Source organism: Catharus ustulatus, chromosome 1 (assembly GCF_009819885.2).
Source record: "Catharus ustulatus isolate bCatUst1 chromosome 1, bCatUst1.pri.v2, whole genome shotgun sequence".
Lineage (NCBI taxonomy): Eukaryota > Metazoa > Chordata > Aves > Passeriformes > Turdidae > Catharus > Catharus ustulatus.
In genome coordinates this window covers 21,601,633-21,745,811 of record NC_046221.1, presented here as the reverse complement: position 1 = coordinate 21,745,811, position 144,179 = coordinate 21,601,633, and the positions used below count along the sequence as shown (strand labels likewise).

Genomic DNA, 144,179 nt, shown 5'->3' with positions numbered 1-144,179 from the left:
AATGACAGCAGTAAGGAATTTTCCAGGAGGTTCTGATGCACATGATAATGAATTGTTTTCCTTCTTTATTGTCAGCCAGCCCTGTTTAATCAGGTTGCTTGAAGGTGGGACGTGTCCAGAAATCCTATTTGCTCTCTGCTCCTTGAATACAGTGTCTTTTAGGGCTAACTGTATGTGCACCTGTGATGCACCACCAGGGCAGCTTCTCCTGGCAGGTCTGCTTTGCCCAGCAGCATCCAGACACAACTTCCACTGTTTCCAACCAGCTGGGGGTGGTGGAGAAAGCAAAACTGATGTCCCGCCAGAATGGTGGACAGCTCCCTCATGCACTTGTAACTTGAATGAGATACAGTTGGAAATCAACTCCCAGGAGAGATGGGGGAAAGTCTGTAAGAATGGAGTCCCACTGAAACATGGCCTCTGCCTGAGATAGTAAAGCTGGGAAGAAAACCTCACCTCAGTAAACAGAATAGGTGAAGAAAGGCCTGTTCCCAGTGCAGTTGTTTTACCCTGCACTCTTGAGAGTGACACCAGAAGTACAACTGGCTTTGCAGAAGGCCTGCATGGGGCACGGGATTGTTCTCTGTGAATTTATCTCCCTGCCCCAAATTCTCAATTCTGGTTGGAAGGGGATGTGTTGCCATCTCAGCAGACTTTGCCACTGAAATAAATTTTGCTCTGTCTGCAAAATACTGGGATTCATTGTGCTGCTGTAAAAATATCGGAGAAGAATAAAATAACTATTAAAAAATAATTTAATGTAATACTCCCAAATGTTCACAAAAATGGAATTTTTAAAACAGAATTTTAAAAATCCATAGAAGAAAGGTTTTCTAACAACCTTTAGTTTTCAACCTCTTTCCCTTTACTGAAAACAGTGCCTCTGTCTAGCATTTAACTTTTCCTGCTTCACAGAAACTTCAGCTGGAACATCAAAACCCCATAGTATGTGCTGTTGCTGCATATAACCATGCTCTCATTATTATGATACAAATGAATGCATCTTTCACAGCAATCATTATACCTATAAAGAACTCAATGGCCGTAGTAGCTCTAAAGACCTCAAACAACATAATGAATTATATAAACTATTCTAGCTTTCCTTAATCAGAGTGAACCATTCCAGGTGTTCTTTAGCCAAATCACTTAAGCAGTGTCCAGATTTATATACAAACAATGTTCCATTTGCTAGTTCATAATTTCCTGTCCTTTGCCCTTTTAAAAAAGTGAGATTCAAATCTGCTACTTCTTAATCTCCAGGAATCTCTTCTTGACTCTTGTGACTTTCTAGAAAATGTCAGTGAAAGGATTGCAGATGTGCCTTTCCTAAGAACTTACATTATCTGGACTTCAGGCTCTGTTTGACTTTAGTGCATCTAGAGTTTTTATAGCTGATTCTGCTGTTATCTCTAACACATGGGAGACTCTCACCCTCCCTTTCCTTTCTGCAGACAGCTACAAATGAGCTACTCAACAAATGTTCTGTTTGCTATCATCCAAGATCTATTTCTCACTATCATTTTTCATTGACCCTATGATTATCCTTTGTCTGGTGTGTGTGTGTATATATATAAGATGATATAACATTTATCACACTAACCACATACAAATTCCAGAACTGGATAGTTGTAAGATATTATTTTATGTGGAAAGTCACTTATCTGAACAATTTGCAGATGTGATCTCAGAGCTGCCTCCAAGTGCAGAGGGAGGAATAGTTACTGTGACCAAGAGCCTCCCACTCATTCTGGAGTGGGACCATTGTTAGCAGTGTCCAAGTCAGCCTCAGCCCCAGCTCCTAAACAGTAAGATAATTAAATTATGCAAAGTGGGCAAAAAACCCTCTTGTTGACATAAACAGGAAAACGTATTTTCAATTCCTTCAGGAAAACCAAATGAATTAATGCTTGTGCTTGGATGACCATACTCAGAAGAACATGGTGGATTTGAAATGGTTCCACTGATGATGACTCTGTGCCTTTACATTGGGGTTCTCTGCATGATTTCTAGAGTTGACAGTGCCCTGTTGTCCGTAGCCATGGGGTTATTCTTTATTTGCTTTTGAAATTAACTCTTATATTTTATTTTCCTCAGTAGTTTTCCAGAATTCTTCAGCTTGTGTTTCTACACAAAGTGTAGTGTGTTTTGTACTTACTAGCACCTCTTCTTATTTATTCTCAATCTTTTGCCTGTTCCATAACTGTAACAACCTATGATGTACAAAGAGGATTGAGAATGCAAAAAGTGACTAGTAAGCCTACTGCCACTTAAAGTATTATTTATGTTGCTTAACAATTAACTCCTTAAAATTGTATCTATTTTATAAAGCTATCTTGAGGTAGAGTATAAATCATAAATGTATATTTAGTATGCATTATAGGAACTAATTTCAAAACCATGACCAACAAAAAAAAATTCTACTCACTGCGACATCGTCTTGTAGTGGCCAGCCCGAAAATATCCCCTGTAGTAGAAGAAAATCTCATTTTAATTCCCAGGTAGGAATAAACACCAAAAGCCGATTTCATTAATTTAAATAAATGCAATGAATGTATTTATTACTGTACCTTCAGCTATGGATGTTTATTTGTGCAGTAATAAAGTAGTGATTGGCAGTAAGAAATGGACCAGTTGATGTAGTTCATGAGCAGCACCCAGCAGACACTAAGTAAATCACAGGGGTAATGCTGCTGAAAAGTCTGACATTTACAAGGACAATTTAGCCTTCAAATGTTCAGTAGGTGCATGGTGGGATGCCAGCACATCTTTTCATTTTCCCCGTATTGTTCTGCATGGTTCCCTTTGAGCCCCCCTATACTGAGTTTGGATAATAATTAGAGCTACCACCTGATAATTAATGTGGTTTACAGGTTTTATTTTATAGCGATTAAAACATAGTACAGTCAATAGATTTTAAAATAAGTTATCCTGCAGTCTCATTATTTGATTTTCTGCAGTACATCAAATTCTATACTCCTTTAGTAAACCATGGTTTTTCCATAGCAAAAGAGAGACGAAACTGGTCATAGCCTACTAGATAAAAGTATTTTCCAGCAGCAGCACACACCGGTGCCTTTGCTTTAAGGTGTCTGTTTCTCCCTGACAGGAGCCACTCAACTCTCAGTAACCCTCAGTTTATCTGCAATGACAAATATAAACTGTGCTTTATTTATTTATATATTATATATTTATTTAAGCTCGAATATTTGACGGGGACTCCCTGGTCCGCGCTAGTTGCGCTGCAGGGCCCGCACACTGTTATTTTCATGATTTTCATGATGTAGCGTTCCCCGCGGCCCTCACGCCCTCACCCGCAGCGAGCCGGGCACGCACCGCGCCGCGCCCGCCGGGGGGCGCTGCGCCACAGGCCATGGCCGGGCCGAGCGCTGAGGGCGGGCAGGGCCGCGGGCCCGGCGGGGACGGGACGGGGCTGGGACCGGAACCGGGGCTGGGGCAGGCGTGCGAGGGCAGCGGGCCGTGCCCGCGGAGCTCCACCGGTGAGGTGCAGCTCTCGCCTCCCCGAGAGGAGACTCTGCCCGGGGTGGGCACAGCGAGCCTGCTGACAAAATCCTGCGGGCAGAGCCCTGCAGGGAACCAAGGAAGCTCGTGGGCTCAGGGCAGGCACCCGTTTTGTTAGTTCTTGTTTAAATTCTTTGGTGTCATTGAGTCCATTAAAATAATTATTATTTTTTACTTGCTGTAGAATGTTAATAGCATCATAAAATTCTATAGAAGGTTGGGAGAGACGTTTAAGATCATCAAGTCCAAGTGTCAACCTGGCACTACCACTGGAACCCCTAAACCACCCAATGCAAGATCCAGCCGTGCTTTAAACACTTCCAGGTGTGGTGATTCCACACTCTTACTAAAAGCGGGGGTGAACTGTTAAGGCATTGAAATAGAGCTAAAAGATTTTCTAGTCCTGATCTCCCTGCTATGGGCAGGGACACCTCTCTCCAGACCAGGTTGCTTAAGGCCTTATCCAGCCTGGTTTTGAGCATTGCGAGGGATGCGACACTCACAACCTTCCTGGGAAATGTGTTCCAGTATCTCACCACCCTCATAGTAAAGAATATAAAAAAGAATACCCTAATATTTAACCTAATATTTCCCTCTTTCAGTTTTCTATCCATTACTCCTTGTCCTATCGTTATAGTTCCTGAGGAAAACTCCCTCTCCAGCTTCCCTGTAGGGCCCCTTCATATACTGGAGGGTTGCTATGAGGTCTCCACTCAGCCTTCTCTTCTCTGGACTGAACAGCTCCAACTTTCTCAGCCTGTCTTCTTTTCAACTTCATGGTTCTCATCTGGATTGGTTCCAACTTGTTTCATGTCTTTCTTACATTGGCGACACACTTCTCTGGCTTTTTTTTCCTGTCTTCATTTTTATATCTTGTTCCAACCTTTTTGTGTTTTTTATTTCTATTCTCAAAACAAACAGAGAAAGTGTTTTCTTCTGGTTTGTTTTCAGCCTCAGGATACCATTCAAAATATTTTAATTTACTTTTTCTTTTAAAATCTGCATATTTATCTGCCTTATTCAGAGTGAAAACAAATACTTGAATATTATGTCAGTTCCTCTCAATTCTGCTGCTTGACTGTGATTACACAGCACTATCCGAAACACCCTTGAGACAGTGAAGTGGTTCAGAAGTGCTGTTTACAGCCCCTGACAGGGGCCCTGTTCCTCTTCCAGCTCTGTCTCCAGAGCTGATTAAAGCAAGCACAGTATAAAATGAAGGTTGGGGTCATTTGTGCTGTCATCCTGGTCAAGCTATACTTGGTCAGAATTAGAGAATTCTGACTTTCTGGAGATTATATTCACCTCTGAAAATCAGTTGAGAGACTCAGCAGTCCTGGGCAGCTGGCTACAGCTGCCAGCCTGATTTGTGGCCAAAGGTATTGTATTCTCTTTTTAACATAGTATTTAAATTAAATAATTAATTTTTTTTCCCCCTGAGACTTCATAAAGTACCATAAACAGGTAGAAATTAGACCACATATTCCTTGATATTTCAAATCTTTAGGCAGTTCTGCAGTCCTTACTTTCAGCTGTGCCAAGAAAGCACTGACTGGCACGTTCTGCCCAAAGCCGTCCCAACCTTAGTGGAAGACAGTGTCACCTGAAGGGGAGAGCTGCAAACTTTCTGTAACTGAGATTAATTTTGTGTGGAAAAAATAAGTTGTTCATATTATCTACCTGTCAAGTGATGACATACTAAATCAGAGAAAACATTTAGAAATATCAAGATCTGGTGGTTTAATTCTGATTTTTTTTCTCTCTTTCACAACAGTCATAGTATGAAACAGGGAGAGCCCTTCGTTGAAAGAAACCTGGATTTCTTACAGCCCATGGAAAGTTTTCTTTCCTGCTTACATTTTACATTGCAACACCAAGTTATATTTGCTCCCTTTTTTTGTTTAAAAATATTATGTCCTTAGTTTTCCTAACTTAACATTGGGAATATGATTAACTCAGCAATACATGATGCTCTGTTTATTTGATGACCTTGCAAAGAAGTTGTATCCATTTCTATTGTATGGATGGAATCAGGGGACCTTACAGTGAACAGTAAGGGACTGTGACACACACCAAGTGCTGAGAGGTATGTTAGGCTTGTCACAGTGCCACACCACTGTGATGTCACAGCTTCCACACAGGAGCTGGCTCCTCTCCTGCCAACTCAGAGCTCAGGCAGAATGAACATGTGTCTGCCTGCACCCATCTGCCCAAAGTCTCTCAGATTTCCCTGAAGGTAAGAAAATGCATTATCATGCAGAAATCTAAACTAAAAGTCACTGCAGGAACATTTTCTGTTCATCAAAACATGAAACCAAGTGGCTGCTGCTTCTTGAAAAGCATGAAGGCGTTGTTGTGAACATTGTTCTCGTATTTACAGGGGAAAGGAAAAAATAGCAGCCTTTTAGAAAGGTTTAACTCAAATCCCCATGCACAGCAGTGTTGCCTCCAGCTTAAAACCAATGTAGTTTTTGATCCTAAGCCTTGCAATCTGAAGTTATCCTGTGGTTCTGCAGTTATGTTTATTTTGGAAGATACACAACAAATAACAAGAGGAAGGATATAGGAGATATCACAGAGAGCTATACGGAAAGGGGTTGCAGCTCCAAGGAAGGGGGAATTTTTTGCATGTGGCCTCTGAAAACCAAAAAAATGTCTGTCAATAATATTTGCTTTTTCTATGCTCCCTGGGGCAAACAAAAATAAAGGCAGAGGGAAATGATGTTTTTTCTAAATCAGAGCCCTGGGTTACTAAAGATCAGATAATGTTTTAATCAGTTGATCTATTGAGAAGGGGAGCAGAAAGTTTTAGCCTCTGGAGAAAGTTGTAGAGCAGACAGGAAATACACACACTGTAAATGGGAATCTGCTGTGAGATGGGTGAAATGCTGAAGTTCTGTTCTGGGGGAAAAAAATACCCACCATCTGAATTTGCTTCCATCTCAGTTGGAATGAGAAGTTAGAATTCATACTCCCCCATATATTAAGCATTCCACAAAGTTGAGTTTTGGGAATACAAAAGTGGCCTTATCAGAACATTTAATTTGAGTGAAGTCATAGCATTTTGTCTTCATAAAGTCAACAGACTTTGTTTCAGCTTTTGATATGGAAGTTCTTTGACAGAGAAAATGATGGAAGCCTGGTCTCAGAAGGATATATTGCTCCTTCAAAAATCTCATGGATTGTTTTTTCAAGCAAGCTGGGGCAGAAGAAGTTAATTGGACTATAACTCTGCAATGATGGCCAGCTTCATAGTAATCCAAAAGCCACTAAGGCATTCTAGTAAAGGGCAGTATTCAGAGGACAGCAGCTTGAAAATCCTTAATGCTGGTAAGGGTACTACATTTTATAGATACCTACACACATACATATATTTGTGCTACAGTATAATGAAATCTATTGAAAAACTGCTATACTTTTCAGTAACATTTTAAATAAGTGGAATTAAGCATATAAGGCAAAAGAAAAGGCTTGTTAGTACCTGATCAGTTAATTGTGACTGGTCATTTGTTGTCAGTAGTAACTAGCATTTTTTCCTCTGAGGTCAGCACATCTAGAAGATGTCAGGACAGCCTTGCTAAGAAGCCAACAACCAAGAGTGAAAAAATAAGGATGGAAGCATTACAAGTAGATTAAATGTTCAGTGGGAACAAGGAAAGAAAGAAAGAGCAAGAGAAAATGTTATTGTCCTCAAGGGAATTATAAAGGCAGCAAGCTAAAGAACGTGCAAGCAAGGAAGAGCAGGATTCTGACTAAGAACAAGTGAAAACACATTACCTTGGCCCAAAAGGTCCACCACTGCTAATTTTCTTGAAAATTATATGAGATGCAGATCACAATATTCACTAACAATTAAAGAGATTATTTTAAAAAGTTGTGTAACTAAATGCAAGAAAAAAATCACAGGTGAGCAGGTAAAGAAGAGGGTACTATTTGCCACAGATGATAGAAGCAAAGTACACAGAAAAAGCAAGAAAGAAGAGTGATGAAAACAGTAACTAATTGCAATTGAGCTCTTTATCTGGTCTGATACCGAGGAGGAAGGCAGTTATTTTAAAGGAGATTCATATGGCTGATAGGAAGGAAGGAAGTAAGGATGAGTTTAAATTAAGACATGGGAAACCAGGGAAGAACAAAACAACAAACACTGTCAAGGAGATGGACTAGGTGACCTTGCAGGTCTTCTCTATCAGATGTTTCCTTGACTCTTTATGAAAAGAGCAGGGTCTTAGTAACGGATATTTAGGATGTCATGTTAATGGCCACCTTCAGCAGACTTGTTCTGCTAGAAAGAAATAGTTTGCTTCCCTGAAATCTCTTTAGAATAATGAAGATACCAAAATGCAGCTCAGAGTTTCATCAAATTAAGTATTTAAATGCTGGCAATGAGCAGAGGTGCAGCTTTTCTCCTCTTACTAAGTGTAGTGGTATTTGACTTGAGGATTATGTTGGTGTTTTATCCAGTTGCTTTGTACTCTGTTGAGAATAACCAGGATAATTGCCTGGGCTGATCTGCAGTCACCTCACACAAAAGCCACCCTGTCCATCTAGGGGCTTACATCCAGTTTGTATTTGTGGGTCCCACTCCAGTAGTTTGCTACAGCCTTACACTGGGGGTATTACAGCCTACCATTCTATGGAATCTTAGAACAGTTTGGTTGGAAGGAACCTTAAAGATCATCTAGTTCTAACTGCCCTGCCATGGACAGGGACACCTTCTGCTAGATCACGTTGCTTAAAGTCCCATCCGACATAGCCTTGAATACCTCCAGGATGAGGCATCTACTTCTCTGTGCAACCAGTTCCAGTGCTCCACCACCCTCACAATAAAGAATTTCCTCCTAATATATAAACAAAATCTACCCTCTTTCAGTTTAAATCCATTACCCCTTCAACCTATCACTTCACTCTTTGATCCAGAGCCAGTCCCCATCTTTCCTCAGGGCCCTCTTTAAGTACTGGAAGGCCACTATAAGATCCCCCTGGAGCTTGGCTAAAATCCCAACTCTCTCAGTCTGTCTTCATAAAAGAAGGGCTCCAGCACCTCCATCGTCTTTGTGGCCCTTCTCTGGACGCGTTCCAGCAAATCCGTGTCTTTCCTATGCTGGGGGACCTGGAGCAGAGTAGAGGGGAAGAATTAGCTCTCAATCTGCTGGGCATGCTTCTATTGATGCAGCTCAGGGCATGATTGGCTTTCTAGTCTGTCTGAGTGTATTGCCAGGTCATATTCAGTTTTTCATCCAAGAACACCACTAAGATCTCCTGTGCAGGGCTACTGTCAATGCAGTCATTGCCTAGCCTGTGTCTGTGTTTGGGTGTGCCTGTTGCTGACCTTGTTGACCTTCATGAGGCTCACACAGTGCCAAATCTAAAGCCTTCCAGTCAGATTATCAATTGCAACATCAGTCAGTTTGGTGTCATCCACAAATTTGCTGTGGGTGCACTCAATATCACTGTTCATGTCCCCAGTGAAAATGTTAAATAATATTGGCCCCATATGGCCAACAACACTCATCACTCGTCTCCATCCAGACATGAAGCAACTAAGCATTTGAGTGCAACTCTCTGAGTGCAACCATCCAGCCAATTCCTTATCCACTGAGTGGTCCACCCATCAATTCCACATCTCTCCAGTTTAGAGACAAGGATGTTGTATAGGACAGTATCAATGCTTTGCAGTAGTCTAGGTAGATTTGAACTGGGCTGTTCTTAAAGTCCCAACATTGTGAGGAAAAAGAATAAGAAAATACTAGTCTTTGCACCCAAACCTGTTAAAGTGTTGAAAAGAATTGCTAAGAGGATAGCCAGACAATCAGAGGAATAATCTGATTGAAGTCAAAGGGTGCTAAGATGATAAACCAGTGGGGCCCTGCTATTGTCTGCATTTAGATGTGTTGGATGGGATTTTTGTACTGGATACCAATGTCTTGGATTTGATTCTCACAGAAGAAGTAACTGAGTACTGTCTGGTGCTGAACAGATGTGAGAATCCAGCTGAGAGCTAGTAACGTTGGCTCTAGGCAGCCTGGTCAGGTGCTCCTCATCCTCGTCTTTTCTCTCTGAGAACATGCATGTTGGAAGAAGCACTGCTTTGGAGTTAAAACCTCTTGTCACCAATCACAGAATTACATATTACAACACATGTCTGAGAGCCTTCTAAGTCCTTAGTTTTGGGCACATGCAAGGTAGTTGCTTTCTGAGTTCTCCTTCTCATCTAACAAGAGTGATAACAACAGTGGAAATAATAATAAGGTATTTTCTAGTAGTCCATCTACAAGTTGCTTCCTTCTTAAGCACTTATTTTTGTCCCTTCTTGCCTGTCTTACTCTTTATTTGCAGTCATGCCCCAACTGTTAAAAAAGACAGCTACTGCTGGAAAACAGCTTCTCCAGAACTGCACTTCACCCCCTATTTTCCTTATTTGTCGGGTAACCCTCTCATTTATGCTTAACCCCCAGCCTCTGCACAAGAAACATTTTAGAATACCCCTTCAGGGAGGGTATATGGCCAGAAGGACCCTTAGGCAGCTATTTCTTTTATTTTCATGCAAAGAGCAAGGTGTTTCAGTACAATGGGGCATAGCCTTATTAAAATTCATGTCCTATTCTGCCTGAGTGGATTTGTCAAGTGTAAACCAAATGCATGTCCTCTTATGTTTACATTAGCACCAGCAAGAGCACAGGGTGATTTCTTCTCATGGGACACAGTCTCCCTCTATTTAGAAGGGAGATCATTCGGTTTGGTTAGAGGCTTTCCATAGCCCCCATAGCCCAATGGAAAGGGCATCTCCCAGACTGTCTGAAATTCACTCAGATATAAAAGGATGCAAAGCAAACCATGCACTTCTAGGACTACATATGCTGACAGCCATGCCTTTTGTGGTGTAAAGTCAATGCCAGCACTGAGATGTCTTGCACAGGGAAAGCAAATGGAGGACATCAGTTGACATCAGCATTGCAGTGTTTTTTTAATGAGTGGAACTCATGATTACTGAAAATATCCACTGCAATTTTCTCTATTCTACTATCATCATCATCATCACCATTATAATCATCATCATCCCATCACATAAATGAGTATATACATGTCTTTTAATGAAGGAAATACAGTAAGTGGTTGCCCACTAAAGGACAGCACATCTGTAGTGCCAGTTTCCTGAAGGATTCTGCCCTCTCTTTTGGTTTAAACAACAGACTTTAATGATCTGGAAGTTGTTTTTTTCAGAATCCTTTGCAGGGAGAGGAGGTTCTGTACTAAAAAACTCCAGGCAATGTTTACTAGTCTTGAGAAAACTGACCTTTCATTAATATTAGTGGCTTCTTTGTGGTGCATCAGCTTGCTACTCAGTGTTTGTAAACTTCTCAATCAGTTCCCCCACGGTCTCTGGAAGCATGGAGCTGCCACAGCTCCCCATGGTGCAGCTGACACCCAGCTCCTCCAGTCTGTCCCTTGCTTGGAAAAATCTCAGTAGCAAACCAATCTAAAACACCAGGATCCACTACCAGAAAATTTGTGAACAAGGTGGAGGCTCAGCCTAATCAGACTATCTGTTGCAGATATTTTGTCCAGCTTTAGCTTTATAAACAGTATGTAATCTGCCTTCTACCACTGTGTGAGGGTGTGGGAGACAGTGTGTACAAACACAACTGGAAAAGCCCCTGATACATGCTGCCTTGTAATCGACTATGTCCTAGAGAGGGAGAGAATAAACATTAGCAAACAATTCTGACTTTCCCCTAACCTTTGCAATGAAATCATCCTATAATTTATGGTTTGATTTTTTAAAATGACTTTTTATTGGATGAAAAAGCTCATGTGTGCATAAAAGTTCATCAGTCAAGAACATGTATATACATACAACTCCTAAAGACTAGAAAGACCAGGCTCCTTTTAAATTTTTTTCCCCACAAAAAAAAAAAAAAAAAAAAGGAGAATTAGGAAGAATGTGTTGTGTATGGGTTGGAATCCAGACAAAAGTGGAAAAAAACTTGCTCTTTTTGTATTTTATGGCATTCTACTATCTTTTTAAAGTTATGGTTTTTTGTGTCAGCACTCAGCAGATTTTAGGTGAGATAAAGTGTCCATTCTTTTCTTTTTGCCTCCTTTTTTCCACCATAGCATCTGGGATCTTAAAACCTAAAAACCCCTTGTGATTTATCAGCCCTAATTGTCTTGCAGTGGGGTTTCAGAGAGATCATTAGCACACTCAGACATAAAGCAGATGTTCCAGTGATGACATGTCAGCAGAAAGGAGTGTGTTTCTCTTTTACCCCCTCCCTTTCTTATTCCTTATCAAATCTCATTCCCCTCAACACATTTGTCATTTACAGGGGTGTGATTGTTGGTGGGAGCGGAGGGGCAGGAGCAGCTCTTGCAGCACGTGAACTGTGAAGCCACCTTTGTCCTCTGCTGTGTCTGGCCATGGCACACCAGCACACAGGTACTGTGGGTCAGGATGGTAGGAAGTACACAAGGATTAGTAGCACTGCCATGGATACACAGGTGAGTGGCTGGAATCATGTGTCACACCTGAGAAAACCATCCCACCACAGTTACCTGAGTAAAACATCTCAGATGCTAGCCTGTCTTCATGTCCCAGCAATGGGGCCCTTTCCATGAGGCTCTTCATTCACCAGCTGCCTGGTGGAAAAACCTTGTAGCAATTCAGCTTCTGAAGAACATTTATTTAAGCAAAGTATTATTTATGAAGATTTTCCTTTAAAAAATAGATGTCCTCTGGCTGAGGGAAAGCAATAAATGTGCTAAATTATGTTCTCAGTTAAGAATTAATCTGGATGACTTGACAAGAGACTAAAGAAAGGAAGAAACAAGAGCTTCAATTTTTAAAGAAACATTTTTCTCTCAGATGCCTGGCAATCTGTGTTGGGAAGCACAAAGCCTAGGGCAAATCTGAGTCTGAAAAGACAAAGAAAAAAATTGTGATTATATCTAATATCTAATTTTAAAACATGTTCTCTAAAAAAAAACTCCAGGGGACAGAAAAGATGAGAAAGATCCCAGATAGCTGTCTTGATAAGAAACATTTCCCAAAGAAAAACCTGGAACCAATGGACACCAATGGAAACCCTGCCAAATCAGGATCCTTGCTGCATGGTTATATATCAAATCCTTTTCTTTTTCCCCCTTAAAACTATGATGCATGCAAGATTTATTTTCTTCTGGTCCTGGTAAATAAATCTATGGCTGCTTTCCATTTTGGGAGTGAACACCAAACTTTAAGTACAGTTGCACTCATTTTAAGTTTCAGTATATCTGCACACATAGTTGTAACAATACATTTACAACAGAAATGTCACAGAGAGGCATCATATCTCCCACTACATTTTATTTCTAATATGAGGAAGCCAGAAATGGGCTAAGCTAGAATGCTTATCAACTTCCAGCTTCCCATTTCTCTTTCCAGTTAAGAAGACTGTGAAACACTTTGAGAAGAGTTGAAGTGCTCACAGCTGCTGTTGTCCCATGCCAGAGCCAAGATATCCACAAAGACACAATCATCCTCTTTTTTCCCACCTCCCATCACTTTTTATATGGAAAAAAGGGAGGTTTTGGTAGCAGTTCTGACTTTGTGATGGCAATGGAATGGTCTTCAGTGCTCCTGAGTCTTTTATAGATGAGTATTAACATTAAAATCAGAAACACTTCAATCTGGAGTAAGTCCTGTAGTTGTGTGAGTTTTGTGTGTGTTCTGTATGGCTAAGGTTCTTGTCTTCCTTTTATCTGAAAAATGAGATTAAAAATGTATTTGATGAAAGCTGCAGAGAATCAGAATCAGTGTGGCTCACATTGAGTGGAATACCAACTAAACAGACAAGAAGTGACAAATTCTAATTTGGAAACATTGGCAATGCTCACCACTGAGCAGGTGTTTCTAAAGGTATCCAGTTTTGCTCCCATGTTTTCTAATGTTTTTTATCAATAATCCCATAAACCCTGCAAACATTCCTGTAATATTGAGATACACTAAATATTGATATTTATATAACAGTGATAGCAAACTCCCTGTTCAAAGGCAAAGTGAAAGAAGATGAAGCAACTGCTGCAATTGAGACACAATTTTTGAGAGGGATGGTGGCGAAATAGCTGGCAAATCAAAATATCTCTCAGATGAATTTAACATAGTGTGTAATTAATTCCTGAATAATTGGATCCTCAGGAGAGGCAAATAATCACTCAAGCATGAAGAATGGCAAAATCCAAGGCACGGTATAGTCTTTGGGTTCATCATGATGGACTGTCAGCCAGTGCTTTCATAACTGTCATGTTGAGACCACTGAATTTGTTTCAAGAGTGAGCAAGGAGATGTTCTCCAAGGAGAGATTTCTGTCCAAGTTTTTCCAAAGTTTTTTCACCATTTTCCAACATAACTTTTCCTCCACATTCATTCTGGTGACACATATAGCTACCAGGAATAGTTGCTGGAGATGATGCAGGAACAAGTCAAACACACATGGGAATGTTTGAAAAGCCAGTTGCTAGATGGACTGCAGATGTTGCTTGTTTGGAATGCTGGTAGTTGTTCTGCTCACAATTATTTCAAAAAATACACTAAACACTGACGTGAATGGCATATTCTATTTTAAATCAATACTTTCACTTTGCCATAGTTTTGTTCTATATTAGACATTTCAGAAAGGAAAGAAAAAATGACTGCAAAGAGAAGCTAGAATATCTCAGGAAAAAAAAGGGGAAGATCCACAATGGGGAAGGCTAGCTTTTGTTTTCCGCTGAATGGCATTTTTAAACACAAGAATTATTTCTTACAGAACCTTGTTCTTAATCTGGCATGCTTATGAGAAAAGCAAAATGAGAACAGTATGCACAAAATTATACACTGCAAGACCTTACAAATGGAAAAAAAAGAAACCCTATCGCTGTAGATGTTATGGCCTCATAGTTTGGTTTTTTCTCTTCCCTGAATGTCATTATTCCAAAATTAGTTTGTTTATGAACAAAGAAACTTACAAAACTTGCAAAAAATTAGGAGATAATGGTTTTTATAGATAACACATTAATTTAAAATAAATTTATAAGTTTTACTTAAGTACATATTAAATGTTTCAAACATTGACCCTTCTTTTCAGACATGGGTTGTTTTTAAGTGGTTAAGTTTAACTTCTTTTAAAAAATCTGATGCAGATATAATTTAAATTTTAGAATCTAAAATTAAGTTCTTATTTAAAAATTTTTTAACAACAAACTTTTGCATTTGCTTGAACCAGGAGTGGTTTTGAACTGCATACCACTCACCTGCATAGAACAAAAAAAAAAATCAATCCCAACCCTGGAGAGCTGTAGTCTGAGAGAAATCTTAGAAATGCAAGAGAACCTGGTTGGACTCTCTGTATGTGTATTTCCCCATCACTAATTTACACCAAAGAAAAATATTTTCCTTTCCTGTCTCTTCATTCCACATGGTCCTCAAAATTCAGAGTTGAGCCTGAAAGCGGAAGATGTCACCCTCCAACACAGTATCTGTGACAGGTGAATGAAGTTGTGAGGCTGTGGCAGACCTGGTGCTGCTGATCTGAGGTACCACCTACACAGAGAGTCTTTCCCTCTGCCAAACACCCCAATGCCCGTGACTTCAGTGGTGTCTACAAGCACTTGGCTTGTCAGAAATCCATACCAAAAAGTGTCAGAATTGGCCAATTATAAAATTTGCTGCTACTATTATGGCTGTGGCTTTTGTAATTAGTTTCAAGACAAGGCAGAGCTTCTGATGCTGAGTTGCTCCTGACAGTGTGCCTGAGTGGGTAGCACCGATGTAAATCATCAGTCCTGCTCTCAGCAGGGATGCTGTTGGCATTCCTCACTGGAATGTGTTCTGTGAGCAGCAGCAGCCTGTATCTATACTTCTCAAGAAGAGGAAAGAAATGGCTCTGTGGAAGAAACTTCCGCATTACACACATTCCAGTTATTCCTTTGAGCCACAGCCATAACTCTCTCCAGATGTAACCCTTCACTTCTCCATCTTTACAAGTTTATTTTCCTTGTAAGGAAGAAAAACATGGAAAAGATTTTTGGTGGGTGTAAACCAAACTGAGAAGTACTGAATGTAAAGAATGAAGAGGGCTTTATACAACATTTGGCAACAGCCAGTGAGCTGAGTCACAGTCACAAAGCCATGGAAGAGCTAAACCCTATCAGATGCTTCTGTCTTGGTGAAATTCGTCTTCTTGCCTAACATTGCATGGAAGAGGAGTATGTGTGTGCTGGTGCAAACACAGGAAGAAAAATCTTTGCCTAAATTTGTGGCTTGACCAAAAAACTCTGACCTCTGTAGCTCCTGCTACAAATTCTGGGCCAGACTGAAATCTGGAGGTTCTGTACACATCCTGCCTGGGAGGATTCTACCATAGCAAACATGTATGTACATGGCTGTTTCAGCACTATAGCTCTTATGCTTCTCTGTAAATGTTCTCTTGAGCAGGAAAAAGGTACACAGTGAAAACACTCAATTTTCATGTTTTTAAGTGTCCTCCTGGTAAGAGTATGGTGATAATTCTGGGTTTCAGTTTAAGTTTTGGGCATAGGCATGTACCCTTCCAGTTTTTATATGAAGATGACTATTTAGTTTTCAAGGCTGGAGGGTCCCTGCAGCTAAACCTATGTCCAGGCATGATAGAAGAGTAAAACATCTCTAGTTCCCTCACCTGGGAACTCTGTCTCACACTGTGACTAAAGGCAGGGGTAAGGGGACTACAATCACATGTGCTATTTTGACCTTTTGGTGAGTAACAGCACTGTGGTAAAAGCTAGAGTGCTGATTGAGGTGTGCTGCCTTTCACCAGAAATCCCCAAACTCTACTCTCCTCCCAGAGGAGCTGTAGATGGACCTGCCCAAGCATGTTCACAGCTGTGCTGTTCTCCAGAGAACCAACTGAGCAGAGAGAGGAGTTGCAAGAGCAAAGCGTAGAACCCAGGAGAACTTTGGGGGTTTTTTGGGGGCTTTAGTCTACTGGATGGAGAAATCATAGCAGCAGCCTCAAAATATTTGTCATTGTATTGACTCTGCTGCTGTACTGTTGTTCTGTCTGGCCACATTAATGAATGAAAAAATGTGGGTTTATTTTCCCTGAACAAACATAAAGCACAGCTTGTCAAGGGACCCTCAAGCAGATATTTAGCTTTTCCTGAGGTTGCAAGTAGGATGGTGAGCCTATCCTATTTGTACCTTTAAAAACAAGTCTCATTGACAAACTGTAAATTTAAAAAGAGATCAAGTATTTTCTGATGCGAGCAACCCTGGGCATCTCATAGATACTACCAAATGTGGCCTCATACCATTAACTTTTTCTTCAATTTTTCTTCTTTCTTCTTTCTCGGAAGCCTTCCTCAGGTTATCAGTTTGCAGAGTGGGCCTGATGCCCAGACCTTAGGGCAGAGGTCAGCTATGACAATAGCATAAGAACAGAAAACACAAAAACCTTTACTCATCAGTAACACCAAAATTCATTTTTGAGAAGGCCCAGGAAATTACCTGGGAGCAAATGAAGACCTTCTGCTGAGGCGTGGTGGGCACCTGAATGCCACTTCAAAAGATCTCAGTGTGAAGCCTGTTGTCTTGGTATGTGTGAGATACAGTAGTTCTCTTCCAAGGACAGGCTGAACTACTGATTCAATAATTCACATTAGAAAGAAAACTCTGCACACACAGATGCAGTAGGCCAGGATTATTCCATATTTTATGTCAACACATAGATATCCTACAGAGCATTGTTTTCCTTTCCTTCCCCCCACATTTATGTTTTTTGGTCTGGTTTATGTTTAGATTCTTATTGAAAACATGTGAGTGTATCACAAACATTAATTTGGCTGCCAAGACTTAGGTCCCTAAAGCCATATGTAGGTATCTAGAGTGGCTGATTTTCAGAGAGCAGAGTTCAAAGCATGGCAAAGCAAAGCATTAATTTAGGTGCCTACACAAAAATGCAGTTGCTTGTTTTGAATGGTCAAGTTAGAAAAAAATTTCCCAGTGTATTCAGGAAATTGAACATGAAAATGATAAACCTTTGAGCATTTGACAAGTTAAATGTTTAAGTGATTAGCAAAACATGGCAAGACTGTAAACTTTCCAAGACATTCATTGGGGGAATCTCAGAAAACATAGCTGGAATTCCAGGCTTCTTCAAGTTCATTTATTGGCAAGGGATCACATTTAGACTGATTGTTAGGAAACCTAGGGCTGATATAAGAGAAATTTAGGAGCCTTAGTTCAACAGAGTAATTTGGATCACGTACTAGTTGGGGCAGCCAGCCCACAGAGATATCCAGCCTTAACACTGCTGCTTCTACTGCTGCTGTCTGTAGATGCTCACTTGTTATTGCACAAACTCTGAAGTCTATCACCATGAGCACTTCATTGCCAGAGTTTTTGCAACTGGTGCAGAATAATTCAAAGTCTGTGGAAGGCCCAAGGCACTGAGCCTGTTTAGATGGTGCCACACAATGACAGGCTCAAGAAAGGGACACTACATGTATAACAGCCTCTTGGCCACGTACTCAGCCAAAAAAGCAGAGCAAGTGAGTGCTAGAATTAATTTAACCTGTCAGGATGTGAACAACCATTTACTTCTCAGGAGAGGACCATAATGAACATGTCTGGGGGAGAGACATATGCATCATCTTTCCTACAGCACTAGTGCCACTGATGTAGAAAAGGACACTGGACACTTGGGGACCACAGGACAGCAAGCACTAGCACTCAGAGAGAATATGTCTTCTTTGGGTTCTAAATGCCCATGCTTTGAGCATTTTGTAATACAGAAAATGCAACCCACTCACTCCTATGAGCACAGACCACAACTTTCCAGTTCCAAGAGATCACTTTACTCAGTTGACTGCAGCCAGACCCTTCTACTCTCTCTGTAGTCCCTCTACATTGTGGGCTGCTGTGAACCACAGCACAGCAGAGCCACAGCACAGCATGTAACACAGGGCTGGGAGGAGCTCCTGGGCACAACCTCTATCTCCCCTACCTTGTTCTTCTGAAAAGTGGCCTTGGAACAGTACATCCCAGTCCCAGTGCCTCAGCCCCCAGGAAGGCAGGGAAAATAGCCCAAGTTGATGCCTGCTGTTTCCTCCTTGGCACCAGACTCAAATGTTACCAGATGGTCTCAAGGGAGTTGCTGGAGAGTAAAACCACAGCTGTCATTTCCACTGGCTGTATAAGGCATTGGGATAACTAGGAGAGATGCCCTGGGTTGCCTTGATGGGCCAGATAACTTCTATTTAGGTATTACGATGCCCAATTTAGAAATCCAGAATAGGAAGTCTGCTTATGACCCTGGCATGGTATGACCATTGCTTATTATGCTGTTTATAATACTGTCATTGTTTCTGTATGGTTCTCTTTTATTACATCCAACTGCTGCTCCATATTTTATATTTGAAGTGCAAGTCTTCTGTGCCACAAATTGCTCCGTGCCTAGCATATAGTAAAGGCATGCCAATACCCAAGTCCTGCACTTCCCCCAAAGGTCCTGGTGGAACAGCTGGACTAAATAGTTAGGACAGTAGGTCATGTGGAAAAATGCCTTATTCCTCCTTAGAGCACCAGTATTTTAGGTGTTTTTCAGCTGCTGCCTGCTATCTAGTGAGGCAAAAAATTTGGGACTTAGAGGGCATAGAAAGAGATTGACTCTATTCAGCTTTTTAAGTTGTAGACATCATTGGAGTACATGGAGAAGAAAAGCCAGTTTTAAAAAAAGCGTTACATGCCATCTTTATATCTGTGACACAAGCTGGCCAAAACAAGGAACTGTATTGTTAACACACAGGCTCCACTGCCAGCCTCTTCCACTCATGACGGTTTTATGGCAGCTTTGGATGCTGATAGGAAGTGATCCTGCTCCATTTGACAGAAAGCCAGGCCTAGGCCAAGACTGTCAAGTGTTCTAATGTTCTGACTGCTCTGCTTCAGATAGCTCTGATTTTTTGGAGGGCACCCAGGGATTCAATGCCCCAGTCACTTAATCTGTAACCATTCCCTATTTGAGTCAAATAGGGACCAGCTTGACTGTTGCTCAGAGACACACATTTTCAATTCCTTGAAATCCCCTTCAATGATCTGATTCATGGTTGCTTGTGCATCTGTACTCCCATTCAGGGCTGTGCATCTCTTGTTACAACAACAAAAAATGCAATAACCCAGTATGCAATAGGGCAAAGACAAGGCACTACATTTCTCTCTCATTGCTGAAAATCTCCAGAGTAATTCTAGAGAAGCTCTAGATGTGACATGTAATTCCTATATAATTCTATGTTCAAAAGAAATACAAGCCTAATCCTTTTAGTGTTCATGGATCCAAAGTTGAAAATATAAGAACTGAATATTACTAGTTCTTCCCACCTAAATTGTTCTACACAGCAGCTTGGAAAGCTATTATTTGTATGACAGTTCAGTGGTTTCATATGTATTGGACTGATGAGAATGGAATAAGCAGACCTTTTTTCTGCAAGCCTGAGACGAATAAATAGCTCAAAACACAGTATTCATTACATCCTTTTTTCAGCTTGGTTTTACTTTGTTTTATCACTTATAGATGATGGGACAAATAATGCAAGCATAAGCAGCTAAAAATAATCCTATTTGGTTTTATGGGTCTGTGGGGAAAGAAAGGGAGCAGTCACATGCTTCTCCAATAAGGCACTTGAACTTGCAGCAGCTGGTCTGTGGAGGCTGATGTTACACAGCACTGATATGGCTTTTTAAGCTTGCTTCTGCCTTAGAGAAATAGGACAGTCCTGGTTTCCACCTAAGCCAGTTTATTATTTGCAGCACATATCCAGCACTGTTATTTGGTGGCCTGCTGCAGATGAGGAAACAAGGGGTGAGGTGCTTTCCCAAAATTACATTTTGTGGGCAATCCCACTGCCCAAGGTCAGCCTAGCAGCCAAGCACAAGGGCATCCCTTCCTCCCATGTCCCCAGTGTATACTGGGAGCAAGCTGAAGGCCCAGGGGTGGTGATGAGGAAGATGTTATAAAGATCCAGGGTACATGTTATGTGGGCCTGCCTTAGCAGCCAAGAGGAACAGGCAGAGTTTAACTAGTAAAAGGTTATTTTGAGAGGTGGTCTGCAAGGAATGGACAAAGACATTGTTCTGGGACTTGAGGGATCAGTCCAGAAACAAAACTGGGGAAGAGATGGAGTAATATGAGCAGACCAGAGAGATGGTTTATCTTTGGGGAGGCATATGCAGGGCCCCATCACATCACAAGGTCGGGAAGCAGCTGGTGAGGTCCCAACTGGGGAGATAGAGCTGGGGAACTGCTGCCACAGTGGTATGGGAGGCTGAGGGGAATTAATGGCTGGAAGCACACGGAGGAGCTGTGAGGGGGCTGGAGGATAGGCAAGACACTGACTGCAAGAGGGAGTGAGGGGAAGGAGCAAAAAGTCACAGACAAAGGATGAAAAGAGGGGTGCCAAGCACAGAGGCCCTCAGTCCTATGGCAGCTGAGGAAGCCAGGTCTGGACAATGCTGTATGCTGGAGTCAATCCACATCTTTCCAGGCACTGCTCCTCCTTAGTCCTGCTCACACCCCACACTGCCACTTCCCCTTCTCCTGCAGACCTGCTCAGGAGGTTCCACTGAGGGGCTGGTAGTTAAAAGTTCACCAGCTCTGAATGTGCTTGCAAAAGACAGTCCATGTTTTTTCTTGCACTTCATTCCCACTCTCCAGAGAAAGCATTTTTGAGATAATAAAATCCACCAACCATGATCTACATAAGATCAATATACACTTGACACAACATAACAACTGTAGCGATGACAGTGAGGAGTCCACAATATGTTTTACAAGATTTCCTCCTAAAGACATTACTGTGAGTAAATGGTTTCACACAGATGTATACTTAAAATGGCTGGGGGACCAAGTTCAGGGTTACTTTGTTCTGCTAAATTACAGAACAAAGACTTGGCTGGTTGCTTAGTGAAATAATCTGTAATAGGTACCGCAGGACTGACTTCTTGTGTATATATGGGCATTAGAAAGTGGGGTGGAGACTTTCTCCCAAAATCAAGTAGAATATATTCTCATCAATCACGTGGGAATTACTGAAAAGCTGCAGACATGTTTATGAGGCAGGAGATATCCTCAGCATTTTAAATAAGAAGCAGATGCAGAGGAGATGACGTTCATTCTCTACCATCCAAACCAGTTGAGTGCGGAGGAGACAACGAAGCAAATAATATTAACGAAGCAGCACTCAACAGAGCAGCGCAACATGCTTCAGAAATCTTTGAGGCAGAGCAAATATATCAAAAGGACTGAAAACTGTTATGGTATTAGCATTTTCTCCTCTTGGGAGAACAACTGCTTCATCTGACCTGCTGGTGAGTATCTTACACTAAACACAAATATCACTGTAAATAGTGTCTAAGTGCTTCATAAAAATGTATTAAATGTAGAATTAAAGAACTAATAAACCTTGAAAATGTCAAGCATTCATTACAGACAAAATTAAATAGGTGTCATCTTCACTACATCAATCAATTAATTTTTCAATTCCATTGCTGACTTAGTTGTACCTCCTTCATCTGTTTGCAAACAATTGCTTCAATTTAATTTACTGAAAGTGGATTTAAAGACCAAAGCTTTTTACATGTATGGAGAAGCTTCTTAGTGCATGTAGCAACGCTTGATAAATAAAACCATCCCACTTAAACACCACTTTACTCCTTAGGTTTCCTGGGTAAGTCAGGCATAGACAAAAAGTTTTCCACAAAAAATTTAGTTTTTACTGGTTTGAAAGAAAAGCCTTTCTATTACCTTTGGATAGCACAGTCTGTACCACTATAGTGAAATATGTCACAGTGCCTCAGCAAACCCTGAAGTCACTCTGAAAGAGCAGTGAAGCCAGAAGCTGGAAAAACTTCAAGTGTCATGTCTTTATCACCTCCTTCCTTCTCTCAAAGTCAATGAATACAGGCTCTTCATTTAGGAATGGGAGAGATTCACAGTTAACACAAGAAGCCTGTCACAGCTGCAGATATTTTTCCTTTAGTTATCTAATTACTAGGGAAATAGTCTTCCTCAAACTTTGCATGAGCAATGAATCAGTTGGCCATTGTGAAAAAAAAAAAAAAAAAAAATCACTGTAGTAGATCATTAATCTCATTATATTCTGGGGTCACAAATTCTCATCTCCTGTAGCTGAGCCTTATTTCCAATCCATCCATTTTACTAATCATCCTTTTTGTTGCTTCTGAGCTGTGATAACATCTGTTTAAAGGTTTCATTTCTCCTCTAGAGCCTCCTCTTCCTCTCTAAGTTGTTTATAGTTAATGTAGCATCCTGCAGCCTCCTTAACTGCTTGCTAGCAAGACCCCTGTGTGGAGCTACCTTGTGTTTATTCTTATAGCCATAGTGCTTGAGAGGCAGCGTTTCCATGGGGTCATGGTCTCCTCAAGGAAAACAAATCTTTCCTAATTTTAGACAGTGGGAAAATTTAGTCTTTGTTCTCCACAAGAAAGTTTCTTCTTGGTGTACTGAGTCAAACTGTCAGTGTCTCCTACCCCTAGTTTAATGGTGTCAGTTACCCATGCTGTGCCTGTTCTCATATACAGGGCACATAGGAGGAGATTATAGACCTGGTTCTTTAAAGCAAAATTTTATGGTTTTCACATTAGTTGGCATGGGAGTATTTGTTACAACAAAGTCAGACCACTCCCCACCTGAGCTATCTCTTGATGCCTCTTCCAAGCCTAAAATGGAAAAAAATTAACCCATATATATGCCTGAGAGACTTCACTATTAGTTTAAATCTATTTTCTTTTTCAGATCTTACTATGCTGACCTATCTTTTCTCACATGCTATTAAAATATTAAAGACCAACCAAAAAAATCAGTAAGGCTATCTGAAGAATCAAGAACTACAATAAAAATTCATAATGTAAAATTTCTACATAGAATATGCAATCTATGGAAACTTTTTTGAAACTTTTTGCGTCTTCAGAGATTATTTTCTGTTGCTACAGGTCTGTGATAAATGGGCAGTGTGCTTTAGCTGGGGAAACCTTAACCAGGAGAATATCATAAGAGAGATGGTGTTTGTGCTCTTGCCGTACACTTGGTTTTGTTGCTATACATTTGTCTTGTGCAAGTTTAAAACATGCCCTCCTCCTCCCAGCTTTGCTGTGAGAATTACTTGGTGTTTGGCTTTTACAGCAATGATAAACAGGGAACACCTGGCCCTCCTTGACAAGAGAAATAGAGAATCTAAGGTTGATGTTTTGTTAATACAACTCTGAATATAAGCTTGAGTAAACTCCTGAAAAGCAAGCTAGCCCCTGCAACGCACCGACCATTTCACACAGTATCCTGAATTCTGCTCTGCCACTGGTATCCTGAGTGCCTTCTGGAAAAGTAATACTGTCTGATGCAGTCCAGTTTTGGAAAGAGGTCCTGAAGTCTGCTTTACAAACCCTCGCTGAAACAAAGAAAATATACAACCAAATGAAATGTAGTGCATTGGTGAAGTAGAATAACATGTTGAAAACAAATGATACCATCTGAAAAGCAAGTTGAACAATTACTTCCATTCTTCTCTTCTAAAAGTCACTGTGTGCAGTAGGGTAGCATCTTGAATAGCTAAGTGCCTCTCCAATACAAAACACAGGCAAAACAAGAACAGTCCTTCAATATTAAAAGCATTCCTGCTGTGTCACATCATGGTGCCTGTGCGAGCTGAATTCAAGACTTTTTATTGTTAAGAGGCAGTGCCATTACACTACATTTTAATATGGACCTTTGCCAACAATCATAAATAAAACACTCTCTCATAAACAATTCCTAAAGGCAGTGTGTCAGATGGTATTTCATTAAAAAAAGCTTTGCTGCAATGGAGTACCACAGGCCATGGCTGGCTGGGGCTTTCTTTCCCCTGCGTATCTCTAGGTGTTTTGTTGGTTCCCAAAGGGCTTTTTAGTTAATGTAAACTATGCCTACCAGAAGATCCTTCATGCTAATGGATGGATGGAAAATTCATAGCTAAAACATAGAGAAATCAGTATTGTTTTCAAGAGCCATCTAATGTGGGAAACCTGTAAAAGCTGTGAGAAACAGGAAAAACTCAAAATGAGTTACAGAATGGTGACAAGAAAAAAATTCACCTGTAGAAAAATTAAAATTGTATTTGCTAAATATCTTTAAAGATTTAATCCATAAGGGAAAATATATTCAAATATGGTGATCCCTTCTGAAATTTTCATGAAACAGAAAATATCATACACTCTGCTGCATGGATAAAATAACCGGTCAGCCTTTCTCAAATTCAGCAAGAAGCACGTGAAATGGAAGATGAATGTCCCTCTGTTTACTAGACCGCTGTGGTGGTCACAGAAATAAAGAGTTTTAATAGACTAATTTTTCAAGTAATCTAATGTTTTTCCTGCTCTCTGGACTCCTCCCATGTTCTCTGCAATTAGCAGCTCACCACATACATTGGGAAGCATAGGGCTGAATTACTTTTACAGAAAGCTGCATTTAGTAAGTCATTAAAAGCTGACATCACTGAAACAAAAGTTCAGTCATGTAGGGATGTGGCAGAGGTTATCATGCAGCACAGTACTGGGGGGAAAGATTATGTCAACTGCCTGCTAGTGTCCACATCCAGGATGCAATATCCCCAGGGAATAAACACTCTTGGCAAGCACTGAAACCCAGAAATCTTCACAAAGCTGTTTGCAATTTGCAGCCAAAACTATCCACAAATGCTGGGAATAGACCACAGTCCTTGACAACACACAACTCCAGACATTTCCACGGGGGAAGTTTAATCTACAAGGATGTAGAAATATAAAACAAAGTATTGCTCAAAGTAACTGTTTGTCAGATCATGTGCCTCTAATTTGGTTTCCAGTGACATTACACAGCTGCAGCCAATGGATTCCAGCCAGGCCCAACAGTCACTGAAGTTCTTTTTTGTTTAAATTTAGTATCTGAACATGTTTTGCCCAACATTAAAATGGAGAGTAATTGCTCAAAAGTGAACTGTAGAAATTACAACTGCAAAGAACTTATTAGGTCACCTAGTCCCATCCTCAGAGCAATGTAGGATTGAAAACACATTGCAAGAAATACTGAACAGCACTGTGTTTGTTTTCCTTTTTTTCCCCATTCCTTTTTTCCTTTATTGTAATTGTTACAGCATATTCAAAAGTTTAAAAAACAACCACAAATGCCAGTGTAAACATGCTTCAGGTATATAAGTAACATAAAGTATTGCACATATAGAAGTCCTATGTTCAGTATCTCCTTATGGTGCTATTTCATCAGAGTTGTGCAGATGACATGATTACAATGAGCTGCTGATATTATTTCTGAAGCTGCTACACACAACAATTAAATATTTACAAAAGCTGGAAGCACACTTTTTTTCTTCATGGAAGGATGATTTTGCCCAGAATGTATGGGATACAGAGGTGTGCAAATATGGAACAGGCTTGCTTTGTGGTGTATTTATCAGCTGATGTCTCTAATCTACAAGGGATCAGCTCAAAACCATTTGGGGGAAGGAGACTGCTAATGGTTTTCTGGGGAACTGGGAAGTTGTCAGGGCTCCCCACCCCTAGGAAACTGAGGTGCTTGCTTGTGTGAAGCACACAGATGCTTCAGCTTTTGTTCAGAGGCACCCATCTCCTTCTTCTGTAAGGCTTGTGGTCACACTGCATCTGATAAGCTAAAGATCCATAAAGGTCTTCCAAATTTTAGATATGAAGATGTAACACAGCTCCTGCTTGGATTCCCAAGGTCAGTCTGCATGCAAGAAATGGTAAAACTATAAAATCTTGTGTCAGACTGGCAGAACTGACAATGTCTTGTGATTACTCCTATCTTGAAGTATTATGAAGTGGAAGGGCAGTTGTTTAAAAGGAGCCAAAACATGGCAGAATGGATGAGGCCATTTAGCAGTTGAGAAGCTGAGATGGATTGGAATGAAAAGGAACTCGGGAGAAGGCAAGTGGTGAGAATGTTTCATAAAATGAGCAATTCCTCCTGAAGTTTACACAATATTGCTAATTTCACACTCACAGGCAGCACCGAAGGACTCAAGCTTTCACATAAAAATTTGCACAGATCAGGGCTTAGAGCCCCTGCTGAGATAAAAACCATAGAAAGGATAGAAAGGAAAGAATGAAACATCCCTTCTTTGGAATCCTAAATCCAGAAAAAAAAATACTAAATGTATATTTTTTTCTCTTTACCTAAAAATCTCTTTCTTTCTTTTTGTTCATGCTTGGCTGGCTGGCATCCTGTTTTTCTGCAAAAATACAAATCCTGTCACCCTTTCCTGCAAGACTTGACTTAAAAAATAGTTTTATGAAGCCCTAAACTTTGCCAAAAGCATTACTTTTAAGATGCTGCCAGCTTGTAGATTGAAAAATGAAAAAGGCAAAGATTTCCTTAGGTGAACAATTATGTCAGTAGCTGTTCCATTTCAAGAGGCAATTTCAACAAAGTAACAGGGCAAAGGCCAAGAAAATTTGCCCCCTCCACCCCCAAACCCCTCAAGCCTTTTTAATATTACCAGTGTGGCTGTGATAATTTAAAACAGTGTTTTAGAAATGACTGTATCCTGTGTCAGTGTACAGCTGCCAGCCATTAGGAAAGCAAGGACAGGGTAACTCATCCCTACTCTATACTGTGCATGGATTTAGTTATCTAAGTGTGACACTGCCAGCTCTGGGCTGAAAGAGATACAACGTGTAGTCGCTTATCATATGTCTCACCTTGTAAAGTGTTCCATAAATCTGCTTTGCAAAACACCTTTGCAGCCAAGGAAGTTGTGTTCTGGGTGTACAATGCATTTACTCTTCTATTTACATGCAAAATAAGTATGTGATTTCTATTATTTTTTCCTTTCTTCTCCCAAAATCTATGTTGATGATTATATCAGATACTTATTCCAAAAAGGTGGAAAAATAAATAATTGTGTCTCATCTATAAAGTTATTTATAGACTACCTTTGTGTTTCAGAAGTACTTTCACAGTACTGATATATTTATTGCCTGTCTCCCTGAGCCATAATTTCATAGAAGTTCTTAGGGAGGTCTCAAAGGTACTCTGCATGATACAGTAGCATTCAGAAGGTTTGTCCTGCTTTATCTTCTAGACAATACAGCAATGAAGGCATTCTCTCCTTGAGAGATTTGGGCTTGTCGTGGAAGCATCTCAGTATACCACATGTGCTCAGAAGCATCTGCTGAAACGTAGGCTGGAATATGGGATAAACATTCTGTTCAGTGGCGAATATGTTTATAAGGCAGTGATAAGTTGCTTTCTTTGGCAAGGATGGCCATCATGTGGCATGTTCTCAGAACATCGCATAGATCAGACTGACACCATGTCACTTGCAGGCACAAAGGAAGACTGGTTAGAAGGAATCTTTCATTTAATCCTCGTCATGTTTCTAGTCTCTCAGGCAGGATTCTGACTTGAGCTGTCACTCTCTTCCTTTATGCATCAGTAGTCTTGTTATTTGTCAGCTGTTGCCTGTCAGCCATGTCATCTTGAGGCGGTCTAGCTCTGTCAAAGAAGCCACACTGCAGAAAACAATCAACAGAAAAAAAGATGTCATGGCAAGACAACCACAGGAAGACTCAGCTGCAGTTTGATTCTTCACTCAGGTGACCCAAAATGTTGGGCAAAATGTATGGCAGGCTGAGGACATTTTATTTTTATTGAAATAATTCCCTATCAAAGTTTTAGATGCAAGGCATTGAGTTCCAAAGCACAGCTTTAAAAATCCAAATTATATGAAAGATGTATTTGCAGGAGATGTAAAGCTGGCCTGAATGCTGGTATGGACTGATGCTAGTGAGAAATCTGCTCCTCTAGTTCAGCAATGCACTCATTCAGAAAAGAGGTTTAGACTGACAAGCAGTAATAATAAGAGCAGTATAATATATGTGTTGGGAAATGTCCACAGCACAGTGTTGTGACCTAGTCTAAAGATCACTAGAGATTTCTCCCACCTAAAAGTCACTCTTTTAGTTGAAAGGCTGAAAGTTCACAAGTGGTTAAGGAAGGTACCACCAAAAGGTAATTTTTCTCCTCCTTGCATGTTTAGACACAGCTCCCTGTAATATAGCAGTATCTAGTAATTTGTCTTAAAACTTGTGGAGTGTAACAACCAACATGTAAATAGAAAACTTAAAAAACCAAAATATATGATATATTAATACAAAAGGAAATCTTCTGAAAATTAATTATCAGAACTGGGAGTATTGTTCCTTGCTGACAAAAACTGGAAATTCCTGAATTATTCAGAGAAAACAAAGTTAGAGTAACTTCTTTTTGAACCTAAACATCCTGAAATAGAGGATCATAGGTCTTGGGAAACAGAGCCAAACTCTGTATGCCCATTTGTAACCAGGCTTCAATAATAACGGAGGACTTTGAAAACAAGTTCCCTACATAAAGGTCAATGACACTAGCATGTCAGAAATGCCAAAACAAAAAAGACATGTGTACTGTTGCTTTTGCTCCAAACTGTTAAAGATCACAAAATTCTAGCCTCTCTTTTTATCTGTTAGAATCTTTCAGTATTTTCAGGGTTTTTTTAAAGGCAATAGTAACAGAAATAATTGAACATACCTTCCATAAAGCTAGGGTCAGCAGAGCTAGTACTAATAGTCCAAGAAGTATGGCTAGTATTATGACCCATAGAGGGATCTCAAAGGAGACATTTGGAGTGGACCAAATGACAGATGTTCTGATCTGCAATGAAAGGAATACCTTTAATGAATAAAAATGAAGCAAGTACAGCAAGTCCGACAGTAGAATACAGAGGTTAGAAGCATTGACTTCAACAGCATTTTGCAGATTAGAAATACACATTGAATGAAATTTTCCCATGTTGGCTTAATTTATTGTAATTTCCTTTCCACTTGTTCATGATAATTACTAGAAATGGAATTCACACATATAGAAAAGTCTTGTCATATCAGGTGTACAGATAATTTTCCCATAATACAGAGTGGCAAAAAAAATGCCCTTTTGTGCACATGCTTTGTGAACATTCAAGGAGCAAAGTTCTGCTCACATGCTGGTACAGCTTAGACCAGTACACTGAACTGCACTGAATTACTCCCAAACAATGGTTGACTTTGGCCCAAACTCTTAATTCAAACCACAGTAGATACCAGCTACATTTTTCTTATTTTAATTTCTGCTGACATACCAGTGTACATTTTTTCCAATGATTTGCATTTCAGCTAAGCCGTCCAAAAATGAAATTCAAGCAGCATGTATTGTCCTTGTGATAAAGCCTAATGCATAGTATGATGTTATCTTCTTTTAAAGAAGCCGAGCATACAGACTATTACCTAAACGGGAAACAAGCGTGAAACGCACTCTCTCGTTGTCTGAGGCTCTACAGAGCAGCACATGTTAACATCAGTTATCAAAGGTTTTAATTGACTTGGAAAACTTCTTTCTTCAGATCTTTGTGTGGACAAAGTAGTAATAACCCTTTTGTATTTCTCCTTCTGGGGACACTCTCCCCCTTACTCTCCTTTCCTTGTACAAAATTTATTATGTGCTTTCAGGCTCTGCTTGCAAGGCTCCTCATCAGTCTTACTGAATATTTGCTCTGTCCCTGCTACTCCCAAGTGGGAAGCAATGAGTTTGGGGTTTCCTTAGCTCTTCCGACACAATTATATCCCTTCAGTTTTAGTTTATTTTCTCAAACTTTTCCTCTTTGTTTTTAGCCTAGGAAGTGATTTCACTCTGGGGTTTTCTCTTGGACATCTCTCATCTACTTCTAGTCTCCCTTAAACAGGCTAAGTGTGTGACAGATGGAAGTTATTTGCTTTATGACGTGATGAAATCAGTTTGCAAAGAAACTGATGACACAAACTCTCAAATGATATTCCTCTTCTGTACTCAAGGCACAGCTAGGAAATCTACTCTTTTTAATAAGTTTCTTGGTTATTGTCCAGTCCCTAAGCTGCTCTCATTGTAAATTTTCTTTCTATGTTTTTTTTCTCCTCTATTACCTTAATGATTGATGCACGAGAAGTTATATACACGAAAATACTATTTTCTAATTTGTTCATTGAAGGAACAGCAGCCTAAGTTTTAAGAATGGACACAACTCTGTAGTTCAGTTCAAAACTGTTTCCATTCCTGTGCCTTTCACTTTTCTCCTTGAAGATGGCAAATTTAAACATTTAATTCTTTCTGCGACATCCTGTCCATTCCCCTCTCACTTTTTCTCGTGATCAGCATTCTTTCATAGACTTTTCATTCTGAAAGCATGGGTAGATCTGTTTTCTAGCTACTGTCAGGCTTAACTGGAAGACACTTTTGAATAGTTCTTTTCATTTACTTCATCTGCCAGCTGCTCCCTACTCTCACACAGCGCCTACAGAGATGGCAGTCTGGTGAGCTCTACTGATGCACATTTTTTTTATAGTATCCCTCACCATGAAACAAAATATAGGGACACATTTTCTACATAGGAAACCACTTGCTTCCTACCAAAGCTTACACTGAGGATTACATAGAAAATTCCAAGACACTGCCTTGTCCTAGTGTTTGCGCTTTAACATTGGCTCTGAAGATGAAGTACTTGCAGTGCTGGCCATACCATCGTTGATCTAACAAACACAGCTAATATACCTCTTTGGAGCAGCTCTAAACAGTCATAAGTCTAAAATATTTCAAAAAGATATCATCTACAAAGAAAAATTATTTTAAGGCAAACAAGATTAATAAAACAACCCATAAAATGTCACCCTTATGTCCCAACAGATATCCTGATGGTCTGATCAAGTGATCAACCATGCCATTGTAGGAATACCATTCCCTTTGCCAGCCTCCTCTTTGGGTTGCTTCTTAACCACTGCAAAATTTCATAGGCTCTCTGCATCATCAGATTCAGCTAGAGCATTTAGTAAGGATAAAATGTTCTTGAATGGCTCTGCTTGTGTTTCAGAGTGGCATTAAAATGCAAGGGCAGATAAAATGAGAGAAGGGTCATCTGAACTGTCTGCAGAGATTCTTCCCAAGAAAAGCCAATTAAGGAAAAAGATGAATTCAAGTAAAAGGATAACTGTCCAGGGAAAACAGAAAGGGTGCAGTTACAAGGGGCTGCTTGAAGCCTGCAGAAAACAATGAGCTCAGCTGTACAAGGAAGAAAACATATCCATTCTACTGCTTGAAAATTATGAATGCTGCCCTGAAGCAAACCTGATCACAGACAGCACAAAAGTTGGGAAGCGCTGATGAAAATTCATGGGCCCCAAGACAACAAAAATGGACTGATTCAAAAACCCCAACTCATTCACAATATGCACTTCCTCTGCACTACACACACAGGAAGTTAAAAATTTAAATTATTGTTCGGAAAGGATCTGACAATGTCAACATACAGATTGCATATCTTAATCATCTAAGATTTGAGCTTCACTACAGTTTCTGCTCGTAACACTATCACTTGCCTGAGCATGTTGCTGCGAATCTGGAGCACTAATGTGAACGACTACTTCCAAAACCATCTTAACAAATATTTGTAAAGCAGCAGAAAAAAAAATAAAAGGCAAGCAGTGCTTTCTGTTATGTCAAGTTTAATGAAACTACTGACTCTATTTTACAGCAAGATCAAACCACAGGGAAGACCCATTTACATGCAAAGACTTTATTTTGCCATTTCTGCTACTGATAGCTTCAGCCAAATTCCTTGGTGCCATAATGTAACCGAGATAAATACAAGAGGAAATGGGAACCAGTATTGCTGCTTTAGGGTGGATTGTAGAACATCAGTAAAACAGAACAAAAAGATTCTGACAAGCTGCTTGCTAGTTGTAGATGGCTTGATAGAAAGACAGTCATCCTGGGTCTGGCCTGGAAAGGGTTACTTTCTGGAGCAGTCTGGAGGGGGCATGGCCAGGACCTGGAGGTTACTCTATAACAGCTCACATTATTGCCCAAGGCAGGGAAGGGATTCTCTTCCAAAGTTCCTCCCCTCAGTAAGCCTGGCAGAGGAGGCTATCGGGTATTGTCTATTGTTAGGGAGCATCCCTGTCAATCTTTCCTTTTTTGTACCCTCTGTCAGTATTGTTGCTATTACTGGTAATTTTCTTATCTCATTGCTGTTTCCTGTAAATAGTTCTCATCTCAACTTGTGATCTTTAGGTTTTGTACCTTCAATTCGTATTTCCATCCTGTTGCAAGGTGAGAGGGAGGGGAAAAGCAGGGAATCAAGAAAGTGGTGCATGGTTTGGAGAGTTACAGTGGGAGAACTGAATTGGGGAGTACCATTCCTAAACCATGACAACAGTCTACCAAAATTGTATACCCTGAATATGGAAATTATCTGAGTGGGCAAGTACTTCTTGGAAGAAATTTTGGTTTCTTGATTTTCTACAAATTTTTTCAGATAGTATTTGACTAAATCACATCTAGTTCCTTGGGCATCAAGTCCGCTTTAACCCAATCTAAGGTAACAGCTTCAGCACCACAGGTGCTCTGAGACAGGGGTGAAGTAAGCTGCTGTGTGGTGTTTAGGTCTGAATAGCTCATAGGGCATGTAAGGCTCAGTCCAAAGATTGCCTGATCTGCCTCACAATCAGCAAAATGACTGGAGACCCTGAGACCTCTTGCTTTGGACAGGAGTTGCTGGTCTGGCCAAGGTGGATGCTTGCCAAGGGACTGTGTACAGGTGTGTGTGCTGGACTGTCACAGCACACTGCATTCCAGCAGGTACAGGGCTGGAAGAGCTGTACTTTCTGCACCTGCTTCCCAGAGCGACGGGCCCCACACACAATAGTCCATAAATCTCCCCACCTTTTGGCCATTTGCCTTGGAAATGGACTATAAAATTATTACTTTCTGAAGAGACTCTTTTGAGATCTTTTTCTCCCCATGGATGGAAGACATTGACGGATGGCCCGAGGATGACGTCCCATCTGTTGGTAGCTATTTCCCCTATTCTCTCTCTCTCTTTCTCCCTTTTTTACTTTGTTTCCATATTCTCTCTCTCTCTCTCTTCTATCGTAAACTAAGCTGTTGGCACTCAACAAACTGCATTGCTGCTTGTTGCTGAATAGAATTTTAGTCCCTTCTCATTTGTCTTTTGCACCCTGGGGTCAAATGAACCATCACGACCCCCGCTCAGGTTGTGCGGACCGCGACAGGGCAGCATATGATTGCACAGGAGCAGAGCAACAACTAGACTCTTAATGCATGCCAGTTCACTGTTCAAAATTAGGTAGGGTCAATCCAGACTTCAAAGCATGTTGGAGATCCTCTGGAAATCAGTGGAAACAGACTATTTCATTAGGAACGGTAGATTTCATTAGCTTTTAGATAAAGCTGACCGTAACATATGCAACTACAAGTACCCAAGGCTTGTACTTGTAGTACTACAAGTTGCCTTTCCATGCCTTCTTTTATGTGCCACTTCTAGATGTTTGCTGTATTTGTGTGCCGCGTTTACTTTCCTTAGACAAGCAAGCTGTTCTTCTGATATCTACAGAGCACCTATCAGCATGGATCCAGACAAGGATGTGTGGTTCTTCCTAAGGTTGTTAAACAATTATGAGTGGTGTAGCAGCACTCAGCCTTGCTTGTGCTGCCTGTGTTCAGAATCATTTCTTCCTTCCTCCTTTTGTCATTCTGCCTTTAGTCAATTGCAACTTGTGGTTTAATTTCAGTAGCTCAGCTGGAGCTTGACAAATACTGAAACATAAACAAGAAACTGAAATCTTATAGAAGAGCAGGGTATCATGTTCATAATCCTTAGATTATCAGCAATGAGCAAAACAGACAGCAGAAATTATGTCTATCCTGCATCAAGCAGAATGCTGCTGCAAAGTTGGCACATTTCTCTTCTCTTTTAGCCTGAGTGCAGCCAATGCTAATGAAATATTTGCCTGCTAAAATCTTGAAACCATCCTGTTGCACCCACACCCTTTTCCCATGAATCCTTCTTTGTCTTAGGTTTTAAAGGCAAGGGGATGGTTGTGTTAAGTACTTGAGATTTATTTCCTGAGCAGGGGATTATATGTAGGCATCAGTCTCACTCCTGTCCTTGTGCATTACCAGCAGGATATAATGCCCTGGGCTGCCACCCTTTATTCTCTACACAAAGACTTGCAGTTTGACACTACAAGTCCTGAACACCCACAGAGTCCAGGCAGAAGCTGGAGGGGAAGACAGAAACAAAACATTCCTTCAGCTTTGTCTGCCTTGTTTCAGCATTTTTACAGAGGACTGTCGCTTCTTCACCCCATGCTGTCCACAACAGTTTTACATATGATTTTGATTTAAAACAAGTTTGTATTTTCAGCTTGGACTTCTGTTCTTCTCCATGCGGTAGGTTTAGTACTGCAGGATCAGAGCCAGGGAATGTTTCCATCTAAGGTGGCCAACATGAAGTGGAATTTTTACACAAGTGTTGCATGTTGATGCTGTACTTTAGATACATATTGGCTTTCCTCTTTGTTCAGGACAAGACTTTATGCTGAACACTGAAAACAATGCTTGCTTCTCTGTCAGGTGGGTGAAAAGCACATCTCACAGACTTGAGAGGAGCTATCTGACTTCTGACACTGCTGAACATCTCACACCTTTCCTATGCAAAGGGTGCCAAAGAATGCCATCTGCCTCAGGCACTGAGATGAGGGTGAAGTCAACCCAAGAGTTATGGACAGAGCCTTTGTTTGCTATTGGAAATAAAATTCATGCTGGTCTTAGCACAGATGCTGTGAGATTGTCTTAACTTCATAACCCCTTGTGGGTTACATGAAAGTAATTTTTTACTTATGAAAGCAACAATAGGCTTTAAAAATGTGCCTATTTTAAAATGTGCCATAATTAAGCTCACTGTAAGTAGATAAAATAATTTTTAGAGTTTTTGCACTGTATTTCATCCAGTTTAGTTTTGCTTCTGATTTTAGTGTTAGCACTAAATAGTCTTTGACTCCTCTGGAGGGGTGCACGAAGCAGAGAGAAGCACATGTAGTAATCTGCTGGTTCACTGGCACTTCCTCGTTGTATAGATGGGAATTAGGTTTGACTGGTGCAATTGTGTGGTCAGAATTCAGTGCATGCTAATGGGATTCTCACAAAGTTCTTTAAAACACACACTTTAAAAACCAAAAATAACTTCTCCATAATTTATTCTGCTACTTCAAGACACAGCAACTAAATGATTTCTTATTTTAGTGCTACTGCTTTTGCTGCCCATTATGACCTTCCTTTAGTCTTCAGAAATTTTCTTTACAGAGTCTGAGAAATAGGAATTCCTTTTGTACTCCTACACGTCCTCATGCAACAATTACAGCATGATGTTCTTACATGTTCTCAAAAAATGCTCAAAATAGAACCTAAAAGCTCCTTTCAGCTTGAAATCACATTTACATTTACACATCACAAATGTTTATGCAATTATATTTAATGAGGAATATATGCTTGTTTAAAGCACTATCCCCATATAATAACTAAAAAAACTTATAGGCCTTAGTCTGAAACCAGTATTACTCACTGTAGGACACTGATCAAACAGTTTAGACTAAAGGAATCCACAGTGAAAATCTTATCAAATGTTTAAGAAAAGCAACCATATTTTATTAAACTCTCAAACTGGCTCAAGAATCATAAATTAAAATAGAGCAAATTGCTGCTTATTCTGACTTTGTACTTTTTGCAATAAAAAGTACTTTCATGTTGCACATGAAATTCACCAAGACAGTATTTTTTACCATAATAATACTTGTAGCAAAAAAAATAATTTTTTTCTCTTGAATGAAATTGCTGCTAGCAAGGAAATTCAACCAGTTGCATAATATATGGCTGCAATTCTAAGAATATCAAAATTAATGGAAATACTATTATAGATGTCAGTGGGTTCCAGTCTAAGGTCCATGCTAATTTTCTGTCTGATGCATTTTCATTCTAATGTTTTACTATAAAAGATCCACATATTCTTATCCCGTCTTCAAGATCCATGTGTCCAAGACCTATATTCTATGATGATAAAGTCCTCAGAGCTGCAAATAGGATTACGTGACTCTGTACATTACTGATGTGTATGGGATTATTTATGCCATTAAAACTAAAAGTAAATATCAGCCTGCATAATTGGAATCCAGCACTATATGAATTAGATGAAGGACATATGCTTTATGCTTTAAAATATATTATCTTCTTCATATAAACTTTAAAGTGCTAGCCGATTATTTGATATATACTTCTGAAAATTTATTTTAAAAATATTTAAATCCTTCTTCCACCCTTTCATTGTCTGAAGGAAAACCATAAACCTTGAAATAAATCTTTGGAAGCTTTTAAAGCACAACTAGTGATCTTTTTCAGAAGGAGCAAAAATATTAAGCTTTGCCCAACTTCAAGGAAATATTTCTTCTTGCAAGTGGAACATCAAAGAACTGGTGCATATAACACATCAAGCTGTAGAGCTGGCAAGCATCCACTGCCATGTCCAGATATGAAACTACATAAAAGTGTTATCATTTTTCAACATTTTACAGTTGCTATTACAGGCATTTTGCTGTAAATCATCTGCTGCAAATAACAAGCATTATAGTGGCTGGAGTAAGAGAATGAAATGCTTATCTGATCATTTGGTAGATCATCTGACACTTGTTGAGAACAGCAGGCTATCACCTGGGGTAAAGCACTCCGGTCCAGATGAAGGCCCCACTATCAACAGAACTCTGCACATGTGTTTCTGGTATGGAACACATGCTGCAAGAAAATAAAAAGAGCCTGAATATATCTGTCAGCTTGATGCCTTTGAACCCTTCTGGATGAATACTGCACCAATTAAGCACCAAACCTCTCCAGTGAAATCATGGTTCTACTGATGATGGAGGTTGGAGTCACTGTGCACACAGAACAAACATTTTTACCTTGTGTCTTCCCAGAGCAAGTATCAATCAACCATTCAGTCCATGCATGTATAAAACAAAACTTTATAGCCTATATCCTTTAAAATACACTCAAACTAAGCTCTTCAGTGTATTATTCTGTTGGTTTTCTAAATAAGAAAGTATTCTGTCCCTACTACTACATCTCAACAGATTGATATGATGTATTTTCACCACAATTCAACTTGGCAAAGTTTGAACGGAGCTTTCCTTTTAAGAGAAGGATTGTAACTGATGAATTTTTATAAAGCTGAGAACATTAAGCCTTAAAATTTCGGATTACTCTTACTCTAGAATCAATTTTAGCCCTCATATTTTACTTATTTCTATCAGTAATGACAAAATAGAGTGAATTTTGACCATGGTATTAGACACCATAAGAAACAAATTACTTTAAAGTACTCCCCAGAACAAATCCTTCGGCACCAGCAAACAAATCAAACTTATACCTCCAAAATTAATTCTTCATATAGTACTCCAGGGCCATACAAATCTTGGTCTGCAAATAAGGCAAGTACTTCAGCATCTATCTATCACTTCTATAAGGATTACCAAGAAAATTTGTATCTTGCACTTGATGTGCTGTGAGGTGGAAATCCTAGAAAGGCATACAGACCTGCCTGAAAATCAGGGTATCAAAGAAGCTTAATACAGATAAGAGAGAAGTTGCTGTAGAAAATACATAAGCTTGTGTGAGAGAACTGCTGACTTGGAGAAGAGTGAGATCTCTAAATCTGACAAAAACATGATTCTGCATTTTGCATAAATATTTCCTCCAGGTATTTTTTTTTTACCCAGACTAAGTAACTAGATACTTGTTTTCACAGTTCTGTTTTCTTTTGGATGAAAAAGTCATTCTAATTGCAATAAAGCAGTCTGCACATTAGTTCAGCAAAAAATTATTTTAAAAAGTAATTAGAATCATGAAATCACAGAAAGCAATAAAGTTATTTCCTTTAGGTATTACTTCAGGAATTTACACTAGTAACACAGGAAAGACCAATCTCAATATTTTCATCTATAAGAACTTTCACAGCTGTGATCAGAGTGACCAAATACATGTGCTTCACACAAAGATATAATTTTCAGTTACTTACTGCTATGCTTCCCTCGGGGAGCTTTGCTGGTTGCACTTTATATGGCATGCTCTTAACTTCAAAGGAAACATTGGAAGAAAGACTATAGAGTTCATTCTTTCTCTAAAATGATAGAAAAAAAGAAATTATTAAAACCCATGTTTATACTTACATGCATTATGAAAGATAAGCAGAAAAAAAAAACAACTCAAAAGCACTCATTTCATGAGTCAAAGATGGTTTCTCTGGGTGAAGAGTGCAGGAATATTGAGACCTGTATGTGTCCATGAGCTAAACACAGCATAAAGCTGCAATAAATACAAAGACCACGTGTTCAAAATGGGGAAGAAGGGTTAGATATACAGAAATACACATACAGTTGTTTCTCATATTTCTCTCTGAAATAGGTGAGTGAAAAGCATGGGTGAAATTTATGGGCTGTCTATGTTTTAAACCCTCACCTCTGCTGACGAAGTTCAACAACCAGCATGAGTATATTGAGAAAATTTACAGGCCTATGTTGAGACCTTGTTGGTAGAACTTTCTGATAACATCAAAGAAATGGCTGTGCCTTCTCGCCAAACAGTAGGAGGAACAACCATCTTTGAACTTCATCTACACAGAATCACAGAACAGTTTGGGTTGGAAGGGCCCTCTGGAGATCAGCTTGTCCAACTCATCTGCCAAGGCAGGGTGACCTAGACCAAGCTATACTTAGAATGGGATTGATTTCCTATTGCAGTAGAGCTCAAAAATCCTACTCACCTTGCTTCTTTACTAAGTTGTGTCAATGTGAGAGGAATGTACAGTAGCCATTGTTTAACTGGCCACCTAGTAAAATATTTATATAGCTGTCATTAAGCTTTTCGACAAACCCAAAGATGTGCAGATAAGATGTGCAATTGATTTTCTGGGTGACACTACATGCAACTCGCCTTGTTGCGTCCCTTCCCATGTAAATCTGGGGTAGTCATATAGATCTCCTTTGAAAGTGCTTCAATATTCTCTGAGAAGCATTAGGTTGTTAAACACTAATATGGTCAGTGGAATCCAGAGGACTAAGAGTTATGACTGTTATATCCTCTTCCTATATTATTATTATTATTATTATTATTATTATTATTATTATTGTCATTATCATCGTCATCATCATCCTGTTTTTGCTACCTGTCTTAATTCTTTATGAAATATGATTATAAGATTTCAACACAATATTTGGATGATGATTTACAGAAAGACGGAGCCTTGTAAAGTATAGCAGTCATTCCTTTTGTCACCAGCTTCTTTCAGTCCAGCATTTTTGGAACATCGTTGTCATTTCCTAAATCCCCTTCTGCAAAACCTTCTCCCTCCATTTCTCACATTTAGGAGTTCTCCTCCATTGACAAGATTTGGTTCCTGTGTGATTGTTCAACATCTTTTCCTCAGTTTTTCCGTAGTCTCCTGCTGCATCAAAGTCATAAGCCTTCTCAAAGAACTGCTTTCCTCTTTCAGCAGTTTTGTTGACCAAAGACTGAGGTAAGAAGACCCCTTGATTATTTGTGCTATTATTTCATTTCTTCACTGATGGAGAAAGGTTTGTTTGTAAAAATGACCTGAAATAAGCATAATATAAGCCTGGGAGCCAACTTGGATGCATTTGAATGACCATGATCCAAATGAAAGTTTTCACAGAACTGCTGTGATTGGAGAGCATATTTGGAATTTGTTTGCTCCAAGCAGAGGCACAGTAGAATCAATTAGTATGCTCAGGACCATGTCCAGTTATGGTTTGAACATGTAAAGGAAACTCCACAATCTCAAGAAGCAACCTATTCCAGTTTTTTACTACCCTCCAAGTAAAAAAGGGGGGCTTTTTATATTTAAATGGAATTTCCTGTATTTCAATTTGTGCTGCTTCCCTGTTCCTTGATACTGAGAAGACCCTGCAGTGTGTCCTTTACTCCCTCCAATCAGATGTTTACATATGCTGATGAGATCCTCCTGAGCTTTCTCTTCTCCAGACTGAACATTCCCAGCTCTCTCAGCCTCTCCTGGTATATCGAATACTCCAAGCCCTTAATCATCATTGTAGCTTTTAGCTGGACTTGCTCCAGTATGTCCATGACTCTCTTGTCTCAGGGAGCCCAGGACTGAACTCCAGATCTGTTTCACTGGTGCTGAGTACAGAGGAAGAATCAATTCCCTTGGCCTATTGGCAATGCTCTTCCTAATGCAGCCCAAGAGGTTGTTGACTTTCTTTTCTGCAAGGGCACACACAGTGGGCTTATGTTCAACTTTGCATCCCACAGGTCTCCAAGATCCTATGCTAGAACACTGCCTTCCAGCTGGTTGTTTGGAATAATCCTACGTACTGGCACATGGGATTATTCCTCTTGTTGTACAGCACTTTGAATTTCCCTTTGTCCTACTTTATGGAATTCCTGCCAATTCAAATCTTCAGCCTGTTGAAGTTCTTCTGAAGGACAGTACAAACAATTGGTGTATCAACCATTCCTTCCACTTCACTATCATCTGCAAATTATCAGGCTATTAGGCTGGTAAGCATGCTATCCCTTTTTAAAATCCATGCTGACAGCTTCCAATCATCTTCCTGTCCTTGAGATGTCTGCTTCTGTGTTTTTTCCTCTATCACCTTCTCTTCTCAAGGACTGAAATAAGGCTGACTGACCTATAGTTCTCTGAATCCTCCTTGAAGACAGGTGTTACCATTTGCTTTCCTGCAGTTTTCAGGAACTCTCCCCAGTCACCATGAACTTTCAAAGATAATTGAGAAAGGTCTCATATTCTCATTGCTCCTCCCTCAGGACTTGTATGTGTATTCTATCAGATTCCTTGAACTTTTGTATGTCCAATTTGTTTAATGCTCCCCTATCCTGATATCTCTCTGAAGAAAAATGTTGATAGCTGAAAGTTTCCTCTCTGGTTGCAGAGACCTTGGATAACTACATGCAGATTTTCCCAGTAAAGACAAAAGTGATGGAGGGATGGAGGCACTGGGTAACTCAGCCTTTCTATGTTCAGCAGAAGACCCATATTTTCCTTAGTCTTCTTTTGGCTGCTGATATACTTATAGAAGCCTCCTTAATGCCCTTAATGCCCTTTGCTAGGCTCAGGTGCTGGTGGGCTTCCACTTCCCCAACTCTGTCCCTGCATTCTAAGACCCTCTCTACATTCCTTATTTGACTCTCCTTCCACCTCTTTTATGTTTCACAGAACCACAGAATCATAAAGATTGGGAAAAAACCTCCAAGATGATTGAGTCCAACCTTTAACCTATCACGTCTTTGTATGTCTGATTTGTACTAAGATGGCAAAATTCCATTTGTCAGGATGGACAGTTCTCAAGCTTAAAGGGTGGTGATCTTGGAGAATAAGTAGTTCTTCTGGACTTCTCTTATTTCCCGGATCATCTGCCATGGACTTGTTCCAAACAGATCCCTGTAAAGGGTGTTCTCCTGAGCTCTAGGGTATTTGAAGTTCTGGTATTTGCCTTGTCCATTCAGCCTTCTTTTAAAAAACTAATTTTCTCTGCAAATATGAGGTGAGGGGGATAAAAAGCCAGCACATTTATTGCCTTCTGGAACTCATTTGGCTATGCCATAATTTTATTCTTTTAAAATATTGAGAGCAGCTGAATGATTATTATCAGAAAACCTCTCCTTGGGACTTATACTAGGAAAGAGCAATACTAAAAAATCTGTCTCAAACAACTACCCAGGGATAGTCAAATCAGCTGCTTAACACAGATAGCATCAAATGAAAGGGAACTATCAATATCTATCTATTTTTATCAGTAGTGTCTGAAATGAAAAAATATACTTGACAAATAAGTAGTTTTATACACTTTCATGGTGCTGATCATCTATGAGGTGATCTTCAGAAAAATAACTTTTCCTTATCGCATTAATGGTTTTCCATTTCCAGACTCAAGATATTCTTCATATTTTATTCTTCAGCACTAGATTTCTCCTCACACAAAGTGTCAGCATGTTTCTGTGGCTGTGCATTCAGAAAAAAAGCCTGAAAAAAGCCTTATATTTTCAATCCTAAGCAATTCATATTAAGCAGGATTCTGGATATGATTATATGATTTATAAACATAATCTGCAATGGAGAGAGCATTCTTGAAGAAGTAGACATTAGACATTCAGCAGGATTGGCTAAGGTACAGTATAGGCATTGACTCTCTTGAAACCTCCTATAAAGGAAACATAGCACTAATGGAAAAATAAAACCTTTCACCTACTATAAATGGCTTATCTCATTTTCAGCTTATATCAGCAACAAGAACATCAGAGGAGGGTACTTCCTGTGGATTAATGCTTGGCTAGGGTTAATAAGCTTGGGTTGTGACCACAGCTATCAACTCGCCTCAACCCTTGATTAGGCTCCTGGAAATGCTGAAATACAGGAATGAAGACTATGAAAGACCATAGAGTATTTTCTTGCATTGATAGAATTATGTATTTGTGGCAAAGGATTGAAAACAATGACTGTAGTCAACATTGGTTGCAAGCAAAATTCTTACTTGTACTTACACACTTGAGATACAAGCAACTGTCTTTCCTACAGCCTTTTTTATAATTCTCAAGCCAATTGTAAGAAACAGCATTTCTTTACCATATCATTTTTTAAACAGTGTATGTTTAAATATTCAGTATTTACTGGAAGCTTCAGGACTTGTGGTTTGAAATTCAAGCTGAGGACTTAGTCATGGCTCAGAGGAAGGAGAAGAAAGAATCTGGTATTTGTGTCAGTGCTTAATGACCAAGACTAGAGAGCCCAGCCCTAACTACACTGGCTTTTTGTGGTTCCCCTTGTGTTAGAACAAGCAGAACCTGATCTTGTGCTCATTGCTGAGACAGTAATTTGCAATATTCTGGGAAGCAGGCAAAACATGGTCATCCCCTGTCTTGCGTGGGTGGCAGATCCTGATGAAGTATTTATTAAAGCTTTTCTCTCTATATATGCTTTTGTTTTATAAATAGATTCTTGAATCGAAGCCTTTGTTTTCTTTAAAAGTTGCAAGACAAAAAAGCAGCCAGAAATGAAGGAAAGTGTTCCCATTAAATATTCAGTGCAGTGTTTTCCTAGGTACAATTGAGAATGAAATAAAGTGAGAAGTGACGGAAAATCTTTGACAATTTGAAAGACAGTTCTCCAGGCTCCAGTGGAATGCTGGTGCTTTCTGCAGGAAGCTTGAGCACAGACCTGCTGATCCTCCCAAAGCATCTCTAAGGCATGTGGGCACCCTGGTCAGAGAGCACTCTGAAATGCAGGGACAAATCTAGATCCTAGGGAGCTAGACTGAGGGTAGGAGGAACAAAATCTTTAGCAGCTTAAAGACTGGCAGGTCATTGCTGTTCTGCAGGTTTGAAGAGTTCAGCTACTGGAGACAGTCCCCAGAATGACTCTGCTCCATTGCCTCTATGGAGAATTGTTCAGGGTCTTGGAAATCTTTTTTATTTATTTTTTTTTTTCTGCTTGGATGTAGCCCAGTGAAGTCTCCCTAGCTGAAATGCACATACTTCCCCTATGGCAAGCTGCATGCTGTGGTGGTATTTTCACCCCAGGAACTTATGACTTTTGCACATGGAGTTCAGTGCTGTTGCAACAATTGGCACTGCTTGATTAAAATTTGTTTCCCTTCGTGTCTGCTGGAGTCTGGCACACTTTAAAGACAGGAGGGTAAGCAATACCTTTTAAATACATGCTTTGGGAATTCATTATCTTGCTTTCTTTGACCAATACCTCCCAAAACCTGAACTGCTGCCAACACAGTAGCTTACGTAAATGCTGAGAGTAGAGCTCAAACAACTACTTCTTCTTAATAATTTGCTTAAAAATGTACACGTGACTCTGTACACATGGTCAGACTCTGTACACATGGTCAAAAAGTATTTGTGCTATTTGTGGAAAGAGGATATGTCACCCAAATAAAGCTGTGACCAAAGACAATACTCTGAAAATCAACACATCCTTCTCTTTATCATTATAGTCCTACACTTCACATATTGTATTTTTTACATTAATTTTAACAGCCTATTTTAAGTTATAATAGAGGTAGCTGTTTTGTTGTGATTCCGGAAGACTTCAATATACAGATTATAATGGTTATCAATCTAAGATGTTTATTTCTTCATATACCTAACATTACCTATACTGTAGCACATCTAGGAAAAGTCTCATGTTCTGCTCTTGTTAACACTGAAAATATTTTAAATAAAACTGAATGAAAACAAAACTAGCCCACACCCAAAAGACCTCCAGTTAGTTCAGCTGCATGTAAATGTCTCTTTCTTTCTAGCCTTCATTCCACATAAACAATTAAATCCAGTACAGTATTTTTGGCCACAACCAAAGTTCTGGGTTTTACTGATTTTGTTTTTTCAAATAACAACAGTTTTTTGATGCAATTGAAAATTTTGTTGACTACTTCCGCCTTTTATTATTATATGTGTCTTGAAGGGCAGTGCATCAATTTTTTGGCTTTTAATTCGAAGTCTGAATTAAAAGAATCTACTTAAGTTTCCATATGTGGCTTATATATGGCAATGAATGAGGTAACAAGATGCCTCTCTCACTCATTTTTCTATTTCTCCACGTCCATCCACACACAGGGAACTTAGGTTGGCTGCAGAGTTACTCTTTGAAAATACTAAGCAATCTTCCCTTGACTGACATGTTTTCCACTGGACACAGAAAGAGGTTCTGTGCTGGAGGATGCTGAGGATAGAAATTATTGTTCCCTGGGGTCATATTTCACTTACAGATCAAATAATTACTCCTATAGTAAAGATTAGAGGAAGGGAACAAATAAATGAGCTTATACAAGAGGATCTCTCAGGTGTCTCATATCACCTCCACCAGTTCATCTCTGTTCTGAGCTCCAAGCCTCTGCCAACACAGTGTGCTGCAGTCTGTGTGGCCCCACTGCACAGGCTATCTGCATTCTTCCTCTAATGGCTTTTGTGTAGCTGAATGGCCTCTTCTTCTAATGGCTTTTGTGGAGCTGAACTGAATCCTTATCACAAAAGCATTACCAGGCCAATAATAAAATACAGAGATTCTCAACAAAATTTCTCATTAGAACATGCACTCTAGTGGTGACAGCTCCAGGTTCCAGGGAATGAAGGCAAAGGTGGATGCCAGGACTGGGAGAACTTGTAGTTGATGGTCCAGACCAACAACTTTAGGGTCTTCCTCATTTTCAATACCCTTCCAGATCTCTCAATTTCTTTTTATGTCCTTGGTGCAGCTTCAGCAGAAGGGAACACCATCATTTTATAAAGCGGGGATAGGGAGCTTCTCAAGCTGAGTACGAATTGAATTTGTGTCTTTCAGTCCTGAATTCTCTAATCACTGCACTGCCAGCTCTTGCTTCTGGCAATAAATATGGAATAAACCAAGTCCTCTTAAAGTCTTTCAACTATTTCTATAAATACCTTCTAAACAACTTTTGGATCCTGTGTTCAGAGAGGATGGACGTATTCCCACTAAATCCTGATTTGAGTGCCTATCCTCCTGATAAGGAATACCCTCATGCACCAGCCTGATGGTTAATGCAAGTCTGAAGTATCTCATTTCCGCCATGTGCTGAAGATAGAGCCTAGGTATTTAGTTTCAGGTTTTGGATACCAGTCTAGGGTCAGGCAGTTAAGATACGAGCGCTGCAGTACACGTCACTGCTAATACAGCAAGCATATATTCCCATTTTTAGGCATCAAAAAAGAAACAGGATCAGTGCACATTCAGAAACATTGAATGATGAGTATTTAACAGAGAAGCCAAAATATGACTTTGGGTACCAAGAGAGCAGCCAAATGCAGTGGTGCCTCTCTTGCTTTTCAGTTTTTTTCTGATTAAAATTACATCTTTCTCCCTTCTAACTATTAAAGTTCATGCAATCAGGAGTGCCAAATTCACATATCTGGAACTGTCAAAAAGTCAAGGGAGAAACAATATAATTATATTCAGTAAAATTAAAAGAAAATACAATAAACTTCCAACTTCTTGGGGAACCTCACACATCCTCTGTGATTTTTTCACATTACTGCCTCCCCTAGCTCTCCCAGAAGATTTGTATCATAATGAGACATTTTCGGTACAGAATGAAATAGTAGCTAAGAATGCGCTGAGTTTCATATCCCACAATGTTATAAGTTCCAAAGAACTTGGAGCCTGAAGGTTGTCACAAATCAGATGATTATACACATTCATCACTTAGAAACGCATTTTCAAAACAGATGTTTTACTAGACAGCTTATGAGTCTTATATTAAAAAGCAGCCATCCATTCAAAGACTACTGGAGCAGATCCCCTTGGGTATCCCTCAGATGACTCAGAAATATGATACAATACAAAAGGGGTCATAATGGAGCTCCATCAGAACACAACGTAACATAACCATGTAAGGTTGTTTCTGTTTTGAATGAACCAGGCTATTATTTGCCCGATCAGCAAGTCTGAATCCAAAAGTCAGCTTTACTAGAGGGTTCATATTTACAGCTAGACTTTGACGTTAATCCAAAAAAAGTATGTGATTCTTCTTGGCCTTTGCACAATGTCTGTCTCTATCTTTGTTGGCTAGTTGGGAAATTTGGGCTGCTTTATTTATTCAAACATGTCTAATCACTGCACGACATTTAACTGTTATTTGTTATGGGAGTTTGGGTTTTAAGGTGACAGGTTACAACTGTCAAGAGACAAAAGGGTCAGCTGTTGTCAGTTAAACTAAGTGAAAGAGGAAGGAGTCACTCAATACATGACAGGTCTTCTGTGGCAACAAAATACACATGTTGGCCCATATAACTTTGATGGAAAACATTAATTATTTCATCCTAGCATAAATCAATCAATTCCAATAAAATCCTTCTCAGGTTTGCATTAGCAGATCTAAAAAAAGAAAATACATCATGACACTGTGTTCTCAGCTTTAATAAGCACAAACAATTTCTTCTGCAAATCATCATTTAGATTAGAACAGTTGAGGAATGTTGTATGTCACCATTATTCTGATTTCTTTGGCATATGAAAACTTTTACATTAACTCAATATGCAAAAGAAGTTGCAATGCTTCTCTAGAGACTTTTATCCTAAGTTCCTTTACAAAAGCATGACAGTGGGGTTCAGTTTGGCCCTTGAACAGTCCTTCGAGCTTCACAATCATTTCATCCTGATTAATTTGATTGCATTTTTATTCTCAGTTTGATTCTGCAGATTTCAGCATAGTTAACAACAGTTGCAGACTTACTAAGAGCAGATTATGCCCTTTTTAGGAAACTAAGTATGTTCTACAGTCTTTTATGGTGATGGCTGTATAACTGTTAATTTTAAAAGGGGCTGTGATAAAAGGGACTGTTCTGAGATGAGTGGAAGACAACCAAACCCTAGGACACTATTTACTGTCTCCAAGTTTGCATGTGAAATAGGGATCATGTAATTCTGGCAGTTAATTAGACATAAACGGGGGATGCAACAGTTCTCTGGGAACTACCTTTTTCTACTTTGGAAAAAATTCTCTTGCTTTCAGTGGAGTTTTTCTGATTCTTAACAAGACTTGCAAGTTACTATTCAAAGGACACAGAAATGTTTACAGGGAAAAGGTAAAATCACAGCCCATAAAAAGTCTTGTTTGATAGCAAAGGTATTTAAGGCCAGTGGAGTAAGCAGAAGATATTCTGGTAGGAGTGTTTCTCATGAGGTCCTTACACCCAGTGAGTCTACAGGAGGACTCACCCTTGTCCCTGCCCACAGGATGGTGTAACATTCCATTCTGCATGGAGCTCACCGAGTCAAGGGAGGTGCAGGCAAAGCAAGCAGACTCTATTGAGGAGCAAGGAGGAGTTAAAGGGACTGCAGCACTGGAATTACCTGGTGTGTTTGCACACACCCACGTCCCAAGGCCCAGCTTTGATCCTTCTTCCCATCCAGATCAGACAGAGAAGATGTTTCATCCTCTGAAGAAGATGTTTCATCCCTTTGTCTTGTCACTGTCTACAGACTTAGCAATCGGCTTTGGCATCTAACTTTCAAATTACTAGAATTACATAAAATGAGTTCCACTGCTCTTGAATTAAATGTGCCAATAATTTCCACTGAAATAGCTGCAAATAGCTTGGAAATTTCATCTACAGATCTGCACACAGGATTTTTTCACAAGACCTTCTTTTGGCTGTTATGGAGTTAATTATATTTCACCAGCAGAATGATGAGGAGAAAGACTTGACTGGATCTGGAGTACATCAGGCTCAGTTCCCAGTAAGTAAAGGAGCTAAGGAAGCTTTATCTTCTGCTTGGTGAATAAAATTATGAACGTCCTCTGTGTTATTGCTTGCCCACTGCAGTGCTCAAAATTCTCACACATTGTTCCAGTCAAAGATACTATCTCTGCCTCTCTGCCTGTCTCTGTGTGTTAGGAACAGAGAACCAGTGCAGTGAAGTTCTTACCTGACCTTAACAGAGACTAACATGTGTGACCTTGTCCAGCAGTCTCTTAATGGAATTGGAAAAAAATTGAATTAAATTCCCATTCTATTTCCCGAGAGATATGTTTTTTCTATAGCTGTAGAGATGTTTACATTTACATGGTATTTTCTCTCCTCTGCAAAAGCTTGCACCAGATGATGTCCATCCTAATTCCCAGATTTGAAAGGACAAAGAGACATCTAAGCTGTCATGCTTTTGGGTTTAAATTTGAACCAGACCTTGCCTTTTTTTGCACTAGCAGATGACTCACTCAGCAAACCTAAAGGCAGTACATTCATTCTAGAGTATCTAGACATATCTAACATTTGTTAAATATGCTTCCTCTTAAAAGCATTTTATTTGTTAATGGAACTGAAGAAATAATATGAAAGTTTCTTGGAATTGAATGTTCATAGAAAGAAAATGCACTGACAAATCAGGAATTAGTCCACTTAGTATCTGAAAGGATGTCCTTTGTTACTGAGTGAGACAGAAATCTCTTTTCTTCAAGGAAGGCCAGATAGTGAGGGCAGAAGTTAAGTGCTCTTCAGTCTTAATGGTCCTACAACAGCTTTTGGAGAAGAAACACAGAATTTGACCCAGCATCCTGACAGATAGGTAGAAAAATCGTTCAAGTCATCCCTTCAAATAACCACTGCCATAGTCCTGTACACCAAGAGAGACCAATGACCTCCCAAAAGTTTGCATCCATTATGGATTTGGAGCAAAGATGGTTAGCTACTGAGCTGGCATTCAACTTTCTGGAAGTATTATCATATCTGCTCTCATTTATCCAGGAAAGCAAGAGAGGATGGATTTCTTTTGTCTACTTTCATATTTGAGGAAAGGGAGAAATTAACTTAAAAGGTATGAGCTTAATTTAAGGCTTTAAACTGAAGATCCTCAATTCTTCTCTTGCTAGGGTAAGAGGTACCCTGCATATAAAGAATTCTTCTCCCACAGCTATAAGGAACAGAGGAAGGATCTTGCATTCCAGATAGAAAGACTGGAGAATTCTAAATTCCTTGAGAAAGAAGGGAATAATAAATCAGTTTGATCAAGATAGGAGATGCAAGTACAGTAATTTCACAATTATAAGCTGCACCATTTTGACTAAAATTTTGGTCCAAACCCAAAGTGTGGCTTGTAATCAGGTGCAGCTTATATATGGACAAAGAACGAAAAGTTGCTGTTTTAGTTTGGAGGACAGGTGTCTGCTGAGAAAGGCAGGAGCCTTTCTTTGAAATGGAAAATGTAAACCCCCTCTCTCCAAATTATTATAATTTTGAAATCAAGGCGCTTTCGGGAAAAGATATGGGAATTAGGAATAACAGTTCTTTTCTAGGGAAATTAAAATAGAAATACAGTACTACAAAGAAACAAACTCCAAACCCTGACAGAGTCAGAGTACAACCTGACACCCCGTCAGGCAGGGTGTTGGTAGCAGTCCCATTAAATGGTGGCTGCATCCTCCTGCAGTGACAGATGTGGCTCAGTTGGAGCAGTGCTCCTGTAGAAGGTGCAGTTTCCCTCTAAAGGTCCAGTGGTGATGTGGAGAAATCCTGTTTTCCTCTGGAGTCCAGTGGAGAAAGGGGCTACCTTAGTGTCCCAAAACCTCTGTTTTATTTTGGTAAGAAATATTGGGTTCTTCTCCCTGGCTGGAACAACTTCCAATGGATGAAGTACAGTAATTTCATGACCATAAGGCCCACCGGACTATAAGGTGCACCCCCCAGGAGTCAGCAAAATTCACAACTTTGTAGATCAGATAAGGTGCACCGGACTATAAGGTGCACTTTTTTTTTGCAGCGAGGCTCCATCCCCAGCTCCCCCCGCGCGGTTTCTGGCCGAGCCCCCGCCTCAACCCGGCAGCCATGGGCCCCTGGGCCCGCCTGTACCTGGCGGGAGCGGTGCCACAGCACCCAGGCCCGCCTGTACCCGGCAGGGCCGGGGCATGCCCACCGCCCCTCTGTGCCACCTCTCCGGGCGGGGGCATGCCCACCGCTGCTCCGTGCTCCCTCCACGGCGCCAAGGTATGCCTCTGGAGGGGCCATCCTGCCTCCACGGGGCCGGGGGGTGCCTGTAGAGGGGCCGTCCCACCTCCACAGGGCTGGGGCGTGCCCGCCGCTGCTCCACCCCGCCTCCACCTGGCAGCCATGGCCCTGCTGGCTCCCCCCGTGGCTCACAGCTCTCACTTCTGGTTAGGCAAATTTCTGAACTTTGCACATCAGATAAGGTGCACCAGACTATAAGGCGCACTTCCGGGTTTGGGGGAAAATTTTAGTCAAAAGGGTGCGCCTTATAGTCGTGAAATTACTGTCATTTTATCAGTCACACAGTGGGACTCAATGGGCCATTAGCAGAAAATGACTCTCTGAAGGAAGGATGGGTTGTGAAAAGATAAATAACAATGCCTGGTCTGGTTTCAATGGATGGCGCATTAGCAGAATATCTCCCACAGAGTTTAGGATCACCACCCCCACCCTCAACAGGTGGTGATAGAATAGATACCTTTTATCACACCCTGTATTGTAACATGGGGCTTATAATCAGGTGCGGCTTATAATCGTGAAATTACTGTTTCTGAGAAACAGCAAATGGAATTATAAATTTCTCAGTGCATTTTCCAGTGTTAAAGGTATGACAATAGTAAATATAGACACACAGCCACCTGTGAGGTAACAGCTCACAGTAAAATCCCTCTGCCTTACAAAATCATAGAATAGTTTGGATAAGAAGGGAACTTTAAAAGCCATCTGTCATAAGCCTGGACATTCAATTAGTCCAGGCTGCTCAGAGCCCTGTCCAATCTGACCTTGAATGTTTCCAGGGATGGTACCTATCTGGGCAACCTGTTCCAGCATTTCACTTCCCTCATTGTGAAAAACTCCTTTCTTGCATCTAATCTAAATAGGTCTTCTTGTAGTTGAAAACCACTACCCCTTGTCTGATCGCAACATGCTCTGCTAAAAGATTTGCTCCCACATCTTTCTCAGAAGACCCCTTTAGGTCCTGGAAGGTGCTATAAGCTCTTCCTCCAGGCTTCTCTTCTCCAGGCTGAACAGCCCCAGCTCTCTCAGCCTTTCTTCACCTATATTTATCATTGTGGTCCTCCAGTGCACTCACTCCAACAGATCCCTTTATGGATGTGAATATAATCCTGAGAGCAGAAGTTGAAAATGCAAGAATTTGCAAAGAGAAGTTTTATTTTTTTCCATCATCTACACTGCCCCTTCTTTTAGTAGTAAGACAGATTGCCGCTACATGCCTGTCATGTATTATATGAGCTTGATGCATACTACTCTTCCCAAGGTTAATAGAGAATGAATAACAATGAATTTTTAAGCTGGACATCGTGTACATGATACACTGTTTTGCTCCAAGAAAAACCTTCAATTGGGAAAGAGGTTATAAATGCAGAACATTTGGGCCAGTCCAGGAAAGCAAAAACAAAACCAGAAAAGGTACTTAAAAATAGTCTTGGAATCTTTAAGTAGGACTCAAGACATAAATTTAAGAAGGAGTGATAGCAAAAAAAAGAAAAGTAAGCAGCATCCAAACAACCTGGACAGGAACCAGTGAGATGTTATCTTCAAAGAAAGTGGTAAGAAAAAGTATTTACATTTTCCCCATTTAATTTAATAATTTTTATTTTTAAATATCTGGTCAAATAAAATATATTTTTATGTGTGTATAGAGAGAGATGTTTGTGTGCATTACCTCCAGGAATGTTTGTGCCCAGAGCCGGGATCTGATTTTTAGTGCAGCACTCTTTCCTCTTTCCAGCTGTCCCACAGTGCACGAAATTAAGACACACTTCACATTTGTACAGTTCTGAACAAAAAATAAAGGGAAGTCATATTTATGCTTTGAAAAAACCTAATTTTCAAATGCTATAAATAAGCAGAAACAAATCAACTTTTCCCTAAAGAGCTAAATAGTCTGAAATCAGTAATTTCATCTAATATACATGAGATACCCCATGAGTCATTGTGATAACTCTAAACCAAGGAACAGATTCTTTTTGAATCACGAATGAATATAAACACCTATCTATAGCAAAGAAAATAAAAGTAATAATTTTCAACAGTGTCTCTTCTGAAGAACTCTTAAAATGTCCAGGCAGTTACCTATCCTTTGAAGCATGTGCTTTTTCCTCACCAATCAATCATTTTATGATTTCAATACTTTTTTTCCCTGTTCTCTGTGCATTAAGTGTTTATTTAGATTCCTAATTTTTCCCCTTTTCTAACTCTCCTGGTTTTCCCACTGAAATTTACATCATAGCAGCCAGAACATTTGCTGAGATTCATTAGTTGCTTTACTTGAGACTTATTGTCTGTGAAACATTCCTGATGAGCAGTGATCCTGGCTCATACACAAGGCTGAAGGCAAAAGCCAAGTATTGCAACTCAAAACTATACACTCCTAAAGTCTGCCAGAAGAATGTCACACTAAAGGTTAAAAGCTGACTGGAAGCCATTGAAGGGAATGAACAGAGTCTCATGGGGTAACCACAGAAATTATGTGGTTGTTTACGGCATAAAAAGGAAATCTCATAAAAAATGATTAAATGTTTGTGGAAAAAAAAATGTATATACAAATGGGTTTTATCTAAAGTTTTATTTGACTCAGGGGAAGGCTGAGGTTTTAATTGATTCCTATTTTTATAACAAAGCAGAGAATCCCTCCCATGACAGAAGGCCTTGTGACCTCAAAAGCAAAGCTAAGTCTTTGCAAGTAAGTACATTCCCTTGTGAGAGTGAGAATGCACTACCAATACCCAATCTTCAGGAAATTAGATGATGATGCATGTAATAGATCTGAAAACACCCTTAAGGAATCCTGTATCTTTATAGACAGCTTTCCCCACAAATCTCTGTCTTACTGGAGGATAAGCAGAAGCTGTATGCTTAATTTCTGCTTTCTATATCTGCCTGAAAATGAAATTTTAAACCCTGGAACTTGCAACTATAAACTTTTTTTCTAAATTAATATTTTAAAGTATCTGTTTATTTGGCTTTAAACATCCTCCAATAGATTTATTTATTTTGCAGGAAGGAGAAGACTTGTTTTCATTAATCATAGCAGCCAAAAACACACATTAGCAAAATAAATCATTAGTATGCAAAAAAGTCTACTTTTGGCTGACATTTTAGGACCTGAACACATATTTCTGTTTTTCTTAGTAATGCATTTAACCTGTAGTGATTTTCAGAACAATGTAACATTGGAACTAATGGAAAAGAAACCAAATGTTTAATCAACAGTATAAATAGAATAAGAGGTTCTCAGAACAATTTGTCTCTCTGCAAAAATGCTTTGATGAAAATAACTTAAAATTTCTTTTAAAAATTACAATTTTAACAAATAATTATCTTTGGCCAATCATTCATTTTCCATGTATACTTCCAATATGTCAAATAAAAAAAAAAAAATCATGCATCAGAGAAACTAATGCTGAAGGAACCCAGAACTGGGACATTTTCTAACTGAACTAATGACACTGCTTTTCTTTACTTACACTGGAAAAATCTTGCTATATATCCAGTGGTATGCACTGCTCCCAATCCTATCCTAATTTGTGCTGATCAAAAGCATATTTTACTAGAAGACTTCTCATCAAAGTGCCAATTTCCTATTACTGAGTACCCCACTAAATATGTTTGATCCATCTACATCAAGCAGATGAAAATTCTCTGCTTCATATTTTAAGTTGCAAACACAGTGCATACTTCAGAACTTTGTTAACCCCTTCCAGTTGCTGCAGTCACTCAGAAAGATGGCTAAAAATTAAGATATCACTAAGGAATGGATTAAATGTTCTGTGATATTGACTGGCATGTCTCTGAAAGTCCTGGCATTTTTCCTTCAGACACAGTGGAATCAGATTCTTCCTAGGGTATTTGGTTGAAGAAAGAATGGCAGAGGAATCAACAGTGATTATTGTTTAAAATGGGTTAATGTTGATTTTGTTCTTAATAATGTTACCGTTTTCATTACTTTCAGATTCTATCTTCTTCCTGTTATAAAAATTGCCAAATTAACTTTCAGAAACAATAATTATTCTATTATTCCAGAAGACTTAAGTTTGTGAGGTTCTTTGCTTCCAAATTCTAGTGAGGTCAAGGAATTCAAGCATGAGTTTGCAGTAAACAGTTTAATAAGACACTGGATAGCATGAAAGAAACTCTGCCCAAGGCTCATAAAAATAGACAGAATACACTGACCGTGAATCCCTTGACTGATCTCAAGGTCACTGAGTTTGCACATTGCCTTTAGGCAAGGGCAGCTGACACCTACAGTGCTGAAGTATGCTAAGGGTGGCGCTTTGAATTCAGGAGTGGAAAAAAATTTCTGAAAATACAGCCAAGTCCTAATACTCAGGTATAATCTGTCTAATCAGAAATATTTTCCTAGGAGAGACAGCATTGCTATTGCTCCAGCATTGTCTGGATTATTAAAAATACAGTGACCTGTCCCATTTGCCTTGCCTGTGGTACTGTAGAGTCTCACGTTTCCCTGCACTGACCCAGTATATAGCTCTTAGATAGCTCACCAATATTTTTGCAGAGTTTTTCCTGTGAGGTTCTGCCACTGCAACATCCCTTCTCCTGATGTAATGAGAAATTGTGGAATTGTATAAAAAAGCAGCAAGTTCAGGAGTGTCTTGTGGAACAGCAAACTGCAAAAAAAGAAATGAGAATGGTAATGACATACACATAGAACGATTCTAACAGATTTGTTCCTGTCTCAGAGGTCTTGAATTTTGGATTAACACTGGTTTTACAATTGAACAGCACTATCATGAGAATACTTTGTCTTCGACTAGGATCATGATGAGTAATAGCACAGCAAAATATTGCCCAGTTATAGGAATTACAGTAGATTTTCCAGCACTTTTTACTGGTGCCAATTTTGTTGCTTTACTTAATTTTGTTAGACTCTTGGCAGCAAATTCTGATATATACAAAACAGGATAAATTCAGAGTTGTTGAACAGTAGTTTAGTCATTAGTTCAGATCATAATCTGCCTACTGAAATATAATGATTTTACCAGTAGAAACAGAAGGAAGTCTGACTTCAAACAACACAATTTTTGATTGTATATCAAATGCGTTACAGATTTGTTTTGGTGACAGCTCAACTTTGTATAATGCAACAGCTTCTTAGTTTTTAAACTCACATTAAAATGCATTCTCTTCAGCTTTATATTTACAGATTTTTATTCTCCAGTTGAAAACTACCTTTTGTTGGCAGTTTGTCTTGAATTTCTATATAGGGCATTTATGGCTTCTTTTATGAAGCCTCAAATAACTCCTAGAGCCAACTACTACAGAAGGAAAGAAAAATCTTAATTCATGACAATCCAATTATGTAAAATCACAATAAAATACACATGGAAGTTTACAATAAGGTCTCAATGGGAACTCAACTAAACATAGCCAAAGGTATTCCTTAAAGACCGCAGACTATAAAGCACTACATGAGATCCTTCTTATCAGTTCCTTTAACCTCTGAACGCAAAATATCTTAAACAAATTCCTAAAGAAAATGTTTGCAATTGTAATAAATGTTGTAGCACTAAAGGGAAGACAATACCTATAAACACACAGAGCCTTCCATACACTAATGCTGTGTAGTACTTTGTAAAATTTGTGTCATTTATCTGATTAAAATTATAATGCTATAAACAGAAAATAAATATTTGACATTGTCTGAGATCTCAATCAAAAGCATCCTACAAAGTGAAGGATACTATAATCCATTAACAGCTGAAAACCCATAAAAATAAGAATCCTCTTTTTTCTTTTTTTTCTGTTGCTTCATGAGGTTAGCATTGTCTATTTGCAATAAGGGAACACTAAAGTAGCTAGTAAATCTCTCCCTCTCAATGTGGCAACATGTGCAAACTCTCCTTTCAGAATTCTTTCACCAGGATATAGACTTCTTTAATTAAGAAAAATTTAAAAACCCCCCACAATATAGTTGTATGCCTGCAAAGAAGCCCTCAATATATGATCATAATGAATATATTTGTAGATCCATTTGAATACCAGAGGATTTTCATATTTACAGTTTTCTTTTTTCATAGAGTGTTAGCATCTTAGTAGTGAATTGTTACAGCAAAGGTTCAAAACCAGCTCTCTGAGGTTTAGAGAAAACACATGTGTCTCCTGCAACCATTTAAAAGCAGAATTTGTCCAGTGGCCTAGATGTCCAGGTTAAAGATACTATTTTATCCTTCTTTAGCTGGTCACATGGAAATGCTCAACTATACAATCTGTCTCTGTAGCGATTTTACATGCCACATATTTAGCACACTATATTTTATCTTAGAGGATCACTCCCTTCCTTTAACTACAGTGGACTGTATCGGTTTCCCCACCATGGAAAACTGTACTGCTTTCTTCTCCTGAGCATTATTACTTTGAGCAGGTTTCCAGACCTCTCCAGTTCCTCACTTCTTATTTCAAAGCCCCTTTTTTTGTTTTCTAGTCAGGCAATAGCCTTTGCTGCATTGTGTAACTCCATCAGAAATGCTCTGGAAGAGGACTTTTTCACACAAAGATTATACACATTATTCTATGTTACAATATAATATAATATAATATAATATAATATAATATAATATAATATAATATAATATAATATAATATAATATAATATAATATAATATAATATAATATAATATAATATACATATTTTAATAGTATATACATTATATTCAATAGATAATATATAATGAATATATAATACATAATATTATTAGATTAGACACATAATAATACAAGATGGGTTGGTGACCATTCAAGAGCAATACATTGGATGGTATTACTTTGTCCCAAGACCAAGCCCTAAACAAAGCAGTAACAGTTTTGCAGTATGAGGAGACAGTGCCTCTGGAAGGGGTTAGCTCTTGCCACTCATTTTGGTGGATGTGCCTTTATACATGTGGTGGATTTTTACTGTTATTTCACTGCTTCCCTGACAGATGTCTCACTCATGATACTGCAGAGCTCAGGCATTGAGAATGTGCCATGTGTGTCTGTATATTCTGTGAGAGTGGTATTTATAGGTACAGGTTTCATAAAGATGCTTTTTGCCATCAGTCTGGGAGAAAAAAAACAAGTCATCAGGAATAATGTCTCAAGCTAGAAGGCACTCTAACTGAGCCCTCTTTTTTTCACAGCTCACTTTAGGAACAGTAAGAAGGAAGTAAAAATGGAGCATGCATACACAATTCTCTTCTAATAACTTTCAGCTTCTGAATGTTTTCAGATCAGGGACTTCCTTATCTAGATGAAGTTTTTGTTCATTTACTAATCTTCACTGGACTTCTCTTTTGGGAATTTGTTTACTTTCCTCTTAGAATCATGCAAACTTTAAACCCTGACTCTTTCCCTTTGGCCGCAAGTTCCAGACACCTGAGACCTGCCACCATGAACCATCATTTCCTTTTGCTTGTTTTGAGTCTGGGTCTCCAGGCTTCATTAGATGTTCCAGTTCCTGTGCAGGAAGAGGCAGAGAACAGTCAATCCACACCCACACTCTTCCTGCCACTACTCATTTTGAGGATCATATTTGTGCATAATCACCTCTTTTCTAGATTGAAGTGTCCTAGTGTATTGCGTTCTGAGTCCTTCTGCATTGAATTCCTTCTGTATCTTTGATGAGTACTTTTGCTCCTTTTTACATCTTTTTCAAGATTCATAATTTTATCATCCTTTCACATTCCTCACTGCCTTCATAGAAAGATAAGCTACAGAAAAGTCCCTAAACAAGTCTTCCCATGTGTGCATATGTGTGACTTATCTTTGTGGACTAGACAATAAAGCCCAAAGAAAATGTTTTTACAAGACAAGAAATCCAGCAGTGGGGAGGAATACACTGCTTTGATTGAAACAGAACAATCTGAGTAATTTCAAAGGGGAAATGCTGCAGTGCCCTAAGAGAGGTAGGTTCGGATATCCAAGAGAAGTCAGGCATTTAATGTCCTTAGCCTTATTTGGAAATTTGAGCTAAGCATCTTGTTGTTTATATAAACTTGAAGAAGCCTGTCTCTGCATCCTCTTGCCATCTGAGGCAATAGATAAGCATTACATACTTGAAACCTGATTTATGTATTCAGGCTGTTCAATGCTTTGAAAAACTAAAATAAGGAAAGGATATTTAATTTCTTGCCATAATGACTGTGCATCTAAAGCCATATTCTGCCACAACAGATGGACCACTATTACGGGAAAGTTTCTTACAAGCTTTACAAGAATTCAGTCCCTTTTATGTAACAGATGCAATCATTATCAAACAGAAGAAGGAAGAGCAAACAAAAAAAAATTAAATAAAAAATACAAATTGCTTGAAAATGGCAGTAAGAACTGTGGCAGTATTCTACCCAGCTTCTTAATGCAGCCTTAAACAGAACACAGTGGGTAGGGTGGGAGGACACTGGACTCCTTTTCACATACTTGCAACCTGATCTTAGTGAGTTTGAGAAGTTAGGCTTGCAAGTACAAATGCAGCACCTTAGCTTCTTCCTCCTCACCACTTTTGTGAAAGAGGTGAAAATCAGGTGGAAAAGATATGCAGAAAAACATTCCCTCTCTCAAATCTTACTGTGCTTTGGGTATAAAATGAACAGACATTTTCAATCTTCTGTTCCCTGTCACTCATTTGCTTTTTCTTTCCCTAAAGAAACTAAAAAAAGAGTAGAATTCCAATGCCTCTTTGGTTTCCTGGGTGAAACACAAAACTCTAGCTATACTGTATTTGGTAGACATCAATTTTTCCTTATTCTTTTAAAGTATGTATTGTAGTTCTGTCTGTTTAAGCTGAAGACTTGACTTGTAGCTCCTTAGGTTGTGAACACTCCTCATCACTAGAAAGTTGTCTTCCCTTTCATTGAATATATTGAACTCAAACTCCTTCTGGTATGCAAAAGATGCAGAGCATTTTTAGCACTTGGAATGCAGCTCTCCCTGAAAGATGCTTAACAGGCTACTGCTTAAACTTGAGAAGTGTTGTTGTTTACTCCAGAAATGTCTGGAATCAGTCATGCTTAATAAATTGGATACCTTGTTTTTGATGGGATAATATGTAGAGCTGTGTTTTGCTTAATCTTCTGACTTTGAGCCAAACCAAGCTCTTTTGAGGGGATCTGCCATCACAAACATAGATTTCAAAACAGGAAATTGTCCAAACAGCCAGGGATCGGGTTAGGAAAGCTCAAGCCCTAAGAGAATTAAATACAGCCAGGGATGTTAAAAACGATATGAAAAGTTTCTATGGATACTCAAAGGATGATGAAGAAAAGTATACATTCTCGCCTGAAGGAAACTGGAGACCTGGTTACCCAGGATGTTGAGAAGGCTGAGGTACTCAATGGCTTTTTTGCCTCAGTCTTCACTGGCAAATGCTCCAGGCACACTGCCCAAATCATGGAAGGGAGAATGAAGAACTGCCTGCTGTAGGAGGTCAGATTTGAGAATATCTAAAGGATCTGGAGGTGCACATGTCCATGAGCCTTGATGAGATGCATCCATGGGACCTCAGGGAACTGGCTGATAGAACTGGCTAAGCCACTATACATATCTGAAAACTTGTGGCAGTCTGGTGAAGTTCTCAGTGACTGGAGAAGGGGAAACCAAACCCCCATTTCTAAAAAGGGTGAAAAAGGAAAACCTGCAGAACTGCAGGCCAGTCAGTCTCACTTCTGTGCCCAGCCCAGTCATGGGGCAGATCTTTCTGGAAACTATGCTAAGGCACATCGAAAATGAGGCGACTGGTGACAGCCAATATGGCTTCACTAAAGGCCAATTTTGCCTGACAGATTTAGTGGCCTTCTGTGGTGGGATCACAGTGTTGGCAGATAAGAGAAGAGCAAGCAACATCATCTACTTGCACCTAGAGAAAGCATCTGCCACAGTCCCAGATGACATCCTGGTCTCTGTGCTGGAAAGACACAGATCTGACAGAGCATTCAGGGCATAATTAATGGGTTGTGTGATGACACTCAAGGAATTGTGGTCAATGGCTTAATGTCCAGTTAGAGACCAGCAACACGTGGTGCTCCTCAGTGGCTGGTACTGGGACAGGGACCTTTTTAAAATCCCTGTTGGTAGCATTGACAGCGGGATCGAGCACACCCTTCTCCTCATATAGAGTACAAAAACCAAATACATACTGAGCAACACCAACACACACATTAGAAATGTTAAAGGCTATCTATACCTTGCCTCTTACCCAGGAAAATGATCTTGGACTGTTAAAAATTCCCAAGAAAGTTCCATTCATTGTGAAGTACAGGCAAAAAACCCCAATCAAAATGCAGAAAGGGATGGAAATAAAATACTTACCTTTATTTGCATTGTATTAATAGGAGAGCTTGTTTGACAGTGCAATGGTCCATGTGTCTGAATGTGAAGGATATAAAGAAGAAATTCTTCTCTTTTGGACACAGGCCAACCAACATGGAGAACTGTATTGTTGATGGCACTTGGTCCTATATTGTGCAGCTGAGAAAGAAATATGATCAGTACTTTCCAAGTCAGTAAGTAAACAAAAAAAACCCCACTGCAACAACCACTCAAATATTTTCAAATTCTTAGTGGACACAGTCTTGAAGTATTTATGGAAAGATGTATAGATTATTAACATCACTTTATTGATGGAGAATCTGTGGCAGGTAGGAGAGAAGAACCTCTCCATGTTAGTCACAAAGCCAATGGCAAATCCGGACAGCAGTCTTTTCTGTCTGATTCTGTATTCGAGAAATCCATCCCTTTTCCCATTTCCTCCTACATATGAAGAGTTGAAATGATCTAAAAAAGCATTAAAAATCACAACCCAAAACACACTAGCAAATAAACCCCACAGAAATATGAACAATGAACCTTAACAGATCATACTTGAAAATAGTAGCCAAAACTTCAGAAGACAGAAGAATCACATTTCAGAGCAAAAGAATAAAAGGTAGATCTAGAACTTAAACTAGTTTCTTTGGATAAGAACTATATTTTCAACACTCTCAATCTACATTCCTCAAAAGAAGTGAAGGAACTAGTTTTCCTAAATTAATATGCAAGGACATTCTATTTTCTGGGGAAATGAGCAAAGATAGAAATAATAGAAGTTTAGAAATCTAGGCTATTAAAATAGTTTCCTTGTATCAGTTTGCAGTTTGAAAATAAGTGATGACAACAGGAATCTGGACATGTGTTGTCACTGGGCATGAAGAGTTAAAAAAGCTGAACAGCATGGACCTTTACACAAAGTTTCTAGAGACGTGAGAGCCTCCTTTCTTTAAATTGGCAGAATTTTTTTTGTGACTAATGATCTTTAATTGCAACTAAATAAAAAGTTCTTTCAACCTTACATCTTCTGGGAGACTGCTTGGCCTTTCTGATGCTTTGCTGATATAAACCATGTAAGTGGTTTCCTTAGTAACTGTAACTAATCACTGTAATTATTTTAATATATTTGAAGTCACAAATACAGTTTCATAACACCCCAAATACTTGAGAGAAGATGATTTTTAAAGTATTTTTCAGTTTAGAGAAATGTGTTAAGATGAGGAATTCACAAATAATAATTTGTACTTTACAGTTGTATTCACTACTCTTTAGTATGTCATGCAAATTGTAATCTTATACTGCTGATTAAGCTCAGTTGCTTATATTTTCTTGAGTGCTAGTTTGTGAATTATACCCATATATGAAGCCCTCTGTTTTACCCTCTAGAATAAAGGCCATCCATCAGATTCTAGAGGATGGTTTATATTCCATGTAGTTTACTCAAAGCCCTTTCACTAAACAGAACTCTTTTAATTGATGAATCACCCATAGGAAAAAAACAACAAAAATACAAGGTAAAAATATGTGTAGTTCAAACATTAAGAGTTACTTTCAACAGAACATTTTCTGAGATAAAAAGTTACATGTATGTCTACATTACTTTTTTCATAAAAACCCCTTATTCCAGTGCACAGCATGCACAGTTTCTAACGAGCAGATATTTGACATTGATTATAAGGAACTTTTGAGGACTGTTTTTAATTCTTGTCAAACACCCAAAATGTTTATAAATCCCTTAAATATCTAAGACAGTCTCCTAGCATAAACTAATATCTCCTTCACTCACATGAACAGATATTGGGGTTGTGAATTCCCAGATTAAATTTGGGTCATGTGCTAAAGTCAGCGTATTTACATTTGTGGCTTTATCTAGCTACAGATAAAGACAATAAACCAAGTTCATCAGGAATTCAGTGAGGGTAGCATGAGGTCCTGTGGAAACATACATAATTTTTACCTCATAGATGTGTTCTACTAAAGGACCAACTTCTTCTTCTTTTGTAGGTTCATCTTTGGGTTCCCAGTTGTGAAGTGGCAAAATAATTGTTGGGGGGTGAGACACTCTGTAATATACAAAACAGGTTAAAACAGTAACTGTTACCAGTGACTGATTGCATTAGCTTTAGAAAAAAATGATGTCCACTATAAAAACTGAGCCCTCAATGACTGGTTATTTGGGCACATTAATGAAGTGAATGCTACAATGCCTCCATAAAATACTACCCAATCCTTGCAAACAACTGAGGGTGCACATTTAGTGTCATACTTCCTGTGATGGATTGTCCTTTCCAGACAAGGGTGTAGCTCTGTTTGGAGAGAGGAATCCAAACTGTTGGGTATTTATATCATTCTCACCGATGAGATACCTGAATACATTATCCACGAAAGTAGAGTAAATAAATGTATTTTTCTATTTCCATTTAAAGCCTGTAGGTTGTTTAATGCATCTTTCTTTCCTAGAATACATTTTTAGATATTTCTTTAACTGTTCCTTTAAAAAAACTTGCAAAGAAGTCTATCTTGTTTTACAGATGGGAAATGGAGATACTGTGATTTCCATAGAGTCATAATGGAAATTGGTGTACTAGGAAACAGAATTCAGGACTAGAGTCTGAAAGAGTGCTCCAGGCTTTCCAACTGCTTTGTGAACAAAGTGGCATTTAAAGCATTCCCTGAAATATTGTTGCAACTTGCAACACATAAATAAAACATAAACAAGAAAACTGTGATTTAATATTTGACATCTTTCCATCTACCTTTTTATTTTTTCTTTTCTTCTGTATCTGACCTTAAGAAAGTAATCTTCTGTTCAAATTTTTATTTGAATCCCAAATATTTTTTTTCCCATAAAAATTGGAATTTCATTTTTCTGGTCCCATTCAGATGCCAACTAAACCCCCCTCAGGTGTTTAGAAGTTGTGAAATCAGACGCCAAGAATTTCTTTTAGCATGATAGGTCAGTTCTGGCACAGGTATCTGTCACCTACATGTCCTGCATGTAGCCCCTGGTGCTAAAATGGTATTACCCTTTCTTTGCCAGGGTCAACTCTCACTCAGTTTTGCTGGTTTATGGAGCTGAAAGAAAATCCATAAAATTTCAGTGGTGGTTCTGCCAAAGCTGCAGTTTTGCTAGCAGAAAACTGTTAAAAAAACAATAATTAATTTTTTTAAGAGTGTAAAATTTGAATAACATGATGGACTTCTAGGCACTGATGTTCACCACTTTGCAGTGGCCTTGCTGCAGATTTCCCTTTGAAGAAATGACTGGATGGTTTTGTTGCAAATGCTGAAAAATACTATTGAAAGAAACAAACTGGTTTTGATTACAGCTCTTATGTCATAGAGAATGAATAAAATATCTAAGAGAAGATTTTCTACAGTATACAGCTTCTTAAATCAGCAAGAAATCCCAGAGAAGAACAGCTTAATACCACCTAGCTGAAGTAAAATTCTTTGTGAAATTTGGTGTATTCTGATGTATCCTGCTAACTCTTAATACTCAGAATTTAAAATGCCAGCAGTTTGTTCTGACAGAGGACAAATTCACAAGCCAACCCTAATAATAAAAGAAACTCAACATATTAATTTTAAAAGTTATTTCTGATTAGGTACTTAGCCTAAGTTTTATAAATCATCTTGTTTCCAATATGAATTTTAATTATTGATTGCTAATAGAGAATAGGAACTTACAAAAGCCAAGACACATAGACCTTTAAACTACCAGAGAAAAAACTGCAAATCAGAAACTGTACAGAAATAAAAAGAAGAAGACATGAGGTTTCAAAACTCAGTGTTTTCTATTGCACTGCCAGGGAAGTATTCTTATCTACAGAATTATAAAATGCAAAATATAAATTTAGACATTAAATTAAAATTATTGTAGCATATAAAAGAAAATTTATTTTAACAGAATTTACAGTTATTTTGAGGACTTCTGCTATTGATATGAAAGTGGAAAAATTAGATCAAATAAAAACAAATCCACTCCTTTCACTATTTTATTTTGCATTTAATTGAGAATATTTTTGCCATTTGAATGATTTATTAGACAAGGATTTTTCCTAGATTTTTAGGTGACAATTATCATGAAACAAGAGTACTGAAAAATAAAATAAACAAAGTATGGCCCACAGAAAAGGCTTATATGGGGATATAAAATAAAAATTCTGCCAGATCCAAATCTTCTCAATCCAAATTACTTCCTTCCTGAATCCCTCATTTCTCTAGTGCTTTTTCAGCAGTGGGAGATAACAATGAGAATACTAAAACTCCTACATTTTTATAGACAAAAAAAGGTAAGCAGAATAATCAAATCTTAGTTATTGAAGCAACTGCTTATTGAACTATCTAAGGAGTTATGTTAATTTTCTTTTAAAGAGGATATTGAAGAAGATATCTTTTATTCTCACAGAAGAAGTATTTGCATGGCTTCACTGTGCAAGTTTATCTGCATATGCACAATTTCATAACTACTTACTTTTCCTCAGAAAAATGTACAATGCATCCAGTTCCACTCTTGCAACTCTCAGTAGAGAAGTGAAGAAACTAATGAAAGATATTTTCCAGTCCAAATGTGGACACAGTCTCTCTTTTATTTTTATCGAGGAAATAGTGAGCAAGTCCCTTGGAACTGCATGTTTTACCATCTCTGAGTAATTAGTAAAATCTGTCAACAAAGCAGTTGGGAATGCTATAGCTAATAAGAAAACTAAAATACTTAAGGGGAAAGAAAGTGGAAGTCATTCAATTAAGTAATTTCTCTGTATTTAATAACCTCTTTCTTAGAACTGCAGGCAGCAATTCAAGGAACTTTTTCCATTTTTCACCCAGTTCATAAGAACTGAGGATTTTTTGGTCCTTTTTTGGTCTATCTATTTACCTGTTAAAGAACATTTCATTAAAAAGAACACACTATGGCACAGAAAAAGCATGCTTGAAGGCAAAGCCTCCAAAGAGTCTGCAAAGAATAAAAAGTTTGTAAGACTTTTTTATTAAAGTCAAGAGAGACTTCACTAAAAACATTAGAATCCACAGCACTGGAAGCAACCCTTACTGGGAAGTCCTGTGTATGTAGCCATAACTGTTCCAGACAGTCCTTAGCCCGGGTGTTCACCCATGGCAACACCTAGCAGTCACTGGCTCCCAACACTTTCTCACACATCTGTAGCCCATTAAGTAACACCTTTGATTCTTTTTTCCTCAGTCTCTAGTTCTGTATTATACCCTTCATATTTTTCACCTCTCTTTCTGTCCCATTCATTTCATTAGATCATCCCCATCCCCACTCATTAGAAAACACATTCTCACTTCTGTTCTTATTAAACACGTTGTCTTTCAGGTGTTCCTTTTCACAAATAAAATAATTAACATATATCCACACTGTCTTTGAGTGCCAGCCTTTTTTTTCCACCTGACTACTTTTAGGGTCTCCTTAACATGTAATACATTTACAAAATATGATGAAAAATCCTTCAAAAATCTCTCTGATTTAAACTGAATATTAGACCAGATTAGAGCAGATAGATTGAATATTAGAGCAGAAAAAATGTTCTCTGTGATCTGTAAAATTATTTCACTTATTGCTAGCACTAGGTAGACATATTGTCTCAGAAATGACAAGAAAACATTTTTATAAATTGAAAAAACCCATAAATAAATGCATTTTTATTTGTTTTCATCTAAGGCAGCCCCTTGAGGTGCATCACATGAGGCATCTACTCATGTTGCATCAGCCAAGCCTCACGGCCTGACTGTGGAAGTGAATCTGGGCCTTTGTAGCTCCTGTTCAATCCTTTCAGAGCTGATAATGGTTAAGAGGGTTTTCTTGAGCTGTAGTTTCATAACAGGAGATGTAGGAAATCTAATATCTCAGACAAAAAGTATTGGGGTAATTATTTGCTTTTAAAAGACATCATCCTGACTTCCTCCAGGATGCCAGAATAGGAGTCTGCCACTAGAGACCATTGCATCTTGTCCTGTCACTTGTTACTTGGGAGAGGAGACTGATTCCTACCACACTACAACTCCTTTCAGTTAATTTTAGAGAGCAATAAGAGGCTCTTCCTGAGCCTCCTTTTCTCCAGGCTGAACACCCCCAGCTCCCTCAGCTGCTCCAGGCTCTTCACCAGCTTTGTAGCTCTTTGCTGGACTTGCTCCAGTACCTCCATGTCCTTTTTGTAGTGAGAGGTGCAAAAAAGATCCCAGTATTCGAGGTATGGCCTCACCAGTGCCAAGTACAGAGGGCTGGTTGATCAATGCCTGCTGGCCACACCATGTCTGGTACAAGCCAGGATGCCATTGGCCTTCTTGGACATATGGGCACAGTGCTGGCTCACGTTCTGCTGGCAATTATCATCTAATTGCATTTTAGAATTTCCAAAACTAAGCTATATGTGCAAAGATAGAAATTATCATCTCTGCTTGTTTCATTTTGGTATACTTTGTGTCACTGAACAGTTTATCATAACTCATTTCTTACTCATCCTTTCTCCAGAGGCCTCACTCTGCTCTCTATTAGCACATGCCTTGTTTCACAGTTCCATTTTCACAAATGTGTTTCACATTTCCAGCCATAAAAGCAGTAGATTCTGTTTGATATTCAGCATTAAATGTTCAAGTGGTTGCACAAGAAGACCTATACATATGAGTAGGCATATTAGTAACAACCATGCACAAGTTGAATGCCCAAGTAAAATGTTGGCTCTGACTGGTGTTACAACAATGTGAGATTCTTTAGGTTGCTGTCTTTGCACAGACACTCAATAAGTCTGTAGCTTGCAGGGGGGAGACCCATGTGTCCTGGGTGGATAAGGCATTTTGGTTTACAGTATGCCAAAAGATTCACCACATGGGATTATCATTATCAAGATTCTGTAAAAAAGTAGTTATCGTAATGAGTTGAGATGGTTAAATACTTACCCTCTGATCTGTACTTGAGCCACAGCACTGATGTTGATATGGAGGTTCACTAAGTTGCTGGTGGAATTTATCTTGTTAGAACTGGAAAAATATATGTAAAAAAAAAGTTTTATATCAGAACTAGAGATTATCATATCACTCAATACGCAAGGCCCACTGGACACATTACAAAATGGGATTCCTATTGCCACTCTTCAGTCTTGTAGGACACTGGTATTTAAGTTGGATATTATTAGAGCTCATCACAAATTTAAAAATATCATCAACCAAAGCTTCCTTTAAAGAATCCTGTGATGATGAATAAGATGATACAAATTTATTTGTCTCAGAGTATCATGTAAATTCCCTTGTACAACTTTTATCTGTACAGATAAAAGTATCATTATGTAACAGAAGTTTGTTTTATGCATTGGAGGAAAGCAGTGTTAATCAACAAGACAAGCTTTGTTAGAATAAAATTTATTTTTATGACTCTCCAAACTTGTGACTTTGTATGACAGAGTCTTTGGAGAAAATAAACCAAGATCAGCTGTTTCTTTAATTTTCTTGTTTCCTTCCCTCCCCTATCCAGAGTGTTTACATTTATAAAACCACTTAGTAGTGAAAACAGATCTCTGTGTTTAAAATCCAGAGCTCTCATTCATCTTATTGTCTTTTCTTATTGCAAATTCTTAGTAATAAAGGTAGTTTCTCTTATTTCAAAAGGCCACTCCTGTGATAATAGCCTATTCATATAAAGAAAGGTTTGCAGGTTCAAATTCATGAAGATAGTGAAGTAATTACAGATTTAGAATTTATTTAATTATGGGATTAGAACACTAAATTTGGATTTCTTTTTCAATCAAGTGTGGTCTTCCTTGATCCATGAACATTATGTTTCTATTGCTGTCCCAGTTTGCTGTTATCACATCTGGGTAGCATCAGTCAATTGGAAACATTCAGAGGAGGTCAGCATTCCCAGTGACTGACTCCTGAGGAGTAAAGAGCAACACTGCTTTGATCCAGGCTTTCTGGTTACAGATTGCAAAAATTAAGAGCAGCTCTAATTTGTTTGTAAACTAATGCAGATTCCCATCAAAGATTATTTGAACTTTTATGTAATCCTCTATAGCCATTGTTTTGAGTATAAATGTAAAAAAACTGTTTAAAGTATAAAAATTATTATACCACTACTTTGTTAGAATAAGCTGCTCTCCAGTTTGCATATTCATCCTACTTTCCATAGAGTTAAAATACAGATTTTGATCATATATATCTGGTATTCAAACCTTGTTCATGCTTTATGGCCTTTTAGAAAAGAAAATAGTTTAAATAAAAGTGCCAAGATATCTCTCTCTCTAAGGGGTACATAATTGCATAGCAACATCCACATTAGAAAAAGAATCAGATTTCAAGACACTACTCAGCCTCTAGCTTGTTTCTTATAAGTAATGAACTTCAGTCTTGCAAATGAAAATACTTATTTTCCACTTGTTTTGAAGCAAAAAGAAGTTCTCACTTTTGAATAAATTAAAGAAGGACTCAAAGTCAGATGTATTCTTGCCTCCATTTAGGCAATTTCCTCTTTTTGCCTCATGGAGTTCTGTTCCCTTTTTCTTTTAGGATTGTTTTATCTGTTCATGAAGAACATAGGAACACACAGACTGTCCTGCTGCTTGTGAATGTACAAAGCAGTGAGTTTTAACTCTAGGGTACAGTCCCTATGAAAGAAATTTTACTCTTTCCTTTTTTTGTTTTTCTGGGTTTTTTTGTTTTTTTTGGTTGTTTTTTTTTAATAGCTGTGTGCTCTTCTGCATTTTCATACCAGTCTGTAGCTAACACATTTTCTTCCTTTACATTTTAGTGAGTCACATTCATGGAGGAAGCATGACATGTTTTCTGCTGAAGTTCAGGAGACAACCGTGTAGTTCGGATTGGTTTATGGCGGATGGTGGGACTGTGCTTTCGCCCTGGGGCAATCGGTTTTAGGTGTATTGCATGCACCCCTTTCACCCCTCCAGGTGAAAGTAAATTGAGTCCTGCATTCTTATGCCTCAGGAAATTCTTGTCACTTTCTTAAAACAGTTACCTACATTCAACTTTTATTACCTAGACAGATTTAACTACCCAAAAAGCTCTGGACCTCCCCAGTTTCACAGCATGAGCCCTGGATAACCATTTCAAACTAAACTACTGCTTGCATTAAGAAATGAAGATTGGCATGGACAAGGGAACGACAAGGTAAATGTTGTGTCTCTCTCCAGAGGAGCTTATGTCCAGGTTTGCATGATCCCCAGCCAGATTCCAGGAAGAGGGTTGAGGCCTGACCAGGTGCCTAATGGACTTCTGTGGCATTGCTGTGCCCTTCCTGAGTTTCTGCATGTCCTTTCCTTTCAATGGTTACATTATGGAGACATGATTTAAACATTTTAAATGTCTCAGTTATTTACCATAATGAACATGATCAAGGCCCTCATTAAAGGCCAGACATTAGCAATTAAGTCTCTGTGTGTGGGGCAGAGAGGGCCCCATACAGAACTCCAGTGCATATTTGATGAGGACAGATGGAGCAGAAGCCCTGCCACCTACTGAAAAAGTCCCAGGTTTGTTTTTGCTATTATCCTAACCCAGCCCACTCTGTGGTATTTTATCCCTGTGGAAGAAGTACTGATCAACATAAAACACAAGATTCTACAGTATTAATATGCGAGGCCCACAAATGGGGAGGAATCTAATGGAAAAATTAAAAAGGTTCACCTGCATCAAACTGAAACAGTTCTCTCCATGCCAGTAAATCTGCTGAGCAGATTTTAACTGCTTTCCTTTTATTTTCTACATTCTTGTGAAGAAGAAGCATGTCTGGTTTAATTCAGAGCACAATATGTTTGTACATTCACCTTTGTTACAAAGGAATTACTGTTTATTAATTCTGAACCGGAAAATGAAACTCAAATTTGACAAATCTGTAGAAGATCCTTGGATTATTGACCAAAATTGGTTACCCTGAATTTTAAAGAAATAAGACTAGACTGATTTTCCTAACAGTTAACAAGATTCCAACCTTAACAATCCTCCTGACATATGCTACCATTGATAAGCCCCTGAAATAATTACTGATACTCAAGAGGGACCTTATTATATAATAAACTTCATATATCAACAGGATTTCATAGTTTTAAAAACCATGCTCTTGATAAAATATCTAACCTTTTTATTTGCAGCTCAAAATTGATGCTGAAATCTGCATTTTCAAAATGCTGAACAGAAAATCGAATGCCTGTGGAGAACTAAAACAAAATAACAGGTTACTAGAAACAGTTGATCTCTCCAGATCAATAAAGCAGTTCAACATTGCATTTCACAGACTTACACTGGATATTGTTGCTTTTTAAAGTTAGTATGAAAAAATATCATCTAGTTGTTCTCAGCAAAAAATACCATCCTGCCTGTGTATGTCACCAGATGGAAAACTTGGCTGGAGAGAGGAAAGATCAGAGGAATAGAGAAGCACACTCCCAAGAACACAGCAGTGGGCCCTTCTTCATCCAGACAGTCTTTGCTTTGCCAAGCCAAGCCAAAAGAAAGTAACAGTTGTCTGGCAGCTCTCATCCCTGCCTCCATCCATGCACGCCTTTGTCCAGGTCTGCAGGGCTTCATGGTCCCTGCATTGTCTCTGCTCCTGGGAGATCTGTGCTGTATGCTTTAGGTGTTGTGGGCTGACTGAGTACCTGAGCTAAATTAGCAGCAGTTTTAATTCACTTTGAATTTTTTCCCTTGCAATTCTGTTAAGAGAAATACAGTTTCAAAGTTATATTTGCAGTTCATTTTGCCACAGCTTGGAGTGAGTGACCAGAGGAGAGAGTAAAACACACAGTTCTCAAAACTGAAGGAAGTAAATGTTTCCACTGGTGCTGCCTTGAATTTAAGCAGACCTGGCTTCCTCCCTTTGACAATTTCCATTTGCTTTTCAAGTAGGGCAGGGATAAGCAGATCAAGTTTATTCAGAAGAGAGAAGGGCTAACAAGAGAAGGAATATACAATAGCCCATAGTAGGGTCACTGTAAGCCTTTTGTTGGACATATTTACAGCCCCAGTGTATAAGTGGCAGGTGAGTAACAGGAGATGCCATCTGCCCTCAAAGTTAAATTAATTAAATTCTACTGTACTGTTTAAATTATTTTTAAAAATTATTTCAACTGCATGTTTTAAATCTGGTAATTTTCAAAATGTAAATTTTGCAATTCTTACAACTTCTCACTTCCCCTCTACCTTCCATTGGCCTGATGGCAGAATTTTTTGCAGGACAACATGCACACTGTACTTCCATTTTTAAAAAAAAAGGATGGTAACACATAGATATGTTTTCCATGTGGAGAAACAATCTTCGTGAGAAATTCATCAAAAGGCATCAGGAAATGAGGACATCATTCCCTCATTTCTGCCAATTGGGGGGTGTAGAGGGGGTGGAAGAAAAAAAAGTTGTCTGCTTGGCATAATTTCCTGAGAATATTTAAGTAAACCTTGTCAACAATAGGATGGGACACACCAACTTACATTCAACATCATTGAAGATGAGGAAATTTCCTCTGTGGATGTCATTTAATAAGCAATTCCTTTTTCCCACCTTTTTTTTTGTTTTCATTCAATTCTCCTATTTCTTCATTTGCAGTGGTGCAACATAATCCATCACCAGAAAAAAACTTGCCTAACATTTTTCAACTACTTTCAGCTGACTCATGCTTGAGCAATACTGTCATCATAAATGGTATAAATGGTGAGTTCAAATCTTTGAATTCTGATTATCTTAATGTCATAGTTACATAATTGAACCTATCCTTTTTGAAGCAAAATCTTTCAGATGAAAAGACAGTGCTCATTAAATTACCCAAAAGTGGAATAGCTGACTTGGAATAGAGATGTAAGCTCTTTTTAATTTGAAGCTCACTTTTTAAAGATCATATTAGCAACTCTATTGATTTTCCATTCACCTTTAAAATTAAAATTACTTTCTTCAGTCTTTTAGACAAAAATTTCCAAACATTAAACTCACCATTTCTCTTAATGTTTTTACTAACCAGTCCAAATAAATTTGTTTCCACTTATAGCAGAAAAAGATTTGATGAACCAAAGATAAAATTTTCATCAGACAGAGCAGACATGAACTGCAGTTTTGATGATCTATTATACCCCTGAGGCTTAATCCCCTATTTAATAAACATTAAACACTCCTACTGTACAACTCTAATAAGTTGCAGATGTTGTCTTTGTATAGTCATATGACTTTGTTTATGTCAAGTAACCCTTGACATTACTGCTAATAATGGGGCAAAGATGCTTGCATGCCCTTGCTGAAAACCTAGTGAGGCCAAAGAAGTTTAACTTGCTTGAACCTATAACTTAGCAATTACTCAACATACTTTTTTTTCAGTAGGACATAAATTTTATCAGAATAGTTTATTTAAAATTTTTGAAGTGAAGTTAGTTTCATGATAATTGTGTTATTTCCATGTTTGCAACACTGTGTATTTTTGAAATACACGACGTTTCTGCTATTAGTAATGTTTTAATCTATTACAGTAGTTTCACGAATACAAGCCACACCATTTTGACTAAAATTTTGCTCCCAAACCGGAAATGCGGCTTATACTCAGGAGCGGCTAATATGTGAATAATTTTCTGACATTTACAACCTCAGAAGTGCCAGCCAGGGTGCCGAGCCGAGCACCTGCCAGTAAAAGCCGGCATTTCGCGATTGTTACAAATTGTTACTCTGTTGCGCTGCAGGTGGAGCCTGGCTCCCTGCAGGCAGCACGGGGGGCGGGGAGAGAGGCGGGAGAGCTCCCTCCTTCCCTCCTCGGCCGCAGCCCGCGGGAGAGACGGGGGGGGGCCCTGTGCCTCCATTGCTGCGGCCCGGGGAGGCGGCGGGGGCCCCGTGTCGCCATTGCAGCGGCTCGGGGAAGAGGTGGGGGGCTCCGTCCCTGCCCGCCTCTGCCGCCGCGGGAGCTGGGGGGGCTGCACCCCTGCCTGCCACCATGGGGCAGCGCCGGGCCAAGGCGAGCGAGCCCAGAGGCGGCGGCCAGCCCCGAGCGGCCCCACCGAGCGGCAGCGCTGGGCTGGGCCACCTGGCCCCGTCAGCAGCCCTGAGCGGGTCAAGCCTGCACAGCCCGAGCCGAGCCAGTAAACCCCGCCCTGCCACGATTCTGTTACTAATTGGCAACTTTGTTGCACACGGGTCCTCGCTGCGAACGACAGAGCCGCTTATACTCAGGTGCGGTTTATTTATGGACAAAAACCAAAATGTTTGCCAACACCCGGCGATGTGGCTTATACTCAGTGCGGCTTGTATTAGTGAATTTACTGTATGTTTGACAGGATTTAGGAATATGTTGGGAGACAGAGGTGTAGCTTTTTTTGAAGTTTTTTACAGTGTATAAGGAAAATAAAATCTGGTGCTTTTGAGGAATCAGTTTGGTACATATCAAGAAATTGGCAAGACCTTCGAAGACACCAGTCTTCTAACTTTATTTCCATTAATTTCTATAGACTTCCAGATTTTTCTTCTAGAACTTTCTCACTTGCTAATGCTACTGAACAGGCATTAGGAAGGTTGTCAGTCTGATGCATTTCAGCATCATAAATAAGTATGTTGATCAATCTTTGCCTGTGAGATGTTGTCTGACATTTAATTTGCATTCTGGGCCATCTGGCATTGAGATTTTCCTTACCAAGTATTTTTATCTTCATTTTTACTCTTTCATCTTTTTTTTTTTTTTTTTTTTTTTTTTTTTAAACTTCAAACATATTACTGAAAAGGTGAAGTATTTTTTTGTGTCCAGTAAACAGTTTTAAGGACACAGATGACATAATGCATTTTGAGGATGTGAAGTGTCAGACGACCCTGTAGTCTGCTGCAGTAATATCCCATGGATTATATTACAAAATCCTGACATAACCCTCATACTCAGAAGTTGATCTTCAAAAGCTCAAGAATTGTATCATTTCAGGGTGTTGGCAAATCATTAAGGTGACTCAATAGTTAAAGAGTTTTAGGAATGTTCAATTTTGACCTAACCCTTCCTTCCCACTCACAACTTCCACAAAGGTCCCTTTCTGACTGAATATTTTGAGAATAACTGATCTCCTGCCAGCGCAGAATTGTTTTGCAAAACTGGAAATGGATCAGAGCAACCTTTTGAGATTTATGCAATTTGTACAAAGGGCTGGTATTTTGTTTTTGGAAGTACATTTGCCATCACAAATATGTACGGACTGAAAAAACACAAGACCTTTCACCTTTAGTGGGCTTCCAGGAGAGCTGGCTTCAAAGACAAATTTAGGATTTAAGATTTCATTTACTGTCATCAAACATTGTTGCCATTTGGCTTTGCAATGCTGTGCCTTCCTATGCCTCAATTTTAAAGGGCTGGATTATTTTGTTATAAAGTAGAAAATCCTTGGATACATTATGAACCCTGCTTTTATTCTGCTACTTCTCTCTTTTTGAAGTAGTTTGCTTAGCAGTATCTGATAATGGCACTTACAGCAGTGCTAGAGTTGATTCTGAAGAGAAGAAGAATTAATTATGCTGTGAAAATTGATAAAGAGACAGGCGAGAGTAGTAATGTTTTAGTGGTCACCAAAGGTATTACTGAAGTCTTCACACTGCTAGCATTTTGGATGAAGGATGATGTGGAAACGGGGTTTTAGATTCAAAGGGAGGAGTACGAGGGTCTGTAGTATAACACCCCTACACTCAGGCCTCTCCATCACTTATGCTTAGGACAATATGCAAACTACAAATATTTTCTTCTAGGTATACAAGTGAATGTCTCTTGTGTTTGGTCTTCCTTTTTTTTTTCAGCCCAAGAGGTTTTATGCTTTCTTGCCCCACTCCACTGCATCCCTATCACCCACAATATTCTTGTCCACTTCTGTCTGTATCTTGAGAATTTTCTTCTGCCTTGAGACTAACTAGGAAACTACTAGCAGATAAGTAAAATTGCTGTCTTCTCAATACAAGAAATTATTTTCCTTGAATTGGAATTTATCTCATGCTTTGGCCCATCATTGCATCCCATCATCCCAATATGAAAATTTCATTTCTCAGAAATGTTTCCAATTACTTTTACTTTTTCAGATTTTCATTAAGTAGAATAAAATAAAACCCACAAAATCTTTTGGCCTTCTTGTCTATGTCCTTCCCAGAAAATGTCTATAGTAATCTCTTCAGACTTCAAAGTAGTTCAATGGAGATGGATCCTCACCAGGAAGATTCCTCTTTCCAGGCGGTCCATCACCTAGAGCTCAATTTTCAATGGTTTCTAACTCCCTGTAGTCCTAAAGAATCTCTGGGACTGTCTGTGACCATGCAAGCAGATGACTGTATGAGCCATCTGCCCTCATTCACTTTCTAAAGTTCTTTGGCTGATCTGAGGCTATCCCTAAGATCCAAAGAAACTTGTTTCAGTTCCATCTCCAAGGATATGACCTATTTGGTTTTTCTATCAAGGATTAGACATGAACTGCTTCAAGATTAAAAGAGGCCAGGAAAGCCCCCCTCTATAGAGAAGCTGATGATTGTAATGTTGATCTTCCATAGGATAAGCATTAACTTAGTAGGTATTTTGAAAATACTAAAGGAATTTGCTTTGGTTTCTTTGCAAAGCCATAGCTCCAATATGAAATTCAAATTCAGTAGTAGCTTTCAATTAAAAGCTGATATTTATCCCTGATACATGTTTATGATGCCAACAACTTCATTTTTATTAGGACAGTTTTTTATCTAGGTATCAATATTTGGATTATTTTCTTTTCATTAAATATTCATAGAACTTATCAATTTATGAGAAATATTAAATTCTTCTGCAAGAATATCCATAGCTGAACATTCCTGGAATTAATACTTCTTGGATTTCCTGGGTTGTTTTGTCATGAAATAGGGACAAAGCATGACAATTGGGGAATTTTTAAATCTTCAGACCTATTTTTATCCTTACCTAGTGTTCATCATCAGTTATTATATAGTTTTGCTTTTGTCCAAAAACAAGGCTACCGTCATTCCACCTAATATGTCGTATGATTTAGGAGACACTGTCTTAGGGAAATCTTTGGAACTAAAATAATAACTTTAAAGCAAAAGTTTATGCCAAACACACTTTCCTTGATATAAATTGTGATATAAACTGGTAAGACAACCCTTAAGCAAGATGATTCTGAAAATGAAATCAGGCTGAAGAAATTCTCATTTACTAAACATTTATCTATATATTTTAAGTAGAGGGAATACTAAAAGGGAGAAATAAACTGATCACATTATAGAGTGGAATTCTCATTATACTAGTGCAACTTCTATTGAAATGCTAATCATAAATTGAGTCACTCTCACTTTCTGTGAGTGACATAAACCCCAAGTTCAAGTACAATTAATCTTTTAGAACAAATTGTTAATTTTTCAGAAGCACAGTTCTGCCTCTTATTATACTAACAAGTTCTTGTCCAGGTAAATAATTTGATTTATGTGCTGCTTATTGGGACACATTCTGATAATTGAATAAATTTCCATTTGTTCCCCTTTAAAATTCAATCAGATAAAAATAAGTAAATGCATTTGGTTTTCCCTTACGTTTGCGCCAGCCACCATGGGGTTCCCAAGATCACAAACCACCATTCTAGTTTCATTTTCCATCTTGTAATCACAGCTCAATACACGCAGTGCCTGCAACAAAAGGACACCAATATGGAGGTCAGAGATCACAGTGAAATGTATCCAGTTGGGAAAGTGATGCCTTTTTGACTGTGACCTTTCTTTTGATTTCAGACACCTGCTTAGTGCACTATCAAAACATTTAGTTGGTTATTGTCAGACAACGGGGGAAAACTGATGCCAGGGAAAAACAAACAAGATAGTTTCCCAGTACCTTAAGAATCATGATGAGATCATTCTATATCTGGATTTACCATACTGCTTTGTTGTTGTGAATCATTCCTATAGCCATAATGACTCAACACAGAAACAAAGAGTAGGCAAAACTAAGCAAAAAGAATAGGTCTTACAGTAACTACAGTGTTATCCATCACCAGAAGTCTCTATAATGAATTTCTGACATTGGCAAAATTGAGTATGGATCAATTCTAGATCTTTGTTTTCCAATCTGAGGTAAAATACTTACAATGCTAAATACTTCTGTAAAAACAAACAGTTACGTGGGTTTATAAATTAGCAACAAAGGAGATAGACCTTCACATTGTCAGATATGAAGGTTTTTCTTGTTCATAACAATCTTTATCAATAGTAATATTATCTGGAAACAAAAACTCTACAAAAGGAGGAACAGCTATAAAACAGTGCAAGCTAGAAGATACAGAATAAGGCAAAGCAATAAAATGTGGGTTTTTTTTTCTTGTTTTCCTCTCTGACATCCTCAGTAAGTGAAGGCATTTCCATATACGTGCAGAAGTAAATCAGTTTTGTAAAAGCAGGATGTGGCAAGTTGCATTACCTTTCTGCTCATTTGTGATTCTCACAGTTGAAGCAGTATGAACAAGTTCATGCCCTTTATATAAAAAGACCTGGGAAATCTCTGGACCAATTTGCCCTATCTGTAAAAGCCAGCATGGACATGCTGTCCTCATAACTTCCTGAGATTAAAAGAAAAGACAGGGCATGTCCTAAACAGAGCCCATGTGAAGCATGCCCTCAGCATACACCTCATTGTACACTGACATTTTTACAGTTTGCTAGGAGGAAACAAACTTTGTTACACAGCATGTCCAGGGCACTAATAACCTTCCCAAGCCTCTCGAGGGTTGGGAGGGAAGCGTTTTTACACTCTTTCCAGCTGGTTAATTACAGGTGGGAAGCCACACATGGCAGAAAAGAGGGTGTTAACACAGTTGGAATTAAACTTGTCTGGAAAATGGTCCATTTGATCTTGATGTGTGGGTTTACAGTTTTGCTTTTGTTGGGGGAGGGGTGTTGAAACTGAGGCCTGAAAGTTAGAAATAAATACTCATTTATATTAGATATTTGGCAGTTTCTTTAAAGATGCTGTATCTAGACCAGCACAGAGTAAATCAGCCCTTATCACACTTTTTTTCGTCCCTCAAAGGCTGAGAAAATAGAGGAATTTTTCAGTAGTAGTAGTAGTTCCTCTGCAATCTGGAGGCTATGTTCCTAGAGTAAAAATGATTAATTGTGCAGAATTTATATGACCAGCATCACAAAAGCTACTTTGTGCTGTATGAAGATGTGACAAAGGGTTAACTGTGGTAGAATTCCTTCCACAGTGAGATTTATTGTCCTTGTTTTTGCACTGATCACCTTTTTGATGTGGTTAAGTACAAAATAGGAAAATTAAAACCAGGCAGGAAGCTAGGAAGACCTGAGACTTGTACACCTACTATTGTCAGTATCAGTGCATTCACATGTAACTCAGCCAGGTAGAAGGGTTTGCCACAAAGCCCTTCAACCTGCCATTGGTAGCAATTCACATTTCTTTAGCAACCCATGGTTTTTTTGGCAGTCTTAAGCAGAAGTAAAACCCCAGCAATAACAGGTGTGCTCTTAGGGTGCATTTTAAATAGAAAGCGATTGGATGCTTTGAGTAATCCAGGCAGTCTACATACTTGAAACTTTTTTTGGGTTGTAGTGATGAATCACTAATTGATGCCACAATAGTTAAACACAACAGGCCGGCAAGTAAAAAACTTCCTCTTTCCTTTACCATCACCTTCCAATTTTATTTTCTGAGGAAAAGTGGGTGGAATAGGTACCATCTTCTAGTTGATGTATGTGTATGTATCTAGTTGATGCATGAAGGTAGTCTTTGCCTTCACCAAGTTCAAATCACGTCTCATCTAGCCAGGCACAATGTACTTAGTCTAAGAACTTCTATGTAAGACAAGAATGCCCCAGGTCTTTTTCTTATTTTAAGAGTGCCATACTTTAGTTCATAAAGGCATGGGGGAAATGGCTCAGAGCTTATCCATTGCAATACCTCTCTGGACATGATCTTCACCACTCTGCAGTTTCTGGCCTGAGCCAAGGCAGTTCTGCCAAAATACATAATGTTTTTGGTGTGTAACAAATATCTGCTAGTGCTTTGTATTTGCCTGATTTACTAATTATTCCATAAGAATTTGGGTTCCAGCTTTTGCTACTAAGGCAGGATTGAGCTGTTCAATATGAGCAACTCTGTCATGGAGCAAAGGATGAGTGCACAGTATTGAGGCAATAGCTTGTAGTGTAAGAACGCACCATATAGCAGCATATGTTGTCTCTAGATCTACTGCTGAAAATATGAGGTAACACAACGTGAGTATACTTTCTTCATTGCAGCTAATTTCAGTAAATTCACACCTACTGCATATGAATAGTTATTACAAGCCAATGGGTTTCCAGGAACTAGTGAAGCTGTGGTAATTTCTCATTTATGTCATCTCTGGACCTTCTAAGTGTTTCCACAATACAACTGATGAAAAACACACTTGATTACATTTAAAGTCATTCTATTTCAATCCTCAGCTTTTGACTGAAGGAAGTGTCAGCATCTGCAGGAATCAATCAGGCTCCAAAATCATGTCCTCGACCTCAGACTTTAAGATCACACATATTCACTTGCCTCTCCACTTGCATATGATCATATTTCTGCAAAAAGTTGTTAATTTTTTATGAAGTTCCACAGTCTGTGTACAATGTTCTACAGAATCAGGTATGAGGTAAGATGATAATGCCAACTGAGGCAGGTCAAACACTGTATTGCATAAAGTTGAAGGGAGGAGGTAGAAGGCAAGTGAATTTTCCTTTAAGTTTTTGACTTTACCAGCTTCTAAGTGTAATTTAAATGATATAAAATAACACAATACATTGTTAACATGAAATAAAGAAAAAAACGCAGCGCTGGACAGGAGGCACTTATGGTGTTTCTCTATTAACCACTTAATGTCTGTTTCTTTATAAAATAGATTAAATCCAGAATAGCTCCACAATAGACAAATATCCTCTATGAATACAGTCACTTTGAAATTATGACAGTGTAATTGAATTATTTCATTCTACAGATATTTCAGTTCAATCAGAAATGTATCAAGTGATTTATTCAGCTGATTACATTTCATTTATTCTGGTATCAGTCTACCTGTTTTGTTGACTCTGAGGAGAATCATATCTCCGCCTTAATACCAGGGATTCTGTAGTTTGGAGAAAAACAGCTACACAGAGGACTGTAAACATGGATGCAACCAAGAGGAAATGCAATCCTAGAGGCAGAGCTTTAAGAACATGATTGTAATGGGCTCTACCATAAATCTACCTGTCTGCTAAAACTGGTCTGCATTAAATTAAGTATTTCTCAGGAGCAGTCACAGATGCCCCATTGCCAGGATACAACACAAACATAAAAATAAGAACTGAAATCCTGACTCCACTGCAATGGACATGAAAACTGTGATTTTCGTCTCTAGTCCATGCCTCAAAAAGTGCTTGCAGACCGAGAGACATTTTTTTCTATATACCTCAGTGTTTGCTGCCAGTGTGATAATTTCTTCCATTATCTTGACAGTTCAATATGCTGTGTTTCCTCAAAGCCCTGCAAGTTGAATCAATTGAGTCCCTCACTCATACTCATTTATACTATGACCCCTAAGAATTTGGTCATCCTAGTAACAGAAGAATTTACATTTAGAAAATTTTAGAAGAAATTTAGTATCTATTTTTTTTCCAAATGCACTTATAAATTAATATTTTAGTTTTCTTAATGGAACCATAATATTACAAATAACATAGTTTTAAGAAATACACATTTACCATTTAAAACAATAGAAAGAATAAACTTACTGTCAGTGCCATTTGTAATCCTTGTGAAAATGGTCCTTGAAATGCAGAAAGAAAGACACTAAAAATGATGTAGAGAGTAGGACTAATGTTTTGATCCTTCTCAGAAAGAATATGATGAAAACTTTTTGAATGGAGTAAGTATGAAAAGCAAAGACTATGAAATAAATTATGTGTGGGAGTGAGCTAAGTAAATGTGGACAAAAGGAAGGCAGTTTTTTATAAAATTACAAGGATTCAGAGTTAGATTTGTCAAAAAGGCATTTTATCTTCCCCCAAATCTGAAAAGAATGAAGTAGTTGTATTGTATTTCCTGGGTTTTTAAAATTTTGTCTTCAAAAGAAAAGGTATTCTACCTTTAAAAATCCTTCCCAATATATTCTAGCTTCTCTATTCTTCCAAAGCACCAGAATCTCCCATGTATTCTTTTCTTCCTTTCTCCTTGAGTCTATTGTGTTGGCATTATAAAATCAGATTTTTCCTAGAATCATAAAAAGTTCAGAATGATTTCTCTCTGGTCCAAACCACAGAATGGTTTGGATTGGAAGGGACCTTAAAGTTCCACCCCCACTGTTGTGGACAGGCACACCTTCCACTAGATCAGGTTGCTCCATCCAACTAGGCCTTAAACATTTTGAGGGATGGGGCATCCACAGCTTCCCTGGACAACCTGTTCCAGTGCTCACCACCCTCACAGCCAAGAAATTGTCTTAATATCTAATCTAAACTACTCTTCTTTCTGTTTATTATCCCTTTTCCTGTCAAAATATGTTAGTGTAAGAAGTCCCTCTCTGTCTTTCTTTTAGGTTCCCTTCAGGCACTAGAAGGCCTGATGCAGCCCAGGACACGTTTAGCTTTCTGGGCTCTGAGTGCACATTGACAACTCATGTCCAGCCTCTTGCCCACTCTCACCCCCAGGTCCTTCAAATAATTGCTATGTGCTAATTCATGCTTGGGTTTTGGAATCAGTGCCTCCTCTGACATCTTGGTAATGTCAAAAAGAGCAGCGAAAAGATCTCTAAAGTGGAATGAAGGAAAAAGGTAACCATTTGTAGTACATTAAAGAGAACTTTAGTTTTGTAGATTACAGTCCAAAAAAAACAGAGGCTTTGCTAAGAGAACAGAAGGAAAAGGCAGTAGGAAAAGGCTAGTGTCTTTAAGATATACTTCTGAGATGTGAGGCTGTAGAGAATGTCTATCATCTTTGATCATAGCATTACTTCTTGTAATTTTTTTCAAACTAGATTAGAAGCTCATTAATAAAGTCACTGACAGAAGGAAAATAAGGAAATACCTCGTAAGTTACTTTCGACTTCCTTAAAAACATTTTCCTTCAGAAAGGAAATTAACTTGCTTTCTCCCACTCTCACCCTTGAGGCCCTTTTGAACATTCCAGGCACTAACAGAAAAAAGAAGGATCATGTTGCAACAGTTTGGGAGATATATGTGCAGATGAGGCAATACAGACTTGCTGTCCAACAGAGAATACATGAACACTCTGCTTGTTTGCAGGATAGTGTTTTAATCTTTGCTCTTAAAAAACAAAGACCCAGAAAAGGAAAAACACTGCATGTTCAGTACAGCTCAGCAGGACTTCAGTCAACATTAGTCCTTCTGTGAACACTGGCACGTTTTTCATTTTAATTGCATTTTTGGTCAATTCGTAACATAAGAAAATTGACAACAAAGGAAAGCAACTTTGTCAGGTTTATGCTGCAGTTAATGTCTAACTATTCAGGATATTGGAGACTAGAACACTCTTAATAATGGTAAAACACTGGTGTGCTGTGAGAGGAGACAGCAGTGTCCAAGTGCCTGGGGGTCAGCAGGGCTCATTAACTCTGGCTGGGAGCTGGTACCATGGGATCCCAGGCTGAAAGTACTAAGACAATTTGGCAGTATTACTTTCTGCTACTGGTATTGTTTACTGGTTCAAAATCTGAATGATGTGAATACCTCTATTCCTAGAAGAAATATGACAGTATTTGTCTTGTACTATAAATAAACTATTGGGAAGGAGCTGTATCTGTGCTGGGTCTGAATAGAATGGTCTTGTCCTTCTGATCTTTTGGAGGCTTATCTTGACCCTGGGTTGTGCAAGCAAGGATAGCTGTGAGTTGATGGAATCTCCCTTCCTGAAAGGAGCCTCTTTATGTGCTGCTTCAGCTGGTACAGCCTATGAAGATTATCCTTGCTCTCAGATGTCTGCTTCATTATTGATAACATTTTGATTTTACTTCACCTTGTTGTTGCGTTCAACCCCAGTGTAATCTGCCTCAGGCGGAATCTTTATATGTAGCTCAGCTTCATAGGCTCCTTCCCCATCATTCCTTGGATTTATTATGAGCATGACACAGTTTTCTTCTCCAATTATCAGCTGATCTGTATCCCTGTATAGAACATACTACTTATCAGGAGTTAAAACATACACAATTAGGATTTACATATGAATAAAACAGAAGGACATTTTGCTCTCAGAGCATCTGTTCTGGAAAATACTCTGTGAACATTTTCTATAAAAATGACCCCATGAAAATGTATACCAGCATCTGGAAAGAAAAGAGGTCAAGAGAAAACACCACCAAAATGGACTACCACAAAACTTGAAAGTAATTGGTATAAAATTTCAGAATCTTTTACTTTCTAAACAGAAACAAGTATCTAATGGAGGAATCACTTGCCACAGGGGTCTCATCAGCATTGTCTTCTGGAAGACACAAAGGTGATAGTTTTCTCCTCATGTCCATTGTAATTCTCCTGTAATTCTGCAATTGCACTGTGCCTCTTTTTTCACAGCTACAGACTGATTCTGATGAGAGTCAGGTAACTCTCAGACATTTCTTGCTTGTCCTGCTTGGTATCTTTCTCCCTCCATGGAAGAAACTGCTGCCATGTTTTGAAAATTTTATCTTGAGGTTAATTTACTTCACTGTATATTGAGTTCAGGACAATTGTGTCCAAGTTCAAAGTCACTGGTACATTGAAATAAAACACTTGAAAATTCCTATGAACAACAATTAGCCTCATCTCTTACTTTTCAGAGAACTAGAAGCACTCCTAAAAAACACCTGCAAGATATGTGTTCTGTGACAGCTATTAAACATAATGAATGTGATTTGCAAGTGTGCATTTCTCCATTTCTTGGTTTGATTGCTGAAATGCACAAATTAAAATCTAGAAATCAGGTAAGAATTATTAGTTGCAATAAACAACAGAACTGTGTTCTACATACTTCATTCTGTTGCAACAGTTAGCAGTTTCTGGACTTTCTGATATACAGCATAATTTCTTTTTATGTAACTTACGGCACAGCAGAAAGTTGCAAGTCAGGAATACATAAGTTGTCCTCCCCACAGTCAACCAGAATGTAAGCCTGTATAATTGCAAAGTAAAAAATTATGATGTAGTTAGTACATGCCTCAAAGTCCAAATCACCTCATTAAATGTTGTTAACCCAAGTGTCTTAAAGACCACTCACTAATGCTGCCTTAGTGAATTGAATCTTTTTCTCCTTTCTGTAGGTTCCTTTTCACATGGCAGTTGGAGGTTGGAGACTATTTAGATGGTCAAATATGTCCTTAGCAGAACAATATATTCTTCAGGCCCTTTCCCACACTAACCTGGCTTACATATTCTAGAAGGCAATCAAAACCATGAGCATAAGAAAGTTTTGGAAATACTTGAAAGGCCTGTTGGTTCTATATTTATATTCATCTATGTTCTGTATTAATGAAATCCCTTTGTGTCATTTCTGGTTGTGATACTCTTTTAAGGAATATGACACACATAATATTTGTTAATGCTTTCATGTTTATATAGAGAAAATATGGCATGCAAAATTCATACCTGCTCTGCTAATGAGTTTTTCTGGTAATAGTTCAGTATTGGCTTCACAGTCAAACTATCTTCAAAACTGGACTCATCCAAACTATAATTGAAGTTTATATTGATGGGAGATAATTTATCTCTAAATTCTGTTTCATCCTGTGACAATCACATAATAAAAAACAATGGTTTGCTATGATTATTTCAGTTGGTATAGTATGACAACAGATTCAGACTTCTGAAGGTAAAGATGTGGTCTTTATTGAAGTTAAAGACATGGTTCTTTGACAGATGGTGGCCAAATTCTGGCTGCAAGTGGTGTCATTAGGAAAGCAAAGTGACTCACCAGTAATTGAAATGCCCAGAACACATTGCCTCCACAGCCCTACATCTGGAAGAAACTGGCTGAGCTGAGTAGACTCAGAAATTTTTCCAAGTATTAGCCTAAAATGAAGCTGTTTAAGAGAGACACACAGAACCAATTCCTACCAGCTACTGTCCCCCCTTCCTTTTGAAATGGAGGTAGGGCATGTGTGGATTTGTGGAGGTAATATTGCTGGTTTGTACCATAACCAAGAATTTATAAGAATTAGCAATGGTAAAATTCAAACACCTTTATTGTCTAGATATGTCCTTACATAATGCTTGAAACTTCTCCATTTCACCTCCCACTGCATTTCTTGGATCAGACATGGAATCTATTGCAATTGCATGAGGTAACTCCACCTGCAAGTGAGCAAGTGTTGAGACTTTCTCCTTTACAACTACAATTCCATAGTTTTAGTTTTTCTAAAAACATTTAAAAATATCTTTAAAATGCTTTTTACAATGTATGAACTTTAGGCCAACATTTCTGGTAAGACTTCTTTAAAATGAATTGTCATGATATTTAACATAATTAGTTTATTACTGCACGATTAATACTAAAAAAAATAAATAAATGGATACCAAAATAGAAAAGCAATCTTGCATTTTTGTATCAGAAGATGCAGTATTTGATCAGAATTTCCAGAAGAGTGTGAAATTAATGTATTTTTACATAGAAAAATTCTACACTCTTCAAAATCAGTCTTTCTTTTATACTTATATTGACAAAAGATGAGCCAACGATTTATATAGGGAATTTTTTCAAGGCAGCAGTATGCTCTGGACATACTGAACATAGAGATGAGGTCTATCTTGCATCCCACTTCGTGATTTTTGAAATTATTCTTCCTTTTTTATTATTACCTTTAAATCCCTAGAACTACTCAAATGATGATGAAAGTCCGAAGTATTTTAAACAACTTACTCTGAGATAAACAAGGAAGTCCTGGCAATGGACTTGTTTCTGTCTTTCTATCACAATGGAGAAGTAGTGATGTGACTGATGGTAATCAAAGAAGAGGGTCCTCTTAACAGCTCCTTTCTGTTTCAATGAATCTAATTGCAATTCACCTTTCAGCACTAAAGGATACAAATAAACAAATTAGTTATTGATTTAACAGAAAGAAAATAGTAAAGAATTAATTACGTATTATGATTAATTAACCTAAGCAAGTCTTCCAAGAAAAACTAATCCATGATTTAAGTACCTGTCTGTTTAAAAGCCCACTAGGTTTTGATCCAAATTATGCAGGATGTGTAATTTAAGCTTTCTTATTTCATTGACAGATCATAAGTGTACAGGACTTCTGTCTCTTTAATTTATTTTTTTTTCCAGAACAGAACATTCTCCAACAAGAATTTACTTAATCTGAAACAAAAATCTTTTAAGTGAGTAGTAAAAGTTTCTGTTTACATACACACACACATTTTTTTTTTAAACTGCATTTTCTTGCTGTAGGAGGATCTCACTCTTTTTGTCTTTCCAAGTCTAGGAAAAAAATACATCTGAAATGGAGCAGGACATGGTAAATCACAGGAATAGAAAAAATTTCTTACCTATCTCATCTGAAATACTTTGACCTTCAAAATCTGCGCAGACTCTTACAGTAAAGCTACATATAAAAAAAGTAGAAGTAACTCATTATTAGCAGAAAAAGGACTGACCTGGGAATCAGCAGTTCCCAAGTCATATCTTTTAAGTTTTATTTTCATTTGCTTAAAAAGATGTTAACTGAGATTGTATCTAGCTACTTATGATATTGCCTAATTAAGTCAGGAAGTCTCCTAGGCTTCACTAATAATCACAGAAGAAAGTCTCTAAATACTTCTTGGCAAAGGTATGGAGAAGATTCTCTGGTCCCAGCAGTTCTAGAGAGAGCCCATGGAGGTGACCCTTCTGACACTACTGCCAAAGCTGAATTCTTTATGCAGAAGTTTAGCAAACGACCTTTGTCAGAGGCTGCCTGCAGAAATCCTTTCTGGTTCATCGTGGTCAAACTAGAAAAATCTTAGAGCATGTTGTCAATACTCAAGCTGCTTCCCAGCAAATTAAAACACTCAGGATACCAATGTGTTCCACTGGTATTACTGTAGGATTTTCATTGTTTCAATAAGCTATAATTAATTCCAAACATAAAACCTAAATTGTTCGATTTTTGTGGCATTAGACTAACCAAACTGTATTACACTTAATTTGCTAAGTTTTGCAGAAAGTGGCACTTACATGACCTAAATCAAAGGACACAGGAATTGGTGATTCATGTTCATTATCTAGTACGCTAAAGCAATGCATTCTGCAAAAAGCAACACATCATAAGTTAATTGCTTTTAATTTGCCTGTTCTGGATGCATAGCAAGCTCTTCTGAACCTAGAAATACGTCTGTGATTACAACTATGATTATACATGTGACCTCAGTCATAGGTGAGTCCTTTCCCTCAAGAAATATTTCTGTGTAAGACTGGCAACAGATTTGCAGTTATAGTCAACAACTGATAGGAGAAGCCTTTTATAGTTTTATTGGCTGATACCTTCTAATCAGAACTTTTAACTTACACAAAAATTATTTTAAAAAACCTGAAAAAAGTAATAATTATAGAAAAGTTTCACTTTATAAGGAATATAGGCAAGTTTTATAAATACTTAACTGAATTGCATTTTGAAAAAAATTCACAAATTATTCTGGATGGTATGAGAAATAGTATTAATTACTATTAATTACTGCAATTAGCAGAGTGCACTTCACTGACAAGTGGCAAAACAAGAAAACTGTCACTGGAAAGATGTTCTTGATTTTTGTTTTCTGCTGTCATCTGCCACATAGACTTAGTTCTGCATACCACAATTCCTAATGAAACCCTGTATAATGTAATAAAATTGCTCAGGTGATTCTTGCAATTGTCTCTGGTTATCAATAACTCTTAAAGAAAATTTTTGTGGCTTCATAAAGTATCTTGGTTTGTATATGGACAACCAATTGTAGGTCAGCATTAAAATCAGCTTGAGTTAAATAAAAAAATATTTGCATTATTCATTGATCTTGATCTCCTCACTACTGTTATTCTGTATACTAATGATCCCATGCAGTGGATACAAAAGCACTAACATAACCTTTAAACCAATCTGTAATCACATTCTAATTGTGTGCTTGTTTCCTTTGACAGATGTAATGAAACTGCTACATCTGGGATATGTGTCACTCTCATGACCTTAATGAAAAATTCTTCTCTTGGGGAAAAAAAGCTGTTCTTTTTTAAGGAACAAGAATGACATAATGCCATTGATCTCTGCTAAACTGTAGCCTTCAGATGGCTTTCCAGTCCATGCAGAAATTGTAAATTTATTCACATTCTTACTTATTTACAATAATTACTTAATACATGAAGAACCAATTATTTCCAAATACACAAGGACAAAACAACAAAAATGAGGCAAACTTGTATAATTGCATAAATACAATTTAGACATCAGACTTCACAGGCCAGTCTCACATGTCAGAGTATATAAAATTGTATTTCCTCAAATGTAAACTCAAGAGCTTCTACTGTATTAAATAAACTCAGTTATCTTGCTTTGGAGGAATCACATAAATTTTGCTCTATTATGTTTGAAAAAAGGTTGTGTTCAAAATGCAGCTTGAAATGCTTCACTTGTTAAACAGAACAGTTTCAGTGTATGCTTTATTTACTGCAATGAACAGAATAATTCATCATATATATTTGATAACTGAAGTAATGTTCTTAAATATTACGAATAAGAGTCAAGATTTTCTCCTTCCACTCCAGGCAGACCATGTCAAAAAGGGAATGGTAGAGCTAAGAAGCAAAAATTTGGAGTGGATAATCTTCCACACTCTGGCCACACAAGAGGAAAGGCTATGGTTTTAGCAGAATTCTGCTACACATTTCTGATTTTTATATTTAGTTTAGAAGCAGTGCTAAAAACATCAATGATTTCAATAGAAACCTAGATGAATTTAGGTTTGCTCATCACTTCAACAAGAAGATGCTGGGGAGATGCTGAGGGATGTTTTAGTGTCAAGAAAAAGAAAGGCAGAGGGAAAGACAGACCACAAAAGAGGGCAGGAGTCTAAAGAATTTATACAGATTTGAGATCTGACTCCTAGGCACAGTAAGAAATAAACAGCTAAGCTTTTGAGCTTGCTTGTAGGAGCAATCAACCAAACAACTCAATTAACAATCAAAGGAAGAAAACTTTAGCAAGTAAAAAACAAATGGGAAATAGTGCATCATACTAAAGTATATGAACTTTTTACGTGTTATCAGTCTTGCCTCTCTGAAGAGATCCCCACATCACATTTATTCTGTGTCTGTCCTCACTATGAGATTATGCTTTGAATAGCATTTGAGTGCACTTACAAAATAGAGGGAAAGCCTTATAACTGAACACACCAGCTTTTCCTGATAATCTCAGGGCAACAAAGCAGCGTCCTTAAAACAGTCTTATGTTCTTCAGGTAGATAGAAATATTTTTACAAGAACAAGAAGCTTGAAAATATTCCTTTCTTCAAAACTACTCTTGTCACAGATAGGAGCAGTCTCTTCAAAAGTTAACCGTAATAAAATTACATAATACCACCAGAAGTGGTGAAAAGTTAGTTACCCTTGTATAATATTTTCTAGACTGCACTTAGTAGTCTTAGTTGTAGTCTATAAATATAAAAATATAAATACATATATATAGAGAGAGATACACAAAATATATTCTACCAATTAATTTTTTATCATGATTGGATACTTCTGTGCCACTTTTGGTATGTCAATTAACTTCTCTGACTTATTGCTCCTCTACAAAATAGAATTAGCAATATTCACCTTAAATTAGTGAGAGGTGAGTAAAAAACTTTCGTAGATGCAATTTAAGAACAAATACATGAGGTAGACAGTGGATAATCAGATCTCAAATGGTAATAAAAATACCAGTGCATCGATAAATTAGACCTCCTGATATGTAGAACCCAATCTTGAACATAATAAGTCACATCATTTGGAAAGAGGTTTTGAAAAATAAAGAACTTTAATTTATTTACCTTTTTTTATAGATATTAACTTGCATCTCTCACACTTAGGGGAAAAAAAGTTTTTTCCATATTCTTTAATACCTTCAAAGTTGCAGAATTTGTTACAGATTTGCTAGTATTGGGAAGTCAGAAACAGCTACATTTTACACACAGCAGAGAATGAATTATATGTTTCTAGAAGTTCAAGAGAATTCTCTTTGAGCTGTGCATAAAAATGACTTTTTGTGTATGTTTCCCCCACTGCTTCAGCTTTGCAATTTATATCATGCAGAAATAATATTTTCCTAATACTTGGGAACGTACAATAATCCACATTATTCATGCACACACACTTCCTGAAACTCTTCTGGTAGGAGGATTCCTTTCATTCTGATTCAGCAGTGTCAGTCAGTAGAGTTTTATACAAGTTGCACAGCTGGCTAAGAGACACAGAAATCTGTCCCATGGGACTGAGGAATTCTTTGCCTGTTGGAGTTTCCCTAGTAATTACTTTCATATGTACAACACATGCTTATATCAACTAAGGAAAAAAATCAGTGTGGAAAATAGCGGTTGCTCTTCAGTCATTTCATAAATGAACTAAATCTTTAGGGAACATTATTTTAGAATAAAGCAGACAGAAATTAAATTATGCTCCTATTAAAGTCCTTGATATGAACCAAACTTCTGGCTTATTGTAGCAGAAAAATGAAAAGAAACAAAAAAATATATTTTCAAGGAGTACACATTTCTTCCTTTTCTAAACAATATCTCAGAGCAAGAATATTTTTTAAGAGAGATGTTTTTCCTCTTGTGCAAAAAACCCACCTTTTTTCTTTTAATACCTGTTGTTCACTGTTACAGTTCCAAAATATTTTCCATTATGACATTAGGCATTTTTTGTAAGTCTTAAAATCTGAAGTTGTGAAACAACAAATGAACATGCTTCAGCCAAGTGTCTATATTTCAATTTTGTTTTTACATCAATTGCTAAAACAAAAGATAATTGAATCAAAAAATTCTAGAAAAGCCAAAGGTTGCAAAGTTCTGGGATTGCATCATTCCACCTAGTGCCTTCTACATTGCTCTGTAGATGGGCAGTATTCTACACTGGCTGTAGAAAGGAAGAACAAGATAAAAAATACGAGAAGTCCCTTAGAGTGTAATAGAATAGCACAATAGTGAAAATCTCTTGACAATCCCATCCCAAATGCTTTGGGAGCCCACACATTTATTGGTTTGAGTGTATGAGAGTTTAGCTCCTTTAAGAGCTTGCATGGCTCTTAAAGGAACTGGTTCTCATGATCATGTTTTACAGCTCAGATTTATCAATTAATTCTTAATATTCTTTAGCTGAATTGTACATTTGAGATGATTTTTAAGACTCATCTCCTGTAAAGAATGTCCCCAACGTGAGGAAATCATCTGACCATCTTCTGCTTCTTTAAAAGCAGTGCAAAATTTCTGCATTCATGTTATCTTCTGGAGTCCCCCTTTACACCTTAATATTGTTTTTGTCCAGCCCACATCCTGGCAGGCTTCCTGCTTCTAATGTTTTTACATCTTAGAAATCTGTTCCTCACAGTCTCTCTGGCAAGACTTGCTACCATTTTATATTCAACTTGCACGTGTTTATGCTCTGTTTTGATTTTAGTTTCCTCATTTGTTATGATTTCCACTTTTAAACAGTATCTTATGTATTTGTAACAGCCTCTTTTGTCAACTGTTCCTGGGGTCCTTTCAAAGTGACTTTTTTTCTAGTGCAGTAAACGTGCCTTTATGTGCTGTTAGACAGCCTCCAAGTGTCCTGCAAGCATTTTGTACTTGTAATTGATCTTAAATTCCTTTAATTAGCTCCAAGGATTTTTATGTTGTTTTGGATTTTTTTGTTTTAGTTTTTGTTTTGGTTTGGTTTGGTTTTTTGTGTTCAAAGTTAAATGCTGCTGTGGTTAAGGGTTTCTCTTTTAAGGACGGTGGAAATATTGTCCTGTGTGATGTCCTAAAAAAAGCTTTCCTCTGACCAAAGACAGCCAGAAACAACATTCTGTGAACTTCTCTCAGGATGACCAGCCAGACACCTTCTTTCTTTGACAAAGGACTAAGATCTGTCTTTCTCCAACAGAAAACGGTGGGCCTACCAGCTCTGCATCACTTTCACTGTCACATTTAGTCAACAAACAGATGACTGTTTATGTGTTTTGTCTATTTTAGCTGTTTCATGTTTCATTCATCTGAACATTGCATATAACTTTGCAACTTGCAGGAGACACTGAGCATCCTCCTATGGAGAAGGAGACTCAGTGTATCACAGGACTCAACTTTTAGCTACCACAATTAGTCAGACAATTTGTTAAGTACTGGAAAATATCAAAAAGATTTCTATGTAGGGAGGTTTTATTGTGCTCATAGCATGTTTCAACATTTTGAACTTTGAACATGTTCAACAAAGAGTTGCAATAAAATTAAGGAACAGCAAGTTATTTGAGAAAGAGGATAAGAATATTTTTTGAGTAATCATGGACTTACCAGGCCACCAAAAGTTGAGAGATGGGGAGCTGACAGGTTTTATTGTCTGGATTCACAATCATGGGGTTCAGTATAAGATGAGCATTCACTGTCACAACAGGTCTGGCTCTGGGGGACAGAAAAAAGGTTCCCACTTTCAGAAGGAGCACATAAGTATAAAAGTTGCAGCAGAGAAAACAACTGAATTGGCTGCAAAGAAGCCAGACATATAGAGCTACTTAGGAGAACACAGTATTATAATGCTGCTCATAGCCAAAAGAACAGTTTTTGTTTGTTGTTTTTTGGGTTTTTTCCCATCAGAATGATACTGAGATTCACAAAAAAAAAAAACCAAAACAAAATCATGTTAGCACATCACAGAAACAGTATCCCAGGATTGAGGCACATCAGACACATTTCATCACACTGAGTTTTCTCAAAGGGACAGAGTTTGCCTTTTTGGGTTTTACAGCAGTCCTTTGGCCATCTTGCAGATTTCTTTTGTACTGTCTCCGTTAATAATGACACATTCAGACTTACTATGTCTGGTTTAAGATTCTTAAAAAAATAAACATGATCTGCTTAAAGTAGAAGTTGGTGTAGACCATCTTGGCCCAATAATGAAGTAAACTCTGTCTGACATTTCTTGAGACAACTGACTTTGTAAACCAAGAATAATCAGTAAATTGTGCTGAGTACATGAATATATAGTTTTGGTGATAGAAACCATCCCTCTGAAACTGTTATTAAGTGATGAGATAACCTGTAACTGCAAGCACTTTAGGAGACAAATAATAACAAGCATGTGCCCAGATTCTGTTTATTTTAAGACAGCAATACTATTTACAGTAACTTATATAATCCTAGTTTTCTAGCTTTTCTGAATCCACATTTGAGCTTTTATGATTACTTCTTTATATTACTTCAGCAAGACACTAAAAAATAAAATTACTGTCTTCACTTTCGTGCAACAGGGAAAATCTTTTTTTTGCCTAGAAAATTTCAGTAATAAAATTCTATTTCAACAGTATGACAAATTGCATATTTGATACATTCTAGCCAGGAAATTACTTCCTGCTATTCACTTTCTTAAATTAAATAGAACATATTTTATTGTTATTGAAAATACACAGTGGATCTAATTCTTCAATGCTTCATCCTGTACAGTCACTCATGGTATTGCAAAGTATTTGCATGATTCTTTCATTGCACAGAATGAAAATCAGGTCTTCTTACTGCACCTACAGTGTTAGTTGGGATGAGTTAACATTCCTGTTTTACAAAATTCCTATGCTATCATGAACATTCAGCTGGGAGTAGAACGTGCCTTTTCTCAGTCAGGTGCTGTTGGGAATACAGACAACAAGAAGCCAGACAAGAATCAGAAATATGACTATATTGTTGTAGCAATGGATGGTGAATACCTAAATGAAATGAGCTGTCAGCATGGCTGGATTAAGACAGCGTTAGCAGATTTTATGCAAATGTTTACGTATTTGGTAGTTTAAAATTTTACATCTAATCAAAAAGTGCATTTAGTGAAACTCCATAGTCAACAACAACTTTTTTTTTGTAAAATGGGATCTTGAGCATTTTTAAAAACCGAGTCTAAAAGCAGCAGCCATTATTTTCAATAAACAGTTCATGTCTTAACATACACAATCTCTGAAGATTGGTCACTTTAAAATTTCTTAATAGCACCATTTCCCCAGGAAAGAAATTAATTTTCAATGCCATGCTCTTTAAATTTCTTACTTTAAATTACAGTAAATTCACGAATACAAGCCGCACTGAGTATAAGCCGCATTGCTGGGTGTTGGCAAACATTTTGTTTTTTGTCCATAAATAAGCCGCACCCGAGTATAAGCCGCTCTGTGTTTGCAGCGAGGACCGGCATGCAACAAAGTTGCCAAATAGTAACAGAACCGCGGCAGGGCGGGGTTTACTGGCTCGGCTCGGGCCATGAGGGCTCGGCGCTGCCGCTTGGCAGGGCCGCTCGGGGCCGGCCGCCGCCACTGTTGGGCTCGGTCACCCCGGCCCGGCGCTGCCCCGTGGCAGCAGGGGAGGGCACAGAGCCCGCCGGCACCTGCGGCGGCAATGGGAGCCGGGGATGTAGCCTGCCTGCTCCTGCGGCGGCGGCATGCGGGGACGGGAGCCCCCCGAGTCGCGGGGCCAAGCAGGAGAGAGCTGCCCGCCTTCCCCCAAGCCACGGGGCCAGCAGGAGAGAGCCCCTGCCTCCTCCGAGCTGTGGGGCCAGCAGGAGAGAGCTGCCCCTGCTTTCCCCGAGCTCTGGGGCCAGCAGGAGAGAGCTGCCCCTGCTTCCCCACCCCCTGTGCTGCCTGCACAGAGCAGCTCCACCCGCCCCGCGCAACAGAGTAACAATTTGTAACAACCGCGTAAATGCATGGTTTTACTGGCAGGAGCTCGACTTTGCAGTTTGCACTGACTTGGTTTGCACTCCCAGGGTTGAAAATGTCAGAAAATTATTCACATATTGGCTGCACCTGAATATTAGCCGCATTCCTGGTATGGGAGCAAAATTTTGGTCAAAACGGTGTGGCTTGTATTCGTGAAATTACTGTAATCAAATAGTCAAACATTCCAGTAGCTGCTTGAGCTAAGTCTAAGCATGGAAATTTTCATTGAAAATTATGGGTTCTGAGCATGGGAAAAAAGCATTTGTTTCTCACAAGATGTTTAAATTATCATCTCTAATGACCACCTTTTACACTGCAAAAGGGAAACAGGAATATGATTTTTTAAAATTTTAATATCTCCCACCAAAGCTGTAAAATATCAAATCCATTGTATTTACCACATACCTGTAAACAACTGCTTTTCCAGCTCCAAATGCACCCACAATTAAATCTGGAAAAACCAAAACAGCTTCAGAATAGCTATACAGAATTATTTACATTAACATTGCAGTAACATAAAACATATATGCTAATTCCTTTCTAAGCAGTTTACTTCAAAAGTGTACCTGAAAGAAAATATTTTACATGTCAGAAATGGTGTCATAAATGTCTCAGTTGGAACCAGCAACTGCCAAACTATTTAACACAAGGTCACCCACACCACAATCTCACTTCTCTCCAACTTGTATCCTAGGGGAAAAATGCCATTAAACTCTATGCATTTTATTCCAAATACTTAACTATCGATTAAAAGAAGAGCTGCCAAACAATTTCTTGCCAGTTTCATATAAGTCATGTTGAAACTGTATGGTGTTCCTTCCTGACAATCCTTTCATTCTACTTTGAGTTTTAAGTAATTAGTTCATTAATTTAGGCATTATATCTCTATGCAAATAAATACAATGCAAAGTCAGACGATGGTTCATTTGATAGTTTCTAATGTTTCCAGCATTGTAGCAATATGTGCTAAGGCTTACAACAGTTATCCACCTAAAGTTGTCATTTTCCCTGACAGATGGAGTCAACAACACAAGTGCTACACTGGGACTTGGGCACGTCTTTGTCAGTGGTCATTAGCCTGGGTCTGGGAATCTACAGGCCAGAATATTTCCTCTTTTTGCCTGGACCACATAGTGGTCTCCGGAAAGATCCAGACTAGCTTGCTGGATCCACCCAGGTCTGATGGAGAAAAACTGGAGCCAAGCCATGAGGGAAAAGGATCAACTTTCCAGCTTCCCCTGCCTTTGGAAAGAGTTTTGTTTCATTTTCAAAGTCCCCAGAGTCTGTCTGGGCACAACTTTCGCTCCACTACTGCTGCCATTCAGCATGACTGACATGTATCCAATTCAGAAGACTGAGCCTTACAACAGACCTTGCAGTGGTACAGACTGGTAACCTAAATTGATCTAAATAAGTTAATTAAATGAGTACTTAGGTTTGTAAACAAACCCTTACTTGCTGCTTCTATAGTTGGAGCACTGGTTTGCTTGAGAAGCCCTGAAGTCATTGAGCATGATGCAAATACCAAGCTTTGATGTTAATTATTTGGATGGGTTTGGTCCAGGGTTGGCATTGTATTTTCTAGGGCTCCTCCATCTTTCAGATGGTCGGGATTTTTTAAACAAAAAAGTTTAAACAAATACTTCACATGGGCAACAGGCATTCCTTTAATTCCATTAATTAATACCCTAATAGGAACAGACACAGACATTTGACAGTTTATGGGTCTAATCCTCTTTTTTGTACAACATTTACATTTTTCTAATTTCATTGGCCTTAGAGAAATATGTTTCAGAGTCGGGAACACTTTAAATAGCAGAAGAAAATAAGTGTTTTTATCTCCTTTTTGGGACATTTGTGAGTCATATTCTTTAATAGCTTTTATAGACAATTTGCCCACAGTACCAAAACCTAAAGATGTTTTCCTCTTAAATAAACAACTAATTGAGACAAAGCCATCACCATGAAGACTGCACCACACACAAACAGAACTTTTCCTGGCAGTTTGCTTATAGTAGCACCCATAGTAACCCTGCAAAATATTTAATATTTTGTTGCTTTTTATTTCACTTGTGTTTGAAGGGTTTCTGGTGAGTTTTGTGTTGGTGGGGTTTTCTTCTGTTTTTTGTTTTTTAAGGAAAAAGAAATATTATGTTGTAAACAGAAAGTGAAAGACAAGATGGAAAAGGTTTCTGTTCTGCTCTTCCCAGCTGAACACTGTTTCTGAATTTTATAAGAGACTTGACTTAGGATACGTACTGGCTCATACCAGACTGGATAACTCGAAAACTTTCAGAGAAATGTAGTAAGAAACAAAACAGGTAGAGATATCCAAGACTTATTCGGGTCTTGGTCTAGTGATGATTTCATAATATGTTCTTTCATTAAAATAAAGGTTAAAACCACACAACTTATGTAAGTTTAATAAAATGTAGCCTGTTAGAATCTGAAGGTGAGAAGAATGAATGAGTTAGATACAGCTGGCCTCACTAGTGTGACTGAATGCAATTTCAGTGTGCACTGCTATGCAAAGGTTCCCTCTATCTTGGCATCTCCACTTAAATATTAAAGAGGATTTTGTACATCTGCTTAATGGTTAAATCCTGGTTTTTTGGGATAGAGCCCAGGTTATTTGAAGATGGAGGGTGATGAGTCTAGAGGAGCAAATATAGGCCTCAGCCACCAAAAGACTAGTTTTCCATTAGTAGTCTTTCTGCATTGCCACTTCAGCCAGGTTTGGAGACACAGCAAATAAGATGAGGATCCTCAATCATGGCACAAAAGCCCTATCTGAGACTACTTTAAGGATAGCCAGGACTGTGCTCATCCTGCTCTTGTCTGGGGGGTCTTACTTTTACTCTGACATGTCATTTGTGTTCTGGTCTAACCCATGCTTATTCTTGATCCAAAGAGCTTGAACGAATGAAACTACTGAGTAGAAAAAGTGGAATTAAGAATGAATATGCAAAAAAACACCCCATATTTATAGCCAGTAGTAACCTCTACAATCTAGTGTAAGGACAAAATGCTTATATATACAAGCAGAGCATTCACTGGGAGATTAATCAGGATTTTTCTTTGCTTTGTCTTGTTCTGTTACAGAGTAGTAATTTCACTCTTCCTTTTTTCATTGCCTTGTGGGGTGCAACTCCTATACCCATAATTGGAAAAAATAATTTTTGATGTTGATACAAATGCATGAGATTTGAATATACATCCTAATCAGAGCACTTTCATAAGCACAAGTTTTGAATTTGTTGAGCGCTCCATAGAAGAAAAGTTACTAATAATTTCTATGAAAAAATGCATTACATGTCTAAATTATCTGGATTTTGGCAACTTTCCCCTCCTAAAAATAGAAGTTTTCTTTATTAATTCTTGTTAATGCTATGCATGCAATGTCACTGATGCAAAAGTCACTAGCTGAAAAACAAGGTTTTAACAAGCAATTACAGAGCAAAAGAAGCCAGCTTAAAAAAACCCAGCTTAACTCCTTAAAATACTTCCACAGAGAGCCTGAAGAAAAGCCTATGAAAACCTTTACTCCTTTGCATCAATGAGAGATTTTTGGGTTTTTTTTAAGCTCAGATTAAAATGTGTGATTAAAACATTAAAAAAAAAAGAAGATGAAGCAATATAAGAATCACAAAATCTCCTTCAGTTCTTCTTTTCTCATATTTTATGTTTCTGGGATGATGGGGGCTCTCATTGGTTTAGTTAAATGACCACTTTTCCTGTGTTGTCTGTTTGAGAAGACTATCTATCAGCTGCTCACCTGCAGAGAAGCCAGGATCTGTAAGGAAAGGTTGGTGGCAGCACCTGTGTGCTTCTGCCTCATTGCTTTTGACGAATAAATGATCTGTGGGGTCACAACCACACTGCAAAAATTAAGAAAACAAGCACAGAGCAACATCACAGGAATTTTTTACTTCCATGTTTAACACAGCTTGGGGGTTTTATGCATTAAAGTCCCAACTGGTGGAGTTCACAGAGCTTAATGCTGAAACAAGTGTCTTTGGGACATATTTAATTGAAGTCAAGGGGCACTGCAGAAAGTTAAACAATCCTGAAGTTTATTTCAAATACTTCAAATTTGCTTTGCTCTGAAGAGAAAGGTTGCAAGATGCTGTCTGGTGCAGGAAGTCTATTTACTGAGATAAAATTATCATAAAAATTAAGGTGATGGCACTGAAAGGGACTGGATTTTGTAAGCTTGTGGGATCACTTGCACCTTCTGCCATGTGATGTGCCAAACCTGAAACCCTGTGTGATAAAGGGCAGAAACTTGTCATGATGCTCACTAAACCTTCAACCAAATAAAGGAAGTAGGAGGATCAACAAAGTCCTACTTCCAATCTCAACAAGACATATTCATTTATTAACTCAAGAAAATTTTTTGATTCTATCATATTTTTAAAGGTCATCCCCATTCTTTCTGAAACATGCAGCCTCAGGGAGTCTGAGCAGGGACGAACACGCATCACATTCAGCACCCCACACTTGGCTGGAGCCTGTCCAGCAGTCCCAAGAGAAATTGCCAGGACATGGTGTCTCATATCGGTACATGGGGGAGAGTGGCCAAGAAAAACAATCACTGAACAACTATATAACTGGCAAACACCTCATTTGTCAGAAACCCAAAAATGAAATGACAGCTGAGTCACCTCCCTGCTGCAACTCTACCAGGACACAGGTAGGAAAGTGTTACCTTTGGGGACTCCAACGATTTGCTAACAGCTTTAAGCATATCTTCATGTAGTCTGTCAGTTTAATTGTATAGTATAAAAAGGGACTGGAAAACAGTTATATTCTATCTGAGTACAGGTGCTAATGGAAATTTTGTAAAAGGGAGAAAACCGCCTAACTGTGAACTCTATTAAAAAATCTTTGTCAGTGTTTTTGTTTCTTATTTTCCTCGACAGATCAGGTGCCAAAAAGGCCCGTGATCATATCTCTGTTTGTTTTGTAGGATTTCAGTGTGCATTACAACCCCAAATCTCAGCAGGAAAGGTCCAGAATAAAAATGCCTTTAAATGGCCATCACTTCAGGCTTGACCATAATAAAAGACACAGGCCTGTCCAGCACATCCAGCTTTACTCAAGAATTTTAGTTAAATACTACAAACAGCCACCATTCAAAGCAGAGTCAATTTCTTCCAATCCTACCATTCTCAGCTATCTCAAACCTTCTCTGTTTTTAAACCATTCTGGTAGCAGATCCGTTACAGGTAACACCTAAGGCTAATTAATATCAATGCTTCTCTTTTGTCTGAGTGATTCCCTTTCACAATACAACAATATTATTCATTATATTGCAAAAAAATCCCAAAGAGGACAGTTAATGCTTTATCACTTTAGTAAAACATTACAGTAATTTCATGATTACAAGCCGCACCATTTTGACTAAAATTTTGCTCCCACACTGGAAATGTGGCTTATACTCAGGAGCGGCCAATATGTGAATAATTTTCTGACATTTACAACCCCAGAAGTGCCAGCCAGGGTGCCGAGCCGAGCACTTGCCAGTAAAACCCAGGATTTCACGATTGTTACAAATTGGTTACTGTGTTGCACGGTGGGTGGGGCCAGCTCAGCGCTGGCAGCGCGGGGAGGGAGGCGGGGGAGTTCCCTCCTTCAGGCGGGGGAGAGGCAGGGGGCTCTGTGCTGACATCCCCACGGTTTGGGGAGGAGGCAGGGGCTCCGTGCTGCCATCCCCGTGGCCCATGGGGTAAGCAGGGGGCTCCAGCCCCCGCCTGCCGCGGCAGGAGCAGGCAGGCTCCACCCCCGCCCTCCGCCGCCGCGGTGGGAGTGGGGGGTGCTCCGTCCCTGCCCGCTGCAGCGGGAGTGGGGGGTACTCCATCCCTGCCCGCCGCGGGAGCAGGGGTGCTCCGTCCCCACCTGCCACCGCAGGGCAGCGCTGGGCCAGGGTGAGCGAGCCCAGAGGCAGTGGCCGGCCCCGAGCGGCCCCGCTGAGCAGCCCCACCATGCTGGGCCACCTCGCCCCGCCAGCAGCCCCGAGCGGGCTGAGCCTGCACAGCCTTAGCTGAGCCAGTAAACCCCCTGCCATGCCGCGGTTCTGTTACTAATTGGCAACTTTGTTGCACGCGGGTCCTCGCTGCGAACGACAGAGCGGCTTATATTCAGGTGCGGCTTATTTATGGACAAAGAACGAAATGTTTGCCAACACCCAGAGATGCGGCTTATAGTCCATGCGGCTTGTATTCGTGAAATTACTGTACTTAATGGGATCAATTGCTTTACTCTTACATTCTATTGGACACAATACTGTGATTTCATAAAATATAATGAAGAATTTTAGAAAAGTATACCTATAAATTACAGAGATTATAATTTCCCATAAAATTAACATATTTGCAACAATTCTTGGCTTGTCACTACATTTTTGACTGATGATTCATGTGAAACAATCATTAGCTGGTAGAAGCACTTCAGCTTTTCTGCATTTGTTGGCAGAACCCAAGCCATTGTTCTGGCTCCCATACATAGCAGTCCTCTCTTACCAGAGCAGATGCAGCTTCTCATTGATTTAATTTGTTTGTCTTCCACAAATCTTCTGGACCAATTTCATAATTTAATCATCACTAGATTCCGATTTGTAATATTGTTGGCACAATGCCTACTGTTCTCAAAAAAATTTATTAATCTGAAGAACCCTTGCCTCTTAAAAAGAAATTTGAGGATTTTCTTCCTGCTGTTTGAGTTAATGTACTCAGCAGATGGAGCTGTTAAATACTCCTGTTTTATTAAGATTAGATTGGATTACCAAAGTTCTGTGGAAATGTTGTCTTCTTATTACACTTCTTTCCTTCTTAAAATGTTTCTAGAGTAATTTGATATTAACTACTATGATATTCTAACTAACTAACTACTATGATATTCTTAAAATAATAACTGAGTCCAAAATAACAAGGTATGAAGATGCCTTTATACATTTCCCTCTGCTGACAAAGGTTTGATTATAAAGAACAACCCAAAGAACAGGCCAACAGCTGTGTTTGTGCTAAAGTAGGACACCTTGAAGATAAAGCTTCAGTAGCACTGATTCCAGAATGACACTCCTAAGTTAATAAGGAAAACTTACAAGTATCTAAACAGGGAGGGATCAGAGACAATAGCGCATAATTTATTCAAGCAATAACTAAAATCAACAGTCTTTGAATAGTGAATTCATCCAAAGCAGTGTTCTGAATATACCCACACTGTAAAAAGAAACTGGTTAAATCATCCTGATTCAGAAACACATTTGAAGAAACCCCAATCTTCAGGAGGATATGCCACAAGAAGAAAGTAAGTTTAATGAGTTGAGTAAGTTATTCATTATAAACTATTTGCTCAGCTATAATCAGCCATCAAGTGACTGAACATATGCTGAAATGTGAGGGTGGAAACCTTACAGCCTACAAATGTCTGAGCACTGTACAGATAGATGAACCAGCTGGAAGTGCAGCATCATCACCTAGATAATCACAGACTCCAGGCACTCAGTGGGGCCAGCTTTGAACAGATGCCCAGAAGCCAAAAGAAACAAATTTCTTTCCCATTAAACAGATTAATGGATTTCATTTGTTCCTATGAAAATTGAGCTATGCTAATAGAAAAAGACAAATAAAATTATAAATAAAATAAACTATAATTCAAAATGCATGCCTTTGCTTTATTCCCTGCTACGGGCCTTGATAACACACATAAAGCTCAGGATGGAGCAAAGGGGCCCTAAAAGCCCGAGATTTACAGGACAGTGGAAGCTGCCTTGAAAGATATTATTATTTATCCCAGATGTCCCAGCACAGAAGACAGGCAGGAAGATTGTGCTGAGGCAGGTATTTCAGAATATCTTTATGCAAACCTTTTAGAGCTGCTGTTACAGAGAATCCCATGGCTATATGAGTTGTGTTACAGCCTTCATTAGGATGGCCTCAGACACAGCACAATGCTGCTTCACCATGTCCTCACCATGGCACAGAATCTTGCACAGAATTCTAGCTGTCAGTGTATTTGGACTTAAACTGATGGGCAAAGCCCATTTTTTATGTTTTTTCAACCGCATCACCTCTTTTATTTCTTTAATCCCATTTACTTTTTTTTTAATGACTGTCAATCCAGAATAATGGTGTTAAATTGTATTTACTATTGTAGCAGAAGTGAGATCAGATCTCTTTTGAATATGACCTTAGAACATGAGTTTTTAGAAAACAGTGAAATGCATCATCTGCTGAAAGATGGTACAATTATATCAGTGTTAGTAAATTAGTGGCAGAGAACGTGCCTATATGCTGTATCTTTACTATCTGCAGTGGTATCATTAAAATAGCCCTAATGCAGTTCACCCATCCCAATAATTAGACTCCAAAAATGAGCATGCAGCAACCCTGTTTTGGAAAAAAAATGAGTTTGATAGTGTGCACAAGGAGTGTTCAGTGATAGTTCAGAACCAAAGACAGCATATTTCATTTACTAGTATAGATATACCTCAGGAGGATTAATTGGTCTTTTCCTTCAAATACTGGGTACTTGTTGTGTACTGGAGAGATACTGAGTATTTTCAGGTAAATATGGTGCTACCCTTGTCAGTGTCATGCTTAGAAGACTGGGAAAGCTGAACATCGTGGCTTGGCACCATCTGACTGATATATTTAACCTGCTTCCTTTTACTAGTCTTATCTTACTATAAAATGCAATCAGATTCTGCCTCTTACATGACTACAGAGAAAGGAGCATCCATCACTTAACTACTACCATCACCACTGCAATCCTGCTAAGTGAGGAGGAGCCCTCCATTTGGGGCAGAAGGTGATGAACACAAGCACAGAGAAGGCAGCTGCAAGAGTGGCACAGCTGTTAGGATCATCAGCACAGTTTTCTGTCTCTGCTGCTTCTCAGGGTTGAAAGTTTCCCACTGACTCCAGGCCTGCAAAGCAGACTACCATATTGTCACCGCTCTCTGCGCTGATAAAGGAACAGTTCTGGGCACATAACATCTGGAGTGTCTGTAAGTGTGACACAATTTACAGAACTCTCTCCCTGGAAAGCTGCAGAGATGTAAACCAAAGGTTGTACTTAGTAACAAAACTCAGTCTCTTCCCTGTTGAAAAAATCTCCATATTTTCACAATGCTGAGAGGTCTGTTACTGTTACAGTGCCAACATCTATGCCAGGACAGCTGAAGACAGATGGTCATTACAGACCTGTTACAGAACTGTTAACAGTTTTATCTGCATGCTGACCCTACCAGAGAAAGTTTAGGTATGATGTTGACTAGCTAGTTATTCAGCTGTTTGTGCTTGTGGTTTTGTGCTTTTGTGGTTGTGCAATAAAGGTAGGCCATGAGCTTGAGCACTGTGTAAGTACTGTCCATATTTTGGTGTTGTTAGTACAGATTAGCTCTGATTTTAGTGTGTGCAAATTGGTACTCTCCCAGATGGCAGCTGGGAAAGGTCTGGGGAATCGCCTGGGCCAAAGACCTTTCCCAAAAGGGGGTTTGGGTATCACCATCCTGTTCCAGTGGTTTCATCTGATGATAGTGAGTTGTGCTGTGCCATGTAGCCTCAAGGCCAGACCACAGTTCCTGGCTCATTTTATTTTCTTGCACAAACATAATTACTGATAGCAATGAAAAGTATTTGAGATTATTGTTTTTTCAAGTACTAATGCTGATTTTCTTCTCAGCAGAGAAGATACAGCTCTTTTTTTATGTTGGTTAAGTATGAAACAAGGTTAATTGTAAAATCTTTATCAGAAGCAATACTTTACACAGACACAAGTCGTAAACTAACTGCTCTTTACATAAAAATATATGAGGAAGAGAAGAGGCAGAAGTGGTGGAAAGACTGAACAATCATTTGGTACAGCAGAACTGCTGCACCTTTCTCCACTGCACAAGAACAATTAAATATATTAGAACTCCTTCCATAGGATTGCTAAAACACATGGCTGATAGAGGAAGTATGTCAGAAATCTGTAAAATCACTGGACTGCAGAACTGTTCGCTGTCTATTCAGAATAAGAACTAGAAAATGTCCAGTGGAACGTTCAAGATTTGAATGGGACATAGTGAGAATTACTTCTTCACAGAACATTCAGCTGGGCTGTGGGGTCCCTTGACAAATGCTGCATGTGCCAAAAGTCTGCATGAGTTCTACAGCTGATTGGTCAAATTCATGGAAGAAAAGTCTGTCAAGCAATACTAATTTTGAGTGTGCCACCTCTGATTCAGAGTCACCTTGATATTCTGTTTGGTTAATGCTGGGTGAACATTTTGGGAAATATCACAACAATTGTACAATTCCCTGTATATCTATAGTTGGTGGCTGTTGGAAACATGCTGTGGGTGCTAGACAGATTGGCTGTATTATGTTCTTCCTCATCTGCTCTGCTACTCCACCATTAAACCTACCCATGATCAGTTTTCTCCCAAATTTATTTTACACCTGGGGTCATGGGGGATAAGAGACTCTTTTTCTGCCTTTCCTAAAGAAGACCAGAAAGTGGGGGGGGTGGAGGAGACTCTCTCCCTTTGGTGGCCAGGAGTTGCAGGAAGAGGAGAAAAGAGAAACCACTCCATACACAGGAAAGCTGAGGGATTTGAAGAGCTATGTGTACAAGGGAGTCTTTTTCTGCTCCCTATTTCCTTCTCTGTTCCTGAGCTCATACTGGCATTTGGATGAAGAAAGGAAGATACCACTTCCTCTCCAGAAGGCTAATACATAGATCTCAGCCTGAATTGAACTCCCAGCCAAGAGAGAATTTAACCTTTTTCCAATGGGAGAAAAATTTGAGGGTGAATCACAGTCACATTTTAGGAACTGTACCACCCAACTTGTAATCAAAGAGCATTGGTTGCTGGTGTCAGTACAGCGATCCTAGGACGAAGCTCAGTGGTCTGTGATAAGAAGCCGTATGAACAGGTGGTATCTTCTGCCCTATGGGTCAGTGACCTGCTCCAAAGACATTACTTTATGGTCTGATTTCAAGAAGGCCTCAACCTCCAAAAGCTCTGAAAATGCTATACAGTGCATTAGAAATGAAATGGCAGAGTAACAAAATAAATTCCATGTCTCAGACTTCCATTTCCTAGCATGGATATGCCTGCCTCAAGAGCAATATCAGGCACAAGTGCTTGAGTAAATTACACAAGCTCAGCTATAGTTATACACATCAGTCTTGAAAAACTGAACTCAAGCCATGGAAGAGCTACATGCTTGGAGAATCTCACTTTAGACAGTGGAAATAAATGTTTATAGCTGCAGCCAAGACATTACAGCTGTCTCTCATCTTCCAGTCCAGAACTTCTCAGTGTGTTAAATCAGAATAAGCTGATTTTATTGCATTTTTCTTTTTATAAAATGGTCACTAATAGAATATACACACTAGAAACCTTAAATTAAAATTTTTGTGATTTTTTTCTTTAATCTTTCACAACCTACTTTGAATCACAGGCACAAACAGTAGTTTGGAAAGCATGGAATTAAAGGATAATTTTCTAGACGTTCCATAGTCAGCAAGAACTCAATTTCTCTAAAATAAAACTTCCTTCCTAATCCTTCCAACTTCAGTACCTTGTTTCCTCCTTTAACAAGGGCTGCCCTTCAGCATTTCCGTCAGGAGGTGAAGAAAAAAGCTCTTTGACACTAGAAGGATTACTTACTTCATTGCCCAGTGTGTTTGTCCTAGGTTTGCATTTTCCTGTATTATTTCCTTTCCCTTTTTTCCCCTTTTCCCATAGAAAGGCACTCTATTTTTGTGCTAGCATTGTGCCATGTTTGCACTATTTTTACAGCTCTGTTTTGGTTCTCCAAATCTGCATGAATTAAGGAAGAGGTGTTTGACTGATGGTAAGGGGTTTTTCTTCTCATTTTCTGAAACTTTCACCAGTATTGTGGACTGCTATCCAGGGGAAAAGCTAGTTACAGTAAATGCAGGGTGGTGCTTCTTTTGTTAGTTTTCATTTTTAAATTAGGTAATTCCTGTAATAAAACCAAATGATCTAACACACAGTAAGCGGATAACAGTGTGAAATTCTGCAAGTAGGATGCTTGATGGAGGCCACAGTGGCAGAGAACTCACAATTATAGTACAATTCCTCAGTGCACGTTTAGAAAGATCGACTCATCACCCGAACTTCCCATAAACTAGCTTAAAAGATGCTCCACATAAAGTATGATAATACAGCAGTGAGACTTCTACTCTTCTTTCTTCTATATTTGAGTCAAAGAATCTCTCCCTTCCCTCTATCTTTTCCATCTTAGAAATGTCAGGAATGCAATATCCTGTTTCCTTTGGTTTTGCTGGGGGGCCTTGTGGGTGCTTTAGGAAATGTTTAAATGCTGAAACTTTAATAAAGAGGTCTGTTGTCCAAGAGAACCCCATTAGTCATGGACAATGAAAGACTATTAATAGCAACATCAACAATATGAAAACAAAAAGTCAGAACAGTGTTTAAAAGCCCTTTCTTCTCTCAAATGCTAAAGATCTTCTTACTTTAGTCTCATGATAGCCTCACTTTATTACTCTGCAGTCAGCTTTTCTGTTTGTAAAACTGTAATTTCTATTGTAAACACCCCTTCCCAGAAATTGCCTTCTGCTTTTGGAAAGATAACTCTTCCAAGATTTTCACAATCCATCACAAAAAGGTAAAAGATCCTATTTTTGTCCCCTTGAAAAATTACAATTTTCACTTTTGAAGCAGTACAACTTTTAAGAACTCTAGCATTGAAATAACCCAGGCTAACAAGAGCAATTTCTTAGTAAGTCAGGGAAGCATGGATGTTAGGATTTTACTCTGGATGAACCTTTCACAGTAAGAAAATATGATGTTTTACTACACACCCCTACTAAGGTTTCTGCATTGTGATGAAAAGAAACAGAACAGATTTGCTTCCAGATGAGAGAGAATAAATACAAGCACACTTACATTTAGAATACTTAGATGGTAGGAAAAATTTTCTTTGAAAAATAAACGCTTCCCTGAAAAACTTAATTAATGTTACAAACGTGATAAATGTGAATAAATGTCAAGTAAACTCATTAGGAAGAATCAAAGCTAACCTAAAAAGGAAGAGTCTATATAGCAAAATGAAAACATAAAAGGGATAGAAAGCCCAAATAAAATAGCTGCTTTAAGCAATTTGCATTCTCTCTGTTTTTTTGTAATGCAATCAAAGCCATTAACTATATATAGCTCAGTGTCTTTTCGGTCAGCAAAAAAACAACTTAGAAACACAACCAAATCAATCCCTTCTTCTACAGTCCAACATGTTTTTAATTAAGAAAGAATGCCAGGATGAAGGAGACCTTACAAGTTCAATAAGCTGAGACCATTCAGTTTTTGCAAGTGGGGGAAAAGGGTTAAGCTTGTCATTGTAAACTTCACATGTTTTATGTTAATACAACTATTTAAGCCCTTTCTTGACTTTCTGATCATGTCTTTTGACAGGAAAGGGAGTATTTGTTTAGTCTGTTTTTAACTCTCAGGAAAGCAAACTAGAACTGTCCAGAAATGTCTATCCTTTATTCTGACCTCTGCCTTCCAAAAGGAGCAGTTTAGGCATGATGCATTTACCAGAGAATGGAAGTATGAAATTCCCTTTCTAATGCAAAAATCTTACCTGGGTAATCATTCTTGTCTACATCTGAGTCTCCTCTTAGAGTGAAGCCAAATCCCGAAGGCATGGACTGTGAGGCCCAGGCTCCATTGAGAACCTGGGAAGGGTTAGGGTTTAACCCATTACTGTACCCATTGTAAATGAGCACTTTCCCTCTTCTGTCTTCTCCTGCAAATGGTGCACCAATAGCAATGTCTGTAGTGCAAAAAAAAATAAATAAAAAGAATGGACACAATTAAAAATATTAAAAATTAATGCCCTGCAGGAAAATAGACACAAATTGCTTCTGCTACAAACATGCAAGAACTTCACTATTCTGTACTTCTGTATGTATTCTAGTTTAAAGGCAAATATACAAAATGATAACAGTGGCTCTTCTGTGTCAAACTTTCATGACAAAAGCTTATAAAATACTCCTATGAAAAGGTTATTTAATTATACTAAATAGCCAGTCCACACTGGATTTCTCTGCATATTTCCAGGGCAGTTAATTAGCTTTAGTAAACCAAGATCTAATTAAGGCCTGCTTCTACTTTCATATTTTTAAACAGGCACAAATTTTCTTTGATTTTCTCTATCACCTACTTAATAAGGAGCAGCTGTTAGATAAAATCAATTTTCTTTTTCCAATTAACATACCATAGACATACATAGACAAAAAACATCACCCCCTCAAACCTCCAGTGCTTTAGAATACAAAAGAGAACAACGGAATATCATATTTTCATCTATACCGATTCATCATTTTATTGAGAAATAGGAATAGTACCAAGTCAGGAATTTCACAGGAGGTCTTAGGCACTATGGAATTAAACAGTTCAATGCTTAAAAATTAGGTGCCATATCCAAGAAGCAGAACTCACAGTTCTCTTCTTAGTTTCCGTGCATGGGACGTGGAGACAATATTGTCTAGATTGAGATCTAACGGCTGTGCTAACTGAGCTAGCCAATAAGAAACAATAGAGGATTTATATCTATAGCTCTTGTTTTTGGGTTCTGATCTAGGAGTTGATGTTGGAGCTCTTTATTAAACTTGAATTGAGCAACTGGACTCTGGAGCTTCACTCTAGAGCAGAAGTGTACCAAAGCTCTATGACTGGCATATTCAGTTATAAAGCAGCAGACTTTGGCTCTAGAGTCTTCTTAGTCTTTATACAGTGAGAGAGAAAAGCAGAAATGTCTTCTGCCTACCTCAACTAAATTCTGGAGAGAAGAGAGACCAACACTGCCTGCCCAGTGTATCTGAGGGTATCTGCTGTTGCTCACTGGTAGAAATCAGGAATTCTCCACCATGAGGTTCAGCTGTGCTGAACTCCATGGTGGGATTCCAGGACAAAACAGTGAGAGTACTTCAGCAGTCATAATCCAATGGCTTCTACCCACAGGATGGTATTCATATTTTGTGCATTCTGAACTCCAGAGCAATTCTATGACTCCTGACATGAATGATCCCTTGCACAGCAGCCACACAATGAGAACATTGCCCTAGAATCTAGTGGCTAGAACACTGCAAAAAATAGCCCTCCTGGTAAGGAGGAGCAAAGTTCATTAATTTTTCCTTAGTGGGACAACTATTCTAAAGGCTACTATGCAAAGCAGCTCTTCCAGGAAAAATTTCTTTGTGTTTTAGATGCAGAGAGACCTGCTTTGAAGGTCCTGGAAATAAGAAGGAAATATCCTGGAAATAAGAAGGAAATGCATGCAAGGAAAACCAAGATGTTACTGACCATGTCTAGGAGGTTAACCCTAGGTGTTCAGTCTATTCCAGCTTTCTCAGGTAATCAAGCAGTTAGTAGTTGTTCTGTCTGCTTAAATGTAGGCTGCCACTTAACTTACATGAACATTTTGTTGTGTGTATGTTGTGTGCATGCTCTAGTGCTATAAGCATTTGAGAAAGAACCCATTATGCACCTGTTTCTTCAGTTCTTAAGTACCAGTGGAATGCTGATTCCAAAACAGCCCTTCTGTACTTGCCCAATTCTTTCACTGTTGACAAAATGCTCCACGTACTGAGTCTCATTAGATTATCAAACTCTTCCAAGTATTTGAAGAGAGAAGAACTCTCAAGTTCTTGGAAGCTTTGGAAAGAATGAAACTTCTTAACCAAGTAATTGAATGTTAATTACAGTTATAAAAAAAGGTGTTTTGACTCAAATAAACATACTAATATTTAGTAAAAAATCACACTGTAGTCAATATGACTGCCTTCTTATCAGTCAGCTTTTCATGGTTTGGGTCTCAATAACAGTTTTATTAGCATTAGTGTAAATTCTCATTAATTTCAAATACGTTAAAAAGCCTTTTCCAGCACAGCACAGACATGATATTTGCTGCTTAGGCATTTGCAATTCCAGTGTTAGAGATATACTACATTACATATAAATTACCATTATATCCATCTTGATTGAGATCTCCAAGGTGTGTGATTGCACTGCCAAATCTACCAAACACTTCAGTGCCTGTCAGAATTTGTGCATCTTGGAAGAGGAATGCACTTTCTTGCAGGTACAGATAAACTTGCCCAACTTCTTTAGGCTTGCTCTCAAATTCTCGCTCCATAAAAAGAGGGGCACCGACTAGGATATCATCTAAACTGGAACAAAAAAACACAGTGTCACTGAGAAACTGAGTGTAAACAACACAGTTTATACATTTGCAAAACAGGAAGCTGATAATTACCATACAGTCAGACTGAGGTAAGTAGGAACTTCTGGAGTCCTAGTCCAAACACTTGGACAAAGCATGGTCAATTAGGCTGTCCACAGCTACTCAGTCCAGTTTTGAACATCTCCATGGATGGAGACTCTACTACCTCTCTGGGCAACTACTTCCAGCCTCTGATAATCATCACAGCCAACATGTTTCTTTCTAGGTTTAAATGGAATTTCTTGTACTTCAATTCATGCCCACAATAGACACTTTGCACTTTGCAATTGATGATGCTGAAGTCAAGAATCTAAGAGTGAATCTGTATCACTAGCACTGTAGATTCTGTAGATCTGTTCTATTAACAGTGCCAGCAAGAGACTAATTTTAGTATAAAATCTAGTTTTTGCAACTTATGCAGCAGTAAGTGACCAAAAGAAAAACCCTGCCACTTTACAGCAGATTTTTGAGTAACATACATGAAACAGAAGTGGAGCATCAATTAATAGGGAATGTCTCATCACTTCTTCAAATAGAAACTGGGAAAAGCCAAAGTTCTATTTCTGAAAACATTTCTGTTCAATATTAGGTACACAAGTAGTTGCAGTGCTCACATAATTTTCTGTACTGAGTATTAAAAAGAAAGGACATAATCAAATCATAAAAATAAGATGCTTAGAGGGAAATGTCTTTCTGTCCATTATGCTACTCCAAGAAGAATCAGTAAAAGAACAGACCAATGAAAGTATATTTTGCATGTTGTTGTTCTAAATAGTCATGTTTCAAAACATGTTACCAACATTTATTTAGAGGGAATAAAAAGATCTTTTCATGAACTGTGAATAAAAACAAGTGTGATTGACAGACTCACAAAAGGCAGAAGTATTCTTAACGGATTATTCTGAGATATGAAATTATAGTATCAGATTAACTGCTGAAGGTTGCTCAAGGTCATATAATAAAATAATTTGCATTGTATTCAGTGGACATTGATCATCTGTATTAAGGAAGTCTGTTACTGCAAATAACTAAGACTACTTGATCCCAGAATATTTGATTTGGAAAACATATTTTCTTGCTCTAATATGAACATTTTTTAAAACTTTGTAAAACTCACAGAAAACTTTCTATTCTTAATTCATCATATTTCCAATATGAGGCTTTACCTATTAGCAAACCAAATAGTAAAATTACACTACAATGTTTTTCCTAATCCTGATAGGAAAAAAATCTGTATGAATCAGCAGTAGCTCAGATACTATTTTAACACTGATGTACACTATGATTCTAAGATACACACTGCAGAATTTACCACAGAATAATTCATATTGAAAAAAAAAAAAAACCCCATTGTAGAACTTATACATTCCATGAGTTGTGACAAAATACTTCTAGGAATGCTATTTTTCTACTAAGTTTTATAGTATGTTTCCATAAAGGAAAATGTACTTTCAAAGGTCAGGGCAGTTTGGTATAGCAGTCCTATTTTTTTATGTTAGATTTTACCCTATGGCATAAATACAGTAATTTCACAATTACAATCTGCACCATTTTGACCAAAATTTAGCTCCCAACCTGGAAGTGCAGTGTGCACTCAGAAGCGGCTAATATATTAACAAATTTAGGAAATTTCCAAACCCAGAAATGAGCGCCTGCAAGCGCGGCGGCACTGCTTGCCCCTGACAAGCGCAGTGGAGCTGCCCAGCCCCGATAAGCGCAGCAGCACCGCTCGCCCCCCGCAAGCACGGCAGCGCCGCTCACTCGCCCTCCACAAGCGCGGCGGCGCCGCTCACCCCCTACAAGCGCAGCAGCGCTGCTCGTTCCCCACAAGCGCAGCGGCGTTGCCCAGCCCTGACAAGCGTGGCAGTGCTGCTCGCCCCCTGCAAGCGCAGCGGTGCTGCCCAGCCCCGACAAGCATGGCGGCAGTGGCGGCTGGGCACGCCGCTCTCCCGCTTCCTGGCAGCTGCAGCGAGCGGGGCTGGGGCTGCTCCCTGGCGGCCGCCCCGAGCAGGGCCGAGCCAGCAAACTCCGTGATTCTGCGATTCTGTTACTATTTGGCAACTTTGTGAAAGTTGCACACGGATCCTTGCTGCGAACGAAAGTGCGGTTTACAGTCCAGTGTGTCTTATATATGGACAAAGACTCCAACGTTGCCAACACCCCGGAAGTGCGGCTTATACTCAGTGCGGCTTGTAAGCGTGAAATTACTGTAACTAAAAAAGGAGGGAAGCAGAGGCTGACTTGACATCAAATGTGGGATTTTTCTTTCACACTAAACATCTTCCTCTACTAATGGAAGATATTTGTTGTTGGGACAGAATGTCAGCTGAAATGGTTGCCATGAAACAATAGCAACAACAAAAACAAATCAAGAATGATCTCTTAAAAGTAAGTTATTTTACATATGCCATGTACTAAAAGTACTACACAGTAGCGCTATCATCAATTACTGTTTTAGTACCTCACAGTCCAGACTTTCTCAGTACATTGGGGTCTCACAGAGTTAAGTGCTGTAGGAACCATGAAATAAAAGATGAACTTGGTTCCCTTGAATATTTTACAAACAAGCAATTATAAGACTAGAGGAAGATTTTTTTTAGAGGTGGTAAGGAACCAAATCACTGAGAGTCAGAAAGCTCTCAGTACATTGATATAAAATTAATAGATTCCCAGACACCTTTAAAACCCTGGTCCATTAGAGCAATATTGAGAGTACCTAAAAAGGTAAAAAGAGAGAGATAGACTATCTATTGTGTACTAAAACTCTCTAAGCAGAAGCCTAACCCAGAACACAAGATTCACCAGGTGATGCTGTGAGGACAGCATCCCAGCTAGAAGCGTACAGTGCTGGGTTATTTTTCTGGTAAAATTTCAACTTTGCTAAAATAAATGACAATGACTGTGTAAATTGCATGAACAGTCCAGGGAGAAGAGACCAGAATCTGGCAGCTAAGATGGCTCATCTTCTGATGTACTGAGGGACAGATGAAAGGAAGGCAGTCATCTAATACATGTCTATTTCTCAAACGGTTATGGGCAGCAGAGCCACCTGGAACACCCACAGCACCTGGTTTGCCTTCCCTCTGGGTCTTCATATGTACTACCCTTTCCTCACCCTCTTAAATTTTACCCCTTCTCTTTCAGAGCTGAGCTCTCTAGGTCAAAGCACACTGCTTCAGCAAATCCTCTACAAGAGGGAACTCTCCCTTATGCAATTCTAGAGTTTTGGTATTAGAGTTTGGGTTTTTTGTGCTGTAAGAGAAGTGTACTATAGCTAGAAAGCAAGGATTTGTCAGCTACCCAACTCTCTCTGACACTCGTTTACTTTCTTATGGTTCCTCTTCAAGTGGGTAACAATTGCTGCTTGCTATACTTTATACTCAGTTCTGCCTCCCAGCTTCTACAATTTAATTATTTAGACAACAAGCAGTCATGGAGGCATGGGTGAGGGTGTCCTTTCTGGGTTCTAAGTCCCTATGTGATTAGCATTATGCAATTTTTGCTGGTGAAAGGATATTTCAATTGGCCTTTTAAATTATAGGAGTTTGTGTTTACAAAATTGAGAGTCCTGTTTCAAATTCAGTTTGATGTGATTACTTTTAAAAAGCCATATGAATAAATAAAAGCAAAGCCCCTGGACAGTAATATTAAACTATGAAATGCAGTTCAGTGTGCTGTGGTATTTTGAATTGGTTCATTAGATGTCATTATTGCACTAAAATGCTAGAGTTAACATAAATACATATTAATTTTTGTTCCAACATAGAAAAGAAACAAGTCAGTATTACTTCCGTTCTGACTAAAAAAAAATAAAAATCTTTAAAAAGCAGAAAGCTGACCACCTGTTGAGACTGTGTGCCATTCCTTTGTATCCTGCAGAGTAATAAAAAGTAGGACTATGGGAAATGCCAAGAGGTCAAATTATAACTATAGAAAGCTTTGATATAGGCCAAATAAAAAAGAACAGTTAACAGTTTATTTCACTATTTTTATTGCACTGATTCAACCTAAATTGAAAGTGTTCTCTTTTTCTCTCTTTACTAGCAATGTAGCCTGTAAGTTGATGGCAAAACTTGATTTATTAAGTTTCATTGTGGATTTCTCATTATTAGAAATAGGCAATTAAAGGTAGTTCAAACAGTACCCTCATTTTCTCTGTTCTGCCTAGAATCCTGATATAATGCACACAAAACTGCATGAGTCACTTTGGAACACCCACAGAAATGCTGGGCCAGGTCTACAGAGCTTTTTTTACTAAGATGAGCCTCATCTTTGAGCCATATCATGAGTTTTATTACAGAAAAGCACCATTCCTAATAATCTTGTATTATTTTTTTCAGCAAAAACTTGATAATCAAGTTTCTCACGCTGATAAGGCCACCACTACCTCTTCATCTTTAGCTGAATAAAATGGTTAAGTGAATTTGAAGTGTTAATTTCCCCTTTGCTTTTTTTCTCTTTTACTCTTCCTTTCAGATAAATATTTCTATTGATTATATATGTAAACCAGCAAAGACAGACTACATATCTAATCAGACATGTTTATCAAGTAGAGCTTTTTGTGTTTTGTTTTCTGTGGGATGTTTGGATCTCAGGAAGAGTCTTTAGATTTCTTTTAAGATATAGACTGGGAGACCACACAGGTCTCAACAGCAGTTTGATTATATTATTGACATAAACTGTGGTTTTAGAGGTATACAGAAAGTATGAGACCTTCCAAGCAACCCTATGGTTAACAGGAAATAACCTGCACAGGAAATAGTTTGGTTCAGTGAGAAATTAAATAATAAGTTCCCTGGAAGTCCAATGAGTGTCTATTGCACCTTAGATTAACGTTTCTCCACCCTTTCACATTTGTAATACATCACTAGGACTAAATTAATTCTGATTCTGTATATCATAAAAACAGAAATTTTCAAAAGCTGTGATATGACAAAATTTACTCTCAGAAACTTGGAAAGCTTTGAGTGCTATGAAGCTACCATGGAAACTGCTGAAGCTTCTATTCTGTTGTTTTGTTATATAACTGCAACAACACTTTACCACCTTGTTACTTTTCTGTTCTCTCATAAAACTCAGTCTTTAAAGGGTCACTAGTTACTGATGAAAAGCAATGACTTAGCCCAGAAAAATTATTTCATGCACTATGTTTAAGTACTTAATAAGAAATGACCACAAGAAAAAAATATGATGTAGATACACCTGAGACATTTTGCAATAAGCAAGAGTAAGCTACATCTCTAAATATCGTCCTGGTTCATATTTGTGCAGACTTCCAAGCCTCTGAGTTTCAGGGATCTTTATCTCCTTGCTAGATAGCTACTATAAATGTTCTCCTAATAAAGTCCACTTCTTCTAAAATATTTAATCAGACTTTGCATGACTTGAAAGTTAACAAGGGTTTTGTTCAACAGAACCTGAAACCCTCAAGTATCTTAGGGATATGATCCCCAAGTGTCATGACCCTGGAAGCATCATTATCCCCCTGAGTCACACAGTGCCTGCCATAATAACTGTGGGTCCTCAGGATGATGAAAATGGATGGCCAACCAGCAGGGGCTGGAATAAGGAAAGAAGAGCTGATGACATTAGAAGGCTCTTAAAATTGAGAAGTGAAGCTATAGATGAGAAGACTTTCCTATGAGAGAATGAACTTTTGAACTTTCTGAACTTTCACCTATCTCTTCCTTGTGGTAGCCAGCGCTGTTTATTCACTGTTTTTCTACCTGAGTCTGTCTCCTGGGACTCTTCACTCCTCCAACACTGCTTTGAATAAATATTTGGGAAGATAAACTCACCCAAGCTAGGCCTGTAAATACTAATGCTACTGTGACTGCACAAAAGATAAGTCTATGTGAACAATTAAAATTAGAGAAGCAGAGAAGCCAAGAGAAGCATTTTGAGGTATGAAGTACCTGAAAACCTACATTTATTAATAAATATCAGTCATTGCTTCTATTAATGTTCATTGGGGCTGAATATATTTGGTAACCTACCCATCATTGTTAACATCAGATACCGCAACTGTGTACCCAAAATAGGACGCCATCTGAAAATAAAAAACAACAGATAGGCTTTCATACTCAATAAAATGTAAAGTTTATTACTGATAATCCTCTTTGTTTCTATGGTCATTATTACAAAAAAACATTTTATATATATTTCATATATTCTTGAAATATATTAAGGAAACTAGATGCTCCAGAGATATAATATTTCATCACATAGTTGCTTGACATTACCTGCTCACCAGTGAAGTTCTGGATAAAGGTCAAGTCAGAAGAATTAATAATTGAGACCTGGCAACAGAAGAACAAGGAAAGTTTCAAGCACACATGAAAATGCTACAGCATGACACCACTGTAAAAGAATATGACACACTGAAAGATGGTCCAAGTGGTCATGAAAAAACAGTTCTTTTTCTTTCTCATGACAGTTTTCCTGTATGATCTTGAAAAAATAGCTAAGATTTCATGAACCCTTAGGTTCCCAATGAAAAAAATAGGGAAAAGTATTTCCCTTCCTTGTTGGACACTGAATAACAGCAAATCACAGACTATCAACTAATCAGTGACTAGGCATGAAAACATGAACTTAAAGAAGTGTACACATATATAGACACATAAATATATATACATACACACCTTTTTACTAAAAATTTTAAAAACAAGTCCCAGAGACACAAAGAATTTGGGGTCCACAAAACCAGAGAATATGTCTGTGGCTGTGATCTCTTTTCCCAGTCAGGTTACATGTAGAATATTTTTCCTTCAAATCAAAAGCTGTATCCACAATATATTGTATACTGTTTTCTCCCTTCACTTCTAACTGCTTATCATGACTCTTTACACCTGGATTTCAGTGTATACACTTACAGCACTGAAAGTGAACACTAGGTGTGAATAATCAGAACTTGAACTCCTCTGCACCGTGGACACAGCATTGCACAAAAATATGCTAACCTATGGGTGAGCTTAGGTCTGAAAACACTCGGTGGGTATAGGGGTGCTCGTCAAACTCAGAGCATGTACAGTAATTTCACGACTATAAGGGCGCACCCTTTTGACTAAAATTTTCCCCCAAACACGGAAGTGCGCCTTATAGTCCGGCGTGCCTTATCTGATGGACAAAGTTCAGAAATTTGCCTACCTGGAAGTGAGAGCTGCAAGCCATGGGGGGAGCCGGCACGGTCTCTCTACAGGCACGCCCCAGCCCCGTGGAGGTGGGATGGCCCCTCCAGAAGCACTCCCTGGCCCCATGGAGGCGGGATGGCCCCTCTACAGGCACGCCCCGGCCCCGTGGAAGGGGCACGGAGGGGTGGCGGCCATAGCCCGGCCCCGGAGAGGTGGCACGGAGGGGCAGCGGCCATAGCCTGGCCCCAGAGAGGTGGTACGGAGGGGCAGCAGGCATAGCCCAGCCCCGCTGGGTACAGGCAGGCCTGGGGGCCAATGGTTGCCGGGTTGAGGTGGGGCCTTGGCCAGAAACCGTGCGGGGGGAGCTGGGGGCGGAGCCTCGCTGCAAAAAAAGAAGTGCACCTTATAGTCCGGTGCGCCTTATCTGATCTACAAAGTTGTGAATTTTGCTGACTCCCCAGGGGTGCACCTTATAGTCCGGTGCGCCTTATGGTCGTGAAATTACTGTAATTGTAATTGCGATTGCCTATTGAGAACAGACTTCAGAAAGGACTAAACTCTTACCATTCAAAACTCAAACCTGTAAAAGCATTTCAACCCAGACAGATAAGCCTGAGGGTGAAAGTCAGTGGTAGTTTTCTCTGATTTGAAAGTTTTGTATGAAATTTGTTTAACTGCCTTCTCACTATAAAAAATATAAAATGAAGGTCCAGTACATACATAGCCAAAGTTCTGTGCTCCCCTTGGGACTCCAGCAACCAGCTCTGAAAGGATAAGCAATCAACTGTGAACTGGTTTTACAATCTGAGTTGTGCATGCAACATGTATCCCACACCACTTTAAACTTCCTTGATATATATGTGAAATCTCTTAGGATTTTGATTTGTGATCTGTATCAGAAGGACCTCTAAATCACTTCAAGCCATTATTTCATAAGACTATAGCATTCATTCAGTTCATTTACTTGCACAAAATGTTGCACTCTGACTTTTGAATACATCTATCCATGGATCACTTTCTGTCTAGTATTGATTAGCATAACACAGTATAATTAACTTCTTCATACAATTCAGCTTATTACCTGACAGCTGTGTATTGATAGAATGAGAATTAGTTAAGGCATCACATACTAGAGCACAGAAGCTAAATATAACTGTCCTCACAAATATTTATTTTCTGTTTGCCTACCAACAGTTTATCTCATCCATTATTTTGCTTGATGCCATGCAAGTGCTTGACAAAATCTGCACAGTCTATCTAAAAGAATTACAGGGAAATTTTTGTGAGAGGCATTGGAGGGATCCACTGAATAAGAACATTAAACATTAGACCTTCTAGGAGTAATTTTGCTCAGTGGTGAAATCTTAAATTACTAGCAGAAAATAAATGACTAAAAATAAGGAAAAAGTGAAGTCCCAGCCTGCAGTCTTGCAGTCTAAACCTTCCCTCATTAGGATATCCACATCACAAGACAGCAGCAGGAACTTCAGATAATAGAGCACCTCAGCCACCTGCTTGTACTGATGTGGACTTCCTCTGTTCCTCACTGTGATCGTATACTCCCTTCTGATTGAATGTGTTTGCTCAAGGGGAAATAGAGGTACGAATGAAGTCCTGAATATGACACAGGATAAAACTCAAGTCAGCCAACTATGCAATATTTTTGTGCCAGTTATTCACATGATACACTGATTCAAAAATCATCCACTATAAAACTTTGAGTATGAATTTAAAAAGTAGCCAAAAATGTAGCCTTCCATTACCAGGGGTACCTCTTTTTACATATTATAGTGTTTGGCTCAAAAATGTGTGTTTTTTAATTTATTTTTTTAATCCTTCATAATGCAGGACAGTCAAATTTAACTTCAGAGGGATTAAGCAGCAGCAGTTCTGGAGCACTGGGTTTACTGGCGGAAGTGTACTGTGTCCCTCTCTGCTTTGTGAGTCTGGACTACAGAGCTGTTCAGCCCCTCAAGAAAGCCACCCCTTACGGAATTTAAACTTTTGTGTTACTTTAATTCTGTTATGTTATACTGTCTAAGGAAATAATTGTCTCTGAGAATCCTGAGTACAGATAGCTTAAGTCTCACAAGTGTTTCAAATGTATGATAGGTATGTTCTTGTGTAGAGATCCAAAACAAGGAATTTAGTAAGTGCACGGCCATATGGTTTTCATTCAAGTACATAGGTGCTTACCTTGTTCAGAATCCCCAGTAAATTCTCCAGCAGCCACTGAGTATCCTGTTTAAAGACAAATTTTAAAAAAGCCTCAACTCAATAAACAATTTCTTTTTAAAAAAATCAAAGACCATCAGATTGGTCTGTTCACTGGATCTGTTGGATGCAAGTTTTCTAACATTTTTCTAAAACTGTGTGGAGAAAAGGAAAACTGTGTATCACATTACTGTGACTAAATAAGTGGTAGATCTGAATAAGAAATTGATCACTCTTCTCCAAAAATGAGCTTCTAAATTACTAAGAATACTTAGTAATTCATCTGGAAAAAAAAAAAAAACAAAAAACAGCAGGTACTCCTAATAGCTACTGACATAATTCAGGTCTTCATTATTGTACTGTAATATGTGATTATCTTGGCTGAGCTTTATATGGAAAACAGATTTCCAAAGATGCAGTAAAGCACCTCCTGGAACTTCAGTAAACCTGTGAGATAGTTACTACTGTCACAGTAAAGAAAGACTTTTGGATTCAGGGACTTTAATCTCCAATCTATGGCAGCAGTGCAAGGATGCGCCTTCAAATTCCACTGAATCTTTTCTATAAATGTGTGAAGAAAAACCTGCCTTACATGCAGAGACATGAGAATATCAAGAAAATTCTTACAGATCATCACTAATAAAAACTAGGTAAGTAGCTTTTTTTCTACTAATTACATAGTATCTTCAAATTTACTTTTGTTATTACTTACTTCAATTGTATCTTTTAAATATCAGTGAGACTAAATTGAGTTTTTGTGTAGTACTGCCCAAAATAACACAGAACTGAATTTGAATTTATCTAACAAAAATTGAAATTGTCTGTAATTACATTATGTTCAATCCATTATCTTGCAATGAAAAAATACATAAATGGGAAAATTTTGTATTTCTGCTTAACTAAGATCAAATAATAATAACCCTAACAAGCCATTTAAGATCTCAACCTTCAAACCATGTTGCTGGGCATGATTTTAAGAATGCTAATAATCTTGCTGAAGTAACCAGCAAACTACTGATTTGCTGCTGTGCTTAATGCAAAACATATTCAAATCATCTCACAATTGGGATGATAGTAATGTAGAGTTTGTTTCCATATTTATGTAAGACTCATCCTTTTTGAACATATTGCTCACTCACACAGAACTCAGCGTACCCATGTAATTGTCATCATATGAGGGTGGTGCCACTCCTGTTTGCTTCTCTGGTGCCAGTTTCCTCAGAATATCCTTGAAGGAATAATTTGCAATGATGTCCGCAATACTTGCAGTGATTACCTGACCTGGATTCAAACAGCTTCATAAATGAAAGGGACCTAAAAGAGGGCCAGATTCTATAAAACAGAGCTAGCAGAACACCAGAACACAGCAGACAGGACAATAATACAGCACAGAAGCAAAGAGTAGATAACTTCTCTCAAGCTTTCTCCATTTTACCCTGTAAGTCTCAAGAGTACACATAAATCAATAAAACAAGGCACTGAATCTCTATTGAAGCATTACAAAAACACTTCCAGACCCATTTCAATATACTAATTCAAACTAAAGTCACTGCACTGTACAAATGTAGTAGACCAGTGAAACCAGTTTCTCAATGGAGAATTCAAAGCTATGAATTCCCTACAATCACAATCACTAGATGTTCTTTAAAAAATTGCAAAAACACACATCAAAGAGGTTGACAGTGGGCAAGCAGGTAGGCAGAGGCTGGGAATCAGCTACATCATACAAACAAAAATAATCTCTTAATCCTTCACTGAAACAGCTTCAGGGTTTATCATATGCATGAGAAACTACATCTTGGAACCCACAGTGATGCCACAAATGAACTAGAAATATATATAGATAGCGATAAAAGGTTGTGTTCAAAAACAGACAGTAACAAATATTTTTAAAATAGTACATTTACTCTACAAATATTAGCAATTTTTAAACCTGTAGTATTTCTAGGGAAAAATTAAACTTGTTAATTAAATGACAAATATACTAAAATGCCAAAATAAAAATAGTCATTTGCATTTGTTTAACTTCCTATTCAACCTACATCCTGGGTTTTTACAGCTTATTTTTATTCTCAGTTACTTGTCAAGCAATTCTTTTGATTTAAATTTGTTGAAAATAAGATCAGAGACTAATTATCTTAAAATGACAAAACAGTGGAAATCTAGAACAACAATACTTTCTGTTTCACTTCTTAGATGCAGTTAGCCAGCCAGATGAACATACCTTGCCAATAAAAACTACCGGGCCCGCCTACTATCAGGTCCCCATTCTACAAGAAGCAGAATTAAATAAAATTACACAACAAAAGAACACAGTAAAATTAAGCATGCATGGAAAAAAAACAATATAAATGATCAAAATCATATCAGAATCATGATAAAGGAGAATAGCCATGTTCAAGGAAAGGATGTAAGTGCATGGATGTGTGGGAAAATCTACAGTTAAAAAAAATCAAAATCACTCTAATGTATCTGCACTTGAATGAAAGCTATTTAAACATCACATATCAAAAATTGATGCTTATTTGTAACAAAACAAAGTTAACAGAAAAGAGGGTGCTCATATTTAATGAAATGACAGTGATATTTTATAGAGAATTATACAATGCAGTTGCAAAACCCTCAAAACAGCGGCAATGGCCAAAGCTACCTGAGGCCCTGGTGCTGTAATAATGGCCAAGATAATAACAATCACACAAAGTTTATCCTTTCTCCCACAACATAGACAACATGGACCCTCTTGGCATTTAGAGAAAATCTAGTTCTTTACTCTAGTACTCTCACCCTCACATGAGAATGGTTTTACTCAATGCCACCAAAAACATTCTTATATAGGTTATTTTAACTTTTCCAAACTAGTTGGTGCTTGCTCCACTGCTTCCTGAAATTCAAGTATAGTATTTTAAGTGGGACAGACTGAGATAGAAGCACATAGAAATTTTTGCCTAATTATCTGTTAAGATAGACTGAGACAGATTGGAGTGCTACAAAGAGTTAAACAGGTGCTGATTATTTCTTTTTATTAATGAAACAAGAAAGTTTGAAGCTTGAAAAGAAGGAAAGAACTTGCAACAACTTCACAAAACTTTCCATTTCCAACAGCATGGAGATAATCTCATAATCACTGAGACAACACTTGAACCCTGCAGATATACATCACAATGACATTTGATCAAAATACTTCAGAAGCAGAATCTCACCTTGTAAAAATCTAAACTGAAACCTGCTTGACAAAAGCCTTGTCCTTCCGGATCTGCGTTGCCTGCAATTATGAAGATAGAGGCATTTTATTGATTTTACAGTGCATGTGGAAGATAACACAGATATTCCTGGAGCTGTAACGCTATGAAATGTAATACTACCAATATATATGAAAATATGTATTCTTTTTCAGAAGAGGCAGAGAAAATCAAGACCTTCTACAAGACCCTGATCATTCAGTCCCTTGAGAAGATTTTAATAAATATGACCTGCTATTTGGGACTTTCTCCTCCCACTGCCATGAAAAGACCCTTAAAACAACTATTGTGGATTTACTTTTAATTTAGTTAGAGATAAAAAGGAAAAAAAAAACTCAACAAGATTGTAGAATTCTCATCACAGTCTGAACTGTCATTAAGTACAAAAATAAGTGTTTACTAAGGTGTTCTCAAAAAACCTTGACAGTCTAAGGGTCAGGATGGGTACATGGAAAACTTTCCCGCTTCTGACTACTTTAATTTCTATTCTCCAAATCCTTGTATAATTGTGCAAAGTGTGTTGGTACACATCTTATGGCAATTCTGTGTGTGCCAGAGTGCCAGAAGAATGCAGGACTGTGAAACTGAAAGTAGGAATGGCAACTTGAATTCTCTCTTCAAATGGCATAAGCCTTTGCCGAAGCCCCAGTGAGACATCAGTAAGTGCATAAACCGGATCTTAAGTCACCACTTCTTACAGAATCACCTTCTTTCTGTACCTGTGCATGCAGAAACAAGGATTAGGCTTTAAAAGAAAGACACAAAAGAATGCTGTTTAAAGCCCTGTGTTGGGGGTTGGGGAGAGTTTATTCTCTTACTCTTCCCTCCTCTGTGGAGAACTCTTTCCCATTATCATGCTAAAGAAGTCGGTCAGGCACCCACCCCCAGCTTTTGATTGCTCAAGGGATGGGTGGGGGCTGTCTCCCTCCCTCAATCGCTGGTGGGGTTTGGGAGTCTGAGAGGTTGGTCGTTTTTTTCCTTGGGACATTTGCCGGTCCGAACGTTGAGGAGAGATGTTTCTCTGCGGTCAGATTTGCCCTGCACCCTGCTCTGCTACAGCCTCCTGCCTCGGAGATCACCACTGAGCACCGGGACCCAAATGGTGAGCGGAGTCTTCCTCCACCCTTCTCCCACCTGGGACACAGCACTGCCACCTCCAGTTCCCTGCTCCCACCTGCTGCTGCCACGGCTGTGAGGGGCCCTGCCCTGGTCACCACCAGGACCGTGCGGAGGAGAAGAGTGTCTGCGTCTAGAAAAGGGACTGGGACTGAGATTTTTTTGTTCTGTTTTGTTGCTGATTTTCATAGTTGATGCTGTTCTTGTTTGTCTTGTAGATATACCAGTAAAGAACTGTTATTCCTAAACCCATACCTTTGCCTGAGAGTCCCTTAATTTCCAAATTATAATAAATTGGAGGGAGGGGATTTTCACTCTCCATTTCAGGAGGAGCTCCTGCCTTTTTCTTGGCAGTACTTGTCCTCCAAACCAGGACACCCTACTACAATAGGCATAGAATGAGTGATAATAACCTAATGTGTGGTATTTTCTGCAGACTTCTACGCAGATAAACCTGGTTTTAAATATACATGTGGTTATTCCTATTCCTCAAGAACCAAGACCCAGGGATGGCTACCATGTCCACAGAACAGCATAGAGAAGAGTGTGGAATGTGGAATGTGCATGGCTTTTTTCCATGCTGAAAGCTCTTCACAAGCGAGCTCTTGTGGATGACTTTAGCACAAGTGATGATACAGGCTTGTGTGTTTCTACACAGGGTCTGATCTTCAATTCATGACCTTGTGATGAGACATTTATACTCAGCATAAGTATGAATAATTGGTTTAATATGCTGTCTGGTTCTTATCTAGATCTGTCTGCTATGTTTTAAAGCCACAAAAATTGAACCAATTATAGCTCATTACTGTAACTGCACACATAACTGCACACACTCAATTTACTTAAGTTTCTCCTCTTTCAATTAATTGTACAACTAAGCATCCAACTGTAGGCATATAGTTTAATGCTAATTTTTCTTTACATCTCATTCAATGCAATAACATCATATAGCAACCTTCATTCAACCAAGACGGTGTGAAGACTGAAAGAATGAAAACATTCAGTGCAAAATCAATTCCTTCAACATAGGACTGTTTATATTAATACTTACTGTTGCGACAAGGTGAATATTCAGCATAGGCACTGAAGTTCTGAATTGCTACATAGCAGGTGCCAACAGGGTCCTTCTCAGGGCTGTCTTTAAGGGTTCTCCAATGATACAAAGGAGCACAAGCCTATAAAAACAGAAACGCAAAACAGAAAACACACATACTTTCATACACTCTTGCATCTGGAAAATACAGTTTTTAATAGGCTATGTACAAGGATTCTCTCTGGTGTTGTATGGTTCACACAGTGATGATCACAAGATACTGACAGAAGAAAATGCAGGACCACTGCTTCATATAATTTCATTATAACCTGAAAAGCACACTGAGGTTTCACTTATAGCCCTTGGCAGCTGAAATCTGTGAGGGACTACAAGCCATCTTTAAGCCACACTACAAGTACCCTCTAAGTCTGCTTTACAAGTAATATGTTTGCTCTATTACTGCACTTATCTATGTGGCTGAAGGCAATCCCAGTTCTGTCCTGGTATGCCCTAAGATAATGGGCGTAGTAGCAGGAGGTTTGTCAGATGGTTGTCATATGGCCAATCACAATCATAAGAGTGTCTGCCTCTTTATAACCCCCTGGTTCAAATCTTCATAGACAGGACACAGTTATAAGGCATTCAACAGTCTGAGTGAATTATTTTTTGCTAAGGAAGTTTTGTCTAGATACTTAATCTTCCAGCACTGTTACAGCAGGCGTGTTGCACACAGGCCAGAGTAAAGATAAAAGATACCCAACTTGTGAAGAGAGAAACATTATCTTTTTTGAAGGTAGTATATGTCCTGTGGGGGTGATTTTAGGACCATCTCACATCAAGCCAAATGGATTGAAACAAGAACAATATAATCATAAATGTTGGCTTAATGCAGTTTACTATTAAATCTGTAGCTTAAAAAACAAGCTCCTGACCGTTTGATGACATTTCCTTTTTCTCTTAGCCTACTAAGCTTAACAGACAAAGTTTTCCAGCTTTGCTGTCCAAATTTTTGCCTAAGAAATGTTGACTATACCTCAGTTTCAGATTCTGAGAAGAGTTACCCCAAATAAATGAAGTTTGGTCAGCACAGACAGCACATCTGTTGGAGATGAGTTTTTCTACTCACTTGATTAAGATTTCACAAAAGATGGTAAAGAAGCATTTTATTTCAATTTGTGAGTTGTTTAGTAGAGTACAGAAAATGAAAGATGTTGGGAGTCAGTGAGTCAAGGGCCTGCCTGAATCCTCCAGGCAGGTGCAAGAGTGCAGGAATTGAGTTAAAACCATTGAATGGATTAAAACATGTTAAGCCACCCACACATAGAATGGGAGTCTAAGTAAAAGAATAAGTTTGAATATAAGTTTAGATGTAGGTTCGAGTTTTAGAATACATAAATAAGTAGTAAGAAAGTTGGTAAGTCACCAAGTAAGTAAGTTTCATGGGAGCTGCAGTGTTTTTAGTAAGTAAAAAGTTTCAGATACTAAAATAGAAGAACAAGTTCTATTGAAAGTTAAAAAACATACTATTGTTTTTAGTAGAGGCTCCAGAAGCTCAGTTTGAAACACTACTTAGTCAGAATAGAACTTCAGTGAGAATATTGCTAACATTTTTTAGATAGAACAAAATAAATCGTATACGTAGTTTATATGTATCCTAGTGTGTTAAGAAATTAAGATTTTCCTAAGTTGAAAGAAGGTGATTTAAATTTACATGTTAGCTTATTAAAAAAACCTTGTATAAGATTCTGTCTTGGAGCAAGTTAGTGCCTTTACCTTTGCTATTGCTTTTTCTTTTTGCTTTTTTGCCTTTTACCATTGTTTTGTCACCGCTTTGCCACATCTGTCAGCGTCTCCAGAACCCAAGAAGAAGATAGGGGCTCCAGCAGCAACATCAGCCCTCTCCGGGACCCCCTGGGGATGGCTCCTGCTTTTGTTCAAAACTTTATGCTAAAACTTAGCATGGACTTTATGACTGTGCCTTAGAAAACTAATGTGCTTTTACAATAAATAACATTTTTAGCAACTACTAGCTGCTTTAATCATTCAAAAATAACCCAGCACATAGAGTGTGACAAGAGCACTGAAAGTTCCTAAGCCCACATAAAAATGTTCATCTATTTCAATTTTTGAAATGTGAAATGTTCATCTATTTGCTTAATAGAGTACAGAAAATGAAAAATGTTCATCTATTTTTAGAATTTTTTAGAATTTTTATGTTTACTTAGCTCTGTAACAGAATAGGGTGATGTTCTATTCATTATTGTTTCATTTCAAAATCCTTCCAAAGGTTAACCACAAGGGATGCAATATAAGGAAAAGCATTTTCTTTCAATGCTTATGACTACTTTTAAAGTAGTAATTGGAAGTTTTAATCAAATCCCAGGGTGATTTTTTCTTTGGTAATTGCAAAAACTAGTCAAACTAATGACCAAACCAATTATTCCTATCACAATTACTTCTATGCTGTTTTAAATGCAATTGGAAATATAAAATGTCTATGTATAAGCAGCATAACCAGCAATTACTAGGCAATAAAAATACCTGCCCACAGCTGGACCTCTATCAATACAGGTAAAACATTCAGTGAAACTGGAAAACAGATACTGTAGTTTGATAGCCATCTTGATTTGGAGTTTTTTTTTATTATCTGTTTTTATCAGCTTTTTTTTTGCAGCTGTTTCACCATGACTATGACATAGCTATTTAAAACAATGCAAATGTGACAAAAGAGGTGTTTTTCTAACTGAACACCAACAGAGGTTCTTGGCTTTCAAAACATTTCATTACATTCAAATACATGCAGTTTCAATACATTCTGTATTTAACATTCCAAATATATCTTCATAATACCAAACATTTTACAGCATACAGCTAACAGTTCACGTGTATTTCTGAAATATGTCCATTATCTGTTTAAAAAGTATCATTCACTTCCACAACAGTATAACATTGTGCTGTTTTCACAAGGCAGCAGGATCATCTTTACTTGATCAGTTCAACCCGACTTTATAGGTTGTTTTTGTTTTTTGAATTATATACTTCTTCTGCTTTATAATTCATACATAAACAGAGCCATTTCCATAATGTACACATAGAAATCTATTAAACATATACATCTGAGAAAAATAAACATTATCTCCAAATGAGTATCAAATGCGTAAGACTTACCACAACTTTTTCTTTATGAGCTTTGACTGTCGCCCCAAACCATTGATTTGTCTTAAATTCAATAGGTTCCCTGGTGCCATTGACTTTAATTTTCCTGTTGTCTGGCAAAGAAAGAAGCACTATGTTGACAGCTTATTTTTAACACAAGAGAACGGATTAACAGATATATTGCATTGTATCCACTTGTCATCATCCAACCCATTCAATAGGAAATTGACTTCTTTTTATCATTTAACATTTCCACTGGTCAGCAGAAACCACCTTAAATTCACACATGAAAATTCAAAATCATAACACTTAAACTTTAGAAAAAAATACTCAGGACTGGAATAAGAAATGCTGTGTTTCCCCCTGCCAAAAAAAAAGAAAAAAAAGAAAGATAAAAAAGAAAAAAGTTTACTTGGAATTTGTGATGAAGAATGAACAAGAATCTACAAAAATAGGTGAAAAGCCCTAAAAAGTTTTCTCAGATGTGGTAGAAACTTTCCATGTAAAAAGCGTGTTCCATAATTAGATTTTGTCAAACAAATGACATTTCTCAGCATGCTTATTCAAAGACCAACACTACAGATAGCAGAGGACTTAGTTTTTAACAGAATTACATGTGTACACACTGTCACAAGAGACAGCTTCCTAATGTTCCTTTATATACACTCTTGCAGATGTCAGCATAAGAGAAGCCATCTGGGCAAAGATTCAGGCCAATTATAATGCATTTCAGGTTTTAATAAAAAGCAGACATCCCTTCTCTTCACCCTCAGTTCTCTGAAGTAAACTGATTTCCCATATGTTCATGAGCTATGCTCTTCCCTTACCAGTCATTCCTAATGAACTTTTCAAGTTATACACAAGCAGGGCATTACTCCTACCCCCTTGTATCTGCATTCCCTTATGTTTGTTTCTGGCTCCTATCAGGAGGGATTTCAGAAGAATCAATCCTTTTTAGTCACTCTAAGTGAAAATAAAACCACATATTGTATACTTCGGAATGTTAAAAAAAAAAAAAAAAAAAGTAGTGTCAGATCATATTCTAAGGATTTACATATATTTTTAAATAACTGAGAAAAAAATACAGCCAACATTTTAAAAAGTCAACACTCCTTGGGATTTGCCCAGTAGGAATACAGGAGATACCTGAATGTTTTCTAGGATGTTAGCTCACCACTGACTTCAGCTTATGGTAACCACATAAATATTATAAACTGAGTAAGAAAGAAAAAATGCATCATACTTAGAGAACAAGGGTACTCTATATCTGCATTTTTTCCTAATAAACATGAAGGAAAGTTGAAGGAGAATGAATCTTTTAAAGTTTGAAAGTCTCTAAGGAAAGATCTTCCTTCATACAAGTATTTGCTTCTGTGCTGCACCAATTACAGCAGCTACAAAGTTCATGCTTAGAGAGACAAATGTTTAGCTCTTAAAAATTCAGGAAGTAAAATCTTAAATTACTCAAAAAATTAGTTTTAAACATACATTTTATTGAAATTAGGCCTAAACTTGTATGAATGTGAGAGACATTGTATTTGACACACTTCATGGTAGGCACTCCAGCTCCTACCTAGCTGTTGGCAACACTACTTCTGATTATTTTTTTCCAGTGAAGTCAGACCCTTTCAGACTTTAAAGGTTTCTTTTTTTCTTTTTTTAATGCTCCAGCAGATCTTAAGATGATCAATGTCCACAGATGGGTTCTTGATAGAAACAAAGCTTTTGAAGCTTGAAAATCAGCCATGGCCAGCTTACAGCAGCCAATGCTACCCTGGCTCTGAGGATACTCGTGGCCAGTATTCTAACATAAAAGGAGTTTACATTTTCAATCAAACAACATACTTGTCTATTGGCAAAGTACATCAGCCTTTGAAAATAAGTTAATTTTAAAGCTTACACAACAATTTGCAGGATTTATCAAACCACAGCTGAATTTACCAGTAAATCTGCAAGAACTGTACATATCACATGCACAATTCCACCTCACTTAGTGGCATATGGTGTTGTAGGAATCCTTCATCATGTGGTATGAGATTTTCATTAGAAAATAATTTGAAAAATACCACAGACACACGAATTAACAAATAGGTTTTTTTCCCTAGATAAATCTCTTTTGATAGAAATTTTCTAATCACTTTTGTTCAGCATCCTTGCTAGAGCTATGGAGTCATATTCCCAGTTCCTGAGGTTTTTAAAATACAGTTTAGTCTCTTGTATGTAACAATTAAACAGTAATTCAGAATGCTATAAAACATCTACTGCTTTCCATTTAACTTCAGCAAAATAAAGCAATACACACAACTAACTTGTCTGAATAGACACAAGCTGTCATTATTGTGCCCTGCTGCAACTGTCCACTTCTGAGCTAGTCACCTACTTACATCTGAGAACATGACCTAAACCAGCTATTTTCCTCCTAAAGCAAAACTTAGAGAAGGTCAGAAGAATCATGGTCTAAAAGTATCTAAAGTACCTTTTTTTTTTTTAAACCAACTGTAAATAGCCATGGAGGACCATCTTAGGTTAGAATCAGACAAAGACTATTCATTTACCCAGATAAATCCCAATTCAGTTAAAAAAAAAAATCTGTATATTCCTCAAAGCAGCATTATCTAAGCATTACAAAACGCAGTATGTCTGTATCCTGAAAACACCATTATATGACAGGGAAATATCTCTCCTTGTGCTATTTATGGGCATCTGAGGACCACAGATTAAGTCTGTACTTTCTCCACAGCTATATTTTTGCAAGGAACAAAAACTTGGTGGGAATTCAGGTTGCATTCACATATAATCTCTTCTGGAGGAGAATGCCTGGCCCCTTTTAGGAAGGAGCCCAGGCTATCTTGTATCATGATATATGACACTAGTGCAAGGATAGCAAGAGTACGAGGCAGCAGCTGGGCTGGGCACACAACGCCTGAGCCTGTCCACAGAGAGGTCCAAGGAGTGTCTGAGTACCAGCTGGATTGCTTCAGAGCCAGCCCAGGAGCTGTTCCAGATGGTCAACAGTCTGGATGACTTGCAAATTTGGCTTGAGATGCAACTCTGGAGTCACTCATAATGATACTGCCTAAGATTGTATCGCAGACTAAGGCCCAGACAACCAGGAGCATGCAAAGAGCAGAGAGGTTTATAAAATATAAATATAGGCATGAAGACATCCTTAAATTGCATTTCAGCAAACCCAAAGCACCTCATTTTCTACTGCAGGAGCCATGCCTCCTCTGCATGGTACTGCCCTAAAATACAGCTTCAGAAGTAGGTCTGGAGATATAGAAACATGATTATTAAAACCAGAATTCCTTCACCCAGTTTTTTAGTTGAGGTACCTAGGAGCTACCAAATAGGAAAAAAAAAAAAAAAAAGCCCCTTACATTGCCAAAATAGTAGCTGGACAAACACAAAAAGTTGAGTTTGGACAGCAAAAAGTAAACCCATGTTAAGAGCAATGGCACAGATTCACTTGTAGGAATTAAAGCCTGAATCTAGAACAAGTGTTATTGCAAAACCATCATTTACACATGTGAGAGTACAGTAATTTCATGATTATAAGCCGCACCGGATTATAAGCTGCACTTTCGTTCGCAGTGAGGATGCTCGCGTAAGTTTCACGAAGTTGCCAATTAGTAACAGAATCACGGGATCGTGGGGTTTACTGGCTCGCCGCTGGGGTTGTGCGGATGTGGCTCAGCGCTGCCCTGCCACCGAGGCCGTGCAGGCTCGGATCGGTGGCGTTGCCCCCCTGCCGGGGCCATGCAGGCTTGGATAGGCCCCACTGCCCCGCTGCTGGGGCCAGGCGGGCTCCGGCTCAGCTCAGGGCTGCTGCAGGCTCGCACTTCCAGGTTGGCAAATTTCTGAACCTCATCCATATCTTGGTCGCTCCTGAGTGTAAGCTGCACTTCCGGGTTCAGACCAAAATTTTAGTCAAAATGGTTTATAATCATGAAATTACAGTAAATTTGGTGTGTTCCATGGGAACTGGTCTCCTCTCAGTCACTAAGTCAGCACATCAAAAACAGCTTAGTGGGCATGAATCAAACATTTCCCTTACCAATTTTTTTTTAAAATACTAATTAATATCTGCGTAAGAGATGTATGGGCAAACACTGGTAGTTACTTATTGTGATTCATTCAGCTCTTTAAAACTCTAAATAAAAAATGCAGCATCTTTTACAATTTAAAAATACAGTAAATTCACGAATACAAGCCGCACTGAGTATAAGCCGCATCTCTGGGTGTTGGCAAATATTTCGGTTTTTGTCCATAAATAAGCCGCACCCGAATATAAGTCGCTCTGTTGTTCGCAGCGAGGACCCGCGTGCAATTAGTAACAGAACCGCGGGAGGGCGGAGTTTACTGGTTGAGCTAAGGCTGTGCAGGCTCGGCCTGCCAGGGGCTGCTGACAGGGCCAGGTGGCCCAGCCCGGTGCTGCCGCTCGGGGCCACCCGCCACTGCCACTGGGCTCGGTCACCCCGGGTCGGCGCTGCCCCGCGGTGGCAGGCAGGGACGGAGCTTCCCCTGCTCCTACGGTAGCGGCGGTGGGCGGGGACGGAGCTTTCCCGCGCCCGTGGCGCCGGCGGCGGGCGCGGACAAAGCACCCCGCCTCCTCCCCGAGCCGCGGCAATGGCTGCGCGGGGTTCCCGTCGGCTCCCGGAGCCACGGCAATGGCGGCGCCCCCCCCCCCCCCCCCCCCCCCCGTCCTCCCCGGGTCGCGGCAATGGCGGCGCAGGGCCCCCGTTGGCTCCCCAAGCCGCGGCAATGGCGGCGCACCCCCCCCCGTCCTCCCCGGGCCGCGGCAATGACGGCGCGGCCCCCCCCCCTCCTCCCCGGGCCGCGGCAATGACGGCGCAGGGCCCCCGTCGGCTCCCCGGGCCGCGCCAATGGCAGCGCGTCCCCCCCACCCGTCCTCCCCTGGGCTGCGGCAGAGGAGGGAAGAAGAGAGCTCTCCCGCCTCTCTCCCTGCCCCCCGTGCTGCCTGCAGGGAGCCAGGGCAACACAGTAACACTGTAACAATCGCGGAATGCCGGTTTTTACTGGCAGGTGCTTGGCTCGGCGCCCTGGCTGGCACTCCTGAGGTTGTAAATGTCAGAAAATTATCCACGTATTAGCCGCCCCCGACTATTAGCCGCACTTCCGGGTTTCCACCAAAATTTTTGTCAAATTGCTGCGGCTTGTATTCATGAAATTACTGTACTCAAACAAACAAAAGCAAATCAAGATGGTGATCATTCAAAGGTTGAACTCCATGATCTTAGAGGTCTTTCCCGACCTAAATGATTCTGTGATTCTTTGAAAATATTTTAATCAAACTCAATGCAGGAAAATATTTCTTCTAGTCAAAGCAAAATGTAATACACCTGCAGCTCTTTCACATAAGTTTTCACCATTCTAGAATTTTGAAAAGTATTATGTTTAAATGCTCTGGGTCTATTTGCTTGTACGTCCTGGATAAACACAAATGTCCATTAACCAGGCATCTGCAGCAGGTTCAGCTACACTCTGCCTTCAGATCTGTGCCTACATCCATGATGGGAAATCCCTTTCAAATACTTGATGTATCTGTGTGTGTATGTACGTATGTACATCCATCACACAGAAAATATGAACTATGGATTTCCTGTACTTGTACATAATTATATATACACAGAGTAGAGGTGAACAATCACATAAATCTATCCATATTTGTATAAAACATGAATATTAACATATAAAACAAACAAATATTTCTATAAATTTATACAGGTAAATATATAAATGTGAATGTCCCTCATATCAAGACAACACTTGGAATGTTATGTACAGTTTTGAGACACCACTACTTGCAGGTGTTTGGCCTAAAGAAGAGAAAGTAAAGGATGATCTCTGTGCTTCATCCAGTGTTCAATAAGTAGAGAGAAGAGAGTGCCAAACTCCCATTTGAGGTATGCAGTAAAAGGAAAAGGGGCAACAAGACACAAGTGGCAGCAAGGGAATTTCTGAATAAATCTTAAGCACTGGAAGAGATTCCCCAGAGAGACTGTCATTCTCTCTCTCTGGTCTGGTTTCAGAAGCTGGCTACAAAAGGCTCTGAGTAACCTCAGTTAACTCTGAAAGCAGCTCTGGTTCATCATAAGTGCTCTGGCTTACAGAAGGGGAGAGCGAAGGCTGCCAGCATACTTGCTCACATATTCTAGAAGTGAGGGAAACAAGGGAATCTTGACAATCCTACTACCATAGGAGTTCAATGATACTACCTGTTACAAAGCAAAGAAAATTCAGTAACTTGCACAGCATCATCAATATTAGACCCTCACCAGAGGGACTGAATTCAAATACAAAGCTAAACACTAGGTATGATCTAGGGAACTAAGCCAAACAATTGCTTTTAATTAATGCTGAGGGAAAAAGGGACTCCAAAGGGTTGAAAAATAGTAAGGATATGCAAAACACTGTCATGATGAGAATAGTTGCTTCTATATTTAGATTTATCTGGTTCTGCAACCATCTATTTTGTATGTGGTTTTTACTGCATCTTAGCTGCTATTCATATGAGTCATTTTAATTTAATAGATCATATCTAAAGAGCTTTACTTGGACATTCCAAGAATCAAAAGAAAAAACCAAATCATCAAACCCAGTAGGATTTTTTCCCTAAACACAATCTGATCAAAAACAAATTAAGACCTGAGGGCTTGAACTAACTTAACTAAGAGTACTTTTTTCCTTTCTTTAGATAGGGCTGAGATTTACAAAAGAAACTCATGAGGGTCTATTATAAATCAGAATGCTACAAGTGAACCATGACATACCAGATAAGGTCTTAAGTGTAGAGGACTAAAATGTGTCAACATGTAAAAGTTCTCTCTCAGCAATTTCTCTTCAGATGCAAATTTTGTTTTATAACAGGATTGTAAGTTTTCCCCAGAATCTAACAATCTCCAGAGTTAATAATTTTTTCATGTAACTAAAGCTCTCAAGTCCCACAATACATCTTCTCCTTATATAGTACCTGGGTTCTGTTACAATCAGCTCAACTGCTGGCCAGATTAGCTCATGTTTTTTATCAACTGCACGCTTGGTCAGAACTGATTTACATCCCCTTCCCTGCTCCTCTTCAGAGGCTGTTCAGATTTTTTCCAGCTAGTTTAGAAAAATATAACCTATTTTAGTAAAACTGGTAGAGTGAACTGATAGCAAAAAAACCACCCTAGTGTGTTCTGGAAATTTAAGGGAAGTGGTATCTGAAATTCTGCCTTCATGACCTAATTTAAAATATAAGAACTTGATGCAGCCAAAATCTGAACTATTAGCTTTTTCCAGATTTCAAATGCAATAGTGCACTTTAGGGGGTATTTTAGCCTGCTTCTGACTGCAAGATACTTTGAAGGGTTCAGAAGTTGCCTAGTTAATCAAGAGAGGAGAAAGTTTTCTTGTTATTGCTCTCCTGCTACCTCTCCTGGCAGCTGAATGGAAGAGCACACAGCTGAAACAAGGACTTGGTAATTCTACCTCAGTGTTAAGGCAAAAATAGTCATTGTAAACCCATTTCATACATAAGAAACTGAAAAGAAGTTAGCTTTGTGTAGGCAAGAGAGGAAAGACAGACCACAAGCCTTTAATATGATGCCAATGCTTGTTTCCCTGTCCTCTCATTGAGTTTCAGAGTATCACAGCCTTACACTGCAATGCAACCGGACAACTTCACAAAGTAGGGAAACAAGGGAGAAGAGTCACTGCCCTTCAATCTATATTTCCTGGAGTAAGAGGATACTAAAAGCCCTTCCATTATACTTTATCTCAGTTCCCTGCTGCAAAGGAGCAGGTTAAAGCACCCATTGTGCTCCCAGGAGCAGTGCTTTGAGCTTCTTCCCAGATCTTGACCCTGGCACACAGATTTAGGGGGCTTTAAAGAAGTGCAAACACAGAACTGCAGAGTCAGTGCTGTATCAACAGCAGGAAACACAGAGAGTTCCTGCTAAAGCCCCTTCTTGGCTGCAGGCCACATCACTGGCCAATCCATATGGGAATGTCCGGTTATACGACTTGCTTATGGATGGGTCAGCTCAAATCCTACATGACAAAATTTCATCCTCCTTCCCTGCTCTGTTGTTTGTCAGGAATGCTATTTCATCAATAGGATTAATTATTGTAAGTAAATAACCTCACTTCTTTGGAAATCTCTGGGTTAGCTACCATGAAAAAGACATCGGTGGCCTAAGAAATTAGTAATCATCTGGGACAACTTCCTCTAGAGCAATTTCAGTTAGGTGATGTGGCTTTTAGGAATGGGCTGCAGATACTCCTGTACCTCTATTAACTCAAATTAAATCATCTTCTCAGCAGGTAGTTTAACCCACATACATTTCCACATTAACACAGATTATGCAGCTGCACATAGCACTCAGACCATCTTGGGCATTCTAACACAAGCACAATGCCACAGAGAGGATTTCACAGCAGTCTTGTTTTTGAGTATCATTGCTAGTAGTAAGGAGCCCAGTCTGTGTTTGACAGGTTGAACATGGCACTCAACAGCAGTTATGTATTTTTTAACAGTTATTTGCATCTTTGACTGGAAATACAGTGTCTACTCCCTCACCTGATCTTAGCCTCCGAGGAAAAATTAAAAAGAGTAAGGCGGCTTCATAAACCATAAAGACTTTTCTTTTGTCATTTAAAGCTTACATAATCCAAAAAATAAAGTTTAGTACTGAGTGCCACAGTCTGTGTGGTAAGAAGGAGGTTATCTGCACCTTGCCAGTGACTGGGTGCATCCCTTGCAGCGTCATATCCCTGATCCACTGGGCAACACTGCAGCTGCCTCCCACCATTGTCAGGATGTCAGATTCAATTAGGCCTGGCACTCATGTTCTCCCTTTGGGACTCTATGGCTCAGGATATAGAATGACATTTTTTAAAATAACACTTCAGTTATTTTAAAAATAAAAATATATTACTTACATAGCTAAATAAACATACCATAAACAAACAAACAAATCCCTTCAGCCCAACGGCCTTTACAGAACCAAAATTCATCCTATCTCAACACTGAACATCATAAGATTACCCTAAGCAAGACTAAGTTGTTAACTTAGATGTCTGCCACTTGTCACTGCTTGATATGGGGCAGTGAACAAACACCACCTCTGTCTAAGGCAATAAACAGTTTAGAAATTCAATGGATTACTTTTTTCTTCTTTCCCTTTCCTCACTCCTGAGCCTGTTCATGTTCATCATTGCCTCTTAACAAGACTTAAATGTTGGTGGAGACAGATTTTGTTCCTTTCTAGTTAATGAGGCATATCTATCCATTCATTAAACATCTCAATAACTGTAAAATGCATGATAACGATAAATTAGTACAAAGTAACTCCACACCATATCTGAAAATGTCCAGAATCTTGATTTAAATCTGTCACAGAATACTAGTCAGTGTCCTCACTGTTTTCGTTTACTAGGACCAAGATAGTAACAGTGTTAATACAAATAGCATGAAAGCATTTGCAAACAAAGGAATCTCACTTGAAATTAGATGTACTATTTTTGTGGAAACAGAAATAATCTGTGCAGTTACATACGAGTCTTACCAATTAGATGTCCACTTAAGATATTTGTTTGTGGCAGTAAAAGTCCAAACATCATCCAAGTGCACACACTTCATGTTTTCTCCTCAAGGGCAAAACATAACTTGCCTTGAATGCAACACACCTGAGTTTCATTTGTGCATCCAGTCCTCAGAAGCAGAAGACATGACCCCTCATGCTCTTTCCTATTTTAAGCCACTGTCTTTCAACCTCTTGGATTTGTCAGTCTCTTGAATTTTTATGTAATAGTGAAAATTTTAGTTTCTGTGACCTGAAGCAATTCCATATTGAACTTTGGATATAGTATATGTGAGTCTGCTTGACTTTAACAAATTCTGCAGCATTTAGAAATCCTCCCCACTGAACTTCTGAGGCTGGAAAATGCCGATGTAGTAAATTCTGGATCCACTTGTTGGTTCACACTGCCTTTCTTTCCAGTTCTTTCCAGTTCCACTCAGTTTTTACTTCTGAACTTAATTAAGAACGTTCCTAATTATCCAGTAGTTTTGTTTCTTTTATTGTGCTTTGCTTTGCTAATCTAATTGAAAGACATACTAGTTAGAGTCAAGAAGAAAGAATTGAAAAATTGAAGCGTTGTATAAAAAATGCATCAAAATGAAATCTTTCAGCTCTGAAGCAGCCTCTGTAGTTCTTCTGTTTTGTTTCAGAAAACATTCCCAAAGCTTCACAAGACTTTTAAAGATCTCCTACAAGGCATGAAGCATTAATCTTTAATATTAAAGCTGATACAACTGAAATTCTAGTCTTCTAACAACTTTTGAGTGTTTCTGTTTTGAAAGAAAGAATAATCTTGTGGTAAAGGCACTGGAAGAAAAAACTTCTGATTCAGAAACCAGTATCATCAACTTTTTCTATGATCTTTGACAACCCAGACTGACTTGTTTCTGTCTATTGAAATAAATATTAAAAATGGGAATAGCAACATTTCTGAGTGATGTTGTAGGAGAAGGCATAATGAGTACAAGATGCCTGTACAGGAGCCATGAACTGAAAACACTCCACATATTTACCAAGGACTATCTAAGTCCCAGTAGGCATAACATAGCTAAAGGCTTCAAAGGCAACTGTGTGTGATAGACGATTTGAAATAGTTTCACCTAGGACAGAGCTCACGTAGACTGCTCTGCTTGGGGGAACAGCGGAAAAGAAGGAAAACTTGATTATGTAAATAATGAGTTTTGGAGAGAAAAAAATGACATGTAATATACATCCAGAAATCAGCAAAAGGAGTTGTCTAAAGCATATTGGAGATGCTCTCTCTGTTGTGGGAATGAAGAATAGGGTGTGGTACAAGCGAACCTTCCCGGGGTCCTTGTCTACAGGACATTGCTGAATTGTGCCAAATGACACCTTTACTGCCCTTGGGACTGAAATTAGAGAGACAGGGACAGCACTGCTAAACCTGCCTATGCTGCCATCCTACGACAAGGACAGTGCATCTCTGCCTGCACCACAGTGGCCCTCTGGCTCAACTTCAGTTCTCTGCAAGTCAGGAATCTACATAGAGGACACAACCATCTCTGGAAGACTGAATGAACCGCCCCATGGAGATTCCAAGCTGGATACTTGTGTGATGCAGTTCAAAGCCTTATTGATATACTTACTCTTCAATTTGTTTATGTCTTTATTCAAAACATAGTATCTGCAAAAGGACATCTCTGTGAAGAGTATGGAGTTGTCCCATGTTTCCCACAGGAAAATCACATGTCCTTCTAGGTTTCATCACTAGATTTTCATAAATTTTTCAAAACTCCCCTTCAAAAATATGATGGAATTTTCATTTGGTCTGTAAGTTTTCTATTCAAATTTGAAATTATTTTGCATACGTAATACATTGCCCTTCTGTTACATGAACTGTCAAACCATAAGATGAGAAATGCATTAATATTTCCTCTATTTCCTGGTTTTGTTTTAAATATGCACACTCAGGACATATTACAATTAATGTACATATTGTCTATATACATTTCCATTTATATATATATAACCAGACACTGTACATAGTTTTACCTGCCCCAGCAGCCACGTACACACACATAAGCTATCACTCAGTCAGTCTGAAGAATGCTCAGCATGATGGGACAGTCATCCTGATCAGCATTCCTAGACACTAAGATAGTAATAAGATGTGGGTGGCTGGATTTGGGAGCAGTAAAGAATTGTGCTGCTTATTTGCTACAGTTAAGTGAGCTCTTCTAATATAACTTCTGCTTTCAAAAAAAAAAAAAAAAAAAAAAGAAAACCAAAAGAATTGTATTGTGTTCCCATTTCAATAAACCACAAATACTAAGATTTAATATACAACCTAAAGAATAATGATTTTTGCTTAATGGTCAAACTGTCAAAGTCTGCCTCAATAAAGGAATCAGTTTTAAAATATCTGCAAACACTAGGTTTAAATTATTTTCAAGACCTATAAAGAGACAACAGAAAACATAAACAGCTTGAATTGTTTAAAACGTGTGTTCCCTCTAATTAAATAGGAAACATCTGTCTTGGGATTTTGGAAGTGGATATACTCTATCCACATTATGTCTAAATGGGTTTGCATCTAGCTTCAGTATTCTGAAACAAAATTCTTGCTTTCTGAATAGAATTAAATAAGCATGCCACACGAGGCACTTCATCCATCAGAACAGCTAGAAATCCCCTCGATGAAAATGCCAGCAAAGACTAGAAATCCATGGTTCACAGAAGTGTGAGACAAGGCTTTTGGGGCTTTGCCTCCTGAACATGCAAAAGCATTTTCAAAAGCAGGAATCTGCCACAAATACCTTTCATTAAAGAAGAAGAAAAAAAGGTATTTATTAAGATGAACTACTGATCCCGGAGGTCACAATCCTGTTATTTCTCTGGGGACCATTAAGCCCTTCCCTGCAAGAGCACATGCATTCAGACTGCCAGGAGCGGGATTTCCATCCGAGTGCAGATACTCGGATCAAAGCGACCCAAGTGCAGGGATCGCGGAAGAGCCGAGGGGTCCCGCGCACGGCGGCGCGACACTCGCTGTCCCGCACTTACTGGTGTTGTCGAAGGGGATCTGCCTGCACGGGGCGGCGGGCCAGGCGCAGTAATACACCGCTCCTCCTTCCACGATGTCTGGCTGCGTGGTGTTGGCTTTGGGAGCTCCCACCAGGACACTGACCCTGCGGAACACGGCGGGAGGTCAGCGGGGCGATCGGGACAGGCGGGCCACGGGCGCTGTCACCCCGCGGGCGCGACGCCGCCGTTCGCCCGCCGCCTTCCCTCAGAGCTCCCCGGGCCCCGGGGCGGCCCGGCCCCCAACCCCGGCGGCGGCACTCACGTGCTGGGGTCGGGGATGTAGAAGTCCACCGAGTACCCGAAGTAGCTGCCCGGGGGCCCGCTGTACACCGTCAGCTTCTCCTCGTCCAGGTTGAAAGCCACCAGCGCGGGCGCCCAGAGCAGCCCTGACAGGAGGAGCAGCGGGTGCTGCCAGCGGCGGGGCCGCCCGCGGCTGAGGGGGAGCATCCTCGCCGCCTCCGCGGCCGGTCCCGCTGGCGCAGCGGAGCGCAGTTGTGGGGCGGCCGTGCGGTGCGGAGAGAGGCGGAGAGGTGGGGATCGGGACGGAGAGGTGGGGATCGGGACGCAGAGGTGGGGATCGGGACGCAGAGGTGGGGATCGGGACGGAGAGGTGGGGAACGGGGCGGAGAGGTGGGGAACGGGGCGGAGAGGTGGGGAGCGGAGCGGAGAGGTGCGGAGCGGAGCACAGAGATGCGGTCCGGCCGCCGCCGAGCGCGGGCGGGGGGCGGCGCGGGAGGCTCGGCCCCGCTCGGCCCCGCTCGCCCCCCGGGGGAGGCGCGCTCGGGCGCCCCCTGGCGGCCCGCAGCCGGCGGCGGGGCGCGCCCCGGCCCGCGGGCACCGAGCGCACGGAGGCTCCGCCGCTGAATCTGCGACAAACAGCGGCTGAACAGGACACCCCCTGACTGCCCAGCAGCCACCGATGGCTGCCGTGGGGCGGTCGTGTTCACGGAGGGAGACGGCGGAGTGTAGGCTGCTGGTTTCGAGTTGAATTTCTCTCGACTTGCATCATTTTCAAGGGTTTGAACTGAAGAGACTGATACTTGAAAATCTCTTTTAGGAAAGTAAAGCGTATTGAAAAAATGTAAACCTCCAACAGATTGTTATTTGGTTGCTCGGCATGGCCATTATTAAATAGAAACCAAAGAACCCCAGCAACAAGACAACCCCTTGTAACCATAGAAAAGATGT

At 38.9% G+C, this 144,179-nt stretch overlaps 1 protein-coding gene across 2 annotated transcripts; it reads right to left on the bottom strand.

Moving 5' to 3' along the window:
* Nucleotides 1-25,400: 25,400 nt before the first annotated feature.
* On the bottom strand, nt 25,401-143,458 carry ITGA8 (integrin subunit alpha 8). 2 transcript variants are annotated; one of them, XM_033072044.1, is made up of 30 exons: nt 143,254-143,458; nt 142,971-143,095; nt 130,372-130,472; nt 127,222-127,345; nt 125,016-125,077; nt 124,040-124,085; nt 122,971-123,096; nt 121,798-121,842; nt 120,322-120,365; nt 118,711-118,767; nt 118,465-118,517; nt 112,210-112,415; nt 109,826-110,017; nt 96,606-96,651; nt 93,805-93,912; nt 87,817-87,872; nt 87,185-87,339; nt 85,915-86,052; nt 85,374-85,441; nt 84,311-84,458; nt 77,860-77,952; nt 71,445-71,524; nt 68,259-68,339; nt 63,298-63,403; nt 61,344-61,502; nt 55,547-55,672; nt 52,708-52,821; nt 38,539-38,640; nt 29,145-29,267; nt 25,401-28,090 (listed from the first exon to the last, which is right to left on the bottom strand). In XM_033072044.1, exons 1-30 carry the CDS (start codon nt 143,436-143,438, stop codon nt 28,004-28,006), a joined length of 3,156 nt encoding a protein of 1,051 aa, XP_032927935.1. In that variant the 5' UTR covers nt 143,439-143,458; the 3' UTR covers nt 25,401-28,003. The 2 variants fall into 2 exon arrangements, with proteins under 2 accessions (XP_032927935.1, XP_032927942.1); XM_033072051.1 differs by lacking the exons at nt 25,401-28,090; nt 29,145-29,267 and adding an exon at nt 33,887-37,259 and having other exon boundaries at nt 143,254-143,448.
* Between the last annotated feature and the right edge of the window lie 721 nt (nt 143,459-144,179).

What these genes read in the sequence shown, in the direction of transcription:
- ITGA8 (XM_033072044.1), bottom strand. Translation starts at nt 143,438, where the DNA reads ATGCTCCCCCTCAGCCGCGGGCGGCCCCGCCGCTGGCAGCACCCGCTG. An exon ending in ATATGATGACAATTACATGG is followed by an intron (nt 121,843 to 122,970) that starts GTACGCTGAGTT and finishes GTCTTTAAACAG; the next exon opens with GATACTCAGTGGCTGCTGGA. An exon ending in AGACAAGAATGATTACCCAG is followed by an intron (nt 96,652 to 109,825) that starts GTAAGATTTTTG and finishes TGGTTTTTCCAG; the next exon opens with ATTTAATTGTGGGTGCATTT.